The following is a 144,179-nucleotide window of genomic DNA, read 5'->3' as shown; positions in this document are numbered from 1 at the left end:
TTTTCTTTTTGCAAAAGCTGTGAGCTTCCTGAAGCTTAGACATCCCTTGCATAGCTATAGACATCTATGTTGTCTTACTGAAGATGCATAACAGTCTCAGCAATATCACTTTGTACTCCTTTGAGCTCTGCATACCACTCCAATGGAGCTGAATGCAGAACAGGCTCACTCAGTTACAGATATGTCATCTGGACCAGTGACATTGTCACTTCGCAATGTGAGGTCCAGATACAGATCAGTGGCTTTCAAGTTACCATTGATTCCCTGGTTTTCTCAGTGGATGTTGTCATGCAGATGCAAAGATACTGAGACAATGGGTACGTCACTCCAAATAAAAAAAAGCCCTGCTAATGGGCTAATGGGGTACTCTAACCAAAAACAGGTACTGACCCTAAATATGTAATTATTGCCAAATATGCAATCACACTCCTATGCTGTGGGAATAAAAAATCTAATTTCTGGAACTATCCCTTATCTCAAATATTTTCTTGCCTCTATTATTTGATAATGACAGATACACTCTGAGCTTTGAATGTTATCATTATAAGGAGATACAGTGAACTAATACTCTGTTTTAGTATTTACTTGCATTTCTTAGTTTCTTCTGCATGACCTGAGTAATTAACTGGTCAGTTGAATACATGTTTTGTCACTTAAATGCATCTTTCTGTTTAAACCAAATGAATGTCTGAATAAGCATCCCATGCCTTGCTGGAAAGAAAAGCTAAGGATTTGGGCAAAACACTTTAAGATAGCCCAGTTATTTGAACTGCTTACTAGCAAGTCAGCATTCAGATTATTCTGGGTGCTTTAAGTGACTGTAGTTGTTGGCAACAGAGCCATCTTACTGCCTTATGATACAAAGTAACTTTTCCTTATCTGAATAAATCATAATTTTCAGCATTCTCATGAATTAGATGTTGATAGAATATAATTCAAAAGGAGCTTCTTTATGATGCTAAGCTAGTAAATCATGACAGTAAACAATGCTGAATGAATTCTGTAGTCTGAGCTTCTTTTTTTTTCCTTTCCCAGCCTTTCTTTTCCACGCATAGGCTTCCATCTTGCAGTGGTAAGAGTTGTGCACTATTCATACTATACTTTGCAAGACAACTTATACTGGAATTTTTCATGTGCCCTAAAGAGAGAAGTAGAGTTGGACAAGTCACTGTAGTGTTGCCAGACTCTTTGCTGCATGCTTGACTTCCTTTCTTGACTGCTGTGGTACGCTTGTGATGGTGCTTTACTATTATCTCTGTTTCTTTATGTTTTTCTCCCTTCTCTCATTCAGCCTCCAGTGCATTACAGTGACAAGTGATTCTAATGAATACGTTTTATTTGACAAAGTCAAACCAAAGATGTATAATAATTTGTCTGCTTTGTAGCAACAGTGGTAGGAGAGTGGATTATACTTTTGTCAATGAATTAAACACTTTCATTCAGTGAAATGTGAAAGACAATGAAAACACTGTTTTAAGATGAAAATTAGAATCAAAGAAATCTGCACTTTGGACACACAAACTGGCCAAAACACATTGATAGTAGTTGGTAGAGTATTCTTGAGATGGTGGCATACGCCCAAAATGAATGATAAATAATCATTCAAATGGTTTGAATTAGTTTTTTCTTGTTTATAAGTGGTAAAAGTAATCTTTTTCTTGTATCATTTATACCGATACTTAGTTGTTCATAGAAATTAATTTGACTTTACCCAGACTGGAAAAGCTATAGATGCCTTTTTGTTAGATGGTGATGTAGCATCCCTTTCAATGAAATTTGGTGCACTTCACATTGTAATATTGCAAATAATAAAGCCTGAGGTGCTACAGGAAGAAGGAACTTTGACAATGTACAAGATGTTTTATTGGTCTTCATACTTCGGATATTACATCTTTTTGAGTACCATTTATTTGTATCTCATCTGTAACGTATGTGTTCACATTCATATGTGCAGTAATGACTTCAGCACTTGTATGTCAATCAGCAAATACTAATTCTCAGTACAAAACATAGAATTTTCACTTTTGGGACAAGGAAACTAGCGTGTTAGATACAGAATGATATACAGTTGTGAATCCTTGGGGCAACCCATTTCCATCACATTTTGCCCTGTTACTTTCTTCATTTTTCTTCCTTTCTGCAGAAGAACTTTTAAGAGAAACCTTTCAGGTCTTCAGCATGGTAACATGACATCAGGGACAGTTTAGAAGTATACACTAATTTTTGGAAGCTGAGCTAGGAACTTCTTTAAATACATGATCTATTTGTTTCTAGCACATCTAATAATAATCTTTGGAAGCCACATGAAGTTTGGGAAGCTCCAGTGTGGCAAAAGGAGGAGTGATTGATACTTACATATTTCCACTGATATATTACCATAAAGAGTGCTAAGGAATTTAGATTAAAAGATTATGTATGATCCCACAAGGGGAGAGACATGGTAGTTCTTCACATTTCTGTGGTTAGGAGTCACCATTTTTGACTTAGACATAAAGAGTAAAAGAGATACTATAACTAAAACCTTTTCTAGAGGCAGAAATTTTGTGCATTTCATCCGTCTCATATGAGTTGTTGGCAGCAACACCAAGACGACCCATCAATATTATCTCTCCTGTTACAGATTTTCATCACTTTGCATTCCTACTGCCTAGTAGAATTAGGTGCATGTATTGGGTGTAGGAGCCTGGGTACTGGCAGCAGGGGGCTGCAGGGGTGGCCTCTGTGGGAAGAGGCTGGGGCTGTCCAGTGCCAGACACAACTGGTTCCAGCTTTCTCCAACAGACCCACTACAGGGCACAGCTGAGCCCCTCAGCCAAGATGGTGGTGCCTCTGGGAAAACATATTAAAGAAGGCAAAACACTGCACAGCAAAGAAAGGAATGAGGAAAAACAGTAGGAGAAACAGCCCTGCAGTCACCAAGGTCAGTGAAGAAGGAGGGGGAGGAGATGCCGCAGAAGAGATTCCCCTGCAGCCTATAGAGAAGATCATGGTGAAGCAGGTTGTCCTGAAGCAGGTTAAAGCAGGCCACAGAGGACCACATTGGAGCAGATATCCACCCTGCAGCCCATGGAGGACCACATTGGAGTAGCAGGTGGATATTCCCTGAAAGAAGCTGCAGCTCATGGAGAGGACCCACTCTGGAACAGGGGAAAAGTGTAAGGAGGAAGAAGCAGCAGGGAAGAACTGTTATGGACTGACCACAACCCCCATTCCTCATCCCACTGTGCTGCTCTGTAGAGGAGACTGGAACAAAGGAGTTGAGTTTGGGAAAGACTGGGATAGTGTGGGGGAAGGTGTTTTATTTTTTGTCTTTATTTCTCACTGTACAAATCTATTTTAATTGGCAATAAATTAAATTAATATTCCCTAAGTCCACTCTGTTTTGCCCATGATGGTAATTGGTAAATGATCTCCCTGTCTTTATATTAACCCATGAGCTTTTTTCCACCTTATTTTCTCCCTCCATCCTGTTGAGAAGAGGGAATGAGAGAGAAGCTGGGTGGGAGTCTGGCAGCAGCCAAGGTCAACCCACCACAGTGAGCAACATCCAATTTGGCCCAGTTTATTCCTAGTTCTTTACTTAGTTTCCCAGCCTAAGAAATATGATTAGAACAACTGAGGAATGAAAAATGGCAGATTTTAAAATGAGTATGTGCCAACCACTATACATTCAGGCTTCTACTTCATTTTGTACAATATTTATGTGTGTGTATATATTTAGACAGTCTGGGCAAGATTTAAGGCATGGAATAGTATAAAAGTTGATAAGAATTATAACGTAGTTACTAACCTCCAAACAACTGCTCACATGAGCATTTAATATAGCTGAAGTGAATTATTTCTCATTTTTCAAAAGTATTATTTCAATGTTTAATACTATGCAGTCACATCTTAGGTTGTGAAAAGAAGTCCATGATTACTTTCTTCTGGAAAATATGACCAAAAATAAAGGGTTATGAGTCATGCCTTCCCTTGCATTTGTAGAAGCCAATTACTTTAAACTATTTCAGTGATTCTGCAGAGGTGTCACTGGTTGGCACTTCGTTTGTGCAACTAATCCTGTTGTTGCACAGAAAATTATAAAATTTAGCTCACTTTTTCCTAAGTGTCTTGTATTGATTATGATAGTTCCCAAGTGTAAAAGGAGGAAAAAAGCATATAAACCCTTCAGAACTATAATCACTTCACTTAACAACTGTGTAGAAGTCACATGCTTAGTTTGATCTAGTTATCTAGATTTCTTCTGTAGCCAGCAGACAGGCTCCTCCAGAAGGCAGTTCTACTGTTTCTCATAGATTCTTACTTTAGGATAGAATCAAACATCTTCTGAAGGTAAGGGAATTTGAAAAAAAATAGATATGTTGATAAGTGCTTACAGTGAATTTAAAGATCTCCTTAGGCATAGAAATACACTGAAAAACGTATAGTTTATATCTCATATTTATTAGGAAGAGAAAACTATTTGAATTTTCTGTTTTTGTATGGCAGCTGCCAGCATTGTGTTGGACTTCCCATGTTAGCTGAGAGAATGACTGTTTCTTGGCACACCAAAAATCACTTGCCACGAACTAATTGCTCCTCATGGATGGTTTATTCCACCAGTGTCTGTCTCAGAGTAATTCTTCTATAATCATAATTTCTGGTCTGACAGACCATTATCCTTGTATTTACTCACATTCTGAAATAGTGAATGAGTGGGAGGAGTAGAGGTCACTATGTAGAGAGGTGCGGTTGGGTACTGATTGTAGGTGAACATATTTATTCCAGTTTTAATCTTTTCAGTCTTCTGAGTATGCACAAATCAATATGCATGAAAACAAATAGTGGTGAACAGATGCCAAACCTGAGAAATACACATATTAACACTTCAAACTGAGAGGACCAGAGGTGAATCTAATTGTAGTTTTAAAAAAAGGTATAATACATGCATATTCCCTGTTTGGGAAAGAAAAACCCATAAAGTATTTGAAGGGAACTCAGGAGACCAATGTTACTAGAAACAAACAGTATCATGGCTTTTGAGGATTCATTCCTTCCCTAAACTCCCAAATCCTCAGTTTGTGGCCTGCCTATTTTTAAAATAGCATGATGAGATATGATACCAAACTTTCACGCATTTGTTCTTATTTTCCTCTCAATATTTTATGTCACTCTTTGTGCCTTGTCTCATTGCATGCCAAAGGATATTAGATTTGAAATAACTAAGTCAATTTTGAAAACAGGATTGAGGCTTCAATGCCTCTTACAGCCAATTTTTCAAAATTCTTTAGATGCTTGATGAGCCGACTATGCAATTAAGCTGCTGTGATATAAACAGTGTGGGGACTAGAGCACGTTAGGTCCTCCAGGTATAAATGCTGGCATTGTGGCAGATGGGAAGTAGCTCACTACTGGTGGGGTAGCGCACACCACACTCATTGCTGTCACTGTGAAGGAGCAGTGGCTTTTGTAAGGCCATATCACGCTTCAAATGATTTTGTAGTAAAATCACAATAATAAATCCAAGTGTCTATGGATTTTTAAAAAACATTTTAATGATCAATTTGCATGGTGGTTTCAGCCTTTCAAAAGGGATTTTACAGGGTTTTTTATTTTTTCAAAGTGTACTTCTTAGGCATACTTACTGTACTTCTTAAGTATGATGGCACTAAAAATGCTGTACTTAGAGATGAAGCAGAAGAAAAAATAATGGAAAAGAAGGTGCATTATGAACCTATGGGATTTATTTTCTCAGTCATAACTGCCTGTTTGCATAGTCTTACGCTCATGTATTATGAGGTAGTGTATCCCTTTCCCTTTCTTTCCCATCTTTATCATCAGCTTCAATGGGATGAATATATACATGTGGGCAGCCGTATAAATGAATACATGTGTGAAAGTAATCTGAAACAACAAGCAATACAGAGTAGCTAATTCAGTAATTTCCACTTTCCTCAGAATGCAGGTACAAAGAACATCTAATGAAACAGAAAGGGGAAGCTTAAGAATTATGCAAATAAATGCTTAGTTTTCTAATGCATAATTATTTCATTTCATTAATTCATTTCCCACAAGATACCTAGAGTCAAAAAATAAGTAGATATTTCTAAGGTAATTAGAACATCAAAAATAGTGTTGGGTAGGTAAAATAACAGGGATTTTGATACAGAATGTAAAGAAACCATTAGGTGACTGGAGACAACTGTCATAAAAATACAGTTTACACTGTAATTTCAAAGATTGCTCTACAAGCATCTTGTAGTTTGCTCTACAAGGCTGGTCACTGCAACAAACTGATCCAAACAGATCACTGGACTCATCTCATGTTCTGTGACTTCTGTGTTGGGGGTTTTGTTTGCTTGTTTAGCAGATTCATCTTGTTTCACCAAACTGCTGAATTTTCCAGTTATTAGGTTTGCTACAACCCCCTGCACTGCCCACCCACCAGATTAGTATTATATTCGTAGAAGCACTTTTTGGTACAGAAGTAAATGTTGGCAGTAGGGAACAAGCAGTTTATTAGTAGAAACCCTGTGCTGCAATTTTCCTTTCTCTGTGAGAAAGTAGACTTACTTCTCCGACGCTGACATCTTTGCCAGGTTTTTTTTTTTAATAAAAAGAGAATAGAAAGGCGATAAAAAAGGTTGAGTGATTTTCAGATTGTCTGGCATTTTTCTCTTGATTAAATATGACACTTCAATTTTGTTCAGACCCAGGAGATATAGAAATTGAAAAAACATGGATTTAGTTCCATTGAAGAGGGTTTTTTTCTCTAAAAAGAGATCTTTTCTGCAGAACTGTAAGAATGTCAGTATTTCAGAACTATATCACTAACTATGAAATTCTTATGCATGTAGGAACTAATCACCTTAGCTTCCATTATCTAACACAGGTTTTCAACACAATTTCTTCTTCTCTTCTTCCCCCTCCTTCCCCCACGAAGGAACAACACAGTGCAAACCAAACAAAATTCTCCTGCATTTTCAAGATGTCTGGAATGATGTGGCAGATTAATTGTTATATAATGAAACTATAACACTGATGGGTTAATTTAATACCACTTGCAATTAGTCTGGTCCCTTATTTTAACAATGCATAAGTGTTCTAAGTCAAAATGTATGGGATTAAAGTACTTTTCAGACCACCACATTTTTCCAAAGAGATGGTGAAAAGCTCAGGGCTAGGTGAGCATTCCAAATCATCTTTGCCAGCACAGCTGTATTAATGTCCAACACTGGCAAAGTATTCCCAAGTTCAATGTAGTTTTCAACAACAAGTTGTGCTTTATTTGGAATAAGTTATCCTGGAATCCTATTCAAAACAAAATGCCAACCAAATCATGGTATTTTGGTGTAACTGAGGACTTTCTGCAGTTGTAGCTATGTTGGTCATAAATCAAACCACTGCCCAATGTATCTGTGGTGATTAAAATGCTACGCTGTAGTGCTGGAAATTGAGTGTCCTGGTCTCAGAAACAGATGAGCTTTCTAAGAGCAATATATGGTTCCTAATGCTTTAAGTCAAAGAGAATTTAGAGTGAGTATGTCCATCCACTACTATGCAGCAAAAAACCCCCTTGTTAAGTCATTGATTTATATGATTACACAAAATTATTTTTCTACCACAAATAATATCTAAATTAAACTGGCACCAACTTCACCATCTCATACTATGACTTTTGCTGAGCTTTTCTGCCCTCTGCTGATTAAATAGTCATCCCCGATAGACAGCTATGTATCCAAGAAAAATGGTCTATTACAAGGAATGTTACCACCCAATAAGGCTGCCTGGACCAGGCGCTTTAGTTCCCAGATTGAGGACTGCACAGTTAGAGGTGGATGGAAATTGCTCTGCTCTTTTGGTTGGCCATTTTTGGCAGCTCAAAGGGGACAGTTCCCACAGAAATCTGAAGTGGCAGGGTGAAATGAGAATTACTGCTTAAGTCCCAGAGGGCTGGCGAGCAGGTGAGTTTTACCCTGCACAGCTGTACTGCAGTCCTTCTCTATGGCATGTCAGGAGAGAACAGAGCTATAAATATATCAGTACATCAAGGTATTTGTTCTCAAAAGAATCTATATTCTTTTATGCTTTATCTCTTAAGTATACTTGATTTAGAAACCTTTTTGCTAAGATTTTATCTGTTTTCTTTCATTGTTTTATATCCTTTAAAATGTAAATTTTAAATCAGATTCCTGGAAGCTTGCAAATGCTGGGTAGCTGTGGAGAAATGCTGTGATGGCCTGGACATTTACTTTGTGTTTTTCCTACTGTCACAGGGACTAGAGTTTCCCTCTCAGCATTTGGAAATTCAGCATTTAGATATCTGCATAGTGGTGCTAGCAACCAGGAAGAAGAGCTTAACTTGGTTCACAGTATAACCACAGCCAAAATAAAACTAATTAGGACTGAGCTCGCAGTGCATAAATTCCTGATTCCTGTATGACAAAAGACAAAGATTTGTCATTTTACAGCTGAGCATTGTCAAAGATAAAGTGAAAACCTATGCTGCGAAAGTGAGCGATCAGACAACAGAAGTTATATATGTATATTTCAAAATTTTATTTTTAACTGGGGAGAAAAAAGAAAGAAGGTGTATTCTGAAGTCAAGAACTCTCTGAGAGGTACAAGCATTTAGGAATATTTTCCTGCATTCATAAGTTCCTAAAAGCTTGTAAAATCAAGCATGTGTTCTGTGTACATACTGTCTGATTTTATTAGATACAAAAAAATTATAGTCTGATATTTGCTCTAAAAGGTACAGAAAATGCACAAAGGATTCATTTACAATTTTTATTAAAGGATGCATAGGTATTAAGCATATGTTCTGTTTAGACTTAGAGCTACAAGTTATGTAAGTAAATTTATCCCATAGTGTATATTTGTTATCTTTCTTTCTCCCATGTAATTTCTTTAGCATTTTTAGGTTCTTCTTTGTCAAGTGACACCCAGTTTAAGTTGCAGTTATTATTGATATTATAATCATCACATCTAACATTGATACTTTTCCTATATCCCACTAAAATGTGGATTTAACATGGATGGGTTGTTTGGTATACAGTGACAGGTTATGATTATTTTTCTGTTCTGTCTCTTTTCTTAGACAGGTATTAAAAATCAGTTCTTGTGATCTTAGGATAGTGTTGCCCTGCTTAGTACTGCATTTATGACAGATGGTGGATATGGCTCCTGAATAAAAGTCCGAAACAAAACGTAGCCCATTTCAATTCTTTCAGTAGGATTGTAATAACTCTTTTTAAAGCTAGAGTTTACAGAAATATTGTTGAATGAAGTACAGAGGAAGGATGGTGAAGTAAAAATAAGTTTACTCTTGCCATTCTAGTTCAGTATTTATTGACTGGGTTATTTAGGGCTTATTGCTGTTTTTCTTAGATTACTGTGTGACAACTGCCTGGAAGCCAATGAACATTGTTTAGGACTATTCAGCTTTTCTGATTGTTGGAAGATCTTGACTTCTGGCTACAAATAAAGTCTCATTAGATAGGGGTTAGATTACACGTTTTCATTTGAAGATAGTTTTGTCTTTTCATCTGTTAGCAATTGCTTTTACTTGACATAAACCCTGACATAGCCCATGAATTACTATGTCTGTTCCCACAGATCAATTTGTTTCCCTTCTGGGATTCAAATTAAGCTTTCTTATAGGACAGAGCTGCTAAAAGCAGTTTTAACATATTTTTGTGTAATACATAAAATGTCCACTCCATTTTACAACAGGATTATGTAAAACTCAAAACAAATCCTCAAAATGTTTGTTAAAAAAAACCCTTAAGCTTCCCCTCCATGACTCCTTTTCCACCATTGCATGATATATGGGTTGTAGTTAAAACTGTTCTACAGAGGAGAATATTATAGGTACAATATGTTCGCTTTAACTTGCCACTAACACAAAAATCAATCGTTTCACCTGTTTCTTAAAGCTGTTCACTGTTATTTCCCAAGAAGTGTTAACACATCTGGTATCCATGTCAAGCAGAAAGCACCCAGGGACAGCACTCCCTTTCAAATTACAGGTGGACCAAGATCACTCTGATGTGCCAGAGGCAGAGAAGGGCTTTTGGGTGCTATAAAACAGTTGTCATAACTAAGGACTCTACCTGTCTTCTTATGAGCAGGCAAATAGTTGAGATAAAAACCTGAATGCTGGATATATGCAGTGCAGACTTAAAGTCTGTGCTGCAGTCTAGTGTAGAGATGCCCCAAGTAGATTTAAACATATTAGTGCATTTTCCAGCAGCCTTTCAGCTGCTCGATATTGCCTTCTTTGTCCTGCTTATCTCCAGCTGTTACAGTTTATCATTGCTTCTGGTACCTGAGTGCATTTGAAGCCAGTTCAGATATCCTATACAACCAGCCAACATGCAATGTAGATATCTATTTTTAAGTACACTCAAGTGCTGCTTTCATTCCTAGGGCTAACAATAGCAGCAATAAACTCTCTTCTGTCCCTTCTACCATCCTTTTGCAAACTCTGGAGTAATTTCTTGTGACAGGTACTTCCAGAAAACTTTCAGAGTGCCAGCAGGTTTTATGCTGATACCGGCAGTGTTTTCACTTCCTGTAGACCTATAGCTCCAGCTGCTTCTGTTAAAGTTCCATCTCTGGAGAGAGAAGTTCTGGAGGACAAAAACGACCTCTATTTCATAATTTGTTTAGAAAATTATTTTGAACTAATTCCTGAGACAAAAAACATTAGTGAAAGCTACCATTCTTTATCCTAGAATATTGCTGCAAAAGCATTTCTTAAAGGCTCTGTAATCTCCTCTACCTCTGCAAAGCATAAAAGAATTAAACAGTCTTTCAGACCTTGAAGGGAATCATAAAGGAATTTAAGGCATTACTTCTGTTCAGAGAATAAACCTGGCTCAAATACTGCCAGGTGGGCATTTAAGGGTCTGACTGATATGAAGAAATAGTAATGCATTACAATTTTTAAAGCATAAAATTAGTCCCTGTATCATCTCCAAAGCAGGCAGACTTGCTTGAGGAGATGTAGCAGGGATGAAGATATCCAAGATATTACAGCTATGCCTATACTAGTATGTTAAATAGTGATAGGGAAAGCTCCCAGGCAATGGAATTCAATCCTATCTACTGTTAGAAAAATCCCTGCCATTATTTGTTTCTTTATTTATTTTGGGCCTGTGACAGCTAGGGATTTCCCTTGTCTTTCTGTGTATGCATGAGAAGTTAGTGTGGGGTAGGAAGCCATTTCTAGTAGGCAGCTGTGACACCTTTTTAAAGACAGTTTGATAGTGCAGACACAGGTTTTTCCGTGCTAGTTGGCCTCAGCATTAGGTGATAGCCCTGTGTTAGTTTACTAATATAGCTAGTGAGTTTCCAGCATATTCTTGAATATCTATCAGCAGAGCACAAATGGGAATTTTACTGTAATTTATCACACCTTCTTGAGAGTACAATGGTGCAAAATTTTCACCCTAGGGGAGCATTGTCCCTGGAATTACAGAAACCTCTATAATCACAGAAAGGAAACTACACCATTTTATTCCAATGAATTGAACTAAACATTCAGTTCTTGAAAATTGATATGGTGATATTGTGTAATGGATGCAAAGCTAAATTAAATTCACCTTTCTACATTGGGATTGCCTAGCAGCTCTGGAAACAGGGCTGTAGACAGGGCAAAGAATGAGAGATGCTTGGTTTGGGTGCATTGACAGTTCAAATATGCCTGAGTCCTTTAAGAGAGAAGAGATGAGCAATGAAAGGTCCTGAGACAATGGAGGCAACAGAAGAACCAAAATATCTCACTGTAACTTTCGCAAGCAGAGTAGGAGATTGCTAGTGGCTGGTGCTGGAAATTTAAAAACTTTGGTATGAGGCAATGGGCCTAGACAGATTTGATTAAAGATTATCTTAATTTGTTCATAAGAGAAAGCTGGACAGTTTGAGGCATGTTGTTTCAGCTGACAGCAGACCAGTAAGGAGCCTGTTGAAAGCAGAGCCTAGATAGAATAAATATTTATTTTTAACTACAAGTATTATAATTTGATATAGGAGATGGTTACCATAGGAAAAGCTTGTTCTCTTTTCCTCATAGGAAAGTCAGCTAATTCCTTGTAGCATTTTGGTTTGAGAACCTGGCAATCTTTATAGCATGTTTGGGCTATCACGTGGGGAGGCTGGGGCAGGGTGGATGAATTATTACTGTTCCCAGAGACAATGCAATAGCTACAGAGCAGTCATCTAAACTGCAGGTGGGTTTTGTTACTACCCTGTTACCTGAACATCAATAACCAGTGCTGTATTTATTATTCCTGACAGTGCCTGCTTGAGAATGTATGCTAAACCTTGTGCCTGGCCTTTTTAGACTGGAATTTAGGTTTTCTTTATATGATTGAAGTTTGTTCATTGGATTTATAGATGCATTTTTATATATGTACTTCTGAGTATGTTCCCCAGTTGCATCTTCCCAATAATGGAACAGCATGCCCTGCTGTGCTGCTGAATACAATTATTTTCTGATCTTGAAATTGAATTGAGGAATGTGGATCTGTATTATTCTTTATGTGTACTGGTTAATCTGTGGTATAAAACAAAAAAATTTTCTTTTTCTAACTCATTTGTACATGTTTCATAAATATTACATTGCTCCCCACTTATGCACCATCCAATCTGTAGTATATTTATCACTATACATCATTGTAGTGTTTTTTTTCATTTGCTGTTGTTTCTGTAAAGCTGATATTTTCAAAGATGTGTGATATTGTGATCAGTGACAGGCAAATAAATAGTCATTGGAGGATCTGGGCATAAATGATTTTTGCAGAAGTCTGTGACACAGCAAGGAAATGAGCATTCCAAGAGCCTGCCCAAGATCCTAACATATATGCTTGCATTTAGCCTGGTTAAACCCATAGTGCTAAATAATTACATAATTTATTTGTATTTATGAAGAGGTAGTGGTGGGAGGAAAGCTGATTGTTTTTTATATACATTTTGGGTCTTCAGTGATAAAATCCTAGGGTCAGCAGTGCATTTAGCCGCTTAAATCCTTCTACTTTCAGTACACACTCAGAATTAAGCTTGGCCTTCAGCTCTTTCCTAAGTGGTGGTCTCTTCAGTTAGTAATAGTGTTTCATCCAGTTAATATGCACTTTCTGATTGGTTAATGGGCTTAAAATTGGAAAAGAAATAATGAAAAAAAGTGGCTAAACACACCTCACTGTCCTTAAAAATTATTTATGCATATATATTTTTAATGCATACAGAAAATCCTGTCCTTGTGAAATGAAAAGGTGCTTCTAATCATCATAAGGAAAAATGGAAGAAAAAAAATTAAAATCTTATCAGAGTGAAATTTGAGTTCTGTTCTGAACAAATAAATGCCTTTCTGGCTTTGGAATTTGGCAAGAAATTTCTATAATCCAAATGTTATTGAAAAGTATGGCAAACAAGTAATATTTAGAAATAAAATTTTACCTTGGAAAACTACAGGTAAGAATAGCTTTTCCACTTCCAAAGTATTATCCAGATTTTAAAAACCTAGAGTAGTTGGTGAATGAACAGAGTTTTAAACACAAAGTATTGACATGCTCCACTGTTCTTGAGTAATACCACCAGCAATTTAATGATTAAGATACCCATCTAAGATATAAAGATTTAGAGTAAAATCTCATTTTTAAAACAAAAAAAAAGAAGGAATGCTCTGGTCCTTGAATCTATCGTTGGCAAGTTCTCCATTAGCCAGTAGGGTTCTGATGAGAAGGCTTAAATGTGTTCACTACTAGATAAACTAAGCTAGTATTTTCCGGTAGACTAGGGAAATTTTTATGATAAGGTTGTAACCATCTCTTTGGCTGACAGATAAGGAAGGAACCTTATAGCCACAAGGCAATGCTGAGGAATCTTTGAATACCAGATTTCTGTCTCTGCATCTATAGAATAGCAGAGTTACTAGGAAAAGCCCCAGATTTAAAGCCTTGGAGAACAACCGAATTAACTTTTTTTAATATAACATTATCTGCCAGCTTCTATACAAATAGTAATTTCTGGAAAACAAAGAAACAGGGAAATGTACATCATTAAAAGAAAACTAAGAATTCCTACTTTGTCTGAAAAAAAAATAAAGAACACCTGAGCATGAAAAGACATATTGGAGCTTTAATTTATAAAGCAGTCTGAGTAGCTCTACAAGGAATATAAATTAACTCACTTCCATTTCAATAGAGGAAGAAACTTAACAAGGGATAAATTCTTGGATGCTGCTTTAAAAGCAGCCTGAAAATATGAAGTTGAGTTGAACCTTTTTATAAAAGGAAAAAAAGCAAAACAAAAGTTAATAATATTGGTAAAGGAATGTGATACTTATCTGTGTTGCAATTCAGTGTGTGTTTAACTCAGAAGAGATTCTTAAGCTGGTGGAAGGTATGAACTGGGTGGAATACAATGTGAATCTTTAATGCAAACTAATGTAAAATCTCTCTGTCTGTCTGTCTTTTTTTAATTAACTTTGGACCTTGAAAAACCATTCCAAGAATACTTTGTCTAATTTGTGGAACTGCAGTATTATCAAGCTTGATAACCAAATAAGTCAATACAGAACTCTGGTTTTATTTGGTTATTTTAAAAATATTACAGTTTTCCATCAGAAGAACTTTGGAAGTACCATTCTACAACCAAAGGTCATTCACTTCTGTGGTCTTTATGACCAGACTGAGCAGCAGGCATGCTCTCATTTACAACTGAGCACTGAAATCTCCTTAATACTTACTACTTTTGAGTCTGGTTCACTCCATAGACACCAGTGGAATAAAACTGAGAGTTTATGGGGTCAGAGGTAAGGTTAAAAATGTACTCAGAGTCTTTCACATATAAGAAAGCTACATCTCAGCTATGTAAAATATTTAATCTAAGTTACAAAAGCTAGCGTCAGATCCAAGAAAAGCTGCTTAAAGTGGAACTTACAGGCAGAGCGAAGGTATCAAAGTGTAAAATTATTGTCTTGGACACACTGATTAGCTTCTGCAGTGCTTTTGAGCACATCCTCCCCTGACTCTGGTGTAATCATCTCTGTATGATGACAGTTTCAGCAAGAGATTTTGTCAATCAGAGTAATACTGTCGGAGCATTGTCCCAAAAGTCAGGAGTGTCTGAACTCCGCAAGGTGACGAGGGAATTCAATCCAGATCTTGCTGTATGGGTGAGTTTTAAATAGGAAATGTTGTATGAAAGGGGGTACTTTACTACAAAAAGCAGACTACAACAGCACTGTAGAAAATTATGATTCTCCCTCTGTTCTTTGAAAGAATGGCTGGAGACACATTTATAGTGTACGGATCACAAACAGCTTCTGATTAGCAGTTTAGTGGCCTTTCTGGGGTGGCTCCTGCTTGATTTCTTTTCCTTAAACTGATCTACTATAAATAAATTCAGCATTTGTTGAGCTGGAGGAAAAGGTTGTCTTCAAGGGAAGCTCATTAGAGCACTTAGCATAGAGGCTATCAGAGCCTTCATAAAAGAGGCAAAGCCTGCTCAGGAATGACAGAGAGACCAAACCCGCAATCCTCATTAACTGACAGTTGTTTACATAAATATTTTTCTTGTAATTACAGCTCCTTTAGATGCTCCTCAGAAAGGATTACACCAGGAAAGGATGCCCAGTGGAAGAATGTTTCTGCCTGCTAGAATTAAAGATCTCAGCTAATAACCAGTTAGCAGAGGACAAATACTAAAAGTAAAGCTGACCATTTCTCAAATGTCAAATCATGCATGAAAGACGCCTTTCAATAGACTACTGCCATAGGTTTTACCTTATGCTTCTCAAAGCTAGCTAGAAAATGTTAATCAAAACAATTTTTTTTTTCCTTGGCGAATCTGTTCTATAATCATTTTGTGAAATCGTCTCAATTTTAATCAAAAACTTTCCAAGGGAACAGCTTTCAAAGTTCCTATTGTAACCTTTACAGTTGACACGGCAATGTTTTGGAATTTTGTTTGGGTTTTGGTTTTAATTTATTTTAAGGTATTTTGCTATTAACACTATTGATTGATTATATCACAAACAGGTGACACTCAGTTCTGAAAAAAGTTGTTTCAGTTGGTCACACTTACATTTAAACTAACATGGACATGATACAACATTTAAACTAATATATTACTATATAGTCATTAAAATAGTGCATATATTTTATATATGTCATGACATGATTCAATAGTTGAAAATTATTGAGTAAAATTTAAAGTTTTGTATACATACAGATCTAACAAAGCATAATCATACAAATATTCTGCAATAAAATAGAAATTGCACTGTGAAAATTGTTGCCTTTGAAATTCCATTTCATGAGACATTCTTTAATTTTTATATGTTCTAGAATAAAAAAACTGAAACATCAAGCCTGGCCAAGTGGAAATTCTGAATTTTGATTCACTTTTTAATCAAGAAAAACTTCATTTTTTAACAATATTTTTTCTCAATTAAAGAGTAAAAACTTTAGCAAGAATGAAATGTGCTGTGAAAATAAATAAAAAACATCTTAAAGAAGCTATAAGGATTTGGACACTTATTCCGTTCTTGTACTAGTATTCTTTCTTCTTTTTTTTCTCTCTTCTTTTTTTTCCTTCTTTTTTTCTTTCTTCTTTTTTTCTTCCTTCTTTCCCCCCGCCCCCCTTTTTTTCCTTCTCCTGGTTTTTCCTTCTCCCTTCTTTTTTGCCCTCTTATTTTTTGCCCTTTTTTCTTTTTTTTTTTTCCCTTCCTTTTCCCCCCCCTATGAATTATGGGGTTTAATTTTACATTTGGTCCTTTCTGTGACACAATAATCTTTTCTTCTTGAGGTCTCTTTGCCTATGATTCAGTAGCTGAATATTATTGAATCTGGTCTAAAACTACTTTTAAAAAAGAAAGTGGGCTATGACATCACATTTTAAAGAAAACATCACTGTGGAGTATTGCTTGATAGTTAGTGGGACAATATGGTCCGATCTTTTTACTCGCTTAGGCTTTCAGCTATTGAAGGTACGGCTGATTTAGTAAGGGATCATTTATTATTTTTTACCTTGAAATTGTTTTATGAAAGGCATATTAAAAGTATTTCTATCTCTTTATTAAATCCTGATGCTTTGCAAGAAATGTATTTTTTTCCTAAATAAATCTGTTTTAATTTAAAACAAATTGCTGCCTTCCTTTTCTTTCTGTCACTGTTGAATATCTTTAACTAAATTGGTCAGTAAATACTTTTATTTAAATAAAAATGAATTTGATTTTACAGATTTGGGTAAGAAGGCTTAACTTCTTCAGGTTTCTTTGGCTGAATAGGTATAGATTTATGTATAATGCATTAGTTCTATTGCTTATGCATTCTCATATCTTGAAATAATTAAAAGAAACAAGCATTTTTACTGGAACTAAGTACTCAGTAAATTGGGTAATCTGAATCACAATTGTGGAGTGCAGATGTGGTTGATCATATGCCTTTTCTCAAGCTGGCATGTCTTTAGTGAAATTAGTGTATTAGTTGTATATGTTTGCTTATTAAACAAACACAAAGTTGTTAAAAGAAAATTAATGGGATTTCAGAATGAAATATTCCCGTACTTGAAAATTACGAAATAGCAGAATGAGTATTGACTATGGAAACTTAGTTCGCCTGACTGAGTGCATATATTATATTTTCCATAGGATGTCCTACTTCATTCAGTGTTAGTAGTAGATACTCTTCACTTAATGATCTCCTGTTCAAACTGTGCTCTGTCAGCAATGTTAATAACCTACTCTTGAAATTGCTGTCATATTTATCCCTACGATTTCAATGATGTTAATTATTTTCACAGCATAACTTTGAGGTGACGGAGTGACACTAATCCCATTTTGCAGAGAAATCAGAATTGGCCACAACATTTACCTACCAAGGTTGAAGTGCTAGGGCCAGAGTTTTACCATACCATTGTGTACACATATTAAAAGTACAACTCCTGGTGACTTCAGCAGTGACTTCCATAAGTGCTCGACACTGCACATCAGAGTCTGTGTATATTGGGTTTACAATCCTATTTCAAGAGCCCTCCAACCTCTTTCCTCTTCTTCTCCCCTTTCAAAAATACCCAAGGTGCCCCCCATCCCCGCCCCTACCACCTACTGTGAATGGTCTCCCGCTTGTGCCCTCTCCTTACAGAGTCTTACAACAAGGTCTCTCCTTGGCAAAAACAATAATATTCTTTCAATAATGATACCATTATTTCAACATTTTTGCTGTGATTATGGAATTTGTCTCCTGTGACAACTGTGAGTTGAAAAATACAGTAAAACAGCTGCTGGAAGCTGTTTCTCTGTCTGATGATGTTTTGGCCCTAACCCAACTGCTCATTAACACAACTTCAGACTATCATAAGCTCTTGTAGCTTGATCATTCAGTTAATTTTCATTCACAGGTAGGGATGTAGCTATAGTCTGATGGACTTAGACAAAAGATAACCTTCCTTATATCTTGTACCCAGCTGCTAAGAAGCAGTTCAGAAGACACTTTACATTATTTTGGGCATGTGCAACTTACATTTACATACATAAAATGAAGTGTGCAGGGAATGATATTCAGCTTTTTAAAATGTCATGTTAAATGTCATAAAATGTCATAAATCACTACTCTTCAGATTTCTGACTAGTAAACTGGAATTCTTGAAGGATCTTTCATTAAAAAATCTTTGCCCTGTAACAGAACATTATGGACTTAGATTTCTTTATCAGGAAATCATTTCAGAGGGATTTGGACTGAATGGAAATTAAATTAAAAGTCTTTTAAAAAAATATATTTTTAACTCTTTTCAAATACATGGTACATCATCACTGCAGGGATCACTCTCACAGTTGCTTCATCTGTTTCTTTGTTGTCTTTACCTCAAACCAAAGTTCATTACAAGCACCTTGCATTCTGTAAGCATTGAAATCACTGGTTTAATTTTTAACTTGTGAAGGTGTGAGAATCAGCAAGAAAATAATAAAATAGACAGAAACTGGTTACATTGTGCTCATTTTAGCATAGGAATGGAATCAAGCTTGAGCACAGGCTGAGAGATTGTAATCAGTTTCACAAAAAAAGAAATCTTAATGTAATTCTAAAAATGGGTATTAGCGTAACAATGGTGTCAATGTTTAACTTGGTGAGAACATAGTTTCCTGATACTTAGTTTAAACAATTCCTTCATACATCATAAATTTGCAAATAATGATGGGCTTACATGCCTTGTTTTGGAAACTGTAAGCCTGGTGACAGCTTCAAAAGTGAGTTTCCTTCATATGAGGCAACATGTAGCTACCTGGGTTTAAGATGATCATCCAAACCCTTAATGAATACAGCAGCATTTTTCCCCCCATTTATATGTTAAATTTTGTACACCTAAACACAGGAAACCTTTGTCAAAACGTCCAGAGAGCCTTCTAATCCACCAAAGATGGATACCTCTCCTCTTTTTAACTTACTACAGGGAGTCACAAGGTATCTGTTTCTGCGGTACTTTGTTTTGTGCAAAAAAATTGACACCATATATAGTTATATATGCATACATATATGTGTGTGTGCAATTATATATATATGTACATATATACATAGCCATAGAGCTTTCAAGCTTCAGAGTTGGTCTGGAAATAGGAACAAATCCTGCATGAAAGTGAAGAAAACAGGCAGGTCATGGAAAATTATGACACTCCAGTGCCTTGCATAGGTACTTGGAACAAGACCAGATATGACCTTAAACAAGGACAAGAGATTTTGCTATGTTTGAAGGAGTTTGTTTTGGAGTACCAGCTTTATAGATGTTATTTTATGAATATTTTAAATGTTAACACTATAAATATTTTTCTCTGGAGTAGGTTCCTCCCAAATAAGGATAATCCTTTATTTGATGTTAGAGGCTTGCTTATCTTCTTACATTTTCTATTGTCATAGTTTTCTTCAGTGTCCACAGCAGGACTGATAATTTTTTTTAATTTATTCTAGCCGGACTGCATTTTTACATTAGCATTATCTGTTTATTCTTAATATAACTTGCACATAAATAATCTGTTGTGCAGGTAGTAAGGTGAAATTAGAGTGTTTATCACTGGAAGAGAATACTAAGACCTGTACAAAGTATATACAAATGTATATTGTGCAGAGTAAGATCAGATGCTCTCTGTCCTTTATTTGGGTAGACAGTCACAACACAGGGAGGAATCCTGACCTGAAGGTAGTAAATGAGAATTTAGTACTGACATTATTCAATAAGGCTGCTCTGTGAATTGAATATAAAGCTCTAGAGCAGGTTTATTCAAGTCAGATTATTTGACTTGCCCCGTTTCCATTTACATTTCTTGTTTTTAGCTGTCTTATTGACTCTGTATGCTTAGAGAGGCCTGGGCTGACTGTAACACTGTTCCGATTCGGGTTGACAGACACAGTGTTTCTGGTAATGGTTCTTAATGCTCTTCTTAGGCCTGTCTGACTTGATTCAGGCAGGTTTGATAAATGAGGGAGCAAGTTTAGGTCCAATTTAAAACAAGTATACTCCAGCACTCTGACTCTGTTGATAACTTGAGCTCAGGCTGAAGGACCCTTTTATTTTAGGCTTGCCTGTTACGTGTGTGGGTAGTGTATTGTCTGTTGACTCCACTAAGCTCTGTGCTTTATCAGCTTTTGAAGACTTAAGGCATCGCTACTATTTTATTGTTCTTCTGTGGAAGAAGGACAAGAATTTTCATTTCTGTCCTCCGCAGAACACAGGGCTGTATTTCCTTCCTTACAGGATATTTGAAGCCTACAAAATGTGGGAATCAGGAATGCAGGATATGTTCCCTCAGCTTTACAGTGAACAGAAGAACTGGCCAACCACATAACCTGGGGTGGGCTTGTCCTGCAAAAGTGTGCTGACAGGCATCTTTGCATTCTTGGATATTCGAGGCTCTATGGTCTAACCTGGTGTTTCTCCACTCTAAGGTTATGCTACATTAGAGAAGGGATTGCTAAATGGAGGAGAGGTGCAGGCATCAGAGTGAAGGGATGTGATGTTTGAACAATTCTTACAAGTTCTCACCCTGGAACCACTTTTTATGAGGAACAAATCTAAGGTGTTGTCCCAAACTGAACAGCCCATGGCACCTCATCAATGTCACCATCTAATGAATTAAATCAATTAAATTCATCTAATCAATTAAATACACAACAACAAATCCCCACTATCCAGAGTGGGAGTCACTCAAAAGTAGGAAAGAAACTCAAATATGAAACTGCAAAATTATTAGCCACAGTGTATAACTGTGTTGTTTCACGAAGCCTCAGTACCAGAATAGAAACAAAACTCCAATCACCAACCTTAAAAAGGGCTTTAGGAGGATCATGGAGCAATACATTGTTGTGTCTGGTTTCCATACTAGGCAAATGATTTGAAATGATAACAAAAAAAGAGAATTCATTGCAATTAAGGAGGATCCAGATAATATACTGCTCCTATATTAAAGCAAATTCTAACATATCCATCACTAAAGACACTTAATAAAAAACTTACCTTTCATAGGATAAAAAGATTATCTTCATATGTATTAACAACCAGAGTCATTATAAAGCTGGAAATGTACAGTCAGCTTTCACAAAAGGATGTTTGCTGGGGGCTGTCCCACCTGTCTCTGACATTTCAATCCACTTTTTAAAGTGAATAAGATCTTCAAAGGCAGTTGAAAGTAAGCCGAGTATGGTGGATTGGCCTTGGGTGGCAGCAAAGCACCTCCACAGATGCTTGCTCGCTCCCCAGGCCCCTGCTTTGTGGACAGGGAAGACAATAGCAAAATAGGATTGAGAAAACTCATGAGTAAAAATAAAGGCAGGGAGATCATTTATCAATTAGTGTAGAGGGCAGAATGGGCTTGACTTTAAATTTATTGCCAATTCACATATTTAGTTACTGATTGGGGTATTGGGAAACAAAAACATAAAAACATATAGGGAGAAAAACACCTCCCATATTCCCAGGCTCAGTTTCACTCCAGATTCCTCTCCCGATACCTGTTAGCACCACAGGATATACATTCAGTGCCTTCAATGAGGCCATGAGCAGTGCAAAGTGTTTGGGGTTAGGATGTAGCAGTTATTCTCTGCTGCACCTTGTTTCTCACAGTTTTGCTCTGTCCTGCTGTGGGTCCTCCAGAAGCTGCAGCCCCTTTGGGGGAGCACCTGCTCCACCATGGAGCACCTCCTCCTCCTCTGACCGTAGTGCTCCTGCCATTGTTTCTCACTCCTGCTTTGTTTCCTCCTCCTCTCTTTCTCCAGCATTTTTTGCCCTTCCTTAAATAATTTAAATAACCACAGTGGAACCACCATCTTGGCTGAGGGGCTCAGCTGTGCCCTGCAGTGGGTCCACTGGAGCCAGCTGGAACTGGCCTTGTCCAGCACAGGGCAGCCCTGGCCTCTTCTCACAGGGGCCACCCCTGCAGCCCCCACTGCCAGCAACTGGGCAGCTACACCCTGTGCAGGGGCTAAGCTGTCTGCTGCTTCAAAGTTATCCAGAAAAGACAAACCAAAAATCTCTATCAATGGTTAGAGGTACAAGCTGACTACAAGATAACATGGCACATAAAGTGCACAGTTGATAAATACACAATGATGAACATAATGAAAAGCACTCTGGACGCTGGTTTGACAATGAAGAATACCAGATTAAGGACATTTTTGCCAGCCAGGAATGGTAGTGGGCAGAAAAATGCTCAGTCCAGAAACCTATGAAATGTTAGGGAAAACCAAAGAATAAACCAGAAAATATCACTATTGTACTGTTGCATCTTGAACTGTATGCAGGCAGGCCTTGTAATCCTATTTCAAAATACAGAAGTACAAAAATACAGAGAAGAGTAACAAGGATGACTGAAGTTATGGCATGATTTTTACAGGAAAAGAAACTAATTAGGCTAGGACTCTTCAACCTGAAAAAGCAAAGACAAAAGCAAGAGGTGAAAGATCCCTGCAAAATCAGGTATGGCAAGGAGGAGGTGTGTATAGACTGTTCATTACTCCTTTTAGAACAAAAACTGGAAGGCATCCACTAAAATGAACAGGCGGCTGTTTTTTCTGGGCTTTTTTTAAGGGGAAATGCTTTTTCACAGCATGCTTATTAAACTGTGGAATTAATTTCCACAGAGGGTTGTAGAGGCCAAAAGTGTAAATGAATCTGAAAAAAAGATTAGGCAAATTAAAGGAAGAGAAGTCCATGAGGACTATTGAACACAATGACCTGACTCAGGATGTCGTGAAACCACCGATTCCTGGGAAGGCATGCCAGCAGATGTATCACTTTGTATTTGCCTTAGGGAGCAGGCATTGCAGGACACTGCTGAAGGCAAGTTATTGGCCAATGGTCTGAACCAATACTACAGTCCTTAAACTCAAAAGGTAGGGAGTAACCTGACCTGGCCTAATTCCATTGAAGTATATGTGTACTAAAGAAAATGGTCTTTCAATTTTACCTCCTTTTCTCTTTATCCTGTTGATAAGTTGTAGGCCTTAGCTGTGCATTTTATTTTCATTACTTTTTCCCCCACCAGAAAATGCAAGAGAGGGCAGTATGAAAATAAAATTTCATAGGTTTTAGCTCTCTAAATATTACTCAGCATAATGAGTTGTTCAATCCTTTCCATTCACATAGCTGCATTCCAGACACTCATACCTTGTTCTTAGTAAATCCCAAATATATCTATCCTTTTTTGCTAAGTAATTTCAAAGTCGATGAACTGTTGAGCTCTCTGATAATCTTAGCATGTGTTGAAAAAACATTCTTTCTAACGTAGTATTTTTCTCTGGCAATTAGATGTTTGTTGGTGTCCTCTGGATTCCCAACTTTCATTTCCAGAAGTTAATCTGGAACCAGTAATTAAATTAAGAATGCATACCTTTAGTTTTGCCTTTAATTTTTAGCTTTTTTTTTGACCAAACAAATTGATGAAACCATATAAATTGAAAATGCATGCCATTTTGTTACATTATTTACTTTTGCATAGCCCAACTAGTGTGCAGTTATTGCTGAACATGTGAACTGACTCAGCTGTTGTATTCATTTGGCTGCTGATACACACTTTCCATTGAAATATGCTAAGGTTATCATTATTAAATATGCCATTTCAGGGTGATGACCTGAATGGGTGATGACATTCAGGTCATGTCATCAGGGTGATGACAATCTGTTTGAATTTCGGTAGCACTAACATATAGAGTTATGGCAACAGTGAAATGCAAATTTTGATTTACAATTCAAGGTTGCATTCTCTCACCTCTAATGGTTGGCAGAGATGTTAACTTCATCATGAAAGAAAGTGTAGGCAGGTATAATGTGCATGAAATAGAGAAAAGCTGTAGTCCTTCTAAAGCACATAAAGCACATGTAGTCTTTCCAGTCATTTGATGTTTGTCTCGTAACTGTCAGACTTTCCGTCTGTTAGTGGCAGACACAAATAGTAAGAATGAAAATGTCATGTTGCAGTTATCACCTGCATCCTTGTTAAACTGTTCGCTTACCTCTGCACTTACTTTAACTATGCAAGCTATATAACTAAGATATACATAAATATACAGCCCCATGCACATAGATTTTTCTCTTTGGATTACAATACCATTCCAGCCTGCTCTACAGCAAACTGGAAATTGTTTCTTGACACTGGTCTTTGGATTATAGTTTTCTATGTTAATGGCGCATGCAAAGCCAGTATATGCTTTCTCCTAAAATTACTTACCCTGTTTTGTCCTGGAACAAACTGGTAACATCCATCCATCCTTGTGGGAGCAGTGCTCTTCTGAGGCAAGTCCTGACATCAAACGCTGTTACACCTCTGGCATCCTGGCTGTGGCAATTTACATCGCATTTTCCTATTATATTTGCCATGGTTGTGCTCCCCAGTCTTGGCATTTATGCCTGCCATTTTTATAGATAAAATTATTGGTTTGAGCTAGAAAGGCTTTTTTAAGTTGATAATTGATCTCATAATTATAGCTGTTCAGTTCATACCATCATCGATTTTATGGCTTAGACCCAGCTTAAAACCATTAAGCTCCTAGGCTATGAGTAATTTTTCTGCTTTGGAAATTACAATTAATGTTGTTTTCTGTGAGAGAAAGCCATCTTACCTTTGTAACTCCATTATGAATTTATTCTTTTTACTTCATTTTTCATCTCCTATTTCTCTACATTCATTTACTCCAAGAAGTTTAACATTATAGTCCTTCATGTTTTCTCTCTGCCTGCATGCTTTCTGTTTCTGCAGACATTGATTTTGTGTTCCAGAAATCTATCTGTAGTTTGCTTCTCCTTTAGTAACTGATTCCTCAAAGGCCTTTTGTTATTAAGGCTCATCAGTCCAGCAAATTCAATGACAATCTTTTTTTTTCTTTCTCTGTAGTTTAATTTTTCTTAAGACAGGCTTTTGACCTTTCATTCATTCTCCTACCTCGGGAATCAGTGACATTATATCTTCTTCTCTCTCCCGCCCCTCACCAGCTTGTCATTTCTATACATCTCCCTACCCTTATTTTATGAAATTGTATATTGATTATTCGGAAATTTCATTTGTATGATTTCTAAACAGCCTTTCTTTCTAAATAACAGACTACAATACCCTAGCTTGAGACAATTGAATGTTTCCAATAAAAAAAAAAATTTGACCCCTGAAAGGATTTTCAGCTACTTGGATTCCCTTATGAAAACTATTTCCCAATGGAAAAATACTAGTTCTCTGGCAAAGAAATTAGCACTGTCATGTTTGGCCTAACACTGAAGAAAATTCCATTTGAAAATTACTCTGTCATTGAAAGTACCTGTGAATTATCTTTTTATATATGTATGTATTTTTTTAAACTGGACTATATCTTTCATGCAGTAACAGAAACAGACTTTCAGTCTGTATCACGCTGACTAAGGAAGATAGAGTATGGTATTATGTAGAAGGCACTGTCCAAGTCAGCAAATTTTTACTGTGTGGGACCAGTGACTATGTGGGACCATTTGACTATTCAATGACCAGTGACAAATAAAGATTCCCATCAGACCCTACAGTAACATTTCCAAACTGAAATTTTCTAAATTTGACAGAAAGTTTTGTTTTTTCTCTACAGAAGGAAAAAAAAATTGTGAAAATTGCATAGAATATAACTTTCCTCCCAAAACATTTTTATTAGCTCCAGCAGTTGCCACTTATCTGGCCCTGATCTCCAGACATGAATATCTTTAATGTTCAATATGCATGTCATGCTCCTATAGTAGTAACTTTCAGTGAAATGTAAGGAGAACATTAACTGGAATGTATTAACCTTATGACAGGTTGTTATACAAAAGCAAAGCAATTAAATTGTGTATGACACTGCATCCTCTCAAACCACAGCCTCTCAAATTGCAACTCTCGAACAGATGCTTTACTGCACTCAATCTCTTTATACTTCATTGTCATGGAAGTAAATGCAGTTTTCAAAATGAGAATTGTACAATATATACAAAAAGGATTATTATTAAGTTTAAAATATCACTTTATAGACAGTTGGCTTGGTAAGTAATAATGACGAATCTCAGTTTTTCTAGTGTGTTCATTAGTGGCAACACTCTCACCCAACCTCAGATCTCCCTGCAGCTGGAAAAAAACCCAAAGTCTGGTAAGTATCTGCTTTATTTCAAAGGGAGCTACCTGTAGCAAAATAGCAAAGGTATTCTTTTTGTTTTTAATTGTTTTTTATACAATCCAGTGCTAAAGGTTTTCATATGGTAACTATGTGTTTCCATTTTCTAACTGTGTGCAGTTGGATAGGCAAAATAGCACTGGAAGCAAAGGAGTGAGGTCCCTGCCTGGAATAGGAAAAGGAGATACAAGAGGCTATTTTGGATAAATCAGATGTATTCAGATTGGCTGAGCTTCATATTTAAAGATCTGACTCCATCTCATATTTAGTGTAGGCCATTTAGAGAAAATCTTTGTAATGGTAAAAATGGTAATTTACCAGAAAAGACAGGCTCCAGAGGCTGAATCAATCTAACTGTAAGTTTGTCCTATTTACATTACATGTTTTCTTCTGGGCCCAAGACTGTGTGTTTAAAATTGCTTCCCTAATACTTCAATAATGTCATAATTCCAGAAATAAATTCAGAAAAGCTGGAATTATTTTCACATAAATGAAAGGCAAAATAGGTCCCAGCAATATTATTTCATCTTTAGCAGGTCTGCCCTTTGAGTGATCATTATTATAATGGCTAGGAATAATTGAGGCCTGACAAATTCTAAAACAATCAGCCTGTTTTACTCATGTTCCAGACAAAGTGATAGTATTTTAACTTTACTGCAAGAAAAAACTTACTTTCTTTTTTCTTTTATTGAAAATAGACTTTGTGAAGTGCTAACTTCACTTCTGATTCTCAGCTAAGGTTTAAAAAAACCCTTTCATTTAATTTGTCAATGTGTGTACACATTGACATGTTTCCAGACTTACATGAAGAGAAGAAATTATTTATAGCATTTTTAGCACAGAAAAGAAGGAGATCCTTACAGATCATATGGCATTACAGATGCATCATATGGCTTTTATTCAAAAAAATAGAAATTACATATAAGTTGAAGTTTATTAGTGAACTGAAGGATATACACTTCACTTTTTTCTTCTGTTTTCTTTTTTCTTTTTCTTCTGATTTCTATTCAAACACCAAAGATTAAATACTGTCTGGGTGACATGATCTACCAGAAATCTCATCAGGCCAGTGAGTCTGTGATTGAAAAAAAATAGAATGGAATTTCTTTTTTGCAGTTATTAGACAGCTGAACCTGACAAATGGAGAGACCTTTCTCCCTTGTCTGTTTTACTGCTTTGAAGAGTAAGAACATCATCTGCAGACATACGTAATATTTTTCTGTATTAATATAAGGTTGCAATTTATTGACATGGCAATTCCTCGTTATCAGTCTAAAAATTAATAATATATGCATAGAATACATATTGAAAACAGGGAGGGATGGTATTAAAGAATTCAGCAGTTCAATAAGTACATTTTTATTTTCTGGTCTTGACTGAAAAAAGCATCCCTGTTCAGAAAGTTGTTATGATGTGAATGATTCTCTGAATTAAGTCTACATAGGAAAAAAGCAAAAAATTGGGTAAGTAAGTAATCAATTCTAACACATTAAAAATAAAACACAATGTACAATTTAACAAGAAGCCAAAACGCTTTAGAAATAGATTGAAAAATAGGTGTGTGTGGTAGATATACAAAAGGACTTACTTGTTATTTTTGGCAGAAGAGTTCAAACAAATGTTCAAACATTATGTTTAGACTCTACCTAAATATGGAGTTACTAGGCACCTGTACACTTTAAAATTCACCCAGTTGTATGTTTTCTGCATTATTACTCAGAGCTTAGGTATATTTAATGGCCAGGGTTGTAGTTCATTCGCATAATAGAAGGTGAGCTATTTCTCTTGATTTTTATGGTCTGACACAACAGATATTCTCAGAGTATGCTTTCTTGGAAATTGTTCAAATGAAATGCAGTACTGCATCTGAAAAGCATCCTATTGCAGTACTGTTAACATACCCAGTCTACTTTTGTATTTTTTGCATTTCAAATCTATAGTTAGATGACGGGATTAACATAAACATAATATTTGGATTGTATTTCTTCATTAGCAGAAATTTTGCTGACATTAAGATGCAACAACATAGCTTTAGAGCTTTATTCACCCTTCAGTCTTTAATCCAAGCCCCAAAGTCCAAAGCGTGGCACAGCAAGTTGACCAGGATTGATGAGTAGGGTGCTTAGGACAGCACTAAGATAAAATCCAAGTGGGATATGAATTGGTTCTGCCCTTTGCAGATCATGTGGTAGGAGTGGGCGCAGACTGAGCCAGCTTCTGTAATGTTGGTTGTGTGCTGTTCTGCTTTGGTGGTTTGACCTCATGATGGATTAATTCAACAGCTTGTTAAAACTTTCCATGTAAGTAATACAGAATGTTGTTTATATATCTGCACCATGAGAGTGAATCTTCTCCTTCTTTAAATCCTTCCAAAGTGCAGCCTTTGAAAATAACGTGATGACTGTAGTCTCCTGTTTGTTCCAGTATATGCATTAGATGTATTTTTTTTCAAACACAGAACTTGATTATGGATTTTAACACTCAAAAAACCTCCTGTAATTGGCACTTCTCCTTGATCTGTATTTATTTCTATAAATATTAGACCACATATGCACCCTGTTAGTAATTTTAGATCATGAACAGAACTATGCCATCTTAAAAGCATCTCCATCTGTTCTTAAATGTATCAAAAAATAGAATGAATCTGCAGAAAACATATAAACATACAAATAATAACTGTAAGAACTAAACAGTATCCTAAACAGTGTACTTTAGCCTGAAATCCTTCCAAACTTTTTGTGATTAAAAAAAGCCCTATCCAAAATACAAACAAATTATTACAAAAGTAATTTCTCAAGTAATAGAGGAGGAAATGCAGTCCACTACATACTGCAGTGCAATGCTTGGATCTGTCTTCCTTCATGAGCTTGCTATTTTGTAAGCATAGCCAAAGGTCCTGAGAACATCCCCTACTGAAGATGAAATATGTCTGATTTTCTCTGCTGCCTGTAAAGTGTGGTAGAGTCCTCTCTGAAGTACGTCATGCACCACTTTGAGTTGCAAGAGAAGACAGCAGCTGACATACTGTTCACAGGCCAACTATAAACAGCAGTAAAGAACATTCTTGATATTGACACATGAATCACTCCATATAACACGCTTGCAAGCACTGGTCAGTATATAAAAACTAACTATTGTGTCTGATAAATGTTTACATGTCCATAAATATGCTGTTAATCTCATGCCTAGAGATAAGTAAGTGCATTCACAAAGCCGGTCATCAGGAAATGATTTCTAAAAAATCTCTTTAATAGCCATTGCATGCATGCAGGGGACTGCTGGTATATCTTTTCCCCCTTATTGTTTTATTTAAATGCCTTTAGGTTGAAAAGCCTTGAAATGCTTCCCTGAGAATGCTAAAACATGAGGTGAGAAAATGGAGGTGACCAGGGTAATATTCCAACCATGTCAGCTTTTAGAGATTCAGTTACTGCTCAGAAAAAAATGTTACAACAAAAGTAAATCTGTACTTTAGTATATATAGAAATCTTACTTAACAGGAGAATGGATTTAATTTTTTAGATGGGCCAAACATAACTTAGGCACATGAAAGATAATTTAGTGTAGGGTATTTCCTAAAACACAAGTGCTTTTCAAATGGTGCATTGTCCTCAATCTTTTGGGTGGCAAACTGATTTAAGTCTACCAAGGGTAAAAATTATTGGAATAGACTCTGTTCTAGCAAACTATTATTTTGCCTAAAATGTTAAAACATTTTGAAGTGCTGAGTGATAAAATAGCTCAACCTACTACCAAAAAGCAAAATGCATCCAGGAAAAAGAGAACTTTAAGTCTTGGCTCTGTAAACCCCTGAGAACCCTGACTGAGTCCAAAACTCCTTAAAACGTGTTCATCTGCACGCCTAGTACCATCTTAGGGCAACACACATGCTTTAAATTAAGGCAAATGGGAAATTTTTTTCTTAATATTTTGCAAAATTGAGATAATTTTATCTGTTTGGACTGGGCAGTCCCTGGTGGATAACCTTTCTTCAAATAGTTTATCACTGTCTTTATTTGAAACTGTCTTTATTTGTTATTTAGTCTGCTGTAATAAATGAGTTAATTGTAGGATGTATCCTTATATATCTACAATGAGTCCTAACAAACAACTGATTCTGCATCACCAGCAACATCAAATTCTTTGCTTTTTTCATCAGCAGGGTTTTTTTAAATAGCACATGTTGTTAATGTTGCTGTTACTGATTATGTGGTCTATTGCCTCTTGTCCTGCACGCCTCATCATTTTGCTTTGAGAACTGCCCCATTTATTGCACAGTTAGTTTGTTTCAGTCAGTGATTTACCCTTCTATGTTTATTTCTATGATATCTGTGTCTAATTAGGTGGAGTTTCTTCCTCTGCTTGCTAACAAGAGCATTTGTGAAGCACAGTTTTCACTGGCCCTGGAGATACTTGTTGGGACTTGCAGAGCAAGTCTCTTTTCTCACACTAACTTTGTATGTTGCCTTTTATGTCATGCAGAATGTGGTCACTGACTAACTTCTGACTGGGAAATTCAAACACATATGACTTAGCTATATTGTAGGCTTGTAGAAAGATGGGTCTGCAGTTTCACAGGGCATCTTGCAATTTCCGCCCAAACCAACCCTTTATGCATCGATCAAAGAATTCTTTAAATTTTGAATAACGTTTGTCTAGCATTTTTTTCTGCTCCTGGTGCAATACATCATAGGTTTCTGAATATTTAAATGTGTAGGATTTCACACATTCAATTTCTTTACACTGTGATTTGCTTCGAGAAGAAAACACAAGCTTTACAGAGACTCAGACTGACAGAGGTGGGAGGGACCATGGACATTTTACTTCACTTTTGCTAATGTTTGTTTTCTTTCTCAAACCATGTAATGGAAATGTGACATAACTCAAGTCATGGTAAGAAGAAAAATTCTAATTTGTTGGGCTTTGTCAAATGCCTCACAGCATAAGGTGTTACCTCTGTTACTGAAAACTGCTGAATTAAACACCTACTCCTACAGATCTCCTTAGTCGCATGGTCCAGAAACTTAGTAAGAAAGACATCCAAAAGGTTGCCTTGTTTGGGTACTGAAGGACATCACTGGGAATTGAAGCAAGTTTAAAAGATCAAGGGAGATTAATTTTGTTTTCCACCCTCCATTTCTTTTTAGAAGAAGGCAGAAAAAACCCAGATATTCACTTTGGCTGCTGCTGTGAGACCTCCCCTCCCATTTCAACCTCATCTAAACAGCTGAGAAGACCAAAGGTATAAAGGTAGGTACAGCTTCAGTCTGGAACTCAGGTTTTAAATTGTTTCACTTCTCAGATATAGAAACTCTAAGGAAGGACATAATGAACACACACGACATTACAGAGAGACGGGCAGACTTCTTTCACTGCATGAAAAAAGGCAGAGCAGCCTCTGACTAACTGCCCACAGAAAAGCATTCCCACAGGACACGTAGAAATGCAGTGGCTGGAAGGAGAGGGCATGTAAGCATTCCAGCAGAGCTAAACCCATGGTAATGGTAAGGGACTGACTGAAGTCATAGCTTCAGTTAATGTTCACTTGAGAAACTGGAGGACTGCTTTACATAATATGAAAAGGGAACATACCAAAGTAATAGTTTTTAACTGAAAAATGAAAAATGACTGAAACAACAAAGGAGTAAGTCTTGCAGGCTTAATTGATGAAAATGATCCTCTCTGAGATAGATGACATTAGTTGGAATATCTCTTAAAACCCATTACAACAAACCCATTAAAACCCCTTAAAACAAACAGAAGAAATCCCCTAAAACTTACTAGACCAAGAAGAAACTTGGAGATAAGAATGAACAGTGCTTTGATACAATGATTGCAAGTTCAAATTGGCTTAAAGAATAAAATTCTGATCCCGAAGTGTAAATATCACAGTCAAGGAGATGAAGATATAGGACTGTAACAGCCAGCAAACCAGGGCATTACTTGCTACATGGAAAAAAGGTAAAAGAAATGCAGCAGAGTTTGCATGGGCTGGTCAGCACCTATAGAGCATGCACAATATGGGTAAAGAGAAGGACAGATGCAGAGCAAGATGAAATGTAGTATTTTCACTTCTACTTTCATCTCCCTGGTGGAATGTAAGAGTGAGTTATGCTTAAATACAAGACTCTACTGTTAAGCAGTATTATTCAGCATCATTATAAAAGCCTCACCTTATGAAAATGCTACTTTCACTTGAATGGTAAAGGATCAAATTCATTTTGCAGGGTTTGAAGACATTTCCCAGCATTTAGGAAGCCATCAGTAAGGCAAATTCTAAAGCTGAAACTGAGCGAATGACACACAATTCAATTAGTTAGAAAAACTTCCTATGTTTTACAGCATACAAAGCAAAACTAATAAGCAATGCAATGGGTAATTGACTAGATTTGGGGAGTCAGGACAAAGGAAAAAAACATTCCTTACACAAACGCAAAGAATTGGTAGCCTGCCAGAAAAGATGTATCTATTGAGGACAAAAAAGGAGTGTTTGTGTGGTGTAGGATCTGTCAGTGGAGAAAGGGGTCTGTGAACACACAACAACATTTCATCTGGAGAGAGTCCATTTCCTCAAATTGCTCTTTGGTTTGCCCTATAGAAAGAATTTCACAGGGGAATACAATAGAATAGCACAGCTGGGGTAAAAGTTAATCTAGCAAAGAACAACGATTTTTTGAAGCAAGCCTGAGCTCATTCATCACCAACTTGCTTCCCCAGACTGTAAAAGTACAAAGTTCCCTGCAAATAAGCACATTTTTCTTGAAAAACATTAGCCTGTATTCTAAAATCATTGCCCCAAGAACACTGCTTTGCAAGACGTACAGCTCAAATCTTGATAATCTGAGATACTGACAGAAATGCTGAGGAGTCCTAGATGTGAGACACACCCAGCATTAAGTTGTCCAGACAAAGATTCTGAGAAAGGTGCTGCTAAAGCCCGCTTGCAATGGTGTGGTCAAAACAGGCTAATGCATCACAGGTGCTTATGAAAGCTGAGTGTCAATACACTGATACTGAGAGATACTCCCATATTATACTATAAAATCTGCAAGCCATTGATTTTTGGGAAGCAAGGGCCACCTGGAACTCATAATAAATATGATACTGTTATTGCCAAAAGGGCTTCCTAAGCCCTTCCTCATCCTGAGAACACAGAATATTTCTGCACTCTGTACCAGAGCTTGGGCTGGTAGGACCTGGCTCCAAAGCAATTTCCAGACACTGCCAGGGGAGGATTGACATAGTACACTACAGCTCTCTTCTGTGTTGTCTTCCCTCTGCTTGGCATTTTTTTGTTTTGAGGCAAGGATGTGGAGAGGAAGCACAGATCTGGACACAAATCTATATTAATCATACACTTTCGTATAGCCTAGGACCAAGACAGATTTTCCCACTCTCCAGTCAGTCAAAATAGACATGTAAAAATAAGTTCTCAAAATTCTGTCCAGGTAGGTTGTGATTTCCTGTTCAAGCACTTCAGAGTCAGATTTGTCCCTTTCTCTGTAATTAGAAAATATTTACATCTTGTGAGTTATAGCACTTTACGTGTGTGTATATATATTCCTTTCCTTCACACATTATTTTATTTCAGTCAGGACTGAGCCAGTGATTTCAAAAGCAAACATTCCTTTTGCTTTAATGTTAAAGTTCACAGTCTGTTATAACCTTGGTAAATCAAATTTACTTTCCACAGCATTTCTCTGAACTATAAAAATAGTTATTGTGCTATTTGTTTCCATCAAAACCAATTTTTATTTTTGTGATGTAATTTCCTTTAAAGAGCACTTAAACATGAAGTATTTTGAGCAAAAATAAAAAGTTCTCTGCCTGTTATTTAATGCAAATCATATTTTTAAAAGTCAAAAGAAAAAGTCTCTGAAGTTGATACAGTGCTTATATTTTCTCAGATGAAAAAGTCTTAACATTGAAAAGCTTCTAAAGGGCTTTTGTAACTGTGACTGGTTACAATTTTGTATGCTTTTCCTGAGTCATCAAAATACAGAAAAAAAAAATATTTCCCTCTATACTGTCTTTGAGCACACTACAAGTAAAACAACTAGATCATTAACACAATTTCTATGGGATACATTTATACTTTTTGTGATTTTTTTAAACTTTTTAGCCTAAGAGAGAATATTTAATGAAATACACTAAGTAAAATTAAGGAATATCTTTCTTGATATGTTCTTGTTACATTTAGTAGCTTCCTATTTTGACTATAGGACTGGAAGGTAGGAGAGCTGAAGTGATATTCTAACCTTGCTGAAGTCAATCAAAACTTTAGCATCTACTCAGCAGTCAGAAACTCAGCCTGAGATCTGCTTCACATGTCTGCCCACTGACCTGGGTGACATATGGGAAATCACATTTCCTGGTGGGTTTTTCTTACCCTACTGGGTGCCAGTGTCTTCTGTGTGGACTGTAATTTCTGAGATGGGCTTTCCCATGGGAATTTAAATACCTAGGAGCCTGATAATCTGTGACTGGAATACCAAATCCTAGTTTGCAAAGAAATAAGACATTAAAAAAAAAAAGAAAAAAGAAAGGATATTATTGGATTTTAGAGAATGACTTGCCCTGAAGAGGCTACTGCTTAAAGATCTTAAAGATCTTACTTGGAGAGTGGTAGACAGGGGTTTTGTCCTGTCTTAAGCATTAGGTAATGGTGTAAGCCTCTTTCTCTCATTCATACTGTAAAACTGTCATTGAAAGCTGTCATTAAAAATTAACTTGCTGAGAGTAGAGCTTCACAAACAAGTTACCACAGCAGAGTGTATACTGTGAACTTAAGAGCGTCTGTTGGTTGTTAAACAGTAACAGTTTGCATGCATGCTTTTGTCTGCAGCAAATATGAGATCACATTGAGGTAGCTTAGCTGTCAACGAAAAGGGCTTGCTTGTTCATCTCCCCATACAATGTCTATAAGATGCTGATGAAGACAGCCAAAAACTTTCTCTGACAGGGATTTGAGTCCAAATCCTTTGTATGCCAGGTGAGTGCAGAACAGACTAAATTACTGGTAGGTCTAACCTCTCCCACTGACCAGAAATTCAATTTTGGACACAGAGAACATTTCCTTTTGTTGAAACTTATAAAGACACCATAAAAGCGTTGTTGAATTACAGTTTTCCAATTAGAAAAAAAAGGGAAAAAAATCACAACAAGCTGTAGTCTTGATCTCAGCAAATGCCTTTTGCATTTCAGCAAAGTGTCACTGTCAAAGAGATAATTAAGAAAATATAGCTGAAGGCATATGGGAAGCTCTTTTGTGTGACTTCAACACAAAGCAGTAAAAGTCAGGCAATTTTGTAGCATCTATCTATATCCAGTTTAACCACCATTAAATTAAGATAAATTAAAAATAGCAATAATAAAAATGGGAATTAGTTCCCAAAGAGTGAATGGCCCCTGCTGTGGTTTGAATTCAGACTAAAAGCTTCTTTCCCCACCTCCAAATCTATATAGCCTAGGTGGGTAGCCTGCTGGGAACTATTAGTAAAATCATGGTTCTCACTGGGAGGCCATTCACAGTTATTAAAATATAGTAGAACCTCACAAATCCACCATATAGCTTCTCAGAAAATCTCTTTCCAGTTCTCAGACATGGAAAATTCATGAAGTAATCTCTCATATTGTATTTTCACTACAATGTGTTTAGGAAATATATTACTCCGCATGCAGTAATGACTTATGAAGTGTTGTAAATAAAGGAAACTAAAGCATAGCCTTTCAAATAAAGGAAAAAGTCATTTAATGTCGTATCTCCCTTTCTTTTATAACCATGATTACTCACTTGGAGAAAAAAAATAAAATCAACATGCAAGCCCTACATTAATACATGTAAAGCAAGTATTATTGTGTCTTTCAGGTATTTCCTTAAACTTCATTTCTGCAGTAACAACTGAAGAGTAGTCTGGTAGCAGGTGTGCTGACAACATGTCTTAACTACAATTAATCACACTGTTCCCTGTCTTGTGTTTGCCTACTGCCTCTCAGCAGAAAGCAGGACTTAAAATTTCAGGCAGACCCAATCAATGTTGCTTCTGAATAAGTACTTTGGTGCTATATTTTGTGCATGGGTCTGGGCTGGGCAGAAACCTGAATTCTCCTTGCTGTGATTCCCTAGGTCTTTCAGCTCTAGAAGCTTGCCTAAAGCATAGAAGAACAAAAGAGAAAGATTGAGCTTGTTCTAAACGAACTTGGACTTTTTGTGCCATGTTGAATGAGTATGCAAGAACAGAGATGATCTGCCTGAGTCTGATCTCCCTTCCTATCTTGGGAGGTCTATTGGAAAAACCATAGGACCTATATAGGGCAGACAATTTGGGGTCTTCCTGATGTCCCATGTAGTAAGGGACTCTACTGGGATCACTGATCTGAGGCCACTTAAAAACAGAACAGACTCAAGGCAACTGAGTTAAACCTAAACCTAACCCTAACCATAAGCCCTAACCCCAACCCTAACCCTAACTAACCTGTAACCCCTAGCCCTTAACACCTAACCCTAACCCCCTAACCATAACCCTAAACTCTAATGACCATAACCTGAATCCTAACAACCCTAACCCCTAACTCTAACCCTAAACCCTAACCCCAAACCTGACTTCTCACCCCAAACCTAACCCTTAACCCTAACCCCTAAGAGGATCCACTTTGGACCAAGGCTTCACTGCAGGCATGAGCAAGCACAAAAAATCAGGACTAACCCAATGTTAACATACAGCCATGATCTTTCTTCATCTCTCCTTCTGCAATGTGGACAGCTCAATTAACATCGTAAGAAGGTGTCCATAGTCCTTTTAAACTCTTAGTAATTTTCCATGACTCATAAGGAAAGTCTTGGTGGGGCTGGACAGTAATGAAGGTTTTCTTGATTAACTCCCAGCAGTCTTACCTGGGAATAGTTAAACCATTAGGCCTAGGTTCAGTGTCTGAAGGAAAAGATGCCTTGTAGCCCTTATGAAGAGAGGAACTGGAGGTTTGGTGTAATCAGAAAGAGGAGTGCTTTCTGGAGTTGTAACCATTTATCTAGTTATGTTTTAACTGTGTTTGTAATTTACAGATTGTTAAACTTCAAGGATGGAAATATGGCCAGAAATTTTCTTGACTTTCTTTCATTTGACCAAAACCAAACTTTTAGTAAACAGCAGCCTCCTAGCTGAATGATGCTTTATGTTCTAGAAAGACAAATTCTGCATTCAGACTCCAAAACAGAATTGTATCTGAACAGTGAAGTGAACTTAGGGCTTGAACACAGGGTCAGGCACATTTAAGCAAGGGAGACAACTATTTTACTCTCACAGGGAGGACAAATCAAGACAAAAGGCGAACAGAACTGTATGCATTTCTTACCTCAGCTTCTTCAGTAGGACTGAGGTAGTCATGCTCCTCCATTCAAGTAGTTTCTTGTACCTTCTCTGGACTCTCAACTTTTTCCCCCATTTCTTTTATTGGACCAGATACAGCTGTTTCCCTCTCTGCCAGTTCCCAAACCTTTAATCCCTTCATCCCCATCCTTATTCTATAACTACTTCCTCTTCTCTCTTCTTCTCTTCTGTTAGTTTCCCAGTGTTCTCTAATCCTTATTTCTATTTCCTCATTTTTTCTGTTCATCCCAATTATAAAAAATACAGGATGATTATTTTCCCTAAGGGCAGACTGTCTTGAGTCTCACTGAAAAAATATTGGAACTAGAGCAGCTCATCATTATCAAATCTCACACATACAGCCTCTAGGAATGTGATAGCCATTTTGATTTAAAGCAGTGAGGTTTTAGCCTTCCTGAAAGGCATACTAGCTGATAGCCATTTTGAATTAGCAGAAAATTTGCATATTTATAACCAATATCTATGGGACATTTGCAATATCCCATGTCACAAAAGTAAGGAGGAGGTCATGACAACTGACTATGTCTTCTTTTAGGTTGGCCTCTATCTGCACGATCACTTTCCTTGAAATGTTAAAATAGTTTATATTTTACTACTGTATAAAAATGTGCCTGGATCAGAGAAGTCTGCAATGCAATAACCACAACTGTGTGTGTCCCTAAATTAAACATCCTTCCTTGCTGTTACACTGCAACTTCACCTGGGGACCTCTGTACTGAATAAATACATTACTGCACAAAAGAATGTAAAACAGAGAATATGGCTTCATTGGGATTCAGTTTCAATGTTTTCTAAGGAATTGCTGTAGCATTTCTTCTAGAGAAAAAGATGTTCTTTTCCTATCACACACACAAAGAAACTGCTGAGACATTCATGTAAGCTTATTGCAACTGTCTCCACATTATTGAGCCTGTGGTTGTTCTGCAAGGTGATTGCAAACACTACGTCATCATTGCATGTTAGTCACAAAAACGAAAGGGGAAGTGAATCTCAATATGGATTCTGACCTGCTTTTTGTGTCTCTGAACATCAAGAGAAATTTAAGCACCACCAACCCAAACCTTGAGTCACATACAGTGGAATAACTACACAAAAATGCAGTTCGCTGCATCATCTTTAGTTTTGCTGCCTATAGAAAAGCTGATGCATTATAAAGCTGACATATTTGAAATGCTATTTGCAATGCCAGTAATGCTAAAAATGTAATACAGGACTATACTTCTACTACAACAGCAAGTAGATTATATTTCAGAGAGGAAGACTTTTTAACAAAAGTATGTATGGATGATGACAAATAGAAGCACAGAAGATATTCAAATTTTGGCTGTAAGAGTACATCTTCCACAAAGTATTCATGGTCTGTGCACAACAACCTTAAGAAAAAATGGGGATGTCTGGTGTCTGTGCTTGAGCCATCAATGAAAATATTGAAGGATATTGATGTCTGCATAAAAACAGATCTAAGTATCAGTAGTACTTAAAAATTTCTTAAAGAATCATTCATAGTTTTAACTGATGTTTCTTTTTTACAACAAAATGTGTATAGTTAACACTATTAAACAGATTGCATAGGACTAAATCAGAGTTAAAAGTGTTAAGCAAATACAAGAATGAAGCATCATCCATGCCTATTCCTGAAAGAGAAGCATGTACGAACATATGACCTTTCCATAATATGCAGTATTCTGTTAGGAGTTATTGTATAGGAATCAGAAAGCTTGACTTACCGTAAATTGAGCAGATTTACATTAAAATTATGTATTTAAAAAAATAGGTAGAAGGGACCTGAAAATGTTACCTCATCCATCCTTCCACCTTGAGTTATGAATCCAGAGGTTTATGTAACTTGGTCCTAAAGACATCCAGTGATGGAAATGCCACAGTGTCCCCAGGTGATCTCTTCTAGTGTTTCTCTGTCCTCAGTGACAACAAGGACAGAATTAAGTCAGAAGATATTTCTGGGCACCCACACACAACGTGAAATACTCTTAATGCAAAAAGGACTTATGCGGTAATATGTTTTAACAAATGTAAATGTTTCAAGTTTCTAGCTACTTTATTCAGCATGAAATGCAGCCTTTCAAGAACTCTTTGCTGCAGGAAGTAATTAGCACTCTGAAATTTGAAATGCTTAAATGTATGATTATTTGTATTATTCACACTTTTGTTCCTCCAGTAGTTTTCATGAAAGAAATTTTACTGTAATCACCAGCTGCCATGAAATAGGATTTACTGAACAGGTTTCTGGGTTCACAGAGCTAAACCATTCCTTTAATTCATATAAAACAAACCATGCTATCTGACATAAACTCTATTCATTATTTAAATATCATTAGATTGTATGAGAAAGAGGAAACCATTTCAAGGTATAATTTAGATAGCTTGTTAGAGTTATGAAGTGCTGTTGATGATACATTAAAGAAAGGTGATTAAAGGAATTGGTGAAGTACTAGATATGAATGTTTAAATTCTCTATACAGTAAGCTCATTTTGTGTTATAATAAACTTTGTCATTGCAAATGAAATGTACCACCTGGCTCAATTATGTTATATATATGCTATATACCTATATACTATATGCATCTGCCTGTTACTTGAGTACATCAGAGAGCTAGAGAATAAGAGCATATTAGGAGGGAAACGTGGTCAGAATGGCTATGAGAGGGGTCTTCCTCACTGTAGTCACAGCTGTAAGGCTATTTCTAAAATAGAGATCAGGACTGATTTGGGAGAGCACTGAACAAGTTGGGAACTTGCCCTGGATCAACTTTTAAGCAACTCCTGTGACTCTGGGACCCTGCTACACAGATAACCTCAGAGCTTAGAACAGCATGCACAGAGGGTGAAGACGGTCAATCACTGCAGGATCAGATCAATGGAGATGACAGGTGGTGGAGTTGCCAACAGCAGAAGTCTTCAAGAACAGGTTAGATGGGTCAGGTACATGACTGATATTGCAAATCCTGCCTTGTGACAGGGGATGCACTGGGATACCTCTCAGTCCTCTTCTGACCCAGCAGTGTGTTTTGGTGGTAGTAGAATGACAGGCATGGGAACAGCCTGAATTTCCAGGAAAATGGCCACAGATTATTAATGTGTGCTTTTGGAGAACTGTTCTTCTCCATATTTTACTCAAGTGTAAACTGACACTTTTACATTTTAATAACTGAATAAAATCTTTGGAGTCTTGAGGGTTTAGAGTTTGTAGTTACAATATTAGGTAGGTTTCTCAAGGGTGCTGGGAGCATCATAGAGCATATGCTGGTACTGCTGACGGCATTTAAAACCACACAGACATAAAAAATCCCCGAAAGTTTCCACATGCCTGGATGAGGCTGCTGTGGCTACCTGTACATACAGTCAGTTTGGAATTAACTTTTTTGGCCTCTCCGGGTGGTGGAGGTCAGTTTCAGTCAGACTGGTTGCAAGCAGACTGAGCACAGAGAGAAAAGTACACTGCTGGGCAAGACACCTCATGACACCCATCACCATCAGTCCTCAAGTCTCGTGGATGCAAGCAGGGATTCCTTGTGTGGGGTGAGAATTAGTCCACATGAAGCAGCAGGGGAGCTTGGTTTTAAGCTTCAGGGGGAAGGAAGTGCAGCAGAAGGTGGGGAAGAAGAAGATGAAGGCACACTACTTTCTGAATGTGCACATGGCCTGGCACAAAACCAAGAGCTGCTGTGGCTAACTGATACTGTAAGCTGCCGTTGGTAGTTGTGGGGAACCAAGTAAAACCACCACTGAAGGCGGGTGAATTTAGGATCCTCTGTATACATTTTCAGTATCTGTTGCTGATGAGCTCATCCAACGATAAAAATAATCTAATATCAAAAATAATATAATGTATAAATAAGAGTATTACAGATGTTCAACAGAGCTGACAAGACTGATGGAATCCTAACTTTTAAGCTGAACAAGTGATGCAGTTTTTACAGTGGTATTAAAATAGGGTTTTGCATTGAATCCACTTTTTTTCCAGAAGACACTGCCTGTCATGGTTTAACCCCAGTCAGCAACTAAGCACTACACAGCTGCTCGCTCACTCCCCCACAGTGGGATGGAGGAGAGAATTGAAAGGGTAAAAGTGAGAAAACTCGTGGGTTGAGATAGAGGCATTTTAATAGGTAAAGCAAAAGCTGCATGCACAAGCAAAGCAAAACATGGAATTCATTCACTCCTTCCCATCGGCAGGCAGGTGTTCAGCCACCTCGAGGAAAGCAGGGCTCCATCACGCGTAACGGACTTGGGAAGACAAACGCCGTCACTCTGAACATCCCCCCTTTCTTCTTGTTCCCCCAGCTTTGCTGAGCATGATGTCATATGATACAGAATATCCTTTTGGTCAGTTGGGATCAGCTGTCCTGGCTGTGTCCCCTCCCAACTTCTTGTGCACCCCCAGCCTACTTGCTGGTGGAGTGGTGTGAGAAGCAGAAAAGGCCTTGACTTTGTGTAAGCACTGTTCAGCAATAACGAAAGCATCTCTGTATTATCAACAGTGTTTTCAGCACAAATCCAAAACATAGCCTCATACTAGCTTCTATGAAGAAAATTAACCCAGCCAAAACCAGCACACTATCTGACATCAATTATACCAAGTAAAATCTGAAGTTCACGCTCACAGATAGAATGGGTTTTTCTCCTTTTGCTGCTGATGCTATCTAGAGGTCACTTTCTGAGACTACGTTATCAGAGCCACAGCAGAGAAGATGACAGAAAACACAGCATGATCTGGCTTGTGTGGCAGGGAATTGTAAAGTTGCCATTCCATTCCACTGAGGCTGAATTAAACCTTTCCTATTAAACAAAATTGATTTTTAGAACATAAGTATTAGCAGCCCTGACTTCTCTAGGATTTCTCTAACCTTTCTTCATGTTCATGCCTGTGAGGAAATACTCTCTCGGGAAAGAAAAACCCGTGCTTATCTCCAAATTTGCTTGCATCTTGCTGTGAAATGTCTGTTACCAAACAGTTCTGGACACAGCATATCAGACCAAACAGACCCGCGAAAGGTTCTGTCATCCCATGAGCTCCCGCTCTTAACCTAAGTTAAGAGAACAGGAGTCACACTAGATTTGTCACAAACCCTTCCTGGACCCCCGTGGGAGAAGAGTGATGTTGGTGTTGAAGCCTGCTCCATAAATGCAAACTTAAGGGCTGTGGGCAGATCCCTGTCACACAGAATGAGGAGTGTCCAGGACAGCCCAGTCACTTCGAAGAGGGCAAAATAATACTGAGAAAAATGGATATAGCTGATGATTTCTTTTTCATGTTGTGTTATGTGTTTTAAAGGTTTTTTTTATTTTGTTTTGGGGTTCAGGATTTTTTTTGTGCATTTCAGAGATATCGTCCTAGCAGAAGTACGGAAGTAACAGCCATGTTGTGACCATGTAGACGAAACAGGATGCCGGGGAGCGGGGGTTGGGCGGTGGATTTGGCCAGGCTCCGGAGCTAACCCCCCGACAGGGGGTGTGCAGGGGCCCTGCCGTTTACCTTCCTTCCCCCCCACCCCACCCCGTGGCAGGTGCACCCGGGGGCATTAGGACCGCTGCGTCCTTGCTTTTCACGCCCTTACCGGACAGTACACACCTTGGGTCGGGAGCAGAAGTTGAGGCCCTCAGGCAATCAGAACTGGCCACAGGTCAGATTCGACCAGGGTATAAATGGAGCCCTGCCGGAGGGCAAGTTGAGTCTGTTGTCCTTGGAGCAGTGTGTCTGCAGTCAAGGACTCTCCCCTTGGGTCGGGATGCCACCCAAGGAAACTCCTCGAGGTTGAGCCCTCATCTCATAGGTGGGCGATTGTGCACATTTTGGAGCCTCATTTCTAAGGCCACCTGTGTAGTATTAATTCCTTCATACATTATCGTGAACCTGTGGTTTACTGATGTCGGAGTGTTGAACGATTTTTATAAGCCTCGTTTCTAGTTAGTTTTCTGCTAAACAGTTTTGGTTTAAAAAAAGTCTATTTTGTTTATCACCTGCCTAATTAGATTTTGTGAGCCTCCACAACATTAAATTGGCATAGTTGGCAGGATAATGGCACTAGAGGAATTATTACAGAGCCACAGATGCAGCCCTTCTCCCCCAGGTACAGACTGGGCGAAGGAGAAGTGGTTCGACCCAGCAGTGGTTGCAGAGAGAGTAAGAACAATGCCGTAGGAATAATGGAGATGGTAAAGGTAAAGGGACCATGTGTGCCACCCTGGGTGCCTGTTTAATTCAAGCGCAAGATTATTATAACTACTCTGGAGTATTAGAAAAGAGCCATTTAAAGAAACAGTTAGAAATCGATTGTTTAAAAGGACAACTGAAAAGAGAAAGGGAGTGGTTGCATCTATTAGAACAAAAATTTGAGATCATGCTAGCACAAGTGAAAAAGCCCCCCAGTATTGTCCAAATCTGAAAGTTAATTGCAGGTGCAGATCCCGAGGATTGGGATGAGGACATTTGAGGAGACCCTGATGAAAATAGTTCTGAGGAAACGGAAGAATTGGAGGAAAAAGAAGTGCGACCTCTTACTAAAACAGAGGCATACGGGTCCCCAAGGCAGGAACCCCTGAGCCACTGTCCATACCACCCCCTGTACAGGACCCAAGCTCAGTGAATTACAAGCTAGGTTTTCGCACAGAGCAGAAGAAACAGAAACTGAGTATTTGTGGTGTGTCTCTTTATCGGGGGGGGGGGGGATCAGATACTGTCGAGTGATGGTGAGGCTAGGGGATTTTGGGGTCCCAGAGTGTTTCTGAGTGACGGGCTGGCAGACAACCAGTCAGTAATGTCCCGAGTGGCTTGTTGGGCTGGGGGTGTGGATCCCAAAGAGCGAGGGGAGCCTATTACTATCTGGATAAATGGATTGTCGGAGTTAGCAGAAGGAGTACAAAAGGCTGATTGCATTCAGGCAATGTATGAGAGAGGGCAGCACGGGGCACTGATGGCTGCACCGGTGGACCCCACCCACCTTAGACCTCTCATTAGAGAGCTGCCGGACACTTTAAAAACATGTGTTCAGTCTCTCAGAGAAAGGACCCAGAGGGAAGGCCATAGAACACAATCGCCAAAACCCTCAGAATCCACCCGCGCACGTGATGACTTGGGCGGAGACGTTACACAATATAGTCAGTCATGGGCGCAAGATGGGATGGACTGATCCGGGATCAGGAGTGTTCGACAAGCTAGCCGAAACCCCCACCCCAGACGACCTCCCTGCAGGGAGCCTGCACCTTCCCGAGGCAGACTCAGGAATCATGGTCTTGATGCGGGAAGGAACAACCTTTGGCAAAAGGCGTTACCGCTGGGAGCGCCCTGGGTGGTGCTGCATGGGCAATCCACCATATGCGGAAACTGGTGGAATTGCTAGAGGGGAAAACCAAAGATCGAGGGGAAATGCAGCGACCACCCTCCCTTACAATAGCGCAGACACGGTTAACCCTTTTGTGTCCCTGTGAGGGGAAATTAATGTGTTAAAAAACTAGAAGCCGCCCTTTGGTGTTTGGGCCACCCACTCCGAATGATAAATTCCTGCTAATGGTCCACTGACAAGGAATCTTATATATACATGCCCCCGTGGGTCCAAAGCAAATACATTTAGAGTTCTTAATCGATACAGGGGCCCAAATTAGTGTTCTAAATGAGCAACAAGCTGATGAGTTAGGAATTAAACGATCGAGAAAGACTATAAACATAATAAGGGTGACAGGTGCAGTGGAAAAGTGTCCCATAGCTTGAACTCAACCTTGGCTACCAGGGGAAAAGTGGATGATGGCCGTGGAGGTGGCTCTGAGCCCTTATAAGAGAAATGTATTGGGATCTGATGTATTAGTGGGCAAACGATGGTATTTGCTTAGTGGCAAGGTGTGGAGTTTCAGAAGCAGAACTGCAGAGGCTGTCATGCAGCAGAGGCCGACCCTGCAGCTTGCTCCCACGCTACCACAATCTATCCCCAATATCTGCTACCAACTGCTGCTAAACGGGGCATTTCAGAGGTAATTAGTGACCTTGAGAAAAGACAGGTCATAAGTTGCATGCATTCCCCTTATAACTCTCCAGTCTGGCCGGTGTGTAAGACAGATGGGTGATGGCATTTAATGATCAACTACAGGAGGATAAACAGTAATACCCCACCACTAACCACTGCCGGCCCAAGTGTAACTTCAATAGTGACGTCAATACAGGCAGCTGCCCATCTGTGGATGTCCACCCTAGATGTTAAGGATATGTTTTTTATGATCCCATTAAGGGAAGAGGATAAGCCCCAGTTTGCTTTTACTTGGGAAGGGACCCAATATGCCTTTAATTGACTCCCAGAAGGATATAAACATTCCCCCACTATTGCTCACAATGCCTTAGCCAAACTCCTCGAGGTTGTGGAAGTGTCATCAGGTGTCTGCATATATCGGTACATAGACGATATCCTAGTTGATGAAGATAACAAAGACCAGGTAGGGCAAACGGCCAAAGCCATCTGGAACCTGTTGACTAAGAATGGGCTAGATATCCCACCTTCTAAATGCCAAGGCCCCCTGACAAGAAGTTAAATTCCTGGGAGTTTGGTGGATAGCTGGAGCAATTGCAGAGCCTGGCGATAGCCTGTTGGCTATTGAGAAGGGGTGAACTCCAGGCAATAAGACAGAATTACAGCAATTGTTAGGTACATTAGGCTATTGGAGAAAACATATCCCTGGGGCTTTCAGTGACTGCCCACCCTTTATATGACTTGCTCTGAAAGAATAAGGAATGAGATTGGACTCCATGACATAGAGAGAACCTTAATGTCCTAAAGGATGAACTTAAGATCTATCAGAGGCTAGGCCCACTACACTTACAAGACCTCTTGAGGGTAGAATGGGTATTTGCAGAACATGCCTCCTATTGCACTATATTCCAAAAGGGATTGAGGGGGCCAGCTAGACCTTTATTATTCTTTTCTACCTCATTCAAGGAAGCTGAACAAGGGTACTCAGACTGGGAGAAGGGACTCCTCTCACTTACCAGGGCAGTTAAGGAAGCAGAGAGGTTACATACTTCTCAAGATATTTTAATACAAGGCCCTTTCCTTCTGCTAAATTTGGTCCTCAAGGGATCACCCCCTCCTGAGGGAGTGGCCCAGAAGGCCACAATACGGAAGTGGTATGCCTATCTAGAGGGAGTTAAGTCAGTTACTGCCATTAAGAGAGGGCCTAGTCAAAGCCTCTAAGCTCCAAAAGCCTGTGAATCCAGTCCCAGTTTTGCTGCGCCAACCCTATAAACCTTCCCCGATCAAAGAGGCACCCAAACTGAACGCAGGCTCAGACACATGAGGAGTGTGGTTCACAGAGGCATCTACCCACTGAGTGGGATTCAGGTGGCAATATAAAGCAGTGGCATTGGAAATTGGTACTGGGAAAACGATTACAGAAGAGGGGGAAGGTAGTGCATAGGTAGGGGAGTTATGCGCCCTTCTGCTGGCAGCAGAGAATGGCACCACCATAATTTACACTAATTCCTAGGCAACCTATAAGGGTGCCACGGAGTGGATATGCCAATGGGAATCCAATCAGTGGGAAGAAGGCTGTACAAAAGTCTAGAGAGCTGGAGACTGGCAGCGATTGTTAGAAATAGGCAGATCACAACTCCTAAAGGTGGGATGGGTAAAAGGCCATGGAACACCCGGTGTGAAATGGCATCAACAGGTAGATCACCTAGCCCAAATTAAGGTAGTAGATAGTGAAAAGGAAGATTGGGGTTGGTTGGCTAAGTAGCTGCACATTAAGCAAAGCCACTTGGGGAAAGCAGATCTCTGTTATGACTGCCGATCCAGAGGTGGCCCATGTCCATAAGAGTATGTGAAGCAGTCCTTACAGCTTGCCCACAATGCCGAATAAGGCTCAAGCCTGAACACCTGAATCAGGCTCCAGTCCAGCATAATTAGACAAGGCAAGGCTCTTTGGAGCACCTGGCAGATTGACTATGTCAGGCCCTTGAGGCCATCCCATGGGAAGAAATATATCTTGGTAGGAGTAGAGGTGGTGTCGGGACTGACGATAGCTACAGCTGTTAGCACTACCACCGGAGATCAGACGGTCCAAGCGTTGAGGAAGTGGTTTAGTATTTTACCCACTCCTGAGTGCATTCAAAGTGATAATGGGTCGCATTTTACAGCCACAGTGGTGCAAGAGTGGGCTCGAGGGGAAGGCACAAATGGGTGTTCCATACACCATATTATCCTTGGCTAACAGTATAGTTGAACAGACCAATGGTTTGATTAAGAGACATGCTGATGTCTCACACCACAGCTGGGACTGATTACCACAGGTGGTCTTTATTGTTAACAACTGCTGGGGAAGTTATGGGAGCCCAAAAATTTGAGCGTTTTGTCCTATGGGACCATTAACGGGCGATGACCCTATACTGGATGATAAAAGGGACCAGTTCCTGCTGCGGAGATGTGTGGGACAACCTGTAATGGGGAAGCTACCTTCCACTGGTATTGTACCAATGACAATGGCAAACCCCAGAGGCTTATATGCCTGGGAAACTCTGGACGGGAGTGGAAAAACTCACCATATTGGTGCTCAGTGGATAATCCCTGACTTCTAACCCTGAAGCCCAGTTTCAAGCCCGAGGGGCCCAGATCTGTGTTTTCTTACAGCACAATGGAAAAGCAGATTGCCTTGGCGCTCATACTGGCAATGGTAACAGTGACCAATGGAAATGACCAGGACCTGGATGGCAATGTGGCAGCAAAAATGATAGTGGGATTTGCCCAAATGATGAACTTAACCTCTATAACGTTTTGCCTTCCCACACCCAAGTGAGCAGAAGACTTTTGAAGACAAAAGACAAAAGACAACTTCTGAAGGCAGAAGACAACTTTTGTGCAGGACATTAACTTATCACTAGCACTTGAGCTCACATGGGAGCAATATAATAATTATAGTTGGAGATTTAGGGAGATCGAGGGAAGAGGCTATGTTTATATTGTCTACAGTTGGTCACCAGGCACACTAAATTCTAGTTCAGTATGGGATGCCAGATGCCATTATATTCTTCAACCTACCCATGAGGCCACAGGGTGGACCTGGAATGGCATTACACCATGTCCCAAAATTCCATGGGGAGCTACTGAATATAGTGCTCGCTGGAGCATTGATGACCCTTCCCTACAATATACAAAACCATTAAATGCCTCATGGTGCATCAAGTACCCTGAAAACGATAGTAATGAATGTCCCAGCATGTGTAATCAAAATTCGTGGGACTGCCCCCTCAACTGCACATGGGCCAGATATACTCATGCAGCCAGCTGGTACAGCAGAAAGATAAAGGTATTCCCCATGGGGAAATCTCCACTCTGGAACTGTCAGGCAGAGATTGGGTGTAAAGACATAGCTGAAATGCCACTGTTATGGCTATATCCTCCTGCTCAGGAAGCTTTAATACAGGGCTGCCTATGTAGCAATACCAGTTACTTATGGCCCTCTGCTCTAGACTGCAGTAAGAAAGATTCCTGGCGTCCCCTTACTACCATGCCAGGTTCTTGCCAAGCATCCTTTGTCTCTGCACCTCATAACTTAGTGTGGGCATGTTCTGACAGCTGCCTATATTCCCAGTTATACCCAACCATCCTGGGATTAGCCTGCACATTAGCTGTGTTTTCTTTCTGTCCCATTTATCAAGAAGGATCCATGCCACACAAGTAGTGGGATCCTAGCCCAAGCGATTTGCGGGGGGAATGGTGAGGAGCCTCAGCACAAGTGGGATGGTGGCTGGATTCAGTTTTTGAGATGGGAGTTGCTCCGGTACAGAACCAGCAAGCTATTCTGGAACTGGGCCTGCAGCTGTCAGCCTTGGCCAACGCCATGTCTGATAGTTTGGGCCTATTAAGATAATCAATTACAACATACCAGTAGAATGACTATTCAAAACCGAGACATATTAGATCTAATGCTGTTAAAGGAAAAAGGTGTATGTGGAGTCCTGAACCTACGGCAGATGAGTGCTGTGTCCACATCCCGAACATGTCAGTACCCCTTCAAGACCAGATCAACAAAATGAAAGGAGTAGCAAAGGACTCAGAGGCAATTGTTGCTGCGCTAGGGTCTAATTGGTTGGGGAAAGTTTTCAATAAGTTTGGGTTTTCTTTGTCAGGATGGTTAACCAGTCTTCTCCAATCTCTAATAATGGTTGTAGTGGTGATTTGTATTGTTATAAGTTGTGTTAAGCGTGCAATAATGAAATCTGTGTTAACCATGGAGTATACTCCCTCAAAATCTGTTCATGTAATCAATGTTCCTTTAGACTCTGTTTGTATAATTGATGTTCCAGTACAGCCTTAACCAGTTGGGAAATGATGATTCACAGTGAGCATTGAGCTCACCCAGACTGTGCTGCCTCTTAACTTTGGAGGCAAGAGGTGATTGTACCACCACTCCAAGGAAACCAGTCAAATCGTGACTGTGGTCATGGGGCAGATTGTGTGCCAGGTGCACCCGCCCTGATAAAAGACCTGGGGCATTAGGACCGCTGCGTCCTTGTTTTTCACGCCCTTACCGGACAGTACACACCTTGGGCGGGGAGCAGAAGTTGAGGCCCTCAGGCAATCAGAACTGGCCACAGGTCAGATTCGACCAGGGTATAAATGGAGCCCCGCCGGAGGGCAAGTTGAGTCGGTCGTCCTTGGAGCAGTGGGTCTGCAGTCAAGGACTCTCCCCTTGGGTCGGGATGCCGCCCAAGGAAACTCCTCGAGGTTGAGCCCTCATCTCATAGGTGGGCAATTGTGCACATTTTGGAGCCTCATTTCTAAGGCCACCTGTGCAGTATTAATTCCTTCATACATTATCGTGAACCTGTGGTTTACTGATGTCGGAGTGTTGAATGATTTTTATAAGCCTCGTTTCTAGTTAGTTTTCTGCTAAACAATTTTGGTTTAAATAAATTTTATCACCTGCCTAATTTGATTTTGTGGGCCTCCGCGCCACACATACACACACACACACCCCCGCATTCTCCCGCTGGTGCCGGGGCCGGGATTGCTGCCGCGGCGGTGCTCCAAGGCTGGGGAAAACCTCCCAATGCCCTTTTCAAGCTCCAGCCGTCCATCGGGGGAAGAGAGAAAAAGAAAAATTGAATAAAGCCCTTACCCTTCTCAGAAACGAAAGCATGTCGTTTCTTGTAATACTTCTTTTCGAAATAATCGAAGAAAAAAAAATAAAAATCAGGCGGGCACTGCGCTGGCGGTCCTTTACTCAAACTTTCTGAAACCCAACAGGCGACGGGGTACAACGTGCTTGAAGGGAGAAAGACGTTCCCTCCCCAAACACAGCGGGGCTACAAAACGGGGGGGCTGGTGAGGAGCTCCAGGCTCGCCCCAGTGGGTGCCCCCCGTGCGCTCCCGCCCGGCGGCGCTCACCTCCCGCTGCTGCGGGCCTCTACGGCCCCGCAGCCCCAAGCCGGGACTGCTCCCTTCTTCGGCCCAGCGCCGGGTGTCCGCCCCCGCGCGGCGCCCATTGGACGCGCTCCGCCCACCGCGGGGAGGAGGTGCCAGCATCGCCCCCGGGTCGTCTCCGCCGCGATCGCAACGGGGCCGCAGTGAAGCCGGAGCTAGAGCGGTGCAGCGACGGGAGGGGCTCGGCTCGGCTCGGCTCGGCTCGGCTCGGCTCGGCTCGGCTCGGCTCGGCTCGGCTCGGCTCGGCTCGGCGGGCGCGCAGCGGCGATTCCACGGACTTGTCTCCCCCGCCGAGGAGAGCGAGCCGCCGCCTTCGACTCCGGCTCCTGGGCAGGGGAGGGCAGGGTGAAAGAAAGACAAACTAAACGCCAGACGGCCGCCAGCATCTGCGCCCGCCTGATTTTTTTTTTCTTTGATTATTTCGAAAAGAAATATTACTGTGGTTTTGGCAATTCGTGCCGCGTGTGGAGTTGTTTTCCGCACACCCCTGACAAACAAAGGAAAAGGGGGAGGGGGACCGCGTTTCGCAGAAGACATGCGTTCAGTCAGGAAGAGGTGGACTGTCTGCACGATAAGTCTCCTCCTCATCTTTTATAAGACGAAAGAAATAGCGCGGACTGAGGAGCGCCAGGAGGCACCGCTCGCCGGGTAATTGCAGAGAGCTGCGCCGGGAGGGCTCCGAGGGGGCGGCGGGGCGATGTCGCTGCCTGAGGTCCTCCCCGCGGCCCCACCCGGGTCTTCAGGTCGCCCGGCAGCACCCGGGCCATGACCTGCTCCCCTGCGGTGCCACCACAACTTGGCGCTCTCGCTGGTCGGCGCAGGGAAGGGGGAGGCTTGTGCGGGGCGGGGGTACCGCTGCGGGACGGGCTACGAGTGGGTTTGGCGGGCGGCGCTCAGCGGCTGCGGGCGAGGGGACGGGGACGGGGACGGGTGGAGGTTGCCCGGTACCGGCGTTGCGGCTGGTGCTGCTCCCCCCAGCCCAAGTAATAGGAGGCGCTGGCGAAGTTCACCTGGCCGCGGCTGTTTCCCGGGGTGGCTGGAGGTGGTGGTGGGGCGCGTGGTGACTCGTTTCCTGCTTTGGGAGCCCTTCAGAGGCGAGCGTGCCGGGGTGCGCGGCAGCTGGCAGCTCCGGGTGGCCCCTGCCTGCGTCCTTTAAGTTTGCCTGGGAGCTGTGCTTAACTTCGCTGCTCCTTGGGGATGCTTGCTCTGAGAGTATGAGGGACATCCCCCTTAGCTCCCGAGGCTCCTCCGCTGGAAACCTTGGTCCCTTGCTGAGACCCTGTGTTATATATTTTCCATCTCCTGCCTTGTCTTCGGTTGAAAATAAAAGGCGAAAAATCCCTTGCCATTTTTCTGTTTGTACCTCAGCTTTCTCTTTGTCGTGCCTTGTGTTTGTGTATGTGCATGCCTGTATTCCTCATTTTTCTCCCAACTTGCAGCTATCCTGTGAAGATGTTGTGTTTTCAACCAAACCTGTTTCTCCTTGGAGGGGTATAATTTTTTGTTTTCACAGATGGGATGTGTAAATTCTGTGGTGGCATAGTGAAATAAGCAAAGGCGGGGAAGGGCCTTGCACTTTCTGTTTGCTTGTGCAAATCGGCTGGGGGGGAGATGCATTCACAGCAGAATTTTGTCCATGGGTGTAAGCCCTTGCCTTAATTTGGGGAGGAGGAATAACGAGGTTGTAAGTGCCTGTACGGGCCTGGAGGAAGCTGGGGCAATTACAACCTACTTAGTGCCCCCTTAGCCCCCGCGATCCTCAGAGTTAAAGGCAGAAAGTGCATCCCTCTTCCCGGCCCTTGCCCAGGCAGGCCAGTGCAGGAGCGGGGTGCAGGCAGCTGCACGCAGCTGGGCACAGCAGGGTGGCAGTGGCCCTGGCACCTCCAAGGAGCAGAGGGTGGCCTCGCCTGTGTGTGTGTATGGTTGATGACGTGATGTTTGTTTCCCTTGGTATTAAAGATTTTCACAACTTGCTGGTAATTTTCCCTCATGTTCAGCCTGGGTGTAAGCCCAGTTTCTGCCATGATGCTGTGGTATCTTGCATACTTATGAGATGTACAGAAGTTTAAAAATTTTGGGTTGTAGGTGTGCAAAAATACATGTGAAAACGATTGTGTGAGGGAGAATCAGCATTAAAGGTAACCCATGTTTCTTAATATGTACTCCTTCCTGTCAGACTGGAGGTAGCTGCTAAAATGATTCAGAAATTAGTCACTGGGTAAAATCCATATACATTTGCAAAAAAAGCCCCCTCCAGTTTATGATACATTGTTTGACATTATTTAAAAGGTACTAAAATGAACTGATGATTTAATATTAAATGAAAGAAAATAAGTGTATTTAGTCATAAATGTGTCCTTAACAACACTTTAAAATATAGCTGTAATGTACTTCTGCCAAGTCATTTAGTGGTATCTCTACTTCTTGGTATCAGTGAGACTTCTTGTGCAGTATGGTGCTACTCACTTTGGCTAAGGTTATTGGGATATAGTTTCTTTTCCCAACCTGTTGTCCCATCCATTACTGTACGAAGTGGGAAACCCTCCCCTAAGTGTATTACTAGGATCTGCTGCCAGTATTGATGTTACACTTGCCTTTCTTCTGAAGGAAGGGCTTATGCCGTTTGGTTATTTTTGACTGGCCGCATGGGAAAGCAAAGTCAGTTTTCTGTGGGATGTTTTACTTCCAGAAATACCAGTAATGCAGAACTGTGAATGCGCGAGGTGGCCCATTTTATGGTTATTAGTGACACTGCAGGTAAATCCCAGACATTCCAAAATGGACTATGTGCAATTCCAAAGTATGTGATAAACCTTAAATCATCTATGTTCTCGTAGCAAAGTTTGCTAGGAGAATAATTGTGAAAGCATGCCCTTCTTTAAGTAGACAGTAATGTCCCTTTAAAGGTTAAGCAAGTAATGAAACATGCATATTATGTGGAATGCAGTGTTTCTTGAAACAGTGTTATTTTCTACTGATATGGAATATGCTTGAAGACAGTTATTTATATTTAATGAACTGTCTTCAGGAGAAGAGATAGTCTTATTATATTGGTCTGATTGGTCACCAAGGCAAGGTAATTCATAGTGAAGTTTGACACTGCCAGCCACAAGTTGCTGTCACACTACAGCAGCTGTTTCATTTACATCAGAGAGGATTTGCAGTGATTCTGGAAGAAACAAAGTAGCCCAAATTTATTTCACAGTTGTTTACACAATGAAGAATTTTCTGGAGTAAATTTAGTTTTTTATGTGTTAGTTTATTTAATCTTACTTTACGTGAAAATTAAATAAAACAATACCAATAAAAGGGAGAGGAGCATGTAAGTGAACACCTTTGTGTTCGTCGTAGAACTTTAACACAAAGTGCCTAGGACTTTCTTTTAGCTCAGAAGAACATAATTTAACATAGTTTTACTGTACAATCTGTATAGCTCACTGCAGATGTAAATTGTGAGTATGGAAGATAACCACATTTCAAATGCTATGGTGCTTTAGGTGTTGGCAATATACTTTGTTGCTAAGTTTTGTCACCTGTGTCACTGTTAAAGTGTCTGCTGGTAACGTTTAAGCCAGCATAAACTGGAGACATCTCTGAATTACTTTTAGACTGAGTACTTTACCTGGATGTATCTTGGTAGTTTTCCTTCAGATGCTTCCACTCTATGCATCTAGAAAATACATGCAGGAAAATATATGTAATAAATATATTTACAACCATTATGGAATTTTTTTAGGGAATAAAACATTTTAAAATAGCAAAAAGTATTAATTACATTAATTAATTACATTAATTAAGTATTATCTTGGTAGTTTTCCTTCAGATGCTTCCACTCTATGCATCTAGAAAATACATGCAGGAAAATATATGTAATAAATATATTTACAACCATTATGGAATTTTTTTAGGGAATAAAACATTTTAAAATAGCAAAAAGTATTAATTACATTCTGGTTATTGAATTTTAGGACTTCTGCAGCATCCTCCCATGCCCTCAAGTTAGTGTGATTTGGATAATTTGCATACAGATCTTGTACCCACAGGATTGCTTAAAGTTGTAGGTTTTTCGGTAGGTGGCACCCTTACCTATGAGCCAGTGCAATGTCAGTGCTGCAGCGTGTTGGCATAGAGGGGATGAGGGAGGGAGAGCATTGATAGTAATCAGTGTTTTTGATGAAGTGTATAATACTGGTTTATTAGTTCCAGGGGCTTTTGTAATCACAGCACTTTTTGCAAATGACTGTGTTACTGGCTTTGTTAACTTAGCTTAATTAACGTCCCATTGCAGGTTAGTTTGAGTTTAGTCTGCTATATAATTTACCAAATATTAATACTTTTTATATATATATACTGCAGTAATGTTGCTGTAGCTCTTACTAAGGGCCAGGATCCAATTGTTTTAAGAATTTAGAGCCACAAGAAGACAACAGTCAGTGATTCCCTAGAAAGCTTACAGTCTCACATCTTTTCCATTTGTTGGTTGAATGGCTGGTGGTCAAAAGTTCTGTTTGCAAGCTAAGTGAATTTATTGTTATTGGCAGTATTTCAGAGCACGAAGAGATTTCTGTATATTACTGTTATGTATACTCCTGAGATACAAGACATTCTACATGGTAGAATAAGATTCTGTCCAACAGCTTTGACATATTTATTATTAACAGCTATGTTTGAACTCAGCTGAATGTTGCTCTGGCACCTAAATGGAAACAGTATGGAAGATAATGGAAACATATAGGGATAAAACCAGATTTTAGACCTAACACCTTAAGTTGTGCTTGCAGTGTTTTAGTTTCTCTGTCACATTTGTGTGACCCTAATGGCTAATATCATTGTGACTGGTAATGTTATGTTACGTCATCAGACGTTCAGTGGTCATCACCCACAGCTTACTACATTTTTTTACTTTTTTTAAGGTTACCTTACCAAAATGTATGAATATGATAAGATTGATGAAGAGGATAAGACAACTGGGGTTGTTTGAACGTGTGCATATAAAAGTTTCAGGAAGTCGTGGAAAATTTTATGTTTTGTATGCCATTAAATTTCAGAATTCCATGCATGAAGGTCTTTTAGTATCAATAGGAGGCAAAGGGAGTCTATTAGGCCATTCTTGTAGAACATGAGCAATTGCTGGGGCAAGGCTTGAAAGTTAACACTTAATTCTTAGTTTAGTACTGGAAATTTGGAACATAGAAGTGCAGAATCTGCCTCACAAACATACTGAAGTTTGGTCCAGGCTCACAATTTGGAGTTTATTGTAATTTTTGTTATGTCTGTTTCATTACAAATACAAACATATTTAAGCTCTTAAATTGCATATTCAAGCATTAGATATAGGTGTCCCATAGATTTCTCACAGATACAGTTTATTTGCTTTGGCAAGCAGTATAAATCTGAAGGGGAGATAATGGCTTCTTTTTGTTGTTAATAAAAGGAAATGTCATTTGTGCTTGTGACGTAAATTACTTAAAACTAGAGTTAGCCTTGATGTGATTGTGTCTTTTCTATATTGCATTGCAGAGATGGTGAACTGAGTTTGAGTAGATCGATGATCAATAGCTCTGATAAGATAATTCGAAAGGGTGGCTCCTCAATCTTCCAGCATGCTGTAGAAGGTTGGAAAATCAATTCTTCTTTGGTACTGGAAATAAGGTAAGTGTCTTAAATAAAAAGCAGTTATTTTCATATTACCTATAATTCTTTTCATTTCATGTTGCGTATAATTTTTCTGGTCTGGAAAACAGTCATTTGATTTACGGTTGCAGGTGGAGGTTTTATAACTGTACGTATTTAGGGTGCAGTGTTAAATGCAACTAAATTACATCAGAGTCCAAAGTCAAGTCATCCTTTGTAAGAATAAATAAAATGTTTTCATCTGTCTGCATCAATCAGGCCCATGCAGTCAGTATCTACATTATGCATGTCCCCATTTGAGCTCATTGTCTAGAACTCTCTTGCAGTCAGTAGTGAGAAATTGGCACTTTTAGGACATGATTTCCTCTCATCCTGAAGGTCTGATATAGGACAGATGGAAGTACCCTGAACATACCAATTTTTCTCCCTTAACTACAAAGGAAGCTCAGACAACTTAGATGTAGGAGTTAAGATCTAGGACGTCAGGTGCTGTGAATCCAACCCTGGCCATGGCTGGTGCCAGTCACAAAGTCAGGCGTTGACAATACACGTATCTTACACTGTTTTCTTTCCTGAAGCCAGAGAGGCCAAAAAGAGCCTTAGGCTCATGCCGAGGGGGCAACACAGTAGCAGAGTTAAAAGTGAGTGATAGTTTCTAATGCGTCTTAGTAGTTGCAGTGGGTCTACTCACCTTGGGGCCTGAGAGAAGAGAAAGCAGAAGCCTCTTAGTGTGTTGTATTGTCGTTGTATCTTCCCCAACTTAATCAGGAAGGTGGCCAGTGAGAGAAGTGTATGGAGCATGGCAGTGTGGAGGGCTATGAGTGTCACATTCTGTAAAAAATTATAGAAAATAACTATTTTTAGCAGAAATCACATAGCAGAGTAAACTTGACTTTATGAATATTAAGATGTTGAATGGGAATTTGATCTAATTAAAATGTGGTTTCTATGTAATTTCTCTTTCTACCTTTTTTTTTTTTTAATTAAAGGACAGCTTACAAAATCCTTGAACAGGCAATGTTTCCATGTATGAAAGCATGGCTTCTCTGAATGAGGAACTTAGGCGTTTTTTCTAATGACTGCTATTTTATGTCCCTAATTCTAAAACATGCAGAAGATACGGGTAGCTCAGAAATGTACAAAGCTGTAGTAAAGGACTGATGTTCTGGAAGTCTTATGCTATGATGGACATAGCACAGCCCTGCTGCGAAAGCCAAGGAACAGTGTCAGGGATGGAGAGAGTGGCAGGATTTGGGTAGGTAGCAAATTAATACTCTGGAGCCCGTAGCTGTGTCTCAGCTGCCTGGCAAGTACTCTGTGGAACACTGTGGAGTCCCCACTTCATGACTGCCTAGACTAAGGAACCCTCGGCACCAGGCACCTGGGTTTCCTACTGGGGAAGACCTGGTGGTCACCCTAAAATGCAACTGAGGTGCAGCTCAGGAATGGAGTTTCTTCCATGGCCGTCTGTGCAGATGCAGTCTGTTTGACCAGTGTATGGTTGTTCTGTAAAGGCTAAGTTCTGCTCCAAGGTGGTCTAGGAAAGATAAGCAGATTTTCTATATCAGTAACAGTATTTAAAATTTGTATGCATGTAATTGACAATTTAAGTTGGAGAAATGCTGAGGAACTTCAGAATAATACTGTTGAAATTTCACATCATAGGTTATGGTTCTGACAATTGGGAGAAAATGGCACACTTTTACTATTGAAGTAAACTGATTTGGAAGCCATTGAGTGACTACGAGTAGAGACAGATAACGCTTTTCAGTCATTTGTTGAAAAATTAAGTGTCATATTTCAGAACCATTTAAAACCAATACACCTTGCTTCTCAAGCCAAACAACAAACAAGTGAAAATACTACAATAACTTTTTGATTAAAATTAAGAGAGAAAATAAAGCTTGGGTTATGCTCATTTTTCACCTGTTTCAAAAGCAAAATACATAATTCAGGCAAAGAGGTAAACCAGTAGATAATGCTTTAGATTTTTTTAAGGCTGTTACTACATTTGTATCGTCTCAATCTACTAAAATGATGAGTTTCAAAATTGTTTTTTTCCATACTGTTGGCCGGGTGGGGAAAGTTCTTTCATTTTATAAATTACTAATGATGTGCTCTTAAGAAGCATCATGATGTGATTATGTGGTGTTTTTTAAAAATTATACAGTGAAGGGTTTTTTTTGTCTCCGTAGTACAGTGAAGAAAAACATGTATCTTGTACACTGGTTTAAGCAGTAAAGGTTCAATTTTATCAGCATAAAGATTTTCTGTACAGTAGAGAGCATAAAGCTGAGGTTATTTAGATGTCCACATTGCTAGTCTTGTTTTGAGATCAAATAGCTATCATCATGAACACCGGGGCAGAAAGCAGGTGTCTTCACTGAACCAGTAAAAGATTTTAGATTAATGTGACTTAGGGCCAAAATTTGACATGAACTATATGAAAGGAATCAGTGCTACCAGCCAGTGATATTCCTTCCGGAAATCCTCTTTGCTAACGTGCATAGCATATTCAGTTATGGTACTCAGTGGTGAGACAGGGAGGTTTGGCATGCTTTGCCTTGAGGAAGTCCCATGCAGCCCCTTGTGATATGTGTTCCACTCTGATGCTGACTAAACAATGTGCATTCTTCTTTCACTTTTACAGGCGGTTTGCTATACACCTTAATTCCCTGTCACAGCAGTAAGAAGCATCTTAGCTGTAAATATTTTTACACTTGCGGGCCTATCAGGACTAACTTTAAATGTGTCTAGCAAACTCCTAGAGTGTTCTCATGGTTAAACTGTTCAGCCCTCCAAAGTACATCATGTGCACTGTCTAGACCGTGAAGATGATTCATACTCTATTATTGCAACTGTTAATGTGAATAGTGGTGGTCTTGTAGTGTGAGGTTGACCATAGCAAATAATACTAAGAGAGAAACAAAAAAAAGCTAGCGCCTGTTGAATAATGTTTAAAAAGTTATCAGTTCTTAGCAGTGGAGAAATAATTTATGAAACCATTAGTGTACAGCAGAAAGACATTTCATAAAACTTATAATCACCCATAAATGGCAGCTGCTTTTGTGTCTTACGCCAGCTTGACACCCACATTAGCAATTTTAAAACACAGAAAATACTTGATAGTGAGTTTTGCTTTGTGAGGACTGTTGATCAGTGCGAGGACTGTTGATCAATGGTATGTCTGGACCTAGTTGCCTGGCAGCTGGAATGTTATGCTTTGCTATTTGCTTAATTGACCATGGGCATCATCTCTGGCTATCATATTTTTGCTCAGGTTAGTGACCAGTCTGTCAGCCTCAAAGGTCCTATGAATTCTTCACAATGGCAGGCTCAGATAGGAGTCAATGAGTGAAAAAGCTCCTTTATCAGGACCCCATGAAAGGATGAAAAGCTTCCACTGGGTTTCTGGTGTCACAAGATGCTGGACTTTGCAGCCAGAAGAGGCAGTCTAGTTAGTGTAGCAGCTCTTCTGGGAGGGCAGCAGCCTTTTGAAGATACTAAGCGGGCATTAGAAGAAAGAGCTAGACTTTCTGTGGTTGAGGTGGAAATGATGGGTATTATTAATTACTTGAGACTGCAGCAAATTTGCTGCCTTGCCAATCATGATTGCTCTAGTGGGAGAGTGATTTTTCCAACTGATGTTACCTTCTGATTGCTGACAACTTCTTTGGAGAATAATTGGTAATTCCTGTGCCTAAGGGAAGAAGACTGCTTGCTTGGCTCCCCTTCTGTCTGAATGATTTCAGTCATGAAGAAGAGAGAGAATCCACCTTCTGCAACATTTTTTGTCTTAAGTCCTTTCTACTCTCCGTAGCAATGTGAAGGTTTTCCAGTTACGGAAATTAGGAAATTTCAGTTGTATTGAAGGCCATACTTTTAGAAAGGAGAGGTGTGGCTGAGATGGTACAAACCTATCTGGGGAAGCCTTCCACACAGGACTGATGCCAGCACATCTGTGACCTGTGTGAAATGAACTACAGTCTGACGTCTCGGTGTGTGACTTTCTTCTTCCACTTATTTTTGATTAAATGTGGGCGTTTATGTTGGAAGGAGCAGATGAAGGTTTTGAATTGCAGGAAGGCAAAATGAAAAAAAAAGTGTTGAGGATGTCTTTATCTCTTTGCAATGTAACAGAGAACTCGATGAGTGGAAATTTCCTGTCAGAAAAGTGTGAGAATTTGTAAGATGTTAACAGCATCATAAAAAAAAAATAGTGCAACTTCCTCCTTAGAAAGGTTCAGATTATTATAATTGTTTATTTTTCAAGTTAATATGAAACAGCTATGATAAGTCCCTGAAGTGCAAGCAGTAAATACTGAACTGGCAACTGAGCAGTACAATTGCTCTGAAGCTTCTGGAGCAACATTTTGGGGCCAGTTGCACTCCTTCCTTCAGATCTTCTGTGTCTCTAAGACATGCAAACTGGGGCTCTCTAGTCTGGTTTAGTCATAATAAACCTTAAGTTTTTTTGCCTCCTTAGACCGTTGCCTCAACTGAAAAGTCAGTGTTCGCTGTCAGCTGGGGTGATTAACTTCTTTGACTCCTTTCTTTTGACTCTAACTTGCTTAAATTCATGAAAAGCTGACATATGGCTGGCCTTCATATGGTAAGCAGTAGTTGGGTCACGCTCTGTTTAAAAGCCCTCTTTTCCTTTTGCATGCCCACTGAAGATTTGAGCCTGGTTAGTACGTGCTTCAGGTACTGAAGTGACCTTTCTGGTCAAGGGAGAGTGGGGTGCCCTGAAGGGCATGAGGAGGGCTAGAATGGAGACAGAGCTAGACAGCAACTTTCCCATAATACGGCACTTCTGTTTGCATGGTCCTCCATGGGCTGGGGAATGCCAGGAACCTTTCCATGGTTAGTTGCAGTTAGGCATGTTTTTAACAAATCCAAATCTTAGAGAATTTTCAAAATTAAATAGAGGAAAGTGAATGAGAATCTGCAGTAACTTCAGTGGGATGGGAGTCTCTTGGGGGTGAGATGTCACTGGACATATACAAAATCCTTTTGATATATAATTAGTAAGTTTTGTTTGTCTTACTAAAAAAAAAAGGAAAAAGCACCAAATGAGTCCAAAAAAATCAAACTTGAAGACTGTGTTCAATTTAAGAGCGATCTAAAATCAGAACTTAAACTGTTTAGTTACTGTCAAAGTGATCAAGACAATATTTAGAAATTGAAATACTTACTTGTGGTTAGATGCCTTACAAAGCAAATAAAAACTGGATATAAATAACCATTGGCCTTTCAGTAATAAATAGCTCTTTAGAAAAATAATAATCTTTTGTTTTGGTAGCATGTGAAAAATCCTCCCTGTAGTTGCATGAAGTGCACATTCAGAAACATAGAGCTCAACTGTTAGAACTGCGGTTAAAAGTCCTAAACTGATCTGATTTTTTTTAGAAGTCTGCTTGTGATTAATTTGCATAGAGAGAGCATAAAAAGGAAATATGGGAAAGGAAAGATAATTAGTCAAACTAAACTGGTAATTTTTCCCTTACTCAAACATACAAACACAGTTTGGTCTTAAGTATCTGTTTCTCTTTCAGTGCTAGAGGCAAGCAGAGAGTTGGAAAGCACTGCTTCTTTGGGACAGGAGTATTTTCAGTGTTGTTTAATTAAAAACCAAAACCAAACAAGAACGAAATGTGTGGTAACACAAGGTCACAGCCTGCCCTTGTGGATGGCTACAGCTCCTGTTGGCCTCCTGATGAGGCAGTGGGGACTGTGAGTGTTTGCACCTGTGTTGGGTTTGCCTTTAGTCTGACTGAAAGGGAGTTTTAAGAAAACCTCTTCAAGGAAAGCAGCATTAGTTGGCAAAAAGTATGCTTTACTTAGGTTGTAGTCCTCGGTGATTTAAAAGGCTGAGAGCTGCATCCTGCCTTCCAACTGGGGACTGCGAAGCAGCGCAAGAGGACTTTCTAGGGTTAGAGTAGAGTCACTGGAAAATCAAGTTGTTTAAAGACCTGTGTGAATCAGTCAGAGAAAGTCTGCAGGAGAGCAACAAGAGGAGTTGGAGATCTACAACACATGACCTGTCCAGTTAAAAAATAAAAGTTTAAAAAAAAGTTGGATGGATTCTTGGCCTCAGGTAAATGAAGTCTATTGTCAAGAGTAAGAAATCATCTGTCCTCCACAGGCAAGGTATAAGGAACATGAACAGGCTTCAGTTGCTGCGGGAGAGATCCGAGCTAGCATGAGGAATATTGTGCTGCTGGTAAGGCTAGAGAAGCACTGATGCAGGCTGCGTGAGGAGCTTGCTGAGTCCCCACCACGGGAGGTTGTTAGGAATGTATTAGACAAACATGGGCTGGGGGTGATGGAGATAAAGGCACATCTTCAGTGGGGGCAGAGTGTGGACTAGGTAATCACTTAGTCCGCCTCTGTTTCCATAATGTGGTTGCTGGTGAGCTAGCCCAGCTTCCTGGGTACTGAGGATGCACTTCAGGGGCTTTCCCTCACGGCTGGGATCCAGACAAGTCCACATGGCCCAGCAGGGAGGATTTCTGGTACTACCTTGTATAAAAGGAATGATTTTCCCAGGAAAAGCATTGGAGGTCATATTTCAGTGTTCTTGACAATGTCTAAAAATATAAATTTATTTGTAATCTTGGAAGTAAAATGTTTAAGTGATTTATTTTCTTCCCTTAATCCACACAATTCTGAGGCAGATGAGGGAGAGTGTGCCATTGTATAATAGTTGTGTAGTACAAAGACTACAGTACAAAATAAAACCAGAAAAATGCACATAAGTAGAAAAATGTCACCATGTTGCCCCAGAGCAATACATATTCATATCATTTGGAAAGCTGTTCAGAGACAATGCTGTCTGTTACATGTACTTTATCAGATAACCAGGAGCTGTAGTTGGTATTTAAATATTATGAACATCTGTTTCTGCTTGTCAAAGAAAAACCCTAGGTCAGCCACAGATTGTGACACCATGTTTCTGCGAGTCATGTAAACGTGTTGCAGACAGCTGCTTAGCTTCAGAGGAGAGCGAGCCATATCTACCTCACCTGCCCACAAAGGGCTCAGGCCACACCCCAGATACAGTTTTATTAATCAAAACAAAACTTGAAAGCCACTTCAAATAAAAGTTTCTTTACACATTTTAGCTTAAGGTTGCAGAACAGCTTTGCTTCAAGGTTTACTAAAAATCATGCTGGTTTTTTCCTTCCTCTAATTGAGCTTACTTTTTAATTTTATATGCAGCTGGATGTGGATTAGTACTTATTTTAAATTATTTTGTTATGTCTGTTTAATCAGAATAATCTTGTTGTGCCATTTTCAGAGGTTTAAACAAGTTCTTGTTATTAGCCAGCATCAAGACTGAGACACTCATGTATGTACTTTCAGTTTTTGTCATATCCCCTAGTAAATTTTTTTTCTCTTGGCACTTACATGAAAATGGGAAGTACTACTATCCCCATGGTACAGATGAGTCAGTAGCACAGAGGAACTTAAAACAATAGCATGAACATCTGCATCCTTAATAATATTTCTCTCAGTGTTAAAAGATATCTGGATACAGAGAATCAATTAAAATATTTTAATGTTAGCGTTATTACACATCTCTTATACAAGGATTCTTATGCGTACTGTAATACCTGTGCATACATTTAATTGAATATGCTACTGACAACTTCAGATAAGAGAACATTTTTAAATATGTGAGAAGATACTAAGATTGAGTGACTTTTGCCCATCTCAAAATTTTATTGAAAAATAAATTCCTTAGACATTTGGGAAATTTCAGCTCTGTTAAATAAGTGGTTGTTTATCTGAGTCTAATTCAGGTCCACTTGAAACCCTTTGGAGGACTTCTGTGAACATATGTAAGTGCACAGATAGACAAATAAGCTTTGACTGTAAGTAACCAAAATAATAATGAAAGCCAAGGCGCTTTTATTTTTTTTGCACTGTTTGCATGACTTCACTGTCTTCCTCTTATGTTTTAAAATAATACACAAGATACTCTATTCATGCACAAATATTGCTACTTTTTTGCTAACAGAAAGAGTATTAGGCCCATTCATTCTAGGTATCAGGGATGAGTGCTTTAAATTACTAAAGTGAATCTTCTGGTGATCATATGTGACTTTTTTTAGTCAGAGCCCTATGTTTCTGTACATTTCACATAACTTCTTTCACTTTTTGAGACTCATTTGTGGTCACTCCTTCTCACGTCAGAGTGCATGTGAAGCGAGTCTCTGGATAGCTTGGCTGATGCTATTGATAACTTCTGATGCATTCATCTTGTCCTTTACAGCCACAGCGCTGGTAGCTCTGTTCTTAGGTAATGAGGAATTTTAGTCATTTTTAATACTGCTAGATTGGGCAATTCCTTCTTTCTCACTCCTTTTCATTTTGTAGCAATTTATATATCTGTTGCAGAGTATCTACAAAATGAAGCATATCAAACTCATGGAGATTTTAAGTCTGTTCAACTTACAGTCTGAAGTGGAGTCTTCATCTTCCTTTTACAGAAATACCTTGCCTGGCCTTACCAAAAGCTTTAGACACTCAGGATTTTAACATTGTCTGTCCTGCTCCGTTATTCTCAGTCCCTCATATGCCTGAGCACAAGCTGTCTTGGCTCTGATGCTGCTTCATTCATACATGACAGCTGTAACAGACAGCCCAAGACATTTTTTTTTTTTTTTGGTCTTAGTTTAAGAAATTAGAGGAAACACTTGAAAAAAATATTTTTATCATGTTTCACTTCCCCTATGGCTTTTAAGGACAATTCCAGGGTGAGTATTTTGTGTCACTGCTTGCGAGTTTCAGACACGTTCTTCCCTCTTGAGGCAGTGGCACAAGAGCTGGCTGCTGGTGAGCATGGTGTTTCTATAGTTCACAGAACTATATAGTTCAGGGGATTATTTCCCCTTTATGTCTCTCAGTGAGTGTAGGAACTGCTAGAGTGGCATCTCTAGTTATCTTTTCCTGTTTTGATCTGCTCTAAGGAAGTTCTGCTCTAAAAATTTATTACATAAAAATAGCATTCTCTTACTCAACAGAATGTCTGTTCTGTTTTAAATTCCAATTTACCCACTGACAGCAGTGGAAAATAATATTGTTTTTCTTCTTGTCTTGTTAGAGTTGCAGAGGCAAACGTTTCTATTCAAATTAACATGTAGTGAACACCCTGCCCCAGCTCAGCACTCCCTGCCTGTTCCATAAGTGTGTGCTTAAGTTAAGATGTGATCTTTATGCCTCTTCACAAACGTACATGCTTTGCAGAGCAGGGATGGACACAAGCTTGTAAGGCTTTGCTCATTTGCAATCCTCAGCTACCAGTGGCTCCTGCAGCTCTGGCCTGGAGTCCTTCCAAGCTTTTTATACCAAGGGTAAATATGTACTGAAAACTGCTTGACACTGCCAGTGCAGGTATCAGTCATTACACAGCTGCAGTAATTAAAAGTGTCTTTTTTGAAATTAATGTATTGGAAGTGTGTCAGTTTTTAGACCCTCACCCCCGTAAGCAGGTACAATTACCATGAATTACCATAGTTCACGTGACCCGTGGTACCTTGTTAAACCCTCATATCTTGATCATGTGTGTCTGAATGCTGCTAATAGTTTAAAAAATTAATTGCAGAGAAGCAAGATAAAGGATTGGATTAACCTGATTAAAAGCAATGATAGAGCTCATAGGTGTTTCTGTGAGTTCAGCTAACAGCTTGACTAGACCCTGAGCTGCAGTAGTTTAATTTGCAATATGTTTTTAAGCTGATTTGGTTTAAATTGGTACAAAAGACTGTGGGTGTTCTTGCTTCAAGTTAATTAGGATAACTTTGGCTGAACTTCAGTTAGTTAGGAGCAAGTTTATGCTAAACTGAATATGTGGTTCTTATGGTGAAATAAGAATCTATAAGAAAACATGGCCATTCTTGAACTAAGCTGATTTGTGAGAGATGAGATTGTAGTGAAGCATTTATTTCCTAAATCATAATACCTCATATATTTAATTATGTTTCTATGATGTTTCTATGAAAACAAACTGCTCTGGCACTTTTTCAAATATGTATTTATTCCAAAGTTTTGTAAAATACTCAAAAATGGTATGCCTTCTAATTTCCAAGGTCATCTTCCCTTGATCTCTCAGTGCCTTTGTCTGTAGAAAGTCATTAAGCTCTATCACTATAGTATTTACGTGTTATATTGTAACCAAGATTTGAACTCTGTCCTAACAGTTTTGCTCTAACTCCATCCTAGAGCATGGGAAATGACCTTAGTCTGTCTGGTTCTATCTACCCTCTGCCTTACGTTGTATGCTCTGCACAGTCTGTATTACTATTAGATAAACTCTATGTGAGCAGTGAGCATTGGGTTTTATCTGTGCATTTTTCTGTCAACCCAGAAAGAACATTCTTCGATTCTTGGACGCTGAAAGAGATGTCTCAGTGGTTAAAAGCAGCTTCAAGCCAGGAGATGTAATCCATTATGTACTTGACAGACGTCGCACCCTAAACATTTCTCAGGATTTGCACAGCCTTCTCCCTGAAGTTTCTCCAATGAAGAATCGCCGATTTAAAACCTGTGCAGTTGTTGGGAATTCTGGCATCCTTCTGGACAGTGGATGTGGAAAAGAGATTGATAGCCATGACTTTGTAATAAGGTGAGTTTTCATCTGCTGTTGAAGATACAGCCTGCTATGTTTCTTGGACAAAAGTTGGGAGAAATGTTTTAATCTGAGATATATTTCAAGCATTATCTGAAATTAATCTGAAACAGTATCCTTTCACTGTGTGTTTCCCCAAATTTAAATATATGCCCATATTGTTGACAAGAAGATTATTTTTACAGTGAAAATAAAACAAGGGCCAGAGGAGAGAGGTTTGTGCCACTTATTTTTGCTGTTTGTTGTTTTTATTCCAGACAAAATAAATTCTCATATGGAGGTCTTGGTAGAATAAATGCAAAATGTTTTCTCTTTCAAAAATATTCTGTCTTAGCTCTTGGCCAATAAATATGGCTTATTGTAAATTACTATATTACTTATGTACTGCATGGGGTAAAATTTCAGTGTGATATATTGATGTTGAACCAGATGGCTGCCATTAAGGTAATTGGAAATCACACGTTTAAATCCCTTCACATTGCTCTAAAAATGTATCCCTGCAGTTTGGGCAAAAATGTTGATTTGCTTCACTTTTTATTAATTCTTCAAACACGCACAATAGAATACCTTTGGACTTCACATATCAATGGGAAATAAAGAGGAATAGCTGGCCTCATTTGACGGCCTGGCATTATATGGATGTAGAGGAGGTTGGGCAAGAGATAGGTCCTTTTGCTTTTGAAGCAGAAGTTTCTATTGGTTTGGTTTGAGAAGGGTGAAAGGGCAGAAAACACAAGGGCAGTGACAGAAAACAATATAGACATAGTTGTCAGTGTGAGTTATTTGCTTTTCCTTTTCTCACTTTGAAGAAAGATTGTGGCAAAAAAAAAAAATCCAAAGGGTAAGAAAAAAAAATTTAGTTTTTCAGTACATAAGTCAAAACAGGATATGTGCATGAAAGTTGTATTTAATTTGAAAGGTGTACTAGCAAGTGGCAAACAACACCACCACTCTTTCATTTTCCTTATTTGTTTTGCTTGTACCACTATAGTCTTTCAAATTAGCATCCTTATTGCAGAAGGAATCAAAAAACAAATACCACATTTTTAAACCACGTTTAGCCTATGGCATGCTTTTGTACTCTCTCAGAGATTAAATGTGATTCATTTAACAGGAGTACAGAAAAATTTAGATACTAGATTTTCTAGATGAAAATTTTCTTTCAGAATACGTCCTTTTACTTAAATCATGTGCTGAATTTCTTTGAAGTCGTCTCCATGCTCTTCCCCATGTTTTAACTAGCCATGAAACTAGGTGATGATATTTCATAGGAGATTTTAATTAATTCAAGCCATGTGGAGTAAAGATAGTATTCTTAAAGATTTGTGTATGAATAAAAGAAGAATGGTGAAGATTAATAGGAACATCAGGAAGTTACTGTTGCTAATCAGTTATATAGACTGGAGAAACATCTCATATGGTATATGACTAGTAAAGTGATCAGTATAACAACTAGTTAGTCTGATAATATTGTGGATAATAATCTTTATAAGGTTCTGCGAATAGAACCTTGACCCTGCAGCCTATAGAGAGTTTTAATACAGTGAAAATTTTGGATTTACAAATCAAAGTTAAAACACTTCAGAAGTTCACAGATTATCTCATAGGTTAAACTATATGATATTTATGTCTGGATGTCCGGATGGGTACATAGGCATATAACATCTTTATATAAAGTAATATATAGTTACTTTAAAGTTTAAAGTAAATAGCAATGAATGCATTTGTATTTTGAGCTAAAGAAAAAGGCAAAGCATTCTTCAGAGTTATAGTTTCCTACATTCCTCTTCTTCCATTTAAAAAAAGTTGTACGCAACTTGATATGTAATCACGTGATCTAATGGAATTGGCATACTTGGTAACCATTCACCTCTATTGCTATTAGGATTCTGGTATTAAAATGTACCATGGCACTGTTACTCTCTTTGCTTTCAGCTGATTTCTCTAGAAGTAAAATGCACTCGTTCTACTTGACACCTTATGTTTTTCTGAAAAGCTGTATGTACTGTATGCAGCTAGGTGTATAAGCTGATGAACAAAATTTTTGTAGAATCTCCTGATGCTGAGTGCATTATACCTATGTGCTGTGACAAGTATGTCATACTGTTTTGATTAAACATATTATTTTGATAGTACTGTTGATTTTGATAGTACTGTATGTTCTTTTTTAAAATCTGAAACAAAAGCATGTGTTTTCAAGAGAGTTGTTTCTTAGAGCAGCAGTTCTAATGTTACATCTAACACCAAAGATACCATTAATTTAATGATAAAACCAATAGTGAAGATCTGTGAAAGTGAAGAGGAAACAACAAATGTCCAGCAGTATTTGTATTACAGTACAATAAACTCAATATCCTGAATTTTAATGCTCCTATAAAGGTGGTACAAAGATGTTAGTAATAACTGGTAAAGACACAGAATATATGCTTTATTAAGGGTGAAGAAGAATGTCAGTAACCAGCACTTTAATTAATTTAAGGTTGATAGTATCTGTCAATGTCTTTGAAAGTCATCCAAAGTTACTAATAACTGTTCATCTTCCTTTGAGATATTCCAGAATATTCAGTGACTTCTATATAACAATATCTCTCAAAGAACATTAATTCAACAGAGACACAGGGTAATTAGAATAATTCTATTATGAAAAATGTTTAAAAACAGACACCTAAACTAGAGTCAAATAATAAGCATGCCTGCAAGCCAACATATAATTCCATCAGCAAATCTTACAAGTAAAACATTACAATTCTATCTCTGAAAGTGTCTACATAAGGGTCATTTTTGCAAGCAAGGTAATACCTTGTCAGCATAAGCAGATTTACTGTATTCACTGAACATTTTAAAGTGGCTTGGTTTTAATTACTTGATCACGTAAGGCCTTATTTTGTTCTTATGTGTCAGAAATCAGGTGTCTAGGGACATACCTTCTGCTAGGATAAAATGCATTAGTTCCACAAGTTTAGTCAAGTCATGCCTATTTTGACAGTAGAAAATGTGACCCATCTAGTTAAAATGCGAAGCAAGGAGACTCTTTGCTATTACAAAAAACCTGTGCTGACTATAAACTATTTCCTGTTTCCCATATTCCTTTCCTTTTTACCTCTTATGTTTTTACAACCTGTTAAGTGACTATTGATCCTTGCACCTCTACTACTTTTGTATTGGTGAGGTAGAGCATGCTGCATTGTGATACTATACCCAGAAAGGGTCTGAAGCATTCCAAAATCTCAGATTCCATAAAATAAATTTGAATGAAAATACCAGATTACATTTAAACCAGATTACATTTAAACCAGATTACATTTAAAATGTATAAATGGCACAGTGCTGTTGCGGGAGCTGTTTTTTGCATGGTACTGTTTTCAGCTGTTTCTATAGCTGTTGGGTCAGATACATGGTGCTCACTCCGTGTGAGATTTAAATGCAGTACATCTTATTCCCCCATTGTCTACCTTTTCTCATGCTGAAATTCTTATGCCAATGCCAGGACTGTTACATCTTACAGAACAGATGAACTTGTTATAGTAAGTGGTACATTTTGAAATGCAGTAGTTACATAGGACTTCCTGAAAAATACAACTGTATTTTGGGTAAATGTAAAATAACAATACTAAACATTGCAAAGTAATAACTTTCAGATTCCTGGAATTACTTCTGGCAGCCAGTAAGTACCAAAAAGAATTCAGTTCAGCTTTGGGTTCAGAATTTGAACAATGCCAAAGATCAGAAGAATTATTTTTTTTTCTTAATGGAATTCAGCTTTCATGATGGGAACTTTTCAAAAGCAGTGGCCAAGTCGAGTTTTGGAGTTATTTGGTTAAAAAAACAAACAACCAACCCCAAACCTAGTAAATAATCTTGTGGTTTTTCTTGTGGTGACACTACTTCTGGAAAAGTCCCTTTCATTTCAGTTGGACTCTATGGATAACAGTGCTGTTGAGTGAAGCTGTTTGACTAGCTTAGGACTGCTCTGACAAGGAACAGCCATGAGAGGATATTAATTGCTTCTTTCTTTGTATTGAAGTGCCCAGTTTATGTTACAACTCTTCTTTCTCCCATCGGAGTGTTTTCCTGTTAATTCTGTCTGCATCTAGGAATCAAGCTGAATATTTTTGCCATCATTGGTGATAAAATTTTGCTGGGCAAATGCAGCTCTTATTTTTCCAGTGTCGTTTGACTTTCATTTTTTAACTTGGCAATACTTGTGCTTGGTGAAGTTGACATGGAAAAAACTTGTAGTCCTTTAATAAATTTGTTGTTTTATCCTATGCAAAGAGGAGGATAATTTTTGGCTTCCTCCCTGATGTCTTGGTTTTGTGGGCAAGCAATCGTGATATGAGCAGAAAACAGTGTATCTGTTCAGGAAGAAGAAAAAGACAGACCTAACCATACTGTGGTGGTGTGGTTGCTCATTTCAGGAGAACGATTTAAATTTCTCTACTAATCTTAATATGTAAGCAGGCCGTGGTAGTAGCTTCTTTCTTCTGTGTTGTTCCTTCAGCTGATAGGAAAAAACAATAATAAATTTGTCAGAATAAAGAGATTTAGGATATGAATGTACTTATATTCTGGAACATTTTTTTTGTAACTTGTATCAGCTTTTATGTCCAAATATTTGTTTAATATACCTTGCTTGGAGCATAACTATTGTGCCAGTAGAGCTGGATGCTCAGAGCCAGCAGATCTGTTGAAAGCAAAGTTGCCAATTTTACAGACTTATTTTAAAACATGATTCTTCTCTTAAAAATAACATTTGACTACATCATGACTAGCTCATTAGCCCTTTTTCAGCTCTCAAATGTGGCAGCTCTGTCTCTTCCTACAAATTGTTGCACTACATTGAAACTTTAAATGAAAGCAGAAGAAAGCCAGAAAGCTATCATCTTCAGATATTCTTGCTCAGTGATTTGGGTGGCTGAGAAAGGTGGAGTGTCAGTGTAACTGTTCGGTGTTTGCAGTCAAGTTAGACATGGGTGGCCTCCTCCTCAGGAGAACCTCGGAGAAGGCCTGACTTCTTGTGGCCATGTATTCCCTTTTTGGCTTCACCTTATGAATTCTTCAGCTGCTGGAACGGTCCTTGCATGACAAGCTACTCCAGGCAGCCTGTTATGGGGCGAGACCTGATACAGAGATGTCTTCTTATGAAGCTGAATCTCTTAGTCAGTACATAGCACCTGGTGCTACCTGCGCTAGTGGGCCACAGTACCCTGCATAAGCATTTATAATTCCAACGTTGGTGCAACTTCCTATTTTTTTTAATAAAAAAGGAAGTTAATTCTTAAGTACGTGATATAGGGGGAGATTTAAGGACATAAGTTTAGAAGGCTAAGGAAACAACAGTAAGAAGTGACTTCTGTAAACCCATATACAAATGATCAAAGATTCCAAAGTGGTTTCTTAAGTAAATAGGTATCCTATAAGCATCCAAATGTAGAGCACATAGGGGTAGCCCGACTCTTTCTATAATTATGCTGAGATAAAAAGATAAAATTATTTTAAAGTTGCTTACACCTATTGTTGATAATACAGAGCTTTTAATTTAGTAGTTTTCTGAACAGTTTCAAATGCAGGAAAGCTTTGCTAATCCATTTGTTCATTGACCGAGTGTTTTGATTAAGATGTGTGACAATGTTCAGAACAGTCTTAGTCTAAACATTGCCTTTTTGGAATGTTCAAACTGCTGCTTTTTTCTACATTCCAAAATCATGACCCCAAAGTGCTTCTACAAAACAATGAAAATGATCATTTTGCCTGAATTTATTGCAAGGATAATAAAATTTTATTAATCCTTCCTGTTTCACCATGTTGCAGAACTGTTCTAAAGTTTTCTATATCAGAATAGTAACACTTCTGTAGCATTTTGATAATTGCTGTATAGAATATGGCCTTTATAGACAGTAATGTATAAAGGTATTTTCACATAAAAAGGCAAAGTTACCAAGTTCCATTTCCTCAATTTTCTCACATTAAAATATCATTCTCAGTGTTTCACTGCTGTAGGTTTTTTTTTTCCGTATGCAACACACTTTCAGTGATAGAAATTAATTTCTTTATTTTGGTGTCAAAGTAATGGTATTGGAAAGAACAGTAGGACTTTGTAATTCGTAGGTAATGTTGCAGCAAGGGCTCACAATAAAGAGGTAAATAATGTGTTTTGCCACTGTTTCTAAAATACCACTTAGACATTTTCTGTCACTTCGCTGTGCTGTGTCAATTGAGGATAATTTGCATTTCAGTCACTGGTGTTCAGGAACATGCTAGGAAGAAAGAATTTAATGATTATCAATATAGGTTCTAGTTTGGGCAACAAGAATTAATGAAGTTTATTAGCAGGTGATGTTACAAAAATGCATCTTCTAACTAAAGTGAAATCAGTCATAAATTCAAGATTCTTGTGGACTTGTGTTATAAAAGAGGATACCAAGTTGATAATGGTATATTTTACATGGCACATCTTAAAAGACAGCTGTGATTCCTTTGTGTGAATAGAATCCATAATTATGCTGTACCTCAGTCTCTACACAGTTTGCAGCTTTCATGAGACGTTCTCTGTTGTGCCATGCAGAGGGTAAGGACTGGGAGGAAGTGGGATATGTCAGGGGATTAGCTGCTAATCCAGATCCCTGTAGTTAATTTGAAGCAATTTTAGTTTTATCAGGAGCCAAACAAGTATACAGAACATGTGAGAATCGATACATTTTACTAATCATTAGATTTGGCAGAGGGAGATAGGAGGTTTGTGCATGACTTTTTGGTAAATCTCCCTTTTTTGGGTGTATGTGAAAGTTATCACAGTGCTGCTGCAGACCTTTATTTGAAGAAACAGGTGAAATGATGTTCTACATATACACAGGTATTAGGGTGATGTGCTTCCTGCAAGTAGACTGGGTCGAGAGTACTCCAACCGTTAGGTTGTCTGCTGCCTTGAACTTACCTTTTTTTTTGCCTGTGTGTGCATGAGCCTTGAATTTTACTTTCACATCCAAGTGTTTCTTAAAATGTAAAGAATCTTTGAATTCAAGATAGCAATTTTGATTCTTACAGGAATCTGGATATGAACCTGAATATAAAAGCTTGCAGGCTATTCAGGAAAGAGTATATGTTATTGATACTAGTTTAGGTAATGCCTTATCTTTCAGAGAGGTTTAATGTTATGTCTTCCAGCAACAATCTAATTTTCATTTTTTGGCTTCTCAGCATGTATGTGGTTAATATTGTCTAATAGATATTTCTGGCTTTGCTCTACAAGGAGGAGATATTAATGAAACAAAGGATGTTTTTACAGCACTTTTGCGCAGCTTGGGCTTTAGAATGATTTCTAAATATTTATTTCAACCTGTAAACCTCAAGTGCACAGATTGTTAAAGGATTAACAAGTGTACAGATTCATGGTCAATTCTTGCATTATTACTGTGTGAAGAATATTCTTTTAGTTCTCAATGTCAAATAAAATGGAAATAATAATCACTTTTACTGAAGCAAATTTTTAGGGCTGTTATTTAAAATTCACTTGAAAAAGATTACTGATATATGGCCTATGAATATGACATGTTGGACATTTGCTTGCATATACATAAGCTGTATATTTATTAGTGACCAAGCAAGCTCAACTGAATCTCTGTGGAATAACTGACTTCTCGTTTGAGTGTATTTTTGTGAATATTATTTCATTATTTTCTTTGTTAAGCTCTGCTCTGTAAAAGGCTAAGTATGTTATGGATGTGCTTGGGCTATAAAGGTGTCAGAGCAAACCCAGGGTTGATTACTTTGATGTAAGTGTGGTATAGCAGCACTTACTCCATTTTTCAGTCTTTTCTCATGGCTTGCAACTCCAGCCACTGGCAGTTTGGGTTTTTTCCCCACGCTTTTTCTTAATATATCCCACTGTAACTAACATATGCAACAGCTAGTTGTGGAAGAAGCAGGTTTTCAATCACTGAGACTTTTTGGTCTGCGTATCTTAGGATCTCAGTTATTCTACAGACACCCAGATACCATGTGATATTTCAGACATGAACTAATTTTTCCCTTTTAACCCAGATCTCTTTTTAGTGATAGCATTACAGTGCATGTTCCCGTTGAAAATCTGCTATCACACTGAAAGCTTGTGTGTGGGAACCTCTGCATTTTTACTATGAATATTTTTTATATATATATATTTGCCTTTCAGTATCACAATTATACATGACTACTATGTAAATTAGGTGGCCCTGTAAACTAACTGATTACCTAAACTGTATAATTGATGCCTGATAGTAAGTTTAGACTAACTACCCTGTTGAAATGGATGCACTGTTTTGGACATGGTCTGGGCTGATGTCATGGGAAGAACAGGAACTGCAGCATTAATGTGAGGTGCCTTGCATATTATTGTCTATGATACTACCAATCACACAGATTATGAATGTGTCCCACTTACTTAGGTTTTTTTCCTAACCCCTCTCCCAAATGTACCTATCTTTGTCTCATTAGACCAGTTTCTGAACACTTCTGCTGTAGAGAGTGCTTAGCAGAAGTAAGGAAGCAAATAATGACTCTAATTATTTGCTAGTTTAGTGCAAGGGAAAAAAGAAGGAGCTAGAGCTTCCGATTAAACAGGATTACATAAAAAAATAGCCATAAACTTGTTAGTTTTAAAGAATACACTTACAGTGAATTTTTATGGAAAGAAAAAGAAACCAAGAGAACTCATGAAAACCATCATTTTGCAAAATTATTTTTGTTGGGGCAAGCCGCATTTCATCATTTTCTCTGGAAACAGTCAATAGGCTAGGCTTAAGAGAAGGAGATTTACAAACCTTTATATAATGTGATGTATATTCTCAATGCTTATATTTACAGCTGTTTGCTTAATTGCTGAAGTCAATCTTCAGTGCTATATGACTGTTAATTCCAACCTGTTCTCATATTCTCAGTGTTAGTAACCTCATAATAAGTTTGTCCTGCTCAGCTTTGACCTGCAGCCTACTTACTTGCAGGCTGACTAGGCAATACTGAAGTTGTTTTAGATTGAATGGAAGATGATGGTATGTTGCAGAAAATCGTGTTTTGGAGTAAAAGTTTAAGCAATCATATAGTTGCAAGGTATCGATAATGTGGCATGTGAGAAAGAGGAAATTCAGTAAATTACAGTCTTCTATTTATTCTTCCTGCTGGATTTGATATAGCAATGACAACTTAAAAAAAAAAAAAAAGTAAGGTTTCATTTGTTGTGTACAAATTCCTAGGCACTTAATGGTAAAGCTTGTGGTGCCGAGTCCCCCTCACCTCCTCATCACTGTTATGGATATATTTGCCATTCTATGCTTTACAACAAATGAACTAGAATTAAAGCATATAACGAGGGAAGGGTATTGCATTGCCTGTTTCAAAGTTGTTCAGTTAATAGGCTTCTTAATTTGACTTAAAAGAAAATAAGTATATGTTTATGTGTGTCTTTGAATACAAAGTGTTCTTGAAAGAGTCCTGAGAATTGATGGGAGATCATTGATGTCTGCTAACAAAATAAACTTAAAAATTCCAACAACTGTATGAAACTGTGGTGTAGCATAAAGATGCATTAGAGGTTAAGATAAAAGCTCTGGAACAGGTAACAAAATCTATTTACATATACTCAGGTCTACATGCAAATACACAATAGGTAGTTTTATTAGCCCTGAAACATATCTTCCTATAAAATTTTCTTGAAGTCATCTCAAAATATAAATTCTCTGGTCCTAGCAGTTTAGGGTAAGTGTTACAGTTCATCACTCGCGCACAAACTCTTGAACTCATATGGAAACACTTCTGACATAACTGCTCCATTTACTCTCTACTGAAGAATGCTGATTTGAATTGATGGGTGTTAGCAGGTGTTTCATATTTTCCAACTTTGTGGATAAATATAGAGTAATAATTCAATATTGACACTTCTAATTTAATGAGCACTAGAATCATTCTTTGAAGGAAGTAACCTCTAAGAAAATGAGAATTGGCTTAATGAGGGTAATATTTTTATAACTTGGTCAACTACAAGTAATTTAGTAATGTTTATTTCCTTAACAGAGCTAGAAATTTGTGTAGAGCTTGTCTTACATTTGTATTCTACTACAATAACAATCTTAGCAGTGTACAGCTAGCAGCATCTGGTTACTTCTTGGAAAACAGCCTTTCAAAGTATGGATGTACTTGCACATTATTTCCAACTTCAGCACTGCTACTAATCCATATTTATATAACTGCATTTTTAAAAGATCAAAGATTAAGAGGTGCTCAGCATTTGGAAAGCAAAATGCCTTACCTGCCTCTAATATTATAATCAGGTGTCCAGTTTGAGACAATAAAGTTTGAAAAATATGACTAATTTTCTAAATAACTGTTCGTAGACAATGCCATTGTTACTGAGTGTATTTGCATTGCTCATTACTTTCTGAAGTTATACTTGAAAAATCTGAATATGCAATATGTTAAGAATTTATACTGCTTACGCTGTATACCGTTCTAAAGTATTTCATATTAAGTATACTACTGATGAAGCACTGATGACATGCAAGGTAGGTAGACCTTGTATTTGGTATGCCTATGATGATTTTTTTTCAGGATCTAGGTGAAATTACATTTATATACTTGTTTGAAACTGCATACACTTTTAAGATTTAGGCACTGATGCTGTTGGCAGATCAGAAAGGAGCTGTCAAAGGACGTGCAATCATATTAGAACCATAAGGCCTGTGTTATATGTGCACACTTTGCATATGGCATACAGCTTTTTAAACAAGGTGGTGTTAGTATATACATGCTTCTCAAAGTTGGACAGAAAGAGAGCAGGATTTGCAATGTCAAGCTCTTTCTTATGTTTGCAAGTAATAAATGTCATCACATGCATATATGTGTGACTACTGAAAAAAATCCTGCTGTGCAAGAATACTTCATTATGTTGTGCAGTCTGCCCTTAAAAGAGGTGTTTTCAAAAGCAGCAGTAATCTGGTGAATTTGATTGGTTGATTTTACATCTTTGGTTTGATTTTTTTTATCTTTAGATTTTATGCAACCCCAAATTTTTCACAGTTCCAGGTTATAAGTTCATGCATTAAGGTTTTTAGAAACAATTTCCAAAGCCAGTATTGAAATCAGTGGGAGTTTTTCTTGTGCCCTAATTACCATTTTCTAAAAGATACTACTCTTAGCAGCCTGTAATACATACAGGTGGTTTGTAGAATAGATGTATAAAGATACTGAAGAATGTAAATCTGTTTCCTAAGAAAGCTTACATTTGCTCTCATGCCATCAGAAACTTAGACAGCTTTATCTCCTAAGAATGTATAGGCTTTACGATCTTCAGAACACTTCTTTCTGAAGAAGATAGGACCACTTCTTTAGTTGATAATTACAGAATGATGTTCTGAGGAATTAGTATTATCAGTCAGGACTAGGTCATCAGTTGGTGTTAATCAATATTGCCCTTCTGACTTCAGTTATTTTTATACAGCATTGGAGATCTGGCCATTAGAAGATGCTAGGGGATAAGCTTAAGTAAAAAGTTTACTGTACCAGAAAAGAATTGCAGAACTAATAGAATACTATTTATATTAGGAATATAATAACATGCAAATGTCTTGAAGGACTTAGTTCCAACATTGCTTCTTAGCTTCCTTCACCTCAACAGAGCAGTTTGTTAAATTGTGAAAATATTGTGTCAAGATATGTATTTGGGGCATACCAGCTATAGGCTAATTCACTGAGGATGTTGTGGAGGTAATTTGTTTCAGTCGGATCATACTGGTCACTGAAATCACAATTAATTTCTGAATTGCATTTTGTCACCTGCATCCAGTGCTACCCATGGAGAATGCTGCCTCTCTGTGATTACATATATATGTATTTTTATAACTGAGGTAAAAAACTATCCTGAACAAAGGCCTGATGAGACCTTTTTCTCAAGCCTAGAAAAAAGCACAAAGCTACTGCAAAATTAAAAAAGGCTTGAAAATTAGACACCAAGGAAAAGTGGAAAGATTAATACTTTTTCCTAAAAATTTCATTTCTAAATGAAATGAAAATACTACATATCAAAACATCTGGTCAGCTGCAGTGATAATATCAAAAACCGAAATACCAAAAACTCATTTAACATGGGGCAAAATTCATTTGCAAATCATATTTAAATACTGCATTGTGAAAAAAAATGCAATTACTAACATGTATAAATTATACCTTAATTGGCTGTCATGGCTTCCTTTAAGAGTGAGAGCTGTTGGTAACATGATGACAAATGAACACTAATGAAAGGTAATAGGTGTTAGAAAGCCTACTCTTATTCATAAGTGCTACTCTAGCTGTCGATGCATTTTAGAGCATGATGACATGGTTTTCAAATGTACAAAGAACTTTTTTTTTTTCTTACAGCATTATGTACATTTAATGTTTTTAAGAAATTTGTCTGAGTGTCCCAGTAGGGTAAAATGCTACGTGTTATCACACCTATTATCACTGGTATTTTTTTCTCACGTTAAATTGAAATGGGCTTGCATGTTCATTTTCAGCTTTCCCTTCATGCACACATTTTTCTGAGTTAATGTTTCATATTTATTTTCATTTTTCCATTAATTTCTTCCTCTTCAGGTGCAATCTAGCTCCTGTGGTGGAGTTTGCTGCCGATGTGGGAACTAAATCTGATTTTATTACCATGAACCCATCAGTTGTACAAAGAGCATTTGGAGGCTTTCGGAATGAGAGTGACAGAGAAAAATTTGTGCATAGACTATCCATGCTGAATGACAGTGTCCTTTGGATCCCTGCTTTCATGGTCAAAGGCGGAGAGAAGCATGTCGAGTGGGTTAATGCATTAATCCTTAAGAATAAATTGAAAGTGCGAACCGCCTATCCATCACTGAGACTTATTCATGCTGTCAGAGGGTAAGTGTCTGGAAAAGACTGGTCTGTCCTTGGCACAATGAAGCTCATAACTAGAATTTCTAGCAGGCAGAAAAAAGCTCAAGTAAAATGTTAAAAGGAGTATGACATTTCCATTATTGTTGTAATGGATTGCATTTATGATAAAATAACTTTGGTAATAAATGTTGTCCACTCATTTGGCCTGCAAACGACTGAAATGCATTAGCACAATAACTTTTCACTTTCACTTTTACGTACAAAATTTTTTAATAATGATTATAGTGATAAATTAATGAAAAAATAGTCTGAATTCAAAAGATATTTGAGAGTCATCAATCAGAGGACAATGAAATTGTGCTCCATGTCATCTTCTAGGCAAGATTATGGAGATGAAAAATATAATTTAAACAGCATAGATGATAGGGTAAACAACCATGTAAATAATGAAGTCTGGCAGACTGGAAAATAATGAGCTCCTTCATGAAACATCTAGGATTTTGTAGTAATCTTTCTCCTTTTGAATTTGGCCAGATGCTTGGGCAATTCAAAAACATTGATCAGAATCACTGAAAACATTAATGTAACCAGTTGTTTTGAAAAAAAAAAAAAATTGCTCCATGGTTTGTGCAGAGACTTTTTTTTCAACCCGTGATTAACCAAGACTGTCAGATGAAGGCTCCAGTGTCTTTGTCACTACAAGTAAGAGTATGTAGGGCTATGCATGAAAAACATTCAGAAGATGACGGTAGTGCAATATCTGTTTGTGCAGTGAATTATGACAGTATGATAATATTCAGCTTGAGTTCCTTGAACTGTGCTGCCTGTTTGTGGAGTTTTGGGAGATGCCTTAAAGTATTAGTATTGGCTTGTACACCAGTTACTGTTTATGTATCTGCCTAAAAAGTTGTTTCTGTTACAGCAGCAGAGATAAGATCAGAGGTGATGTTTGAACTGTTACCCCAATCTAGTATGAAAATGTTAGAATAAAGCTTAGAAATATGTTGTTCTTCAGGATATTAGGGCTTTTGAATATGCTTTTCTCCTTCTGCCATGTCTCAAATAGATTAACTGCTGTGTTCTTCATGTGGTACGCTTCTGGCACTGGAAAAAAATAATCTGTTCCCTTTGGAATTTGGAAATCCTTTGGAAATCCTTTAATTTTTTACTGAGTTGCTCAGTTTCCTTAGTTGTTTGGATAGTTGTTTTATTATACAGTTACACTTTAGCTATTTATGGGCCTTGATTGGGTTGAATTTTCAAGTATTCAAAATGCCTGTAACACATGGACAGGTGTAGCAGGTTTTGTGTGTGTGTATACATCTGAATAAATAAGATTGCTTCCAGTTTACAAACAGCTGTTCTCATTTGCATCTGCTAAATCTGGGCAAAATTATCAAATGTGAATTGTAATTCAGAATGTGCAGTCTTTCAGTTGGCCAAGTTGAAGGTCCTTTAGGGGGCTTTGTCTTAAAAAAAATAATTAGCACCTACATCGTCTCTCTGAAAGACAACAAAAGCTCTGCCATCAGAATTGGTGTTGAAAATTTAGACTATGCTGTATTTCAGATTATACCTAGCAGTGTCATCTGATATGACTGCACAAATTTGTCAGGTTGTTGAATCTGTGCTCTAAACCTTAGGTCCTTCAAACCTTGCTTGTTTAGTCACCTCGTTTTCCCTTTTTTGTTCTCGTGGGAAGTAACCGAATATCATAATGTATTCTTTACTGTTCTTTTCTGTAATTTGAGTAAGAACAAAACAAGAAATCAAATTTATCTTTGGTCTAACTCTTGACTTTACAAAGTGAGGTGCATGAGGTGAATATGCCTTCATGAGTCAAGTTTGGAAGTGATACAGTTAGCAGTAATATATTTGGAACAAATATTCTTTAGATTTCTTAGAAGGCAGTCTTAAAACACCAGCCTATAATAATTATGTTTGTATTACAACAAAGTTAAATCTAGGGAAAGAGTACATCTCTACAGGTTGAATTACATCTGTTTAAGATCTGTTAGGTTTATGTGTCAAATGGAATACCATGGTAGTATGAGAAATTAATAGGCAAAACTGTTCTTAAATTAAAATATGCCTGAGCTAAAAAATAATGTTTTCTACAAATAAGTAATGTAACTTGAAAAATAAAGTAAAATTTTAAGCTGCATAACCTCATTATCAAATCAGTCCATTTTGAGCAGTAAGACTTGGGAAAGTTTAAGCAAGTTACAACTGCTAACTTCAGTTTGAAACTAATGGACAGCTAAGTCTGCTGCCATTTAAAACTGTGTGTGCAACTTACATACTTAGTTTTAAGGAAAATCTTAATAATACTATATTCTATCTCTTGTGCTCATGTTTATTTCAAATTCAGTGTAAACTGATGATTTATGAGCCTCTGAAGAGATACTCCCTAAAAGGAACTTCTTTAAAACACTCATTGTTTTATGAATCTGAACTATTTTTGTGTATTTGTTTTGATCTATTTCATATATTTGTTTGTATATTTGATGCTTTTGCAAGCTCTCTCCTTGCAAGTTTTTTGTGACTGTTAACAGTGATGACCTAGTGGAGGGACCTGTGGTGCTGCAAAACAGAAAGGGTAAAATAAACATAATGTGAAGATTGCTATTAGTTGAATGAGAAGTTAAAACAGGAAATCTACCCACAAAACCTGCATGTTAAAACACACAGTAAGACCTGTGCAGAGCATCTAATTTCCTTCATAGGGTGCCTGAGCATATGTGCAAGACTGTCAGAATGCAAGGCTTACGTGATGTTTCTCAGCCTCTTGAGCCGTAAAAGGGAGATGGAGTTTGATTTATTGATGAAAGCATGATAAGGAAAGCTGAACTGCAAGAAACGGTTTTTGTAGACTGTCTTACTTTACACAAGGGAAGTACTTGCATCTGCAGCCTTTGTTTTGTAGACTGTGAGCATTCTCAAATAGTTGTGTGTTTGAGCGTAGCTCAATGATTGTCATTAAAGGCTACAAAGGTGTAGAGCAGACACATGGGAATGTAGCATTTGCAATCACTGTCCTGTATTAATATTTGTAACATCCCCAACCTCCTCTTGACCTCCATACAAGTAAGTATGTATTCACTTCTTTTGTTTCCCATTTCTTGCCTTGATAATTCCAAAGCATTCTGGCTTTACTCTTTATTTGAGAATGCATATATTGCATTAAATAATAATTTATATGAAGGTAGTCAGAGCTGTTTTAAATTAGACTTTAATGATAGGAGAATCAGTCAAGAGTCAGTGTGGCTCTTATGTTGCTTTTTATATCTTGAAACTCTCCCAAATTCGTAACGACTTAAACACAGTGAGATTTTTGTTAGACCATGCCAAAGACATAATATTAGGAGGGTTGTTTATTGAAGGACTGTTCCTCAACTTGAAAGCATATTCTAATGGAGACAAATAAAAGGTTCAGTTTTATGTTTAATAGGCTAAAAGATTCCCTTAAGCTGTTTCAGAAGACTTATGCACCTATGCTGTTTTTCCGATACCACAGATATACCTGTGGATGTGGTATACCACAAGGATATACCATATCCATATCATTCAGCTGGTTGAAATGAGGCTTTTATTTGAAACTTTAATGTATTATGTTGCAACTACAGGTCTTCATAATCTAAAAATACAAAACACACTGATACAGGCCTGAAAACTGCCTGAAAAGAGATGTCTATCCTAAAAAGTTACAATTATAAAGTCTTCCTTTTTTTGGAAGAACAAATAAATTCCCAGTGAAAATTTAAATTTATATCAAGACTTCTTTGATTTAATGCACCTAAAATTTTATTAAAAATATGGAAATGCAGTGTATTGTGGGCTACATCATTTAGTAACTAATTGTCAATAAAGTTCATAATTCCAACATGACAAACGAAGTACTAATAGAGACATTTAATGCTGAAGGGTGCAGGCTGATGGCCACAAGGTTTGGAAAGTATTGTCCCTTTTCTTTTTTGTGTGTATCACACTGCCAAATTGTTCAGGCAAATTAGATTTTTCCTTCATCAGTCTTTAAAGCATAAGGCACAGGCAGTTTCTAAAGAGAGGACATTAACTTTCTTAGACTTCTGTTCTGATCTAATGAGGCCAAATTCTGTATTCCTATGTACTGTTCTATGTAATAAAAGGGCAGTTTTGCTGCAATCACATACTGAAATTCTGTCTCCTATTTTTCTTTTAATGACAGAAACTTTCTGAGCAGCACATAGTATTTGGGAGTTACTCTTGATCAGATAGTAGAATAATGACTGCATTCTGAGAATCATTTTGAAAAACTATTTTTTTATGTCCATTTATGCATGTTTTGGGTCATAAAAAAGGTAATGTGGTGTTTGAAAAAGAAATTGCTTTTTTGCAGATTTCATGCCTTATTAAACTTCTGTGAGTGATGGCCACACCTCTAAAATCTCAGAGGGATTCAAGGTTTTGAGAACAGATTATGTAAATACTAATTCCAACATAACTACTTTTTTAATCAGTAGCATATCTTAAATGGCGATTGGATTCAGATTTTTTACTTCAGTAGATTTAGATCAAGTGACAATTTATTTTCTCTATTTTGCTTTTGTACTTCTTGATCAACAAGTTTGTATTTCAAGTTAGAATATTGGATTTGGAAAGTGATTTGGGGGCAGTTGCATGATTTTTTCACGAAGTATTTCTAAAAGCTGTTTTATGGAACTTTCAACATAATTGTGCACACATTATTGACAAAATAATTGAGGTAATCAATACATAACAGAGTTCAAGATGGAACTAGAATCTATAAATGAAGAGCTTAACTGATTAAAACTATTAATTTGCTCTCTAATGCCACTGCCAGGGAGGTTAATTACAAAGTAATTATAATGAGCAAACCACACAACTTTTTTTTTTAAATTGAATTTAACAACAAATTTCAGAAACTTTGATTTATTAATATGCCTGAGATTTAATGCTGAGCTCTTTCATTAGGATTATTTTTAATAATATTTTCCAAGTGAGATGATACTCTTTGAGGTGTGGACAGTGTCTGTATAAAGTCTGGTCTCAGTAGCAGAGCTCTAATGGAATATGCATTAAACGGTAGGCAAACAGGAACTGAGCCTGCTGGGATTAGAGTCCAGAGCTTGTTTACTTCCAATGGTGGCAGACAACCAAACGTGAAAGTAGGATCAGCAGATGCTTTCTGCTACGGCTCCTGCCTTGCAGTTCCCTGGAGGGAGTAGGGAAGGCTCCTGAGATGAAGCATGTTATTGGTACATCAGGTGGAGGCCAGCATTAACTCCCAGAGCCTTGCACAGATATTTGCCAGCAGAAGCAGGAAAGGAAGAGCTGAAGACATCTGCTGAAGAGGCAGAACACCACCACTCCCCCACCCTGCCAAGCAATACAGTCTTTTACAATACAGTAGTTTTCTGAGAAGTTTTTACTCATGTTTACTCTCCCAACTCCACAAAACAAAGTTCTTACACTCATCTTCATGTGTGAGAATGTTTTCTTGGCTTTTTTCCCTATTGGAACCATCCCATGAACTATTAGTCACTCAACAGCAATATGGCTGAAATTGCTTCACTTAAGATTCCTTCCCGTCTTCTGGGTACAGAACAGTCGCGTGGACATCCTGTGGGATTTGCCTGTGCTCAACTTATTTCCTCCTTGCTCCTGCCTGCATAAGAGTGGTATTAGAGTTGATCCTGCATTAAACATGGTGGAATTCCCACTGAAATCTCTGTGTTTTGCCTGTGTAAAGAGTATGCTATGCCTATTTATGGTCACTGTTCAGTGCAGTCTTTTTTCCTTTATTAGTGAAAGCAAACAGCTGCTGTTTGAATGTAGTGACCTTTTACACAACTTCACCGTGGCTCGAGAGTCCTTTGCTGTGGGAATTACAGAAAAAATACTTTAAGAAACTCAAACATGCAGAAATCAAATAGTTACCCAGCAGCTCTGTGCTAATAACGAAACAATTGCTGGGAGCAATCTATATTGTAAACAGTTCTGTTAGTTATTTTACTGCTAACAGACTTTACTTTTTTTCTTTACTGCTAAAATATATTTCTTAAGAAAAGACATTTTGGAGTACATAGATCAATAAATAATCACTGCAGAAAACAAAAGATTAAAAAAAGTCCATTAAGCTAAAAATACAATACTATGCCCGATATAAAATGGCCATGTGTTTTGCATCATGTCATCCAAATATTCACAGTATTAGGAAAAAAATTCACACATTTCCCTAGTTTTCAGTGGAGTACAATCCCATTTTTCATACATGTGGATGTTAAAATAGGAATTCTATATTACATTACCCTTGTGCCCTTCATAATACATCAGTAGAGCTGGCTTTGTTTATAAGTTATACAAACAAATGAGGTGCCAATTAGTTTGGATTTTCAGAACTTAATCTATTGTGTGAGGTCATTCTTCAGATCCCGGGATCCTGCCCTAATAGGAGACCAGGAGGTGATGCTCTCGTTCCTGCAGTGGAGACACTCCAGGGCTGATCTTTCAGGCCGGCAGCTAATTACCAGGGCTGCGTAATGCTAATTATCATACTGCTGTAACAAAAATTCTAGCTGTGCAGCTGAGAAGCAAACCAGAAACAGTTTTTATAGTCTGTCTTTGAGGAGCAAAGTCAGAGAGGACTGGAGTCTGTAGAGATTCATGTTGGGCAGATAGTATTAATAGGATGGGCAGTAGCTTCTCTCTTTTTTTGGACATGTGAGGTGAGCTATCTGTTGATTCTGTATGATACATGTGTGCATGAGGAAGTTCTGTCAGGTTTACTTGCTTTTTTAAAGTGATGTTTCTAAGGTAAAACTTAATTCTGCTAATTTTTATTTTGATTGTAATGCTTACCAAGAGGTTTCAAAGATATGTGCATTTAGCTTTGATCTTACTGAACTTTTGTGATGAGGAGCAGTTGTATTGAGCATCCAGCCAGTAACAGTTTTCTTCATTGAACTTTTTTCCAAATTGATCCCTTTATCTGGGAAAAATTAATAAAAATAGGCAGTAAAAGAAAATTTAAAAGACTAAGCTTTTTTTCCTCTTTTGATCTTTGTTACATGTTGGTTGTTTTGGGTTTTTTTTTGGGGGGGGTGTTAGGGTAACAAAACAAAAAGAGCAAACCAAAAGGGAGAAGATAGAAATGGATACACATTCTAGCTGCCACATTGGCGTTAGCAGAGCTAGATCAAGAAGAGAGTATGGCATTTCTTTCTGCACGGGTGACCGCGACAGATGAAAGATGATGCCACCAGGTCCTGTCAGTTACCTTTTACTCCAGTTCAAGTCATTGGGTTGTTTGTGAAAATGAATAAACAGTCCAGTTCTTCAGTGAAATAATACACTGGGACAATCCACCTTCAGTGATGTCAGGAAGGAGGAAGGAACAGTTTGGCTTAGTATCTTCTGTAGCCTCCCTTTTTAGTGCGAAGAAACATGAGTTTCTTCAAGAATGCTTTAATGGGTTTGTTTGAAATTCCAAGGTTCTTGTTTGTATATGGAGAAAGACTTAAGTGCTTCAAGTCAGAAGCACTGAGTAGCATTTCGGCATTTTATGTCTGAAGTTACCAAATGCCAAGGCTAATGGCTACCTTCCTCCCAAACACAGCTTGTGGGGAAGCAGTCTGTCTCTTCCCTTTACACAAGGAGTCCCAGGATTTAGCATTCTCTGTTGTGTAGGAGAAAAGCTCCTGTTCATTCTTCTTTCTGAGGTGTACTGGATCTGGCTGGAATGAAGTTAACTTTCTTCATGGCAGCCCTGTGCCAAAATACAGGTGCTGTGTTTTGGATTTGTGGGTAAAACGGTATTAGTAACACACCGATGTTTTGGCTGTTGCTGAACAGTGCTTGCACAGCCTCAAGGACTTCTCCATGTCTCACTCTCCCTCCACCAGTGAGTAAGCTGGTAGTGGGCAAAAAGCTGGGGAGGGACACAGCCAGGACAGCTGACCTGAACTGACCAAAGGGAAATGCCATACCATAGAGCGTCATGCTCAGCAAGCAATAAAACTGCAGTAGTGGAAGGAGAAGGGGCAGGGTGGTGTCTTCCAAGGTAGCTATTGCTGAGAGGCGAGGTGGGCCTTGGTCTGTTTTGTGGGTGGTGGTGAGCGATTGCCTTTTTCCTCGTCTTTCATTCACCTAGTAAGCTGTCTTTATCTTGATCTATGAGTTTTCTTGCTTTTGCTCTTCCTGTTCTTTCCCCCGTCACACCAAGGAGGGAGCAGGGAGCAAGAGAGCAGCTGTGTGGGTGCTTGGCTGCTGGCCAGGGTCATCCCACCACATGAGAGAAAGAATTTGTGTATTTGCTACATCAGCAAAGTATAGGCTTTTCAGAGACTAAGGGAAGCCTACTAGCCTCTTCCAGTTTGCATAAAAGAATTAAGAGACTGAGTTAGAAAGTGAGAAAAAGGGTGAGCATTGCTGTATTTCAGATTCCTGGGAGATAAAGAGGCCAGGTGGTTAGGTCAGTGCTGTCATGCATGGTCATGTTTTAAGCACGGAACATGTTTTGAAGGAAAATAACTGATTCATTAGCCAACAGATCTGGATTCTGCCTCTTTGGTGTTAGAAGGTGCACGATAGTTGAGTAGAGATGCTAGGTGCCTGCATTTCAGATGGAATGAGATTTAAATCTCTTTACCAGTCCTCAGTTCCTTCCCAGGCTAGACTCAAGTCTCTGCCCCACTGTGCATGCTGTGTTAAGCATCTCTTTCAGCAGAGGTTGTTCCTGTGAGTCCTGTTCTTAGGTGTCCTGCTGTGCTTAAGTGTAGACATATTTACATTTTCCATTCTGTATTTAACGGGAACAAGAGTTATCATTTGCATTTTTTGAAGCATATATTTAGTGAAGTAGTCAAAGAAAATTGACTTAGAGAAAGCTATTGCTAGAACTTGCTTTTTATTTTAAACTTAGTTGTACTTTATTGACTAGCAGTGGGATACAGGGGAATTTCCAACCAGAATGAGTAATAATTTTCTCTCACAACTTGCAAGCAAAGAAGACATGTAAAAGGATCTGAGATAAGACCCTACTGAGAACAAGTGCAACTGCTGGTTTCAGAACATTTTGGAGACTCAGGAGGGTTTGTTTATTTTTATTTTTTCCATTTCAGTATAAATGTGGGCACACTCACCAGAAGTGTTGGCAGAGAGGAAGTAGTGGGTGTATCAGAGTCACACTGAAACCAACAGGTGGCACAGCTTATGCTTATATCAAAATCTTTAGCTTCAGATGAAACTAACATAGAGAACGGCTAAGAGAGCAGTATCCTCCTGTTTGTTCTAGACTGCTCCTACAACGTAAAATCTATCTGTGGGCTTTGCAGACTGTTTGAAAGGTTCATGTTTGGCATGAACTTTCCATATGAGGCCTTTCTCACCTTTAGTCTGTAAAGGACAGGGTACAGAACAAGATGCAAGAGAGAGAAGGTAGACTGCAGAACATAGCTCTCAATGACAAGACGCTTTCAGAAAATAACCTCAGTGTTTCTTTTTATCTTCCTTTGCAGAGCTAGCAGTCATTTTAAAATCACTAAAGCGAAGCCCTGAGGGCTGATAAAACAAGATCGAGGAGGGAACCCCTCTCTCAGTGCTGCAGTGTGTTCTCCTCTCTAAACAGTGAGGTACACATGCCTGCACCAGATGGGAAGCTGCATGGCTACATGAAACCTCACAAGTGTAGCTGTGAGCCATGCTGTGGGGACTGTGTGCCAAGGAGATGGTGCAGTGGGGCCAGCTATAGGGGATTGCTCTAAGTTGGCACTGGAAACAAAACACAGGTCTTGACCTGTAGACCGTTGATGGCAATTGGGATTTCTGCTGCCTGCAAGGGGTTTGTCATGGGTTTTCATAGAGAAATTGATTCACTGTAGTTTGTGGGTTTCCCTGAGTCCCCAGGGACATTTCACAGTGGGAGCATATCCATAGAGATGACGCTGGCTGTCTGTGGAGTCAATTAGAAGGTGAACTGAATGAATTCTGGGAAGGTAGAAAGACGGGTTTGAGAGGATATGAGTAGAGGAAGATCTGGCCGATGCATTTGGAAACCACAACTCTCTGATGTTGTTAGTAGCAAACATCTGTCCTTTTCCTAGAGAATCCATTTAGAGAGCAGTAGGCTGCTTATCAACAAGGGTAATGCAGAAAGGCTGTTGTAGAGAGCAAAATTTGCCTGAGATCTCCTGGTTTTAACTCATGAGATTGCTAAGCCATTGTTGCTATTTTGGTACGATGATCATCCTCTGAAACAGAGGTGAAAGGGAAGAGGAAATCTGTCCTTTTCTTTTTGTTTTCAATTTCTATAAACTTGTTTGTAATATGCAAAGCAATTTCTGGGCACGCAGTATCTGGGAAATGTGCCAATGTGTAAACAGACTTCATTTCTGTAACACTGATGACTTGAAGTTGAGTAGCTCGAATTCAGGCTGAAGATCTCACTTCAAATTACTGTTAATTACATGGCTGACGGTAACTTAGTAAAGCCACTGGCAATATACCATGACTTTTAGCATAATAGTAAGTAAGTAACAGTAAGAGTTCAGTTTTTGCTTAAAGGCTTTAATCAAGAAAGTGACAAGTATTTCCTTTCCTTTTAAAAGAGTTTTTTAAAATCCTTTTACACAGTCTTTTTTTCTTTTTTTCTTCTTTTTTTAATTGTAATCTTACAGTTTAGTGAACTGGCTAGCTGATTCGTTTCAGGATTGTAGTAATTCCTTTTTTTCTTTATTTGATTTATAACAGCAGTAATAATAGTAGACACCTACCTGCTGGATGCCTCTATTGACACATTTTGAAGTGCATGAAACCCACAGAAAGAAAATAAAACAAGTTATACAATGGAGAGGGCACATTTTGATTTTTTTGGCAAATACTAGCCAATCATGACAACATCTTTTGTCATATTTCTCTATACTCCTTTCTGAAATATGTAGAAGAAAAGAGAAATTGATGCAGCAGGCGGTCATATCAGCAAATCTTGGAGAAAGGCAAGCTAAAGACAGGAAATTTTTCTGGAGGAAAAACATCCATTAATCTCTGTACTTGAAAACCACAGGAATTTCTACGGGGAAGTTATTGCTTGTAAAATCAGTAGTGGGTTCTGCAGCCTTTCACATAGGTATTATATATTTGTTTCTGACCAACAGTAGCAGTGACTGAAAACAGTTTTTCTTGATCTATTGCATGTCCTTGTGAAACCAGTTGGTGGGCTTGGCGGAACTCCAATCGCATCTCATTGCTGCTAATTGACATTTTGGTTGGCATTGTTTGCAGTGAAGCTAGAGCTTAATAGGATGTGAAAAGTGAGCAACAGTTGTTCTTTAAAGGTGCTAGTCCTTTGGCTTGGCAGTGTGTGGACTCCTGTGTATTGTTTAAGTGTGCTTTTCATATTTAATGGACTTTGTAAGGCAATCTCTCACTTTTGAGCTCCACATTAATTGTGATGCAGCGAATGCTTTCTGTTCAATCATGTTCTTCAACACATGCTTACACATGCTTCAGTGAATGCTTTTTAATTGTTTAAAGGTTTTGTGGAATCTTGATCCTAAGGAGTAACTTCTGCCTCCTTATTTTACCAAAGTAATTTACTTTTATTTGTATGAAGACTGGCTCTTCTGGTTGGTTAATTCAATGACAGCTGTGGGATTTATTATCATAAAATCAATAGCTTTTATATCTGATTAATCTGCTCTGGTCCATTGCATTGATCGAATTTAAGGGCCTGTAATTGATATTTTGTTTAATAATCTCTAAAAGGGAGACTTCAGATCGTATTGATTAAATCAAAAGAAGTCAGATTTTCTTCTATATAATTTAAGTTAGTCTAACAAGTAACACAGCATTGAACATGTTGTTTTACTGTATCTATCCAGAGCTGATGTTAGACATTATTGACTTCAGCCTTCAAGGGAAGTTGGCACAAGCTGAAAAGAGTTTTAACCTGTTTATCAGTCCAATGAGCAAAGAGCATCCTGAACATATTAAGTTCATAGGCTATATTTTTCAACATCAGTTTCAGTATCAGTGCCATTAATGACATGCTCCGTGGTACAGGGCATACTCCTCATCCTGGGATCATCTTTATAAACTTCCCCCTATTGCAGGGACACAGAATATAATAATCCACAGCAAGGAGCAGAATGTCCCATAGATGTGTCTTTTTGTCTTTTTTAGGGTAGATTTAACAGTTGATATAAGGTGTTAGAAAATGGTTTCTCAAGAATACAGACCTGTGAAATAGATGTTCTGGGGAACAAATAAATTATTCCAGGGTTTTCTGAAGTGGCAAAGACAGAATTTTACAATTTGAGTAGGTTCTTCCATTATTGTGTTCCTAATTCCCTAATATACATAATGGACACACTGCATTTTATTCTTATTCCTCATATATTTGGTTTTTTATTTTCTGAAGATGACAGCATTTGCGTTGTTTTGAAAAGAGAGAAAATTGATTAGTTAGGATCTTTTCTGTTACAGAAATATGTTTACTGGGCATTAGTGTAAGAACAGATACTCACGTCAGTAGGAAAGACTAGATCTAATGGTGAAAGCTAGAATTAGTGCAAGTTATTAACTTCTATTACACTGCTCCAGTAACATTCTGTTGCAATTTTCACAGGAAAAATGCGAATCAATTGTAAGTTGTAGTAATGCTTTCTAAAATATTAAGAATTCCATAGGTTTTTGAAAAGCATGTTTTATAAATTTAAACCAAAGTTACCTGTGTGTTTCAAAGCACTTAACAATGTCCACCAGTCAGTCTGCTGCACGTTACTATTATTATAACTTTGCAGTAAGACTACATTTTTATTTTTCCATTACTAGCCTTTAGCTGAATTGTCATCTTTGTTTAAACAAAAGATTTTTCTCTGTTCTTAATATGACATGGCTTTCCCAGAGAAGCACTGGCTGCATAGTTACGTAGTCTTCTCTGACCAGTCCCACTCTCGTATTGTTACAAGCCAGATTCCTCCTCCACTCCATTTGCCCATGTTTGACTTGTGAGATAGTTTTACACATGTTAATTTTTAATGAACATTTTGTCATGCCCTCACCAATCCCCAGAAGAAGTCAGGACTGCAGAGCACAGTTTGACAAAGCATTTAAGTTCAAGATTAACATGAACATGTGGTTATGTTGTATTATATATTATTTCAGTGACATAGGTATGTATTATTTAAATTGAAACTAAAATTCAACAATACTTAAGTGTCTCCTTTCATAGCTGAAATATAATCTCTGTAATTGCCATCATCTAATAGATATTTAATAGTCATGCAATGGGAAAATTATCATTTTGCATTTATTGGAGGCTTCATCATTACTGTGCAGGACATGGGTCAAATTCATTTCTTGTCTGCGGTATCTTTGTGCAGCCAAGCCATTATCAAGGTTTCCTACCAAGGACCTGCTTCAATAGCCTTTCAGAGGCTTGAATAGCTACTCTGAGACATGTAAATAAAGGCTCTTTCAGGAAGGGAGTATGGCTGGTAGAAAGCAGGCTGCTTATTTATCACTCTGCCCAATTTCTGCCTGTTAAAATTGCCTCCGTGGGCTAGGTGAAATTGGACACACTCTTGGATTCTGTTTTTTCAGTTTTAGCTTCAGCAATAGGAGACGTCCAAGTGTGGGCTTGTGTCTTTGCCCTTCAGCTGGAGCCTGACCTCTGGTATCAACCCAGCTGATGCCACAGATGAAACTTCTGCCTAGGGTGCCCGCCTGCCATCATAGTTGGCCTGGATCAACCCCTAGGTCCATGAAATGTGCCAGCAGCACGGAGCAGTGGTGCTGTCACTTGTGCCACCTCTGGGGAGGATGTGGATGAGGAGATGAGTGGAGAGGGAGATGAGTGAGAGGAGGAGATGAGTGGAGAGGAAAGGAAGCTTTTCCAGCAATAGTTACTGCTCAGGGCAGAGCTTTTCCTTCAGTGGAGGAGGGAGTTCTGCTTCAAAAACAGACAGAGCATGATTGTGAGTCAAAATATAAGCTTAGGCTGTAAGTGTCCTAAAAACTTGAAAATCTCAGTATTAAATCTCAGATTTAATCTCAGAAGTAAAATACCTGTCTTCTATGACTGCCTTCTCATTTTGCTGTTAGGAAATGCTGTTTTTTCTATACACTACACATTTTCTTTTGTCTGTTGCTTTCCCATACTTTCACTCCCTGTTTTGCCTTATTTCCCTCACCTCTACATATGTTTCTGTGTGTGAAAGAGTTTCATAGGTAGTCTCATTTTACTGAATAGAAAATTAGTTGTGAAAGCAAAGGTAGTTCATTCCCTAAAGCCAATAAAATATTCTTGTGCCATCTCCAATCTGATGATTATTTTTCTCTTCCTCCCATTCATCCCTCTGCTTCATCACTTCTCTTTAATCCAAACTAACACCAATACTCTTTTTAGAGAAGGAAATAAGTAATATTTACAATATATATGAGAGAAAAAAAGCAATTGACTCCCTCTAAAACATACTTACATTTCTAGCCCTATTTACTTATAATGCAATTGCTTTCTTTTGCTTGCTTTTATAACTGTTTTGTTAGAATTGGGCCCAGTGTACTTTCCAGAATGGAAATCCAACACTACTTTTCCTGCCAAAGTTTTTCATTTGCGTAACTTTTATTCTTATTCCATTCCATTTTATTCTTATTCCATTTGTGTAACTTTCAGTATGCGTAACTTTTGTAAGCATTATTTGCTTGTGTTGAACTGTTGCTGGGGAATGGAGACATAGTGGTGCTCCAATCTTTAGTCTCTAAAGATTTGTATAGAAGTCTGGTTTGGTTAGCCAGTTACAATGAATTTAGAGGGGTTTACGTATTCCTTAATGTATGTTTAATCACAAAGGAAAACTGCACAGCTCAGCACTATTTAAAGTCACTGGTCTGAAGACGTGTGTTCATCTGGAATAGCAGAGACATGCTCTAACTGAAGCACGTTAGGACAACTGTGTAGCCAAAGCAGCACAGCGCCTTTCTCCTATTATGCTTAGCATATTCACTGGTCATGAGCATTAGCATTAACTCAAATTCTTTGAATGTATTGCTGTCTCCAGTCGTGAGTGACAGAGGACTGTTGCTATTATTACTAGTTATTATGTAGGTCTGTAAGACTGTATGATAGAAGTGTCCTTCCAGTCAACAAACTGTCTCACTCAGAAAAGCTTTGCTGGGTATTTTGCGCCTTCCCCATTGGTCATAAAAGACAGCCAGGTAGTGGAAGCTTGGACTTTCACAGAAACCTGCAGAGCATGGAAAGGATTGAGCTGAACTGTCTTCTAGATTATACACGGATTAATTGTTTATGAAGTTCCAACCAGGTATTCCTTTCCATTTGTGTTGTGGGAAATTGGGAGATACTTACGTAACAGATGGTATAGCATTAATGAAAAGGTGTCATGAGGAAAGATTCTGGTTAGATTATGTGGATGAAACCCAAACCCTACTGAAACAAATCAGAATACACCTATCAACTTCCATATAACTGAGATGGCACCTTTTGCTCTAACTTGTCCTTTATAGGGTTAGCATTTGGAGCAGGAAGAAAGTTGAGGAGAAGAAAGAAAAAGCTTGCTAAATTAGTACCTTGACAAGTCATGAAAAAGTTTTGAATGGGAACATCCATCAGTCAGTTTGTATCTGTGCTTTGTAGCTATACACGTAGGAAAATAGTTTCTCTTCTGTGAATTCATGCAGAAAGAATGAAACAAAGGAAAAATGAGAACTATCAAATTATGGCAAGTAGTTGCTTGGGTTTGGTATTCAACTTGTCAGTTCTATGTTTTTTCCTAGTTAATCAAATGTTTTTTCTTTTGTGCTGTTTTCTCATCACTGCTACTGTACCTTGCTACAGACATTTGCTTTGTATTAGCTTAGATTTGACTCTTTATGAATCATCTAAACACATCTCCCATCTTCCATTTCAAATCCTCATAAATTCATATACATGCTTTTTGATCACCATTTTTACACCTAAGGGTCACTCTGTTCAAGTGTTCTCCATCATTTTTTAAGGTTTTATCTTAGCCCTTAATATTTCCATGTGTTTAAACAGTTCCATGAGGCAAGAGTAAAATATATGAGAAAATAGTCGTCTTAGCTATTGGGAGTGTAAGGGAAAAAAAAAGCCCATTAATGCCAGCAGCTTGCAACCAATGTATAATAAAAAATAATTTACTTGATGCAGGTTCTGTCTATATTAATAAAAAAATAGATTGATTTGAACTTACAGACTGACACATTGACTTTTATCTTGTAAGTGTGAAGGTAGTTCATTCATTTATAATGGGCGGGGGAGTAAAAAAGAAATTGATGCAATTTTATTCTTTATCACGGGTGCTAGTTTATGGCCACAAGTTGAAAAAAAAGTAGGTTTTTTGAGCAGGCGATAATTTATTAACCTGAAGGAGACATTAACGTATCTTCATAACTTTGTATATGAGCTGGCAATATACACTTGCAGCCCAGAAAGCCAGTCATATACTGGGCTGCATAAAAAGAAGCGTGGCTAGCAGTTCGAGGGAGGTGATTCTCCCCCTCTACTCCACTCTCATGAGACCCCACCTGGAGTACTGTGTCCAGCTCTGGAGTCCCCAGTACAAGCAAAATATGGACCTGTTCGAGTGGGTCCAGAGGAGGGCCATGAAAAAGGTCAGAGGGCAGGAACACCTCTCCTATGAAGAAAGGCTGAGAGAGTTGGGGTTGTTCAGCCTCGAGAAGAGAAGGCTCTGGGGAGATCTTACTGCAGCCTTTCAATACATAAAGGGGGCTTATAGGAAAGACAGGAGAGAGACTTTTTGCCAAGGCCTCTAGCGAGAGGACAAGGGGCAATGGTTTGGAACTGAAAGAAGATAGGTTTAGGTTAGACGGAAGAAATGTTTTACAGTGAGCGTGGTGAGGCACTGGAACAGGTTGCCCAGAGAAGTTGTGGATGCCCCGTCCCTGGAAGTGTTCAACGTCAGGTTGGATGGGGCTTCGAGCAACCTGATCTAGTGGAAGATGTCCCTGCCCACGGCAGGGCGAGTTGGACTAGATGATCTTTAAAGGTCACTCCCAACCCAAACGATTCTGTGATTCTATAATTCATAGAATTCTGTGTTTTGCTCCGTTACCTGTATTGCAGGAATATGTTATTGTCTAAGTATGTCACAGAAATAAGGTAGACGTGGGAATACCTCAATGAGAGATACTTCTCTTTCTACCAGACCTCAGGAAGGAGCTGATTTGCCAGAAAGGAAAACCTTTTCTCCAGACGTTTCTCTATTAACTTTCTTAGTCTGTAAAATGTACTCTAGGTCTATTTTATTGCACCTTTGCTATGTGCTTGTGTGCACATCTAGTGCACCTGTGATCTCTAAATAAATCATTTATAACTCCTTTTAAAATGGAGATATGTTTGACTCTTAAAAATGGTTTTGTGCATGAGTTGAGGGAGCAACACTTTTCAGCAGAGCCATGTACTGTGCTAGAATGAGCGTCAGCTGATGACTTCCATGACTCCGAAGCAAGGATAAGAGTTTAAGTTGCTATGCAACAGAAGACTAAACATGTTTACTGTCAGAAGTTCAGCACTCTTTTTGGTGTAAATGGATTCCTAAGGGCTTAAATGACTTAAAAAAATATATTTACGGATATTCTTTCCGATTTTCAGTAGCTACAGAAGCAAGTAGCCTCTACTCTTCCTTTCTCTCCTGCAGTGTGATTTATCACAAAGAATATTTCTAACTACGCAAGCAGCAGATCAGTGTTTCCGAGGTGTTCTGAGAGTTGGAGGAAGATAACAGTCCAGCCAAACTCAGCATGCTTGGAGCAGTAGGAAATACTGACTGGTGGTGGATGGGTACAGAGATCATGACTTGTTACAGAAGTAGTAAGTGCAGGTAGAGCTCTGATGGTGCAGCCTGAGACAGAGTGTCATTTCTGTGGCTTAAAAGTCACAGTGAAAAGAGAAGTGATTGAAGTGGCTTTCCAGAAGCTTGAGAAACAAGGAGAACTTTGAGAAAGGAGGAGGTGAAAAGGAGCTCTGAAAAGCCCTATTCAGCTTTTACTGTGAGAGTGCTGAGCAGTTAGGCACAGACTGAAGACTAAGGTGTCCCATAGATGTCAGCAAAAGGTTTGCTCAGCAATCTTATTTTAAAACTTGTCATGAATGTGACTTGTATTGTGAGAAAAGCATGAAAATAAAGTAAGAGAAGATGGATCTTCCCTCACTGCTGAAAAAATTCTGTGTGGCTAATCGTAGATGACAGTGAATAAATGATCTGGAAGACCAATGATAAGCAGGAAAAAAAGCCGTTCTACCAAAAATAAATAACAAAAGTGACCTTGGCTTCTGAGGCTATTAAGGGAATGGTGAATGGACCAAAGCTTAGGACCTGAGGAATTCTAATACAGGTTCTCAGATGCACAAAAGAACTTGTTAAGTAGGTCTTAAAAATAATATGTCAACATCAGAGGATGTGCACGCATTCCAGCCTACCCAGTAAGGCTATGAGAAGATGGTTATTGTGAAGTGAATAGAGAAAACGTGGACCAGATGATCCTCCTACCAGTAATTAGTTTGGAGTAGATCAACCCCAGTCTGTTAGTATTAACATTATGTTATAAACAGTTTAATTCTGCAAACTTCTCTAGTGATCTTTATTCCCAACCTGATTCTCCAGTTAAGATAATCGTTATTACAGTACATTTAAAATGTCCTTGTTCCATTGCTTTGATTTTGGTCTTCATTGTCCTGAAAAATAAGTATCTGTTTCCTGCAGGATATTCTGCATCAAAACTGCTATTTCACTGTCTCACATATAAGCACAGACATGCACACTATTACTCCTTTTTCTTCTTTTTCTCCATTATTTACTTGCTTTGTTCTTTGTAATGACAACCAAAGCATGACAATGGCAAGTCAGGTCAAGCTGTTGCACTAACATCAGATTTGCAGTCATTCTTTCCTGATGAGTGTTAAACCCAACCTGTGCTACCAGGCAAGAGGTGGCACCTTTTCTCATGATCTCCCTTCTTGACAGATATGTAGTCTCTGATGAGAATCAAGGGACATCACTTTCAGTATTAAAAAAAAAAAAATGTACTGTTGCTTTTTGAAGTACAGTAGGACAGTTTTAGTGGGAGATCTCAAAGAATTGCTCAAACATGCTAATTGCAGTCTCCAGGAAATATCTTGGAGACTGTTTCTGTTACCTTTTAAGTCAATAGGTGTCATTGATTGTCATTGGGTATCTCTACATTAGTGTTTTCACTTTGCATCAGAAGGCATTTTTTAAGTAAATGTCCTGATCATTCTCTTTTACTGTTCTTTATGTCATGAAAGGGTCTTAAAACACATGATTTTCAGATTAAAATAAACTGGAACATTCCTGTGGCTCACCAAGTACGTCCCAACTCAGTCTGCAGTGAAAAAAATGTGTAATGGGTATGGTGTGGACATCCTGTACTCAGCACCATCTGTCTTACCCTACAAAGCAACTCCTAATGGTCCCCACTGCTTGCTAATGTAGCCCTAGTCACTGACTCCAGGGGAAGCAAAAATCCAGGTAACTTTCTTTGGGAACATTTTATGTACTCTTTTGTCCAGCCCACTCTGCTTTTGAGTGGTGATACAACTGTGGAGCATTGCAAGGCAGATACAATTCTAAAAAACAATTTTCTACCTTGCATTGTAGTATTGAGTATGTTGTAGAAGTAAACAGAATACGTAGTAAAGACCCCACCAGTTCCCCCACCCCGAAAAAAAGAAAGCAAGCCTAGCTCTATGCTTCCATAGTTATGATCGATTTTAAGGTGGATTCTGGTATGAGGCATTCTGAGACCATGTGATTTGGCAGAAACTGTTGACTAAAAAATGTTAAGATTTTTTGTACAGGACAATACTACTTTTTGTAATTTTGTAACTTTTTTGTAATTTTACTTTTGCAAGTGTTTAAACTCACATAGTTTTTTTTAATGTTTGACGCTGAAGTATTTATCCATCTGTTAGTATCTGACTTGAGAGACATTCTCTGTATATCAAGGAATACTCACATAAGAGTTTAAACTATTTTATCAAGAAATCTCTTCTAGCAAGCTAATGGCGATAGCATTTTCATACTGAAGTCAGTTCAAAACATTTGACAGGCCCGTAGCATGTCAATAACACTCAAATTCAAAGTGAATCAGTTTCCTCATTTGTAATCTCTTTAGCAATCCCATGTCCCTTATCTTTAACCAAGTTATTTTTGAACACAGTTATATCAGTGTGTAAGTCAATGTAGCCACTTGAGTGTTACTTGTACGAAGGGTTACAGGGGTGGACCTTCACTGATATTGTCCCTTAAAAGAAATCAGTATGTATTTTCGAAAAGGCTGTTGATGTACATGCAAAATAGATTTAGAAGTGCAGTAAACAATTTTATTTTTTGCACTCAGGGTACCTGTACTCAGCTACTGTCAAAGTAATGTTAATGATAGTATCCCTATGAATCGCCAGATAAGTTATGTTGCCAGTTTGATCATTAGTATATTGCTCATGGAATGAAAGCTAAACATTTTCAATCACACCTTGGCTGTCTTTTGAAAAAAGACATCACTTTCTTACTTTGACAAGTTTAGCGTTTTGGAAGCTGCATCAATTCTCTTTTCACAGAAGCACTTGAAGACATTTCTTAGTGCTATGTGTAACTTACTATTGTAAAAGAAAAGATACACAGGCCTGGGCTAGTATCTCTGCACTCCTGTTCCTTCACTTAGCCTAAAGATTGAAATTTAATGTAAGATATTACGTTACAGTCTGGTTCTTTATGGACCTTCTGGAAAAGGTTAGTACGCTATTACTATTTACACTGATGGCAGCTATTCTTATCAGTGAAATCTAAAGTGAACTAGCTGTTAAGTAATTTTCTGTCCCACATACAGTCTTTTTCAAGATAACTTCAATTGCTTTTTAAGAATATACAAAGATAAGTATTCCAGCTGTTTCTGTGGGTTAATTGCAGAATTGGATCATGTTGTCTTGAATAGCAATAAATGTGTATTGTTTATTGCTTAAATATGGTTTAATTTCTTTTTTGTTCTGTAAGGTTTGCAACTCCTGTTGCTTGAAATCTCTTCTGCGGCGGTTTACTATCTGCTGCTGGAACAAACCAAGTGAGGCTCAACTTCTTAAACAAGGATGGTGTTTCTAATAGAAACCTAGACATTTCTTTGAAATTTTAGAGCATCTTTTAAAAAGTTTTTCCTTTTTGACAAAGAGTTACTGCTTTACTTACTCTAGTAGGTTTTGAATGGCTGTCGTGGTTTAGCCCCAGCTGGCAACTAAGCACCACACAGCCGCTCTCTCACTCCCCCCCCCGGTGGGATGGGGGAGAGAATCGGAAGAGCAAAAGTAAGAAAACTCGTGGGTTGAGATAAGAACAGTTTAATAATTGGAACAAAATAATAATAATAATAATAATCATAATGAATTATAATGAGAAGGAATACAATGAGAGAGAAAGAGGAACAAAACCCAAGGGAGGGAAAGAAAAGGGAAAGAAAAATAATAAAATAAAATAAAATTATACAACCGCTCACCACCCGCCGACCGACGCCCAGCCAGTCCCCAAGCGGCGATCGCAACCCCCCGGCCAACTCCCCCAGTTTATATACTGGGCATGACATCATATGGTATGGAATAGCCCTTTGGTCAGTTTGGATCAACTATCCTGGCTGTGCCCCCTCCCATTTCTTGGGCGCCTGGCAGAGCATGGGAAGCTGGGGGGGGGAAAAAAAAAAAAAGGTCCTTGACCAATGTAAATACCGCTTAGCGACAGCCAAAACATCAGCGTGTTATCAATATCATTCTCATACTAAAATCCAAAGCACAGCACTATACCAGCTACTAGGAAGAAAATTAACTATCCCAGCCGAAACCAGGACAATGGCTTTATATTCATCTGGGTACATAGGCATTAACCAATTTCACAGATACAGTGTACCTCATAATAGTGTGAAAATAAAAGAGCATTTACCAAAGTTTCATGGCTAAGTGAAGACAATGATCTGGCGTCAGTCGAAATACATTTTGTACAAGCAGTTTTGCATACAGGCATAAGCGTTTAGGGAGGCAGCTTGGATTTTTCTAAAATTTAGAATTTTGGTCATATGGTTTAACTTTTGTTCATGTTCTGGAAGGCCTTGGTCATGACAGCAGTGAACAGGGCGCCAGGTGCCTCAGTGCTAAGCTTTGCACAAGTGTGGACAGCGTGACCTTCTCACAGCCTTGTAAGAAGAGCTTGGGCTTGTAGGCGTGCTCTGAGGAGGCCCTCTGCCTGTTAAAAATCAGTTTGCACACAGATGCACTGCTATTTTCCTCCAGAAGTTACTTAAGCAGATGGGAGATGATGGCTCTCATTCTTCTTTTGTACTGCAGCACAGGGTACATAGCACCTGCAAAGGTTTAAATTTGCCTCCTCCCCCATCTGACCAGATTGAGGCCCATGTTTTCTGCAGTCATGCTCTTCCTCATATCTGTTGGGGGCTTTCCTGGGGAAATGAATATGTGGGCAATTTTGAAAGTCCTTGTTTATGAAGGAAGAATCAAGGACTCTGCAGCGTGGGCTTTTTATATTTTGAAACTAATGATAGTTTAACATAAAAAGCTGTTGTCATTGGTTCATCAAGGATTTAAGCATGGGTCTTTTCCTTTGGGTGAATGCTTTTATCAAATGGTTAAAGAGGTTTATTCATCCTGTGATTTCCTTCTAAACCAAGGTTAATAACTTCTTTTTTTATATGAAAACTGAAGGAGCTAGTGTGGGTTCAGATAAAAGTATTCTAGTAGCTTGGAAATATTGCAGAAGTGGGACAGAAATTGAGACATGTTCCCAGTCTTAAACATATCCTGTTAATTAGTCCTGAAGGCTTTCTCCTTCATATATAGGCCTTACTGCCCAGTCCTTCCAAATATTTTATAGGGCATGTGGCTTATGGTTGCGAAGGATTCCAGTTGTTGCACCAAAATCTTTTTATGTATGAGAAAAGAGTTCATAGGCTTAACTGCTCTTAACTTCAGCAAGTGTTTCTTAATTCACTGGCAACAGAAGGGCAGTGTTATGCTGTATTTTGATAATTCTCTATCCTTGGCAAATCCTTTTCCTATTGAGGTGATTTTCCAAAAGTTGATTAAAGCTGCTTTGGGAGCAGATCATGCTAGAGCAATGGTGCAAAGCAGAATAGTCTGCTACACCAGGGAAGCTGAACCATTTTATTTTAAGACAGGTAAAATTGAGCTTTAATATATTCTTAATTATTTTGCCATAGCCAGTAAAGACTATGCTGACAGTGGTTAAAATTCTCTGCAGTGGTGCTAACACTGAATGGCAGCCTTCTGGCCATACTCTCATTTAGCTGTGGCAATGCAAGGTATGTAACATGACTGTGTTCACCATTGATATCACTGGTCTTTTCTTTCTCTTTCTAAGGAAGATTGCCAGGCAGAATCCAAACTCTTGACTGGTCCTTGAAATCTGCTTTATAAGCAAGAATTGAAGGGGTAAAGGAAAAAAATCCCAAACAAAAAACAACCCTTAACATTAATGTAGTGAATTAAGTTTACTAAAAAGCAAATGACAATTTTGGGGAATGTTTCAGCTCTTCATAAAGTGCATTACTGCTTTTATTGAAGTGGATTTTGTTTATGCTATTTCAAAATATTGTACATTAAAAACTGTAAAGTAGATTTTACGCAAACACTCAGCAGTTTTTCCATGCTGGCTGTCACACTCTCAATAACAACAAAGTTATTGTTCACACTTTAATTCTTTCACACTCTAGATTCCTTGTGCAGCCTCCTGCCCGTGGCATATCTCAGTAGGAAAAGGGTGAATAACACATTTTTAATTAATACATTCACATAAATTGAGAAGGTCAGTTGAAGGGTTGGTCATGTCATTGATGTGATTAATCCCACTGAAGACATGAAAACACTAGCAAAGGCTTTATTCTTTCTGAGCTTGAGGAAGTTATTTTAGTTAACACCTTTTAGAGAAAGCAGATGCTGGGTCCGAGAATATAAAGTGACTGTACTGGTGCTAGGTGCCAACACAGAAGCTTAGAAGAAAAGTTAGAGGAAATGTCAAGTGTTTACCCTGTGATACATGCTCCCATGGCCAGCAGCTTAGCAAACCCTTGAGAAGGGGCTTCATCTGCACTGCTGTGTTTGTAAACTTTAACAATTTATATCTTTTTAGTCAGTTGGCCGTTGTCATCCAAAACATCATGTTGCAATGGATTCCACTGTTCAATGGCGTGTTGTATGAAAAAGTACTTGCATCTGTTTATTTTAGATGTAACACTGAATAACTCTACTGACTGCACAGTTTTTATGTTACAGTGCTTATGTTAAAGTAGTAATTAAATCCCCATTTGCCTTCTTTACACACTACATAATTTGGGAGCTTTCTGCCGTATCCCCACTTAGTTGTCTCTTTTTCAAGCTACTCTGTTTACTCTGTCCTTGTACAGAAGTCACTTTATTCTTCTGATAACCTGTGTTGCTTTTTTCTGTGTCTTGTCCTGTTCTACAGTATTTTTTGAGAGTGTAATCAAGACAATATACATCCTCTAGCTTCTCCCACTGACACAGACACTCTTGAGTAACTCTGAAATGTTTTGTCTTCTTTCTCACAATCTTTTTTCCCTGCCTTACTTCTTATTAATGCTAATATTTTAACTTTTCAAATACCATATAAGATTTCTCAGAAAGCTCTTTTAAAAAATATTATCTCCATGTGATGGCTGTAGAAGGAACAGAATTTCAGTGACAGGCTAGTGTGTATGAGTGGGTTTACTTGGAGATCAGCTTGCCACTCAATGACTAGAGCTTAGTAGATAATCTTTCAGAGTGATTCAGGGTTATAACATATGTTTCCTCAGATTCAGTCCTGTCCAGAGAAGGGAGTTAAAAATCCATTGAAATTACACAACCAGAGTCTGATCTTATTTATACTTAGAAATCCTATAGAATTTGCAGATATGGCAAATAAAAATGTTAAATATGCCAAATTATCTGATATTTGAATGTAGCCCATTATATCAGGTTTTCCTTGTCTGAGACAACATATATCATTTTGAGTACAGCCTTGGGAAAGCACATCTCATGTTTTAATCTACTTAGAAGTCATCTATTCCACAGTAGCAGAGTAAACAATTGTCATTTGAATTCCCCAGTATCCATTTAATGTAATTATGATCAGCATCAGTTGTTGCATATATTAGTCATTGTAATACAGTCTTGTCAGAAGATCATTCTAACATTAACTATTTTTAAAACAGATGTCTATGTTTTTATGTGTTTACTTGAATTTAATTTTTGTCAATAGCTGCAAGAAGTCATTGTCTGGTAGCAACAGGCTATTCAATTAACATTTCTTCTGCAATCATGCTAATAGTAGTACATTCAATTTTTATAAATGTAAAGGTATCTTGCTAGATACAGGTGAAAGTCCGGTGGTTTTGACTGTAGGTTAAACCATAGGTGATAATTTTGATCTGGCAGAAACAGGGTCAGTATTTTTAAAGGCCAAAATATTGAGGTTCTGTAAACACTAAGACTGTAAGTGTCAAAGCAATCTTTTAACAGTGATTATGCATGTAAAAAATTGATGTATCTCTTATTCATCAGGGCAGACTTTTACATTTAATTGCTCTTCTTACAGTTTTCAGCTGTGGAAGGAGTTTTTCCAGTCATACTCCTTTCCTTCATGGTTCCATTTGTTTTTCCAGGTTACTACAAATCATATCAATTTACTGCTGACACAAGGCTTAAAACCAATATACAGTGCACCTGATTTGTAACTTGTACTGCATTGTAACTGTTTCAGAGCCCAGTGGTGAAGAATTGGTTACAACTATTGAAGTGTTGTACCAGTGATTGGGGGCAATCATTTTGCCAGAAGGTTACTCCTGATCAAAGAAGGAATGCTGTATATTATATTTTGCTCACACTCTGTTTTTCATTTGGTTTCACTTTATTTCAGATTTCTTTCATGCAAGGTTGAGTTAAATAGTTTGAGGTCAGCTGTGGTTAAGAAAAGATGAATGTTGGTGGGGATTGAAAGACATGGTAAAATGTTAAAAAAAAAAAAGGAAGTATACTCAAATGTATATTTATAAATATAAAAGTGTATTTAGAAGTTCAAAGCTCAAGTAGACTGAGAGTTTGTTGACATCAACAGAAACAAATTCTTAAATTCTTACTTTCCAATGTAATCCCATTGATTCTGATGGAGGTACAGCAAGTGCGGGACTGGAGGTTCCTGGCAGAGCAGAGTTTTCTGATTTCTGTTTCTTTACTTGAAGCAGAAGGCCTTCTTGCAGCTCCTGGGATGGCAAGAATTGGCATGTAAATATCTCAGATTACAAACATGTTACAATGAAGGTATCTGTAGTTTGTCCTGTTGACTTGTATGCAGTTTATGACCAGTTCTAACCTCCACATGCACATCTGAAGAAGTACCACCTTAAGAGTTTTTGCCAGCCTCCACAGGCAATTCTCTGCATAACTTACATTTCCTGTTTGTTAAATTGTATCTTTTTTTTTTCTCAAATCTGTCAGGCTTATTTTGTATTTTCAGTCTTATCCTCTACTTTCCACCCATGATATGTGCACCTTTCTATTGGTGGAGAACTACTGATGGCTACTGATTATAGTTTTCAAATCAGTTTTTCTCCTAGATAGTGGGAAACTGTGATATTTTACTACAAAGTCATGTTTTTAGATTGCTTATGGTAGTACAAAAATAAGCTTCCACAAGAAAATGTCAAAATCTTTTCATTTCTAACAGTAGCAATTAGAATTTATTGTTTGTTGTCCCTGTGAAAAAGAAAATAACATGATTTTACCTGACAAAGATAAGACCTTTTTAAAAGAGACTTCCTTCACGAAGACACAGTTATTACTGTTACTTATTACTAAGTTTAGCACTTATTACTAAGTTTAGCTGGTAAAATAACTGAGCATTTTATAAACATCCTATACTTTGTGTATGAGGGGAGAGCACTGGATGTCATATACCTCAGTGGTGGCAAGGCTTTTGGCACTGTCTCCCACAATATTCTTGCATCCAGGTTAGGATATTGTGGTCTGGATGACTTGATAACTAGATGGGTCAAAGTCTAGCCAGATGATTGGGCTGGACGCATAGGCCAACATGAGCCTTATGAAATTCAGCAGGGACAAATGTGAAGTCCCATACCTGCGAAGGGGTAACCCTTGCAGCAGTACAGGCTGGGGGCTGACTGAGTGTCTGGGATCAGGTCTGCTGGAAGGAACCTGGGCATCTTGCTGCCTGGCAGGCAGCAAGAAGAGCACAAGCCATCAGTGCTCCCTGGCAGCAAAGGGCCAAAAACATCTGGTGCTGTATGGACAGGAGCATAGCTGGTCAAGTGAGGAAAGTGATTGCCCCCCTCTACTCAGCACTTGTTAGACCACATCTGGAGCACTGTGCCCTGTTTTGGGCCCCCCTAATACAGGAAAGATATTGGCTAGCTGAAGGAAGTTGAGCTGGGGGCTACAGAGGTGGTTGAGCTGGAGCGCAGGCCCTGTCAGCAGTGGCTGAGGGACCTTACTTTGAGAAAGAGGTTGGACTAGAGGTCTACTGACATCCCTTCCAACCTGAATGATCCTGTGATTCTGGTAAAAGTCATTACTGAGATGTTTCGTTTTTATAGCCATGTTTTATATACCAATTTAAAATAAAATTATTTTATCTAACAAATAAGTCTTTCTCCTTTACCCTAGTTTTTATTATTATCTTAGTAAAGATAAAGAAGATTCTTTGCCAAAAATTACATTTGTACATACAGAATATTAAAACATGCAAGTCTTTTATTCATGGTGTGGAACTACATGTAAGAACTAGGTTTCAGTAAGATAATAGCATTAAAAAGAAAGGAAAAAAATATTTTCTTTATGCCTAAAGCATCAGAAAGTATTAAAATAATGCTGGCACAAATCCATTATTGACAATACTTATCTCCAGTCTTAACAGAAATACTGAAAGATGTCTTTGATTATTTTCACTTTTATATGTAACATACAGTGAAACATGCAGGAGATCACTGTTCAAATTTTAAAATTACGTGAAATTTCTTTGAAATGTGTATGCCCACTAAAAAGAAAGGATTGTAGAAAAGAGATCCATATGGGACTGGATGAAAGAGAAGGTCTACAGGTGTGTGGCCATGACTTACTACGTAATATCTCTGAGGCAGGTGAAAAGGTTTTGGAGGCAAAGATGCTTGGATTTGGGATGAGTTGCTGAGGTGAAAACAGGCAGGATAATATTAGAAGAAAGGAGTATGAGCAGAAGGACCTAGACAGCCAGTACCTGCTTGAGCATACCTTCTTTTAATGGAAGAGAGAGTTTTAGCAGTCCCCTGCTATCAGCATGGTGTCCTTTAATCTTATGGTGTATTGTGCTATTTATAGTTACCTGTTGCAATCCTGGTAACTATTAAGTGTAATTTTATAAAAGTCAAATACATGAACCTGTCTAAATTAATTAAGTACTGAACTGGCCTTCCTTTAATTTCAGATAGTTCAACATACTCTCTATTCTTGCATGGCCTTCCTTTCATTTCAGATAGTTCAACATACTCTCTAATCTTGCATGGGGTTTTTTTGTGTTTAGTGGTGCTGTGTTTTTCACTTACCACTGGAGGTTTGCTTTTAAGTTCTGAGTATTAAGCTGAGAGTCATGATATATTGCCAATGTCTTTACTAAGTTACTGTCAGCCATGTAATTAAAAGTAATTTGAAGTGAGATCTGTTTGAATTCAAGCTACTCAACTTCAAGTTATCAATGTTGTAGAAATTAAGTGTGTTTACATGTTGGCACATTTTGATAAATTCAGTAGTCTGCTTTACAGTATGGCCCCACAAAGCAGTTGTTTTATCATGGCTATCAAGAGAACAAGTGACTGGAGTACTGTAGTGGTGCACTGTGTGGCTGCAGCCTTCCACTTCTGGGCTTAATAGTGATGCTTAAATAGCAGACTCCATTTTCTAATATGGCAAGATGCACCTATTCCTTTGCCAATTAAGGTTATTTCTCTGTCCAGCCTGAAAATCAGGAATTGGTCATGGGTGAAGATCTAGAGATTAGTTATGAGACACAAGAGATTCTCTTTTGGATCTGTGGTAAGTTGCTTCCCTGACATTGTAATCTTAGTTAAACAGAAAATGAGTGCATCCCAGATTAGGCTTAAAACTAAACTTACAACAAAACTCCATAAACTGAAAGCAGATGCAAAAATGCTCATTGCTTAAAGCATTTACAACATCAATCAGTCTCTAAAAATCAGCCTTAACCAAGTTTCATATTAGAGTAGCAACTTGAGTGACTAAGAAGACAACACATATATTTCAGGACCAAAATCACGAAGACTACTTTAGCACCACACAACCAATTTTATCAATTCAAGCAGAGTTTGGGAGCCAGGGATTTGCAGAGATCAAATGATCTGCAGGAAGCTTCAGCATGGAGCACTGAATGCCCTGTAACTGTTTCATTCATTGCATTACTTGTGTTGTTTCATCTGAAGTACAATTGATCCCAAGTTGCAAAATTTTGATAGTAAGTACAGCAAGTACCATGTTCTGAGTGCAGAGTTTTGATATCTTTTTCATTTTTAAGAGAAACCATTTAAACTTCCCTTTTGTATGATACCTGAAAATGACAAGCAGAAGAAAAGATTTGCTTTTATATTCTAAAATTGAGAGGCTCTGTATTACATCTTATTCCTTCGTTACATACTTATTCCTGTACAGAAAATCTTAAGTAAGAAGATGAAGTGTCCTTTTCAAATATTTAGATCCACCTTTTTACTATTAATTTCATTCTCTGCCATGATCATCCTATTCCTGGAAGGGTGAAATTCAGCTGGGATGATAGCAATTGTGCTGTGTAGTACCAGATGCATCAGGTTTGATTGCTGTTTGGCTAGAGACACTCATGTAGATGGCTGACTGCATGTGATTACAGGGGGTACCAACATTTGAAGAGACAAATACCAGTTTCTACAAAAAATAAATAATTTTTATCTTTTAATCTTTTTTGCTGTATCTGTGATATGAAGTGCCAAAAGTGGTCAGATTTGTTTCTTCAATAACTTTTCTATAAGCAAACATTTTAAAAAAATTTCTAGAATTGGAGTGTCTCCTTTGGCTTGTCTTGTTTTAAAATGTTGCAGTTTCTCAGAGTAGGAAGCAAACTACTTAGCATCTTATCTTAGAAACCTCTGTCTGAAAACTCAGGTTTATGAAAAAAATGAAAAAATTATATGCAATACATTTGTAATTTGTACATGTAAGCACTACCCATTGCATTTGCTTCTTAAATATGCTTTTTACCATCCTGTTTTTTACAGCCAAACAAAATTCTGAGTAATTCCCTCTCTTGGCTTTGGAAGAGCAATCACTTAGCCTAGAACTGCTTTCTGCTTTCAGAGTCCTTCAGCTTTCAAAAAAGAAACTGAGTACAATGCAAAAAAAAATTATCTTTCACATGCATATGTATCTGTGATTCAAGGACATCAGCCTTTAGGCCCTATGGTTTTGGCAAAGAGTGAAACTGAAAAGGCCAGTTTCAATGGGATGGTTACTTTTAATGCTGCACAGCATCTGATGCTTTTAAGACACTTTAAGCTTTGATTAAAGACATATTTTTGCTATCCTGTCTCATAGTGGTGGGTGGGATGTTCCTCCTGCTACACCACTAAATGCCTTTAAAGCAATCTGGTTGTATACTCAGTTCCAACCCAGCACAAGGCTAACTCTGGTCTGATGAGGCTTATCTCCCTTGACCCCCTGTCTAGGCTATGGTAGAAACAATTCACAGACTACAACAAACAAGAATGTAGAGATACAATGCAATGATTCAGGTTTGTGTGGTAACACTCTGTAACAACTTGTTTATGTCCCTCACTTGCGGCCACTTGTTCCTACAGTTTGACCTGTGTGCGTGGCTGCTGTTTATCTGAACCAGCAGAATGATCCCGTTTAAGTTTCTAAATACCCTTTCTTATTTCATAAAGTACTAACAAGCTTTACATTGAATCAGGCTTGGGAGAAGCGTTTTAGCAGTAATAGGCTGGCACTATTTTAATGAAGTTTTATTTTTAAAGTTTGGGGTTGTAAAACAATGTTGGTGGCAGATTTTGAAGGTACCAATGTGAGCTACGTGCTAGAATCCAGTTCAGTTCCCATGTTCCTTCTGCACCTACCCACCATTTGCCTCTTTGAAAACACTCTGCAGCTTCTGAACCTACAACCGGACACGTTGTTACTGGCTCAGGAAAACTTTGCATAGCTTCAGTCAGATCTGTGTACTGTTGAGTACAAAACAAAACCTTTTAAAAATTATTAGTGTAAGATTCTGCTTTTCTGGAGATGGCTGTTAGTAAACAGGGAGCTTTACATACTTACTCACAAGCAAAGTAATTAAAGCTTCACTTCTGTTTACTTCTGAAAGTTACACTTAACATGTTATGTTTATTATTTCCATTTCCTTTCTATTTAGACAAGCAAACTGTGAAGTAATCACTAGGCCAATCAAATATTCAGTGTAGGGCTGACTTGATGAAGTGAATTGGATACTGCAAGAGGTCAAAGTTTATAGCAAGAGACTGTTCCCTGATCTGGCTGAGGAGGTTAACTGCAGTTTTCTAGCATTTGCAGGCATTGTAACTTCTTGTTAGGGTTAAAGTCTGAACTAAGAACCTTAGTTGGCCAGCTTTTCTTCAGCACTGTGTTAAATAAGATCTCTCTTTTCTTCTAGGTAGAATAAAGGTGTGCCAAAACAGTGTCATCATTTATGATCTCAGTTTAGAGAGAAGAAGGAAACTTTTGGGTTTTTATAGTGTAAAATGAATGCATAATAGATAAAATAAGTATACAGGATTTATTCACATGAAGTTGTATGAAAGTTTCTTAATGTACTTTTTCTTTCTTTGCAGCTACTGGCTGACAAACAAGGTCCACATTAAACGACCCAGCACTGGTCTCCTCATGTATACACTTGCCACCAGATTTTGTGATGAAATTCACCTATATGGATTTTGGCCATTCCCAAAGGATTTACATGGAAAACCAGTCAAGTATCATTATTATGATGATCTGAAGTATCGGTACTTCTCTAATGCTAGTCCTCATAGGATGCCATTAGAGTTTAAAACGTTGTATGTATTACATAACAGAGGAGCACTTAAATTAACAACAGGGAAATGCGTACAGCAATAAAGCACATGTAAAGTACAATAAGAAGTACAGAATACACACTTCATCATAAAGATGTTGTAGAATGGCAATGGGATCCCAGTGAGGATATGTTTCAATACCCACTAAGCCATTGGAAAAAGGAATTTTATCAGAAGTACATAACCAGCTATTATACCTGTAAAGTGCTATATAACTAAGCTATCTTGACTGCAAGGGTTCAAGTAAGTGCCACTTTCACTAAGAACCAAGCTTGAATGTATAATCAGTAGTGTTTACAGGATCCAGTGGCACATTCATCATGAATTAAAGAAGAAAAATATAGCCTGCTTACTGCTGACTTGCCACTGTGGTCAGACAGCCCACAGAAGAAATCCCCAGTGGGTGGAATATTTTCTTGAGCAAATAAACCAGGCTTTGGCAGAAGATATAGTGATGGAATCAAGTAGAGAAAGTGAAGTCCATAAGATCAAACAAATCAGTAAATGCCTTCAGTCAGAGGACTGTTTCTGATCTTGTATTATAACCTCAGCTTTTGTTGCTGTTTTTCTTATTGCTGTTGCTTGGGTTTTGTTGCTTTTTAGTATTGGAGCCCTTAAAGGATTTTGAGGATGTTATGAATAATTAAAAGTATATATCTTACAGGATTGTCTTAGGAAAAAAAATCATAAGGGTGGGAGGGTGGAGGGAAACATCAAATATTTTATCAATTCTTGTTGTGTTGTATCCTCCTGTCACACAACCCTTAACATCCCAATTGTTTTTCTAGCTACCGCTGTCAATACCCACTACATGGAACCACTCAGAGGTCATTTTGATCCATTTTTAAAGAGAAGTTTTTCTGTTGTGTTCAGATTTGAAGACATACGAGAAGGTGCCCTTATTTTTGGTACCAAAGATTAGTCTTATATACTTTTTTTCCTTTCCTTGAATAAATGGTGTAGATTTAGTATGATGTTTCTTTACTGCTGAAGGGAACATATTCTTTATGTTACTTAAATTTTTGAATTAAGCATCTCAAAGCAAAGCTTCTTTAGTGACTTTGCATATAGAATTACATTCTTCAGAAAAATCTGCAGGAGTAAAGAAATTATTTCATACATTCAAATATATATATATATAAAAAATTTTTATTCCTGGTTGAAAGTAAGACACAGAGTCTAAAGGAACTCAGGTGACTTTGGAACACATCTAAAGAAAAAAAAAGACCTAGCCAATTAAATGGAAAATAAAAGAACTGTAGATCAAACGGTTCTTTTAAAACTTAAATTTCTAATAGTGTTGGATTATATCTCTGTAATATACCTCTTTTCTATCAGCTTGATGTTCTGATGTGTGATTGACTGAAGGGACATGTAATTTGCTTAGGGACATGGTATAGTGGTGGTCTTGGTAGTGTTAGGTTTACGGTTGGACTTGATGATTTAAAGGTCTTTTCCAACCTATACGATTCTGTGATTCAGAGTAACACAGAGCTGTGCGCTCAGAAAAATCTCACAGTGATTTTTCTGAGCATTGGTCTTGTTTATCGATGAAAGCAAGAATTCTTTCATTCTCATCTTTAAAAAAAGAGAACAAGACATTACAGGAGGGTAGGACAGGGTGGAGTGTCAGTACAGCATATACTAAGATACAAAACCTGTCTGCACATGGTATGTTTTACCGCTAATGGAGCAGGCAAATCAAGGACACCATGGTTTCACCATTTTCATGTCCGGCTAGGCTAAAGAGGAGGCATGCAGATACAATGTATGGGTATTTTCTTGTCATGTTTTCAGCTCTACGTTGGGTCCTCATCTCCAAATATGATATTCAGTGTATCTATTTAATTTTGAACTAGCTTGAGCAATTTATATGTAGCACAATACTCACAAATATCTACTAGCTAAAAGTGCCATTTATTACCCATTTTTCCTCTTAAGTTCACATGTATTTCATCATGCATGACTAGAGGTCTGTGATTATGCAAATTTAGTAGCTAAATCTCTGCCTTGCAGACAGTTTTGCCAAAAGTTGATGGGAAATATAAAGTCATTCTCCTATATGTAAGACACAGTAGCATCTTTCCTTATTCACCAGTCTCTCCTACCCAGGACAGTTTACTTTGGCTATATGCTAGGGTGTGGGACATTGTCCTAACGTGATCACCACTGAAACCAAGGCATCACGAGAAACTAAACAGCAGTACAGACTGGAATGTTGTTGATAAGCCAGAGGGTGCTATTTGTACACTGTGTAAACTTGCAGTTTAAGACAATGTTATTTCCTTGATGAAAGGTGGGCATATTCCTGTTCTTTCTGTTAGGGTTTTGCTGCTGTTGATCTTTTAAAACATATTTCATATACATTGAGAGAATTTCTATTTAGATAAAGAATTCACAGGTGCCAGTCTCACTGAAGCTCAGAGAAGCATCTGTTTAGCTTTATCTTTTCTTCTGGGAATGTCTTCTCTTGTTCTCTCTAGTGTCAGGCCATCAACAAAAAGGGAATTCAAGTAGACTAAAATATTAACTGACAGGTGATTTTTTTTCACCTCAGGGAAGGTTTTAATACACCAATTGATTATTTCTCTGAGAGAAAAGTAGACAGAAACACTCTAATTCCTATGGTAATTAAAAAAAAATTACTTGTGTAATTGAATAAATGAAAACAATGAGATGTAAGTAGGAAGACAGATGAGAAAGTTTGTTTTTGGAAGTCAGCAGGTGAAGAAGAATTTGGCCTGAGCCTGTTTTGTAAGCTTCACATTTGATTCTCTGTGAGTGAAGTTAACTTCAGTACACAAGCCATGGAGTCCCAATTTTTACCCTATCACTGAATCTGATAGAACAAGATGATACAGGGCAAGGTTTCTCCAACTTGGTTTGGCACAAGACATGACAGTAGCACCTACTTCCAAGACAAAAGAGTTTGCCCATACCTTCTCAAAACTGGGCCTTAACCTCATCTCCTGCAGGCTTTCCACCTTCAATACTGCATACTTCTGGCACCATGAGCCATGGTTTCATGGCTCTCTACTGTCATCCACATTCATCCTTCTCATAGTACTCTTCTCTGAAACTGGCACCCAGGTGCGTCTCCCTACCAAAAGCATAGGACTCCTCCCTAACCCGTCTCCTGTCTCACCTGCTTCAGCTTTATCCTGAGCTGAAGTGTAATGTAGTGAGTGGTAGGTTTCAAACCATCCTCTGGGCAAGTAGCAGTTGTCGTCTTTGACCATGCAGGTTTTCACAAGAACTAGGAGTCATTTTACTCTATTGCTCTTGTATAAGATCTGTGCCCATGTGTGTGGTTTGTTGTGCTGCAGATTGTCTGTTTTGAGGTGGTTTGTGACCACCAGTTACTGGTTACTTTAGGGTGACCTGAGGTGGGACATGCCCAGAGCTTTTCCTCTTAGGTTATGTGGCCTTGGTTGTTAGCCCTCTCACTGCTGGGAAGCTGTAGCAGCGAACTCATTGCAGACAACCTTTCTTACCTTTCCCCTATACCTCCTGGCTCTGTATTGCCCTGGGACTCTTTGTGCATTTCTATTGAGGCACCCCAGGTCATGAATGAAAAAAACAGGTTACTTCTACTGTGTGACTGTTTATCCCTATAGGTGACCTGGGGCATAGCCCCAAAGGCTTAGCTGCTGTACAGGCACTTTACAGTGGAATAAATTTCACCTTGTGGTCCTTCACTGGGCAGCAGTCAACAGCTCAAGCCTCCATAGCTGCCTTGCATGATATCTGTTTATATACATTCACACCTCATGTGCTGCCTACAGCACAGATCAGATAAACAGGTTTTATTATAATTACCACTTTTATCATCCAGCAGTACAACTGATACAAAGTAGATAGATAGAATAAAAAGAAGAAGCATGCCTAATATTGTAATGATACCTGCCTTGGTGAGAAACAACTGAGGAATGTCCATCAGTTGAGTGTTCCTCAAATTTATCCTTACATCCTTCATACCAATTGCCAGCTATGGTTCCTAAATGTATGTTAAAAATAAGAACTGGGAGCTACATCAAGATGGCAGAGAGTGTATATTTTTCCAAATCTGATGGCAGCCTTACATTGAACAACTTGATTTCATTCAGATAAATTTATTGTAAATTGTTTATTAATGTACATGTTAAAGTTTCTGTGGCAGAGAGTCTTTCATATTTCATAAAAATAATAGATAAATATATTTGATTGTTAAGGTGTCAGCTTTGGGACAGTTCTCACTCCCACAGTTCTGAGCCACTCTCCAGATATGAGATCTACTGAACCTTTCAAACCTTGGCTGTTTTACATGATCTGATGTATAACAAGGACTGTACCATTCTTTTGTTAAACAATATAATCAACATGTACTTGAGGTCAGCACCTTTTCTCTAACTGACTTCAATTTGAAGAAAAACAGGTGTGGGTTCAGTAGCTTTTTGTAGTGTTTGATCTAGCAAAGTGCTGAGCACTCTTTACAGTGATTTTCCTGGGAGAGACATGTCCAGGATTTAGATGGGGATCTAGATTAGCACATTTCAGGATATAACTCTGAAATTGCACATTATTTATTTTTAAGAGCACTGTTACTTTGTGTAGGGAAAAGCACAATTGTTCTAAATGTAGATAAAATAAAGAAAGAGCGTTTACAGAGAGTTTCATTCCTGCACAGTACTATTGCTACTGAGCATATGTAATACAATTTCTGTGGTTTAAAGTATTGATATGTATTCTATCAGGATTGTCATGTTTGACACTGTTAATATTATTTCAAGTACAGCTATGGGGATTGTTTTTTATTTGTGTATCTGTAAAATAAAGAAGATTTTTTTTTTCATTTTTTCTGCTATATTCTGTTCCATATTCCTTTGTAACACAGTTGTGAGAATATTTTTCAATTATGTCCTAATTGTAAGGATATGTGGAAGGAGAGTGTCTGCTCCTTTAAGGTGTCTGGTGAAGGACTTTCTCAACACAAAAGGGGATATTGAGAAAAGGAGGAAGCCATAAACAAGAACACAGAGAGACACAAACCTGACCAACAAATTATGAGGGAGGCAGTGATGAGAACCAAAACTGATCAGTCACACTCACTGGTAAGGGTATGTGAGAGCGTAGGAATGTTTATTCCAGTAAGATCATCTGGTCAAGGACCTTGTCAAATGGAATACTAAGGAAAAAGGGGAAGCAGTAAAGTATATGGAGACACAAACCTGACAGGCACATCATAATGGAGACAAAGACAAGAAGCCAGCCTCATCAGTCACACTAACTGAACAGCTATCAAGAAACTGCAGGCAAACAGGACTTTGCAACTGATAAGGATGCAGACCTGAGGGTCTGGGATGTTGGAGGGGAGACAGTAGGACTGTGCAAACTGATGGGGCAGCGTGCAGGGGAGGAAGAAAAGAGGAATAGACAGAAAAGGGGCCGGTCGCGTGTAAACCGTGGCTGGTCAGTATGCTTGTCTGGCTGAGCCCTGTGCCTGATTGCCGCAGTCTGTCCTAGCTCCCCATTAAATCTTTTCTTAACTACCTCTCTGTGTAATCTCACTCTCTATCCTGTGCGTGTGAGTGCTGCAAGGACTCAGTGCCAGCTGTTGGGGTACCATTGTGAGAGGACTGGCTGCCAGCTGCTGGAGTCAGACCGGGGGTGTGGGCACCCCTGGCCTGTGGTGTTGGCTACTGGAGCAAGGGGGGGGGGTCTTAGTGACTCTCTACATCTACCTGAAAGGAGGCTGTAGCAAGGTGGGTGTTGGTCTCTTTTCCCAAGTAACAAGTGATAGGACGAGAGGAAATGGCCTCAAGTTGTGCCAGGGGAAGTTTAGATTGGATATTAGGAAAAACTTCTTCACTGAAAGGGTTGTCAAGCATTGGAACAGACTGCCCAGGGAAGTAGTTGAGTCACCACCCCTGGAGGTATTTAAAAGACGTGTAGATGTGGTACTTAGGGACATGGTTTAGTGGTGGGCTTGGCAGTGCTAGGTTAACAGTTGGACTTGATGATCTTAAAGGTCTTTTCCAACCTAAATTATTTGATGGTTCTATGATTTAGTGCTAGCAGCTGGAGGAAGTAGGGGTCTTTAACCTCCAGCCATGGGGTGGGAATGGTGTGTGTTCCCAAAACCAGCTGCTGAGGGTCACCAGCGTGAGTGAGGTGAGGAGCTCAACACCAGTGACTGGAGCAGGACCGCAGATCACAGTCTGTGTGCCTGGTGCCAGCTGCTGGGGGCCGAGTGTCTGTATCCTCCCCAAACCTGGTGTGCGTGTAATCACTAGCAAACTTCAGGCTGGACCAGCCGGCAAGTAGGAGACCCTGGGTCAGGGAAGGGGTCTCAGGCAGGCAGAGGATCTGCACTGGTGTGCCTAGGTGTGGTGCTGTTGGTGTGGGGTGCTGTGGGGTGAGTATGTGAGTGCTGTGTGTTTGCAGCAAGCACTGAGCTGGACCAGCCAGCCAGGCAGGGACCCGTGGGGCAGGCAAGGGGGCCCAGGATCGGGACAGGAGTGCCAGATGGGCAGAGGGGCTGTGCTGGTACTCGGGGGATCCACGAACGTGCATGTGGTTGTGAAACTGTAGAGTGTCCCCTGTGTGCTGCAAGCGACCTTCGGTCTCTGCCAGGCCAAGAGGAGGGCGAGGCTGGGCTGTGCCCTTGTGTTTGTGTGAGTCCTCTATGGGGGTGCTGATGGAGGCTGCACCTCCTCTGTGGCAGTGCGAGTGACCGGCTGTGTCAGGGTCCTCTGTGTGTGTGTGTGTGTGTCACAGGGACACGTGCTCAGCTTCGCTTCTGGTTGAGCCTGCAAATGGAAAAGCAGCAGCCACGTCCCTCGGCCTCGGCAGAGACCCTCGGGCACCGGGCTGGGCTCCATCAGCCAGGCAGGAGAGGTCCTGGCCCAAAGCAGCTGGAGGAGGTGGCCGCTTATAATGCCCCATTAATACAATCTATTATAAAATGTTTGAAGTGGTTCACATGAAAGCAGACCTTACCCAATGAGGGCCAAAATTAATCTCTGTATACACTTCAGAATTTAAAAGAAAATTAAAAAATATCTTGTAGAAACCTTATGCAATACTGCAAAAACCATATGCTATGCTTTAAAGCCTATTAAAGCAATCAGTACCATGTTTCAATCAACAACAGATTTCTAAACCTTTACCAGCCATGCTGCAAAATCAAATACACAGCTCCACCCTGTCTATAGAAACTAGAAAAAAACCTCAACCTTTTCCTTAATGAATCTGATATTTTTATTCTATCATTGCAGATTCAGCCTTCACACACTGTTGGAGCTTGTGTATATTTGAAAATGCTATGACAATATTTTGCTGAACTGTGTTCTTTTCCATGGCACAGGTGCAAAAGGCCATATTTTGCTGAATCCTGCTTATAGCTCTGTAATATTAGTTAGATTATTTTAAATGACTACCTGTTTTTATTGGGAAAGTGCTGTCTTTTGATTACTTACTACAGCAAAAATATAAGCATGTAATTCATAATCAGTAACTGTGTCCATGAAAAATTCTTGCACTATAATGAAGACCTGCTTATAGTAGCAATATTCAGCTGTACTTTCTCCTGCAGCCTTTAACAGTGGCCTTCTGAGCCCCACCTTTCTGTATTCAGTTTATGCCTTCTTATCTTCTGTTTGTCTTTTATGTCCCAAAATAAATATATACATAAGTCAAGAAGATGTTTTCACCATTTTCTTATTACAAAACTTTGAAGATATTTGATGTGATTCAAGTGCTGCTTCTAAGCCTTAAGAAACCTGATTAACAATATGAGACTGCTTCTCAAAGGAGTGTTGCCAAAGGAAGTGTAATTTTCACTTCCAGTTTAGTTGTCCCTTTATGGCACTAAGGTGATAACAGAGCTAGCCAACTGCACAGGTAGCTAGTCAGCACAGTAGAGACTGTGGTCTCAAAGAAAAAGAATACTTATTTTCTGGATTCCAAGTTGATTCCAAATGTATTCCAAGGCAAGTGCAATGAGAAATATAAAATTACAAAGATGGAACAAGAAGGGTCCGCTCTAAAGGAGACATCATTGCTTCAGTCTCAGTGCTCTTTGTTTCAGAGCAAACAGGAAACATCTCTCCTTAAAAGGTGTCTGTTGATTACAAGTCAGCTTCTTAGTCTCACAGTCATTCCATGTTCTCTAGACTATTGTATACATACTCTGGGTATTCTCACTTTTTCCACTCATTTTACATTTCCATAATTTGAGTGGAAATAGTGGAGTTGATTCTGTTGACTGCGAAGTGTGTTTAAAATAAAATGGTATTTAGTATTTTGAAAGAGTGAGGAAAAACAGGTCTATAGACTGATGTCAGATATTACCTGTACATCAAAGACTCAGAGGAGAAATACAGTCTTCACTCTGTTGCTATTAAAGCTACTTGTCTGGAGTTAGATGGGAAGTTTTGTCCCCTTTCTCCTCTATGGACTGGCATCTCTTGGGTGCACCAAGGAGCATCCTCTGCTGAAGAGCCAGAGGGCATCTCATGACCATTCTCCATTCTGAAAGGCAGTGTGAAGACTGAATTTCTGTCACAGAGTGGCAAATGCAGACACCTGCCCAAAATACAACTCCTATAAAGTTTAGGCAAACATTACAAAACAAAACATTTCCGGTCAGGAATGGCAAAGTACTGTGCTAGGACTCCAAATGCCAAAACTACATGTACGGACATTTCCAAATATAATGTAAAAAATTTTCAGTCTCTCAGCTCTTTATTTGCTCCAGAGGAAAATAAATATCAAAATAGTTTATTTGGCCTAAGCAATAGCATTTTTGATTGTGTATCTGTGGATGAACTCAGATTTTTGTGTTTCATAAAACAATCCTTCCAGTTCTTCCAAAATAGCTTAAATGGGACTGTTGTATTTCTCCTCTGAACTAGACCATTTTGTATGTCATTATTATTAATGAATTTTTTCTTCTGTTTGCTGTGGTTGAACAGCTCTGAGTGTTACTATGATGTCAATGTGCGGATAACATACAGAGAACAATTATGAGTCTACTGAAGTAATGTTCAACTCCTGCCTTTAAACATAGTCCCCTTCTAATGGACACTGAAAGGCTTTCCTGGAAATCCCCCTGCCAAAAGAAAGCCTATTAACACACTGGGATGCTATCCAGGACTTAAGCCTCAGGCCAATGTAAAGTTCCACCATCAGAATGGGCATGGAGAGTCAGCTAAGGCCCTAACTGTCTGAAAATATGCTCTGTACATAGAAGGAATCCTTCCAAATAGTCACCTTCATCCTTAATGTTAATGTATATCTCTAACAAATGCTTTAAGGAGATGTATGCTTTTCATGGTTGGCCTTCTTGCCTGAAGTTATTAAGTAATCAGTCAATTTCTGAAATCCTGACAAAGGGCAATCATGCTCACAAAGTTTTTCACTAAAACAGAAGTGCTGGAAGGGACTGTTTCCCTGTATGGTAGCAGGTAGGCAGGTGCAAGCTCTGTGTTTACTGGGGCACACCTTTTTTCAAATAGTAGCTTAACAAAAAAGCTAGCTTTTTTGTTTTTTGATGAGCTAGCTGTGCTGTCCAGGTAGAATTTCTAAGACTTCTTCCTTATTACCTCACGAATATTATTCTCAGTAGTTTCTGTTCCTTTTAGAGATTGACAGCTGCTATTAAGTACAACTAATCTGCCTACTTTTGCTATCAGGTTTCTCAGACTCACCTTCATGACTCAGCAGCTGTTCTGGAGCATTCAAATCCTTGTCTCCATCCATTGCTTTGCTGCACTAACAAAAAAACAGCTTCAGGTCCAGTAAGTTCAAGAACAGTGTCTGAGTATCCAGTTCGAACATTGTTTTCCTATATAATCCTCTGACCATGGGAAAGCAAAAGCCAAAGTGAAGGTTAATGACATGATAGTATGAAGATAGCAAGAAAAAAAACAGTAACAAAATAAGAGCAGATGCTTTCAAATGTCCCTCTCGTGACCCCCCAACTGAATGGCATTCACTCTTCCCTCTCTGGGGTTGTCCATTTACTCTCCAAGCTCTGTTCTTACTCCTGCTGAATCATTGGCAAGTGCAAGCTGACTTCTAAATCTGTGTATGAAGAGAGACTATTTGAAGCCTGAGGCAGTGTTATATAGCAATGCACCAGCCTGGAAGAAGAATAGCTGTTGTAGTATGGTACTCTATGTGGATGAATTGCTTCTGTTAGAAAAAGGATGGAGTAGCCTGGGCAGTGCATCACAGCGGCACTCCCTGCTCTGCTTCTACAGTGCACAGAAGAGTGCTGTGTGATACACAAACAGCATTCAGTGCTATAATAGCTCTAACTCTGTTCATCAAACAAGTCATCCTATGAGTAGGTACAACGTGTAAAGCCTGATTTTACACAAAGTTATGTCCTGAAGTAACCTCAGCTCCTCCCATGCCAGCTACATCACTGCTTTTCCACTTTCCACTTCCAGTGTCTTCTCACTGAGCTGCTTCCTCTTCCAATAAGCCCACATCCCTCCAATATCCAGTATTGCAGCATGGGACAGAGGACCTATTTTGCAAAGGCAGGACAAGCTCACAAGCCAGGCAATTAAAGGTGCCTGTGATGCCAGTTTGCAGCTATGCAAGCCCTAATATGCCCATGATAATAAGCCTGTATCCCATTTAGAGAGTCATCTGTTGCTGCTGAGGGAGTGCAGAGTGCTACTTGTCTTTCCTGCAGCAGTAAAAGTGGTGTTCACTCTCCCTCTCCTTGTAACTTACTTTTACTTCCAAAAAGTTTTAGGAATTTAAAATGTCTAAGACAGCTTACTCTTCTAGCAAATGTGGCTGGCTTTGATCAAGGGATTAGTACAGAATCACAGAATCATTTAGCTTGGAAGGGGCCTCTTGAGATCATCCAGTCCAAATCCTGCTTCTCAAGCTGGGTCAGCTAGAGCAGTTTGCCCAGGACCATGTCCAGTTGGGTTTTGAAAGCCTCCAATGATGGAGACTCCACAAACTCTCTGGGCAGCCTGGTCCTGTATTTGACCACACTCACAGTAAAAAAAGCATTTTCTTGTGTTCATATGGAATTTCCAGTTTTTAATTTGTGCTTGTTGCCTCTTGTCCTGTCAGTGTGCACTACTGAGAAGAGTCTGGCTCCCTCTTCATTCCCAGCCATCAGGTAGTTATACACATTGATGAGACCCCCCTGAACCTTCTCCACGCTGAACAGTCCCAGCTCTTCCAGCCTTTCCTCATATGAAAGATGCTTTGGTCCCTTAATCTTCTTTGTGGGCCTGTGCTGGCTTGGCTAAGTTGTTAGGATCAATGGACAGACAAGCAAAGGCATCATCAAAGTCTTACTGCCTTAGCAAACTAGGCTGAAGTGAGCTGTAAGTAAAGACAGAGCTATGTGACTGTAGGTAGGGTGGAAAGATACCTGAAGAGAATTCAGGTATTTATTTTCTCAATAAAAATAAACACTAGTTCCCAGTCTCTACTACTACTACTAGTGTTTGAAACCCCCTCACTGGGAGTATCAGTTGTGAAACAAAGGCAGGTGAGTAGAAATCCAGTCCATATTCTCTCCCTTTCATTTTTAGTAGCTTCTTATCTGTAGTCTGACAAAGTTTGGAAAGATGATGTGGCATTCCTGATAAGGAAAGGAACTTGCTTTTCAAGAACTATATGAGAGTTACCATGCAGCCCAGGAGAATTTTGTTCCTAGATTCTTGTGATTCACTAGACCAGATTATAGTTGTATAGCCTTAACATGGCTTCTGGCTTGAGCATGAAGGTGACTATGTTGAAGCGAGTGACAAGTCACTTTAAGTGACTATGTTGAAGCAAGTGACTCTAGACATACTTGTCTATTGGTTACCTTCATATTTTGGAAAGGTTGTCAATTAATGGAAAATCTATTAAAAACATGGCTTTGTTTTGATCTTTATTTTTAGAGCTAAATAGACAAATATGTCTGGAAGCTGGCTTGCAGGCAAACACTTATACTGAAAAAATACGATGATTTGGATTTTCTCCAATTTGCTGTTGAAACCAGTTATAAGAAAAAGAGAACTTTGTGGTTTGAAAACTAGTAGTTCTCTAAAAGTAGGAAAGATTTTTCCTCTATGTATCCTATTTATTTGTGGGCTTATTTGAATAACACATAGCACTAGAATATGTGTTTGTAATTATTTGGCATAGAAATAGTTTGTATAAAGTATATTTCTTAGCAGTTGTTTGACATTTTTTAACTAGTATACAGCAAAGTGTTGATAAATTTCAGTTTCAGTTCAGTTGCTGCCATAATGGAAGTCAACAGAAAGACAGAAAAGAACTAGCTGAGTTAAGATGAACATCCTTCTGTTTTTATATAGCGCACATCTAAATGGGGTCTTGGTCACTAAGCAGAGGATCTAATCTGCTGTAGCAATACTCCTAGTTAATTAAAATATATAATGGAAAGTTTGAGGATGGTACTCTGACTTCATTGTGGAGGTTTTTTTGCTAAGAAAACACTCTACTGTTTTAATGAAGGTGTTTTCTTCCTCAGCGTGTTCTTGTTTGCCTGCTTCTTTGATAATTGTAACAGGACATATAAGGCCTATATCGTAAATATACCCACCAACCTTAAAAGGAAAATTAGCAGAAACCTTGTAAACTGGGAAAACACCTGTGTGCAGCTAATCTTTTGTCATAGGGCAATCACTCCATCCTCACCAGGTCACCTGTCCAGGTCCCCAGCTCCACCTTGCTAGGCAGGAGGGCATAGCAATGTGAAAATTGTGTAACCTGGGGGCAAGAAGTCAGTAACTGCACCATTAGAATCATAGAATCATGGAACCATTCAGGTCAGAAAAGAACTTTAAGGTCATAAAGTCCAACCATAAGCCTAACACTGCCAAATCCACCACTAAACCATGTCCCTAAGCACCATTTCTACACATCTTTTAAATACCTCCAGGGGTGGTGACTCAGCCACTTCCCTAGGCAGCCTGTTCCAATGCTTGGTAACCCTTTCGGTGAAGCAATTTTTCCTAATATCCAATATAAACCCTCTGATGCAGTTTCCTACTTGTAGGTCAAAATCATGGGAAGGAAGGTTAGACATGCAGGTAGTGTGAAAGAAACAGTAGAAGATCTATGGAAAATTACTCAGTTATTATTTATATCAGTCTTTGGAGTTCACAGGAGGTGACAGTACCCTATCACAGAACACAGTATGGCAGGACTGTGGCTCTGAAAAAAATCTCTGGTTTGCAGGAGCACTGTTCTGCTTAGCTGTTGAAGAGAAACATACAGGTTCTAATTTAAGCCAATTCTTCTCGAGTTGCCTTGAAAAAATAGTAAATATTTTACAGAGTAGGATAGATCAAACATGCAGACATGTTTTTACTTAATTTATGAAGTATAGAAATATTGCTGACCATACAAATTAGTTAAATGCATTTCAAGCAATAAGGTTAATCAATAAAATTTTTAAGCAAACTTCTAATTTTCAAAAGGCAAAACCTGTTACTTTTGAATGCAGAATGCATTGTAAAGCAAGAAAGAGCCATAATAAATGTGAATTCAGACTGAGCTCATTAATAAGGTATATCAGAACTATAGATTCTTCCCTTGCTTATGGCTGATCTCACTCTTGAAGTGGCTGATGATGCAGCTGGCAAAGAACTCTCTTGAATGCTTTTCTTTTCCTTCTCGTATGACAGAGACACAAGCTAAAGTGAAAAGGAGGCCAGATAGAAAATAGATGTGTATTATACAGATAGCAGAGCAAAAAACTCATTGGATAAATGTGATTACTTACACTATCAGCTTACTGTCTGATAATGCTGCAGGCAGGATTGCTGTCCCACAATTTCTTATGCTTAAGTAATACAGAAGACAATTACACTTCTGTTGCTTAACTTAGATGAAGCCTTCAGGGTCACCTGAGTCACTGTCTTGGCTTATACTACAGTACAACATATAAAATATGTGCAGAGAAGTGGTTTAGATTTTAGCTGTTTGAAAATGCATTGTGTTTGGTGAAACCAGATTGTCCTCAGTACTTAATCAAAGTAGTTTTCAGTGTAGTTTTCAAAGTAGTTTTCACACACAAAACTCCCAAACATTTAGTGTGAATATTTGAAAACCATACTCTGTTTTCAAATTTGATTTGGGCCAACAGTATATTTACAGCTTCTCTCTGGTAGTATGGAGGATAAATTTAAATATTTTCTTCCAGCGGAAATTTATCATCCAGAGACAGTGCAATTAGAGCATGTTCACTGTTGTGGTCACTTTGTTGCAGCCAACCCGGAGCGTGGATGGGAAGCAGATGCAGCAAGAGCAAGGTGACTGGGCAGTGATGTTTGACGCATGTCCTGAATAGCTAATATTTGCATAAATTAGTTTTATTAAAGAATAGATATTTCGTTGCCTTAGGAAAGGCATTCTGGAATAAAGACTGAAACCACTGACAGAAACAAGTACATGAAAGGAAACTTAGTCCAGGAGACCAATCAGTAATAATGAGGTAATGAACAAATTGTGAGGACTGTAAACATAACAAGAGGGAGAGGCAGTGTGTTTAGAAAGCTGATGTTATTGGTGTGACCCTGTTGCTGATGCTATGTAAGTAGCAGTGCTGTCAGCTGTGCAAATGTCCCCTTCTAGCGGCTGGGGCAGCCCTGCTGCATGAGCCTCCTTGCAGCTGTAAGGCAAGGGACAGGGTTGCAGCTGCTGATGGTCGGTTTTGGTGTGAGGGGATCTGGCAGGGGGGAGTGACAGGGGAGTAGCTTTTTAAAGTGCTTCTAGCAAATACCATCTGGGTGAGTGTGTTTCAGAGTAGTGGTACAATAAAGCCTTTCTCATTTTTAAGATACTCAGGCTGTTTGAATCTTAAGATGTTTAAATGAGGTTCATCAATGCAGAAGCTTTATAAACATTTCTGGGTTTACCTTCAGTTTACTGATCCTTGAACACTTACGCTAGTTACAATTCACAATGTTACACAGATCTACTGAAATGAAAGAGCAAGAAACCCACTTTTTTCTGTGCAGTGGCTAGCATTGACAAAGCACAACAGTGATTCTATTCACATACTACATATATTACCACATCTTGTCAGTAATTCTTTTTCTTTTTTTTTTTTTTACAAAACCTACCTTTTAGGCTTAAGCAACAGCTAGGATTAAAACTGAGTGAGTTCCAGAGCAGGCACCTCTGTGTCACTGCTGATTGCTGTCAGGCTCTCCTCTTGCCTTAAAAGCTTTCTTGCAGCAAGCCAGGAATTAGGAGTTAGAAGCAGCTAATAGGTAAATTATTTTCTCATGCTGTGTGTGCTAAACAGCCAAAAAGCAAAGGAATATTTCTGTTTTCTTCTATGAGTATGAAAACCCAGCAGGATGCAGAAATAATCAAGAGGAGATAACATGTTGTATATACAGATACATCAGAAAAATGCCAGGGGCTAAAGGTGGAAAAAAGGTTTTGAAAGGAATCAGTGGCTAGAACTGAAGCCAGACAAATTCGAGTAGGAAAGAAGTGATATCATTTTAGCAGGGAGGGTGGTTAAGTAGTCTGACATACACTAGGGATGGATAAATGTGGTAGCTGGAAAGAGCAAGACATCTCTGGAGGAAGTACCCTCCTGAATTTGGTAGAGAGAAGAGAAGAACTAGCACAGGGTCTAAAGGCCTGAAACACGGCCTTTGCTTTCACTTTTTTCTACTTTTTGTTTTACAGAAATGAGTCCAAAACTTCCTTATTTTAAGGAGGTAAAAAGTTTCTGGTTGGAGCACTGTATGAATATGTGGGCTGATTAAGGGATGCCTTAGGTAGATTCAGTCCAGGAAAGAAGAACCCATGCAGTTTAAATGAACTTTGGGAACTTCCTGTTTGCAAAAGATCCACCTTCTTTTGCACTGCACTCACCCTTGCCGGTGCAGGCAGGACCTGTGTGGGAGTACGTGCAGACTGCACCCAAGAGAACAGCAGTTCAGTCAGCATTGCCTGACAGTTCCCCAGTGATAAGAAGGTGTTCCTGCAGGAGGGTAAAAGGGTGCAGCCGAGGCAGCTAGCAGCCACCTCACCAAGGAAGAGGGCTCTAAAGGAAATATAGGTTTGCTTTAGGGTCATGGAACTGTGTGTACCTGGAAATGCGTGTTAGCCCCTTTATCTACCCTGAGTTGTTTCTTGTCTTGTGTTAAGCCAACAGATGTATGTTTATTGGGAGGGGAAAATTAGCTTGTTCAGCACCAGTGATTTTAGTTCGTTTTCCCGTGATTCTGGACAAGGGTGTAAGCAAAACTGAAATTTAAGAAAGAAAAATTCCTTTAAAATTTAGTGCCATTGTCTTTGCTTCTGTAAAGTTCTAGCAAAAGGCTTACGTAAGACAGTGGTGGCTTCTCCCTTTCTTGTGGTCTTTTCTGGAATATGATTTTTAAATAATGAAGCATTATTGACCTCAGTATAGAAATAATTCAGAAAACTGGTAACCAAAAGCACTTCTAGGCTTACATACTCTATGGAACAGTTCACTGCCTATGGCACAAAGTTTCATATACAGGCTTGAAGTACAAGAGATGATGCTGAAGCTGTTTCACATTACCACAGTACTGCCAAAAGCTTTGAGGTAGAAAGGAGTTAAATGAATTTTTTTTGAGGACAGTTTGGATGTCTGTAGCAGTCTGACAGGAAATAAATGTCACAGAAAATCAGTCTTCCTCCTCTAGGTACTTTTTTAACAGATCCTGGATATTATGAAATACTGAGACTGATAAGTTCAGTGACAAAAATCTTTTGCTCGATGACAATGGTATTTTTGGTTATGAGTGGAAAAAAAAAACAAAAAGAAGAAAAAAAACTGAATCAGTGGGCTAGAGATTTGAACATACTTCAAAAGGAAAGAGCATTTCCAAGCAATGATCATTAAAGCATATTTCAGTCCACATTAATCTGCTTTAGATGCCAACATGTTAAATCACCCACTTACCAGATAAGCCACTTGCCAATGCTGTACAAAAAGCACAGAATTACATTGTGCTGTTTGACCAGCTCTCCATTCTGTTTGTCTGTCTTTTACTCCCACAGGAAAAAAATTGCCTATATCAGTGCTCACAGTAATCTTATGATCAGATCATGAATGGGAAGAGAAAGCAAACCAATGTCAGTGCTCATAACTAGAACATATGATAGACATAATTTTGATTTACCAGCTCTAAGAAGGTCCCTTTTAGCATTAACTCAAATGTTTCTTGACAGACAGTATAAAAAAAGAATGGAAACAGGAAATTTTATGAAAAAATTAAGTCTTGGCAATGGTCAGGGCTTCCCACAAATTTTTTTTGCCTTCGTTTGCCTTTGTAGTTCCCATTTCATTGTTTTTACATTTCTAGTCTCCTGGGGACTCTTTTACTTCCGTCTGAATTGCCTGAATTTTCATCCAGCTGAGAAATGTGATGGCACAATGGCAGGTCAATACATAAGGTAATTTCAAAATCTTGTTTATGGGCAAAGATGAAACACACTTTACATATAAATCCAAGAATTTATTATTACTATCACCAAAATCTGTATTTTGGTGATACTAATGTAATTCAAGAATCATTATTAGTCTAGATCTAACTGTTACAGAAGAAGAATAATAAAGTTAGAATACAGGGAAAAAAATCTTAGTAACAATACGATTTAAATTGTAATACACATACTTAGTTTCTGTTTTTTTTTCTGGTGCTATGCTCAGCCTTTGTCTGCTCCTTTCAGTCCTAATGTCAGTGTGGTCATTCTCATGGTTCATGGCGAATTATGGGGAGCTGTCAGTATCCACTGTCCTTTGCCAGGAGGAATACGATGTTCATGTTGGTTGTTTCTTTCTCACTCGAGGATCCACTTGGGGTCATTTTTATGTTTGCTAACATATCTTTACCTCTTGCTTTTTCTTCATTAATCTGCAGCTCCTTGTTACACCCAAATTTACTATATACATACTTTAGATGCCTATGTGTATGTTGGACACCATTTCTTTGTTACCTAAAATCAGATTTTATTTCCAGCTACGTCTGCATTTTTCAGCTAACTACTGGTGAGTTGTTTATTGCTGTGGGGTCTCCAGGGCCAAGCCTATGCCTCATCTCCCAACCCACTGTCCTATGCCACATCCTGTGCCTCCACTTCACAAAGCTTCTGCTGTTGTGAAGCTCTACATGATGTACCAGAATAGTATCTCATGCTACGTAGGATCACTGCTTGTTACTATCAAAATAACAAATCTTGCTGTGCCATACAAAGAAAAATAATAGTTAGAACAAATTAGCCATAGACAGCTGGTCAGTTAGATGAATTGCTGTCATAGCTAAACCAGGCAAAACAAAGATGCAGGCAGGTCAAGAAAACTCAGACAGAGCAAGCCTCAGTCCTACGGCCTTGCAGACTCTGTAGAAAACATATGGCCTGTTACTAGCAATGGCAATAGGGTTTTACAGGCCTATATGGTTACACACAGGACTGGTAGGGAGCATGGCTGTAAGCTTAACAGCAGCTTCTAAAGTACTGCTACAACATTTGTGGAGTGCTTTATCTTCCTTGTTTTTTCCCAGAAATTTCATCATAGAACTGGAAAAACAAGTAATCTGAATGCCTTTCAGAGCTGAATTTGTTGAAATCAACATGGGGTGGGTAGGGGAAGGAAGTAGAGCATTTTAATTTAGTGGCAAATTTCCAATAAATCTGTATTAGGAAAAATTTCTGGACTGAAGATGTTATGATGTTGATCATTATTTTTTACATGTAATACAACAGTTCTCATGTTGCATTAATCTTTGGTTAAGAGAGCACAGAATAAATGCTCTTGATTTTGTAAAACACTTGTAATCATGAAATATGCAATTTTTGATTGAACAACCACTTTAAGATGCCTATTGAAGCTAAAAGGCAGGCTGAAGATAAAGGGGTAAAAGAAAATGGAACCACAAATAAGCAGATGTAGCATTTCTTAATTAGGGATATCACAACTGCTAGGACCACATACTAGTTTTTAAAGCTGTTCCCACACACAAAAAAGGCTTGAGCATCATTTTAGAGTGCTCAGGAAGCATACTTATTCAATTTGTTCTTAATTTGCATATGTATACATAAGAGTACAAAGTGGTCTTGTTGTTGGGGGTTTTTTTCAGCCATGTCTGAGATATGAAGAAGAAATGGGTAGGCAGTTCTGTTATTTTTCAGTGGCCAAGTTCTTGCCCTTTCTTTTAGAGCAGTTGCCCAAAGTCCTCAAGCAAGGTGTAAAGTTGCAGTCACTTTTACATTAATACTTAGGGTCCTATGTTTTCTTTTCTTTCTTCTTTTCTTTCAAATATTATCACTTTCCTATATATGCTTGCTTCAAACAGTGAATGGTCACATTTATTTTCCCCAGAAAAATATGTCAATCATAGCAAGAATTCCATTAGGTTTAGCAGGATCCCATAGGCCTTAGGAAAGTCTATTCTACTTCACTTACATAGTATAAAGTGAAAGTTTGTGCTAAACCAATATTAAGAAAACTTTTGATGTTCAGGCAGACATGTGGAAGTTTTATACTCCAGATATTCGAAGTAAAATGTTCTCAAACTGATCAGTCACAGAAGTTTAATATTCAAGATGAAACAGTTTCAAAGGCTGTGCTTTTCAGAATTTGATAGGTGAGGCATTTCTGGATGAAAAATATGGATTTTTCAAAATTAATGAAATTAACATCTGCTGAGTAGGATCCCATTACTGACAGAGAATTATTTTACCTTGTGAAAATGCAGAGATATATGTAGAGACATACAAGTATATTTTGTACTGCTTGTGTGCAAAAAATAAATAAACTTCTGTATAAAGGTAGTTGATATTTGGAAACCATGTGCTCAAGGATGGTGGTATTATTCTTAACAATGATAGACGAGGGGAAAGAAACAAGAATATTGTGACAATGTAGGACCCAGAGTGCAGCACCAAATCCTTTAGATCTTCAGCAGTCAAACTCCACTTAGCTGAAGGAAGACCTTTTATGGTGAGAATGTGACATGATTGTAGGCAAAATCTTGAGCACCTATGTACTTTGCAATTTATGTACTGAAATGCCTAAAAATGACATACTTGATTCTGAGAGCATCATCCAAAGCATGAAAATTAACTGCCTACCTCTGTATCATGCCAACAAGAGTGCCTAAGATGCATCTGAGGGCAAACCACTTAGTTACTCAAGTAGTAACTAAGTAACTTATAGTAACTCAAGTTACTACACTGAATGAGACTCTCTTTAAGAACTCATTTGTCCTAGTCCTTTACCCCTCTGCTTTTCCAGTGTCAGGATATCTTTATCTGACCCAAGTCCCACTCTCTGCAGACAAAAATGGCCAAGCAGATTTATTTAAGCTATCATTAACACCTTTTCCCAGCATGTGCTCACCTGCAGAACAAAACACCTCCAGAGCTGTCTAGGCAGTATGTATTCTATTTGTTAAGCCGTATGGATCTGTACCTACTAGGAAGGTAAGATGCAACGAGTTGGTTTTGGCTGGAGAGTGTTTTGATTTTTTAGCTTTAGACGATTGAATTCGTCCTGCATTCCTGTCCACCTTCTGGGAGGGATGTAACAGAGACCTTGTCAATAGAGATACGTATCAGCTTGCTGATAGAGGAGTGCTCATAGTAGCAATATTTAGAGTAAAATATCTCCAGGCACTGGAATGTAACACTCTTCTTCCTGTTGTAGTAGTTCATTCCTGGGCCAGTACAGCTACCCTGCTTCAGGATTGTAAACATACATTCTGGCTTTTTATGCATATTTTAGGTAACATCCATGTACTTTTTAATGTATATGCTTTTTTTCAGATTTTAGGACAGAAATTACTTTTAGCACAAGCTATTACTAATTGTGCTTCAGCTAGCACAAGTAAAAAAACTAATGGACTAATATATGTACATGTTTCCAATCCAATGGAAAGGGATATCTTTACTGAAGTGCTACTTAAAATAAAGCTTAGTTTTAAAAGAACTGTAAAATATCAGCTTCTCTGGCATGCTTCTCATTTGTTTGAGTATTTAAAGAACAAAGTAACAAACCAGTACTCAGTATTTAACTGAATACCAAAAAGGGGGTGGTGGTGGTGTGTCTTACAAAAAATATGATTGTAGAACCTCACTTTATACATGAGTAAGTAAGGGAAGATGTACATGTTTGATTGTTTTTCAAAAAACAATGCAAACCCACAAGCAAAAGGCAAAAATATAGTCCTTATATGTAACATATATTAACATTTATCACTGAGGAAATTGTAACTTCTCCTTTTATTCTGAAAATCTTAAAGAAAAAGCTGCTTAATAAGTCTCTCATCTAAAATGATATTTTGTGTTTGTAGTTTCACAAGCTTTGTCCTTGAAAAGCAGATAACATTCATATCACCATATTTCTGATTATCTTATGTCACTAAGTGAATTTGATCATAATTGGCCTGCATATACTTTTTTCCCCAAAACTATTCATCTATTTCATACCACTTTTCCATAAATGTGTTTTGTCAGTTTTTCTATAAGATATGCATGGAATGTTTATGCAAATTTTCAGAAGGCAATAACTTTCAAATATATGTAATTTAATGGGATGGCTGCAGCTCTGGCATCTTTAGTTTGCTTGATAAAAGAGATGAACTGCAAAGTTGGATTTGTCCAGCTCTGTGTTCCTTGATCCATGGAGCAGCCCCTTAGCAATATTAAAGTAGTCTTTGAGCTCAGTTGAGCTGAGCTAAAGTGGCCTTGAGAGACCCGTCAGTCACTGAACGGTTACAAGAGAAGAAATGCTGTGATCTGTGGTCACTCTGTCTGCAGGAAACTGCCTGGAAAACCCACTGTGGAAAACCCAACATCTGAATTTTTTTTCTGGTATCAGCCAAACATAATAGAGAGCAATAACTAAACTTTTTGTAGAGGTAACTTTATGCAGAGACCTAGCCAAATCCTAGCAAAATCCTTGATCCCTTTATGCACAATGTGAATTACTTTGGACATGGATGCACTTACAGGGACAGGGCTTGGCACTGATAACCTGAGAGACCTAATATCTTCTGAAAAGTACCTGGATGAGAACTGCAGGACTAAACATTGGTGGTATTAAATACCCTCAAGCTAACATGGTGCTTGGCAGATGAGTGTGTAATTGGTTTATACACCAGCGGCATTCATATAGTTTTTAAAATAACCATATTTTCTAGTAAGAATCACAGGAATGCATCACAACTTGATGCTTCTTATTGCTTGAGTGCAAATACTTAATTCTTAGCAATGTTTTTCAAAAATTTACATTCCTCCTGACTGGAAATTTGGCTGAAATAATATAGAGAAAAAAAGATAAAAGGTTAATCCCATGTGGTATTTATTTTGTGCTTTAAGTTGTTCTGGTCAGCATGATGCAACATCCAAGTGATAGGATGCTGTGATAGCCCCTATTGTACCACCACACCCTTCTCCTTTCCCCTGCCAGTAACATAGAGAAGAGAAAGTTAAAGCGATGCTGAGCTGATAAGTTACAGCCAGCAAACTGAGCTTTACTGCCTGAGCAACATATGTCTCTTGCATCCTGGCTGCTTCAGAGGCTACTGTGATGGATCAACATGGAGAGCAGTAGCACAGTTGTAGTTGGGAAGACTTCTTCGCAAAATAGCCTGTGCACCAGCTTACAAAGATGAGGGAAGGTCAAAATGAATATTGGTAGAGAAACTGTCCCATTTTCATTCCTTACTAACCATGTTCTGACATGGGAATGGATCAAAGCAGAGTATGATCCCTTTATCATTTTCAGGGTGTTTTGCATGTCTTTTTGATTGCAGCCTAGTAAATATTGTAAGATGAGATCAGAGAAATCCTTTAGAAAAGAGTATACAAATCACATTAATGAAAATTATTGAATGGAAATTTAATTTAAGGTCACTTGCTCAGAGCTAGTGACAGCTCACCAGGAATAACCCTTCACATCTCTGTTGCTCACCTGCAGGTTGTCCAGTTGTTCTGGCAGAGGCTTTTAATTCCATATTGATCACATTTTTGGGCCTCCATTCATATTATTCCACAGTGTGCTGCAAGGCACCATCAGGAATGAATTTGTTCTGCTTGGAGTCTGTAGTTAGCATCCCAGAAAAATGGCTGTGATTAGCCAAATTAAAGTCTTTCAAAGACAGCAGCCATAGCCCAGCTGAAGTGCTGCAGCTGATGTCACCCTATTAAAACACTGTCTTCATTTTAATCAGTGGCTAGAGGAGATTATTTTATTTAGTGCACGCAGTGTATATAATGAACTGCCTCTTGCAGACTGAATCCTCAGGAGGTGACAAATGGGGGGTGGGCTGGGAGTTTGTCTGTGGGGATTTTTTTTTGCTTGCTTGCTTGCTTGTTACTTGCTTCTGTACTCTAGCTCAAATTATAATAAAACTGCTGATTCTTCTCATCCCAGTTTAATACTGAGAAAGAGATAGACTGGTGGTGCCATGCTCTGCCTTCCCTGAGACAGGAACAGGAGCAGCAGCAGCCACCAGTAAGAACCCACGATCAAGGGGATCCTGTATCCTTGCCCCACCAGGCTGAAGGCAGCAGCTCAAAGGAAAAGAATTAATGGAGGCAAGTCCATGCTTGTGGTGGCAGGTGAACACCCTCGTTGCCCACCTCGCCTGCCCACATGCCTCTGTACAACAGGTATGAGGCCCTGGAGGTGGAAGGCCAGTCAATGGATGTTGAGGATGACAGTCCATCTACACCAGAGGTATTGCCTAGGTCAGAAAAGCGTACCTCTCGTATCAACACCACCTCCACAAGGAAGAGAAGATGGGTTATAGTTGTGGGCGACTCGTTTCTGAGGGGAACTGAGGGTCCGATATGCCGGACGGACCCTCCTCTTAGGGAAGTCTGCTGCCTCCCTGGGGCCCAGGTGAAGGATATCACTAGGATACTCCCTAGCCTGGTATGGCCTTCAGACTATTACCCTCTACTGCTCTTCCATGTGGGGGGCGATGAAGCTGCAACACGAAGTCCTAGGGCAATCAAAGAGACTTCATGGCCTTGGGATGGCTAGTAAGTGACACTGGAGCACAGGTTATTTTCTCCTCTCTCCTTCCAGTTGTGGGCAGTGATGCTAGAAGGAACAAAGGTACCCCATCTATTAACTCATGGCTCTGTGGCTGGTGTCATTGCCATGGATTTGGGTTTTTTGATAACAGGATGGCCTACACAGCACCAGGTTTGCTGGCGTCTGATGGGATTCATCTTTCTCAAAGGGGAAAGAGAATCTTTGCTCAGGAACTTGCAGGGCTCATTGACAGAGCTTTAAACTAGACTTGAAGGGGGACGAGGATAGTATCAGGCTTGCTCGAGAGAAGCTGAGGTACGATGTGCCACGGTTAGAGGGAGTGGATGCCAGCGAGGGCATTCAGCCTGTGTCTCTGAGATGTGCTGTGTACACTGGTGCACAGTTGAAGTTGTGCAGAGTTGAGCTAGGGGATACTGAGGTAATAGGAGCCAAGAGGGAAACACCAGTGAAACACCTCAAAGCACATAAGGGGTATTCCTCTATGAAGGAGACACAGATGACAGCCCAGATGAAGTGCCTCTACACCAATGCATGCAGCATGGGCAACAAGCAGGAGGAGCTGGAAGCCATTGTACACCAGGAAAACTATGATATGGTTGCCATCACATGGTGGGATGACTCGCACAACTGGAGTGCAGCGATGGATGGCTATAAACACTTCAGGAGGGATAGGCGAGGCAGGAGAGGCGGTGGAGTAGCCCTGTATGTTAGGGAGTGTCTGGATAGTTCAGAGCTTAATGATGGTGACAATAGGGTGGAGAGTCTATGGGTAAGAATGAGGGGGAAGGCCAACAAGGCAGATATTGTGGTGGGAGTCTGTTACAGACCATCCAACCAGGATGAGGAGACAGATTAACTATTCTATAAGCAGCTGGGAGAAGCCTCACGATCGCTAGCCCTTGTTCTTGTGGGGGACTTCGACCTCCCGGATATCTGCTGGAAATACAATACAGCAGAGAGGAAACAGTCTAGGAGGTTCCTGGAGTGTGTGGCAGATAACTTCCTGACACAGCTGGTGAGTGAGCCAACTAGGTAAGGTGTCCCGCTGGACCTCTTGTTCACGAACAAAGAAGGACTTGTGAGTGATGTGATGGTTGGAGGCTGTCTTGGGCAGACTGATCACTAAATGATAAGAATTTTTAATTCTTGGGGGGTCAGCAGAACTGCCACCTTAGAGTTGCGGAGGGCAGACTTTGGCCTGTTTAGGAGACTGGTCGACAGAGTCCCCTGGGAGGCAGCCCTAAAGAGCAAAGGAGTCCAGGAAGGCTGGACATTCTTTAAGGAGGAAGTCCTAAAGGCACAAGAGCAGGCTGTCCCCAGGTGTCGAAAGACGAGCCAGCGGGGAGGAAGACCGGCCTGGCTGAATAGAGAGTTTTGGCTAGAACTCAGGAAAAAGAGGAGAGTCTACGACCTCTGGAAGAAGGGGCAGGCAAGTCAAGAGAACTACAAAGGTGTAGCGAGGTTGTGCAGGGAGAAAATTAGAAGGGCCAAAGCTGAGCTAGAGCTCAATCTGGCTACTGCCGTAAAAGACAACAAAAAATACTTCTTCAAATACATTAGCAACAAAAGGAGAGGTGAGGAGAATCTCCAGCCCCTAGTAGACGGGGGAGGGAACACAGTGACAAAGGATGAGGAAAAGGCTGAGGTACTTAATGCCTTCTTTGCCTCAGTCTTTAATAGCAGGGCCAATTGTTCTCTGGGTACCCAGCCCCCTGAGTCGGAAGATAGGGATGGGGACCAGAATGGAGCCCCCATAATCCAGGGGGAAATGGGTAGTGACCTGCTACACCACTTAGACATTCACAAGTCTATTGGGCCTGAAGAGATCCACCCAAGAGTACTGAAGGAACTGGCAGATGTGCTCACCAAGCCCCTTTCCAGCATTTACCAGCAGTCCTGGCTAACTGGGAAGGTCCCAGTTGACTGGAGGTTAGCAAATGTGACACCCATCTACAAGAAGGGCCGGAAGGAGGACCCGAGGAACTACAGGCCTGTCAGCCTGACCTAGGTGCCAGGGAAGCTGATCATCCTGAGTGCTATCACATGGCATGTAGAGGATAACCAAGGGGTCAAGCCCAGCCAGCATGGGTTTCGGAAAGGCAGGTCGTGCTTGATCAACCTTATCTCCTTCTACGACAAGGTGACCCGCCTAGTGGATGAGGGAAAGCCTGTGGATGTTGTCTACCTAGACTTCAGTAAAGCTTTTGACACAGTTTCCCACAGCATTCTCCTGGAGAAACTGGCTGCTTATGGCTTAGACAGGTGTACTCTTCACTGGGTAAAGAACTGGCTGGATGGCCAGGCCCAAAGAGTGCTGGTGAATGGAGTTTACTCCAGTTGGCAGCTGGTCACAAGTGATGTCCCCCATGGCTCTGTGCTGGGGCCAGTCCTGTTTAATATCTTTATCAATGATCTGGACGAAGGGATCGAGTGCACCCTCAGTAAGTTTGCAGACAACACCAAGTTGTGCAGGAGTGTTGATCTGCATGAGGGTAGAAAGTCCCTACAGAGGGATCTGGACAGGCTGGATTGATGGGCTGGGGCCAATGGTAGGAGGTTCAACAAGGCTAAGTGCAAGGTCCTGCACTTGGGCCACAGCAACCCCATGCAATGCTACAGGCTTGGGGAAGAGTGTCTGGAAAGCTGCCTGGCAGAAAAGGACCTGGGATTGTTGGTTGACAGCCGCCTGAATATGAGCCAGCAGTGTGCCCAGGTGGCCAAGAAAGCCAATGGCATCCTGGCTTGTATCAGAAATAGTGTGGCTAGCAGGACTAGAGAAGTGATCGTGCCCCTGTACTCAGCATTGGTGAGGCTGCACCTCGAATACTGTGTACAGTTTTGGGCCCCTCACTACAAGAGAGACATTAAAGTGCTGGAGCGTATCCAGAGAAGGGCAACGAAGCTGGTGAAGGGTCTAGAGCATAATTGTTATGAGGAGCGGCTGAGGGAACTGGGGTTGTTTAGTCTGGAGAAAAGGAGGCTGAGGGGAGAACTTCTTGCTCTCTACAGCTACCTGAAAGGAGGTTGTAGAGAGGTGGGGGTCGGTCTCTTCTCCCAGGTAACTAGTGATAGGACGAGAAGCAATGGCCTCAAGTTGCGCCAGGGGAGGTTTAGACTGGATATTAGGAAATTTAACTTCACTGAAAAGGTTATCAAGCATTGAAACAGGCTGCCCAGGGAAGCAGTTGAGTCGCCATCCCTGGAAGTATTTAAAAGATGTGTAGATGTGGTGCTTAGGGACATGGTACAGTGGTGGTCTTGGTAGTGTTAGGTCTACAGTTGCACTTGGTGATCTTAAAGGTCTTTTCCAACCTTACAATTCTGTGATTCTGCGAATACTGAATGACCCTTAGATACATTTGTTTTACAGAAATACTGCTTTTGTGCTTAGTACATCACAGCGCCTGAAGGAGCAGAACCCAAGTAGCTACTCACCATTTCATAGCAGAAGGTGTCGCAGAGAGATTAAGTTTCATGTCTGTCACACTTGGACTCACTGACCTGCTTATGGGTAGAAATATGTTTTGGAAGTAATCTGATATCACAGCTTTGCAGTACTCTAGTCCAAATCTACTAACCTGTGGACAGGACAGGCCAGTTCCCTTGACAGGACCTTGCAGTTGGTATAAGGATTGTGATTACAGCTGGTTGGCACTGATGGCAAAAAGGGGAAAAGTTTTGGTTTTTAAAAATGAATATGAAATCCAGTTTAGCAAAGCAGGAAAAGTTATGGCAGGAAAACAAAGTTTATTTTTCTGCAGAAGTTATGTTTACTTTTCATTAGATGTCAGAAATCATTCTTGGTCATACTAAGATAAAGTGAAAATGAGTTGTCTCTTGTCCTTCTCTCTTTCTTACACATGCTTTCTCTCTACTCACCCCCATTCTTCCTTTTCTCTCTCCCCTCTCTGTCTCCCCCCCCCTCGCCCCTTTCATGCTGTCTCTTTCACTGTACTTCTCACTCTCTCTCTCTCTCTCTCTGTCTCTGACCATGTCTCCCTTATGCTGTGCCTCTCTCCCCACACCCAGCCCCACACCCAGGAAATAGATTTTCTCTGGATGTTTTTCTCCCCCCCATTCCAAATTCTTGATCATAGGGATCAATATCTCTCCCTCCCCTCCACCCTCCACACTTACAATAAGAAAGCTTATTTTTTAAAAATCCTTCCTGTTTCCCAGCCCCTCGAAAACTTGCTGTATGGATTTCATTATGGAAATCATAAGCATAGTAAACATACAGATTTAGCCATGGTAAAACAAGCAAAACAAAAATCCTGGGATATTAAAAAAGGAATGCATTGCAATTTTTAAATGTATGACAATCTGGTCTCTGATTTTCTACTCCACTATTCATTATTCTTTTACTTGCCTACAATGAGTTTGTATTTGCAAGCAAGCATGCTGCTTTGCAGCTGAGTGTCTCAGCTGAGACCAGGCTATATGAATAGCAGCTAATTTCGATGTTCAGTCCTTGACATCTGATGATTTGATTTCTGCTTCTTGAAGTTCAGTCAATTAAGACTGTAGAAAACCCTCTCTTGGATCTCCTTGCTGTGTCCCTGAGCTCATGACATTGATTAAATCTTATTTGATAAGAAGCTTTTAAATATATATACATGGGATTTAAGAACAAAATCCTAATATTTACTTACAATAACTGTAAAAGTCTCTTTTATTTTAAAAATGACACTTGCATTTCTTGTGTCTTCAGATCAATCCCTTGTCAATGGAAGATATTTTAAATAGCTCCCACAAAAGTCACAAAAAGGAAAATTCACCTAATGAAGCTGCTTTTTTACCCCTTAGTTTAAGGTAAATGATATTTACAAAGTAAACAGTTTGGACTTAGCCTGCCTCTTTGTTAGAACAAATTAATCTCTTTCTGTGGGATAATTGCAAGCAAGACTGTATTTAAATGATAGTGTGAGCTCTAAGAAATAAAGCATAACTCCAGACTCTTCTAAAAATGACAGCTCTTAGTCTTGCTATTATTGTTATCCAGGGAGTGCCATGAATTGAAAAACTGTATTCTGCCAATATAAATAGAAAATTATTTTCTCATCTACAAGCTCTTTGTTTAACTGATGACCCATTTAAAGAAGCTGTAGTTGACTCTTGTTGAGTTAGACGTGTAGGTGATGTCATGCAAGGACAGTCTGTGATTATGTATTTTTTTTTTTTATTTCCTAATTGTTTATGGAAAATTCTTGTGCTTCTTTGCCTTACCAACCTCTCTCCTTTCTTTCTTTCTTTCTTTCTTCTTTCTCTGTGGCCCTATTTTAATTTTTACAAATTTGATTTTTCTTTAAATAAATCTTCCTGGCAATGAGTTATGGTTTAGAGGGGAAAATGAAAGTGTTCAGGTTCTATCTTTTTCTTTCTTTAGTAAATAGTATATAAAAAAGAATAAATCATTCTTCAGCCTGATTTACTCACCGGCTACAATGACAGAGAAGTAATAGTAACATAAAAATGTAAGTCTTGAACAGTCATTTCTAGCAGATGATGATATAATAAACCTCCAGTTGTGTCTGAAATGTAAAGATATAATTATTCTCCTTTACTTGTTTATGACTAGTTTAGCCTTGCAACCAAGTAAATTGTTTTCTCAACATCCAGCTGATGTTGCTCTGTGGGAATACCAGCTAATCTTGATGTTTGCTCCTACTGATGATCCAATTTCACCTGGTTTGCACAGATTTGACTTGGGATCATTTAACTTCTGTGGGAAGTGTGTATTTCTTGACTTAGACTGAACATGGTTGATTATAATGTCAGAAGAAATTGAGTTTTTAAGAGGCCAAGAGAAAGTAAAAAAATACAGCAGGGACTATATCACAGAACAACAGAATGAAGAATTAGCAGTATATAATGGAAGCTCTTCCCTTTCCTTCAAACTTAATGTGAATTCTATGTGTGCATAAGCCAAAACCAATGGAGGTAGAAGGAAAGGATCTTTCTTCAGATGAACATTGCAGCATTACAAACTGTGTATGTGAGAAAGGAAATATGTTCACCCTCACAGTGCTAAAAACCTTTCTACAGACACCCTCTGAAATCTCCAAAGCCTTTTAACACATCTGCAGTAAAACAAAGAGGTCATCATCACCTTGACCTCACCTTGTATCAAAAAAGAATGAAACAAAGCTTCAGAAACCTTTAACAAATTGCATATAATCCTTATTTGTTCACAAGCTGTTGCATTTTATTCACACATGGATAGGCAGCAAATATGTTCAAAAGCAGATAGTACAAACAAAAACTTAAAAACAGTAGCATTTACTTTTCACTCCAAGGATCCTTCTGTATTCTGTATCTGATTACATAAATTAAGATTACTTCAGCTACAGAAAGTTCAATGATTGAGAAATTCTCAGGGAGAAGTTGTTCAAATAGTATTCAGAATAGAAACCTGGTTGATTCAAAAGCTGATGATCTTATCAAAATGAGCCTTTACATTATTTTATGTATATATATATGCACACATACGTGTGTATATATTTTAAAGACAGTTCTGGTTTGAACATCATAAAGCCATACATAGACTAAAAAGACATGAGAGTGGCTTTCCAGGGACAAGCTTTCCTATTTATACTTTGTCAGCTCAACTTTTGGTTGTACATGCATGAATTTAGTACTGTAACAGGGACTTGTACAAGGACCTGTAACTGAAGATGTTAACTTTTAAAGTGAGACTCTTCCATTTCTGTAAATTTACAGACCCTCAAAATCTAGAAATAACACACTTTTAAATATTGAATGTGTTAAGGACAAATGGCTGTCTAGACAGGAAGTATGACCTTCTACAATCCCCTGGCATGGATGCCTCGGAGCTTAGCTTTGGATATGGAGGGTCTGGATACCTCCCAAAACAGAGTTAAGCTGGAATAAGATAAAACCTTATTTGACAGGGCTCTAAAGCATTGATAGCCCAAGGAAAAAGGGGAAGTTCTGGGAACTGGAAGATGTCCCCTCCCTGTAAGTGCTGAGTACTTTTTCTTTACCCTTACCATAGCAAATGATGATGGGACGAAGTGGAGTCTGTGTGCTTCAATGGCCTACTGTTTCTTCATTCTTTTTACCCATGACTCCTTGACTGAGTTTCCGAGGAGGTCTGCTTTTCTGCTTTTTCTCCTACTCCAGCTAGGGAGTCACAGGACTTCCTGACAGTACATATTGGATAACTAAGAAAATATTTAATGTTAACGTCATGAAACTGATATAATAGGAAACTGTTGTTTTCCTGTGATGTTAGTCTATTTCAGATCAGGTTCTCTACAACACAGAAGAGTCTTTAAATAACCTTTAAATAATTTTCTATTTTGAGCCCAGAAT

The 144,179-nt window shown here is 38.8% G+C and overlaps 1 protein-coding gene across 1 annotated transcript; it reads left to right on the top strand.

Annotated features, from left to right (window-relative positions):
• Positions 1–51,566: 51,566 nt before the first annotated feature.
• Positions 51,567–118,310, top strand: ST8SIA4 (ST8 alpha-N-acetyl-neuraminide alpha-2,8-sialyltransferase 4). Its single transcript, XM_072860158.1, has 5 exons — positions 51,567–52,089; positions 56,962–57,093; positions 67,448–67,705; positions 80,309–80,602; positions 112,568–118,310. Exons 1-5 carry the CDS (start codon positions 51,977–51,979, stop codon positions 112,848–112,850), a joined length of 1,080 nt encoding a protein of 359 aa, XP_072716259.1. The 5' UTR covers positions 51,567–51,976; the 3' UTR covers positions 112,851–118,310.
• Positions 118,311–144,179: the final 25,869 nt, after the last annotated feature.

Source organism: Ciconia boyciana, chromosome 4 (assembly GCF_034638445.1).
Source record: "Ciconia boyciana chromosome 4, ASM3463844v1, whole genome shotgun sequence".
Lineage (NCBI taxonomy): Eukaryota > Metazoa > Chordata > Aves > Ciconiiformes > Ciconiidae > Ciconia > Ciconia boyciana.
This window is presented reverse-complemented; position numbering and strand designations above follow the sequence as displayed.

What these genes read in the sequence shown, in the direction of transcription:
- ST8SIA4 (XM_072860158.1), top strand. Translation starts at nt 51,977, where the DNA reads ATGCGTTCAGTCAGGAAGAGGTGGACTGTCTGCACGATAAGTCTCCTC. An exon ending in TCTTTGGTACTGGAAATAAG is followed by an intron (nt 57,094 to 67,447) that starts GTAAGTGTCTTA and finishes CTGTCAACCCAG; the next exon opens with AAAGAACATTCTTCGATTCT. An exon ending in CTTATTCATGCTGTCAGAGG is followed by an intron (nt 80,603 to 112,567) that starts GTAAGTGTCTGG and finishes CTTTCTTTGCAG; the next exon opens with CTACTGGCTGACAAACAAGG.